At 36.9% G+C, this 144,179-nt stretch overlaps 2 protein-coding genes across 4 annotated transcripts in view; both read right to left on the bottom strand.

Annotated features, from left to right (window-relative positions):
• Positions 1–10,693: 10,693 nt before the first annotated feature.
• On the bottom strand, positions 10,694–99,241 carry LOC149775951 (uncharacterized). Of its 3 annotated transcripts, XM_089942810.1 has the most exons (9): positions 99,113–99,241; positions 97,820–97,900; positions 50,752–50,933; positions 50,010–50,118; positions 47,826–47,936; positions 46,433–46,623; positions 19,638–19,920; positions 13,327–13,479; positions 10,694–11,457 (listed from the first exon to the last, which is right to left on the bottom strand). In XM_089942810.1, exons 2-9 carry the CDS (start codon positions 97,881–97,883, stop codon positions 11,357–11,359), a joined length of 1,194 nt encoding a protein of 397 aa, XP_089798936.1. In that variant the 5' UTR covers positions 97,884–97,900; positions 99,113–99,241; the 3' UTR covers positions 10,694–11,356. The 3 variants fall into 3 exon arrangements, with proteins under 3 accessions (XP_089798936.1, XP_089798937.1, XP_089798935.1); XM_089942811.1 differs by lacking the exon at positions 99,113–99,241 and having other exon boundaries at positions 13,339–13,479; positions 97,820–97,979; XM_089942809.1 differs by lacking the exon at positions 99,113–99,241 and having other exon boundaries at positions 97,820–97,979.
• Positions 99,242–131,215: 31,974 nt separating this feature from the next.
• Positions 131,216–144,179, bottom strand: part of LOC149775952 (uncharacterized) — a 21,295-nt gene continuing 8,331 nt past the window's right edge. The window contains exons 2-3 of the mRNA XM_089942040.1: positions 132,996–133,181; positions 131,216–131,340 (exon numbers count right to left, since the gene is read on the bottom strand). Of these exons, the coding sequence (XP_089798166.1) occupies positions 131,258–131,340; positions 132,996–133,181 (269 nt within the window). The 3' untranslated portion in view covers positions 131,216–131,257. The remainder of the gene's footprint in view (positions 131,341–132,995; positions 133,182–144,179) is intronic.

The raw sequence follows: 144,179 nt of genomic DNA on the forward strand, positions 1-144,179 counted from the left end.
TATAATGTCTTGAGTAATTCTCCTTAGGCCTGTGCTTTGAGTAATTATATATTACTCTCTTAATAATTATAACCTTAGAGCTTTCATCGAAGTCAGATACGTACATTCTTCATCATCGGTGATCGTTTGTGTTTCAAACGACTTCACATCTCTTTTAACAGCTGGCACTTCGTTATAGATTTCATATTAGTAGAAAATTGGTATTGAAGTTCATATATTGTACGCTTCCGTAGGAACTGAGATGCACTACCATGTGACATCGCCATCGGAGGAGAGCACGGGTGTGTTTATATTTGGAGCTCACGTAATGGCTTTGAGGGAAGACAGCGTGAATTTTATTTCGCCCCACCCACCCACCCCATGTATCAAACGGTGATGACGAGACCATGCCGGACCTCGACACCTTCATTGTGTAAAGGAGATTCTGCTGATGAATGACCTACATATAGACCTTGGCGTTTTCCCCAGGAAAACTCTGGTTATTCCTCACGTCGTATTAATCTTTCACCCCATGATCCTCTGGGATGCTCATGAAGTCATTAACTATGCTTATGCCGACGAATCATACAGATATATGCAATTAACGCATTGAAAATGCGCTATTCAATGAGGTTGTCTTATAGCAGCGCAGATGGCGCCAGCCTCATTTGCTAGCTTTGGTAACTTGTTGCTTACCTGGTGGAAAAAGACTGCGTCACATTTGAACACCTGGCATGCCTTAGCCTGTGCGTGAATGGCTTGTTTTATGTTCTTCTGGGGCATCGGCAGAATCTTTGGTGATAGCTCCTTGTCGGCGATCTGATCGTTCTCGACTCGTAATTTGCTCATGTTGTAGATAAACATTATACATTCCTCATCATTTCCTCTGACAACTTCTTCGAAATGAGGCGCTTCAAGCTTTCCCGTCTTATGTGTCGGTAATGGCATTGATCCTAATATATTATCCCAGCCGTCAGAATACCCATTATAGAAATATACTACCTTCCCCAACTGTGATCGTGTTTTGCATATTGTTGAAAGCACAATATTCATTTTCTTATATCCATTGTTGAACAATGTATGCGGATCATTCGCTTAAATCTATTACTGGAGTTAATGGTCTTGTATTCTGTAAGCACTCATTGAAGCTTGAATCTAGTGCATTGTTGTATTCTTGTGAAGGATTCTTTGCTCGTGTCCGACTCTGAGGACGAATGGAATGTACGGGACACTAGAGTAGTAATGGGCGTCAATTGATCTCATAATCAGCACTCGGGTTTATATTGGGACAGTAGCACGAAACGGCAAACTAGCCTCTGAACTGAATGGTAATGCTAGCTTGTGAAGTATTGTTAACCATGCACAGGTCAAAGTAAGTCTGGCCTCACACGTGAATTGTAATGGTACATTTTTACTTACCTTCACACACACATTCCTTATATGCAGCAGCCCCTTTTTGTTTATAACCACACGCACACATACACGCCGTGTTATCCACCCAACCACTTTGGACAAACATTCCAACACACCACTTTTTGATATGTTTCCTATACACCAGCGTTTGATATATTATCCAACACGCCACTACATAATATTATATTCAACACCCAGCATTGCCAGCACTATCCAACACCCAGCGTTTGATATTCTATCCAACATTCCATCTTAAACCACTTTTAGCTACTATTCAGCTAACACGTTAAGAATGCTATCTTCCAAACAACTTTGTGATCACTGTCCAACACGCCATGTCTTGATGTACTAACAAGCACATACGTTTTGATCACCATGCATCACCCCCTCCTTTAATATTATTGAGCACATAATCAGGTAAGGAATGTTACTTAGTAACATTAGCAAAACAATACCTGCAAACATAAGAGTTTCTAAAAGGATTTAGTTGGTTGAACATATTCAGGCGCAGACATGCACAAGAATATACATATTCAACATTTAAAGTGGAATTTATTTTAATATTATCTCTCATTTCAAAAAGATATAGTTGGCCCTAAAAATGCCGTTTGGTTTTCTGTTACAGGCATCACTCTGATATAATGATCGCACTTCCAAGTGGGGTTCCACCTTCAGCTCAGTTACTTCTCCATATATGCCGACTCGAAATATTAATGGATGAGAGATGAGAAAGATTAGAATGGTTAGCCTCCATTTCCCATTCCTCTTTTGATGAAATGAAGGGTTCATGTTCTTTATGTAGTTGTTGTTCCCCTTGAGGGAATGTATTGTTTTGTCTTCTGTATCTCCTGTTCTGCCAATATATTGTTTCTTTCTTCGCTTCTGTTTTCAGCAAGAAGATTAGTAACACGCTAGTTGTTGTGAAATTGCTTATTCCCCTCTGGGAAACTCTTGTTGTTAGGTTTAGTTCCATGTCTTCAATTTGGCCAAGGATATGATTCACATAGTCCAAGTGCACACATTTTTCACTTAACCACCCGCTCATATTCGGACTGCTCCTTCTTCTGTGCTAATAAGTCCATAACGATGAGCACCGATGCATATTTGAGAAGAACATACTTATGGAGCCCACCTCTCTGATTCGGTACGCGACGTTGAAAGAAAATGTTTCAATATAAAAAAGAACGACAGAAAGGGTGTGCAAGCATGATCTAATATACTTCTTACATAAGAAACCAAAAGAAGACAACACCAATTTGCACATTTTGTTTGATAATTCTTGTTTTCCGAGCATCCACTATAAAGAGAATGGATTTTGGCAAGCCCATTCCTCTTTATTTAGATGCCCGAAACATGAACTTATTTGCATGGCTGACAACAATGAGAAGCAAGAGAAAATTGTTAGTTACCTAAGACTAATGAGATCCAAGATAACGTTAATAAAAAAACTACACACCATATTGGAATCGGATCCTTAAAATCTCAATTAATTTAATTAAGTAAATGCAACATTTTTTCTCAATAAGTTGTTGCTGATGTCATACAGAACAGAAATGCATGAGAATTAAATATACCACACTGAAGTCGCTGTGGATGTTGACAGCTAATGGTTTCCTAGTTGATGCATGTCATCCATGTCGAAAACATGGAAATACCCTTACGTTTTCGACGTGGAAGTGCATCTTTAGAACAAGCCACTTGATTCCAAGAAAATGTGCACGAACTGTGATTCAGAAAGTAATGAAGTCACAAGTTAAGTTACGTCGTGAGATCACATCCTACATTTACCTTTAAACATCTGACAGGCAAGTCGATGAACGTGGTGACTCTGTCTTCTGTTGCAAGAGATTTTCGATGCGTTTCGTCTCTAGATAAGTCATGGAACGGTCACATAAGTCTCTAAACTCAATTTTCAAACATGTATCTTCTAAGATGTCGCTCCTTCCAATTCCAGATTCTTTCCCATCCTTGTTCCGGAATTCGTGATCACACAAGACAAGATCAAAATATGAGATTAAGTGTTCCCCTTCTTCTGATCATCTTGACATCACCAAAGACATCAGTCATCTTTCTGAGTATCTTGAGAACTGTCTATATACTGCTCTTGAAGAAATAAATCACACGGAAAGTAAACTCCACGTAGGAACTATACTTTGTGTGGGATGCTGTAAATTGTGCAGAAATTCGAAGGTTGGTTAAGGTATTTTGTGAACTAGAAGGTGAGCAAACCCCACGAATATTGCTTTCTGATATTTCCCTCATTTTTTAATTTCCTTGAAAGATCATATCCATATATCTGAAATTGTCTCGCTGGAACATGTCATTATTTCTAGAGCTGACTCAGGGGAAACTGCTCGTCATATTCTCAGAGATCTTTACATTACAATAAAATAATTTATGTACACAAATGTACGTCAGATGAATATATTTTAGACGAAACAGTAGATGAAAATATTGCAAAATCTGTTTCAAGGCATTTCAAGAAGAACAAAACCATAGATAATCCATTAAGAGTGAAGGAATAAGATCCCTTACAAAAATGGCAATAGAACGTACCCTTGCCATTACGTCTTCTTCGTGAATATGGAGTTGTCAATGCTGAAAATATCAGAAAATCGGACAATCAGACCACTTATATTGTCAACAAGATGAGACACCTTCAAAACAGTTATGATGTAATATTGAACACCTACAATAAGAAGCATGTTGGTATTACCCAGGAAATAAATACATTTTTAACAGTCAGTCATCATAATGTAGCATGTATACTTGGCATAGCACAAGACTGCGGCATCACTCGTGGTATTCATGCAGTGAAAAGTGGCTGAACCAGATACATGTTACTTTGAATGTTTTATACGAAAATATCCCTTGCTATAGAAATAAGTGACCAGTGTTGCTTCTCATCTGCATCTGGTCAGCTTACGCGAATGCCACTTGATTTTGCTACTTGACAAACTTGTCAGACTGTAGAAAACACAGATCCTGATCTTGGCTCAGGCCATACAACACAGATATGCACACTAACGATCACAGTGAAAGGGCTTCCACAAGACAACGAGGTAAATGTGGTTGTAATGATCGGACAAGAACAAGAATGATATGGCGAGATTCATATTCAATCTGAGAAAGAAACAGCTATGCAGACGTTGTTCTCCCAACATATATTAAGGGATTAATGAACTATCATCATAGCTTCATCTACATTGCAAGATCTACTTAATGATGCAGCCGAACGGTCTACCATTGCCATCAAAGGCAATGAGTTCTCCTCAATGGAGAACTAATTCCAAGATCTTAGCATTACGGAACATCCAATATACTCAGCCACCAAAGGAATATATCAGTCATGTAGTGATGAAGACCATGCTGAATTGGGTGACTTAGAAAAGTACTTTGACCAATCACATGAACTCTCTGGTATATTTGCTCAGTGCGTAGCTCAGCTGTCTACAATCAGAGAGGTTTTTCGCCTTCTCTACAAACACCATTGAAAAAGATCTTGACGAACAAGAGGCACAATAACTATTGAATGAATGCGCTTTGTTACTTAAAAGCAGTCCTATAAGAAACATTAGCAGTTCCTCGGTATCAAGTAGGCCATGTAACATCATGCCACATACGTCAACCGTTCAACCTGAACAAGACTGGACAGTTCATATAGATGGTTCGCTATCAAGACAAGCATCTGTTTCAACGATTATTTGCCTAAACCTTTCATAAGATTATGAAATATTTACTGAAGGCAACAAAACATGTGATCAAGATAACAGTATCTCTGAAGTAAAAGAAAAAAGCATTTTAGCAGAAGAAAGAAACGAAGCAACAATGTCCCCAGCCATTTAAGAAATATCGACCAACATGCCTTCTCTGAAAACACCGACCTTCAGCAATAGGATAAGATGACGATTACAGGAAACTTAAAGAAATCTTTGATGGCATTCTTGCAAAAAGTGGACAGATTGTTCAAGAACAGATTGATAAAGAGCGTAGTTTATTTGCTCCAGATGAGAAAATTGCATCACATTTGTTCATGGGAGAACGTATGAAGTACAGAATCTCCCTTCTAGAATGTCACGTTCTAAACCTCATGAAATCCAAGATTACCAACTTGTTTAGTGCTTATAAGACATGTGGCTTATTCCAACTCTTGAAGTTTATTCAGGATGATGACGAAGAAACAGAGTGGACTAAATTAGTTACAATAACACATAGTGAATCAGCAGTAAGAAATATCCGAAGACTGTCTTTAACTCTCCGTTTGGCAATCTTCGTAAGATTCGTTGAGTGTCTTGAGCCACCTCCATCAAACTTTCTGATAAAAAACATGGCATTGATGCCTTCAGATGCGCTTGAAGGCAAATGGGGTGGAAAATATGTTGAGTTCTTTGATGCAGATTGTGGTAGCAATGGAACCTTTCTGCTTTATGTAGAATTAATGAAGCACTGTGGACTGTCGATAGCTGAAAGCATTGGTGGCACTCATGGATATAATCTGCTATTTTCCACAGTCAAATCAACCTTGCCATATGCGTTTTTAAATGGTGCTACGTCATACGGCAAATTTTCTATCCATCTTCTATGTGAATATTTTAGTGCTAGATATTTTTACCAGTAACTCGAAGCCTCACTTTTGGCAACACCACATCGTGGATAGTGACACCAACTTCAGTCTGGATTCTCAACGTAAAATGGATCATCGCGATGCCCTGAAAACATTTAGACCATCGGGAGCTTTAGAAGCTATTGTTTCAAGAATTTCAGTGATATACACATTGTTAGGTGCAGAAGAATCGATTCAAAATGTAACACCCAAAAATGTAGTCTAACAGGAAGATACATTATATATTCATGAGCAATGTTTTGGAAATTATGTGACTGAGAGAGATCTACAACATGTAATACTGTAAGAATGATTCTACGTCGAGGTGCCCTACCGACACATAAAGATCAGGTACCACAGAATATTTATGAAGTTAAATCCACACCATCGTCTGAGTGTGTCTTGAACAGAAAAACATTGCAAATTGGAAATTACCTCATTAAAAGATACTTGTGTCAACCGAGCTATTTTCTCTGACTGAGCATGACATGCCAAACCTTGACAATATTGATGCGCCCAAGGTTTTGAAGCAACGTGTGAAAGCTGGAAAGAGTGTTACCATCACACGTGCAAACTTTAAGCCTCAGAAGACTGATGCAACTTCAAAACAAGAAAAATGAAGGACAATGCTACTGAAGCTCGAACAATTCAACGAGCATGCCACATCAGAGATCAATACTTGTCAAGCCGTTGTTACACCTTAGTGCACTAAGGGAAATGTTTTAAAGTCTGAAGGTGTACGGACTGCTTTGGTTTCTCTTTTGACTGAGTTTAATACGGATGAAAATAAGGAAATTGTATCTAAGGGTGATCGTCAAAAGAAGGACGCAAGTTTAATTCTTCATGAAGAGAAAAATAGTCCCTTACATATCTACCAAAGGATGACCACAATCCTTGTAGAGTTTGAGGGGGGTCAAATAGACAGCATTTGGCAGGCCTGAGCTTCAATATCTGCAGTACGTAGAAAACGGAGTTTTGAGGTGGTAGCTGAAAGAATTCCCGAATGCAACACATGTTGTTATATGTGAAGAGAAGTATTCGTTCACCATAGATGAACTAAAATCCATTCCCAGGGCAAAAAAAAACAAAGAATATAAAGTGACATCTACCACAATAAAAACGACGGTGAGATTATCAGTGCAGAAAATATTAGCAAATTTGCAGTCACTAACACCATGAAGGGAAAAAATGATCAGCAATTTTCAGACTGGTCATGTGAGAGAAATCTGAATCATTACAGATATCGTTCTTGATATAGGTAGTGAGAATTATCTCAGTCCATGCACATTCGATACTCCTGAGCATCATAAGGAAATACCAGGTACACGGTTTGCTATCCCAGTACGGTCCATTTTGCATCAGACAAGATAGGTATTTTCTGAGAAGGTGGACATCAAGCAAAAGAAATGTTAGGCAGAGCCAGCTCAAGCAGATTGGCTTTGCTATATTGCCACCGGATTTGATAGTATTCCCATACATATTCTAGCCGTTTCTTTGTATTTGCAACGACTGGATGACGGCAATTTCAGTAATCATGTCTATTTCGTCATCCAAAATCCTGGAAGTGCTGGTAAGCTTGATATCTACAACATCACAGGAATTATCAGGGCTATTGAAATGAGATATAATGAAGATCAAATAGCGGTAATTCTGTTTTTCAGTCTCATCTTTTGTGGTAACCACTTTATTCCCAAATTGTATGGGATCTTACACCAGATGGGGTTGAAAAGGATATTTGAAAATGAAACCTTCACGAGAAATCTCTTCCGCTCAAGACCAGATTCTAGGCATCTCAGTGTAACCATTGACCCGGGGATTTACATAAGTCTGCTGACGAACCTCTACTGCCCAGCAAGCACGATGCTGAAAGACGTTCTTTTGGAAGAAGTAAGACAATTAAGTATAAAACTACTTGGAAAAGATGTAAGAAGTCCAAAGTTGTGGATGCCTCCATTTACTGTTTTAAACAACACTTGCAAATTAATTAACGATAGTCTGCAATATTTATTAACAGCAGGAGTGTTAGAGGCAAAACTGTCAAATTGTATGGAAGGTGGGGGTCTCAAAAAAGTTGGTGATGTGGTAGAATACGAACTGGGCCCGCATGTCAACTACGACAATATTGACGACCTTCTCAGAATTCCAGAAAATCTCAAGGAAGCACTCACCATAGCCAGAATGCGACGGCAGAGGAAACGAGAATTAAATGAAACACCAGGAAAGAGCGACAACGATGTAAACGGAAACTAATTTCATCCACTCCAAGGTTAGTAAGTGATGATAGGTTTGACAAATCCTGGAACTACATGCAGGTCTATTAAGCAGATTGTATTAAAATGTAGATGTCCTAAAGGTTAGAAACATGGATAAAATCAAACAGATAATAACCGTCTTTGTACTGAAAAAGGAAAATGGTATATATAAAATAAACAAATAAGTATTGACCTCTAATAGCATAGTTAAATTATTATAAGAACTCACAGAAAAATTAGGACTTCTGAACATACGAACAAATGTCAGGAACAACTTCATTTCCGCTACGCATACTTTGAGGGAGAAAGGAGAGTATATGATTTATGATTAAATTAAATGTCCTTTTCAATTATAGACTGATACACTAGAATAATTGTATCTAAATTTCGCACAGAGGGTCTGTGATTTATTAGATGATGTGGTTAAAATGAAATGAACTTATTCGGTTTTGTGTTCCTGGAAGTAGTAGTAGAATCATACTTTCCCATGTAGCTATTCAAACGTAATGTTCAGACTGGGATTATTTTAAAATGTAGCATAATACATCCGAAGGTAAATATATTTAATTAGCTATTTATAGGTGATGTAATTTATTTTGCAGGAAGAGACGAGATGTTTGAAGATATAACCGACACTTCAGACTCTGACTTGAGAAGCAAGGAACGCATACAATTCTTTGAGTATATCCTCCCTGTTAATTCATATTTGTTAATTGGATCTGTATATTTCGTAGTACACTTGCAACTATATTAGTTTTAGTCAAGATTATATGACTTTTGCCTCAGTAGATTTTGAACTACTATGTAACGGTTTTCATATCATCATTCTATATTTACTTTGGCATTTTGGAAAGGTATTTTAATTCAAATTTGCTTTATGTTTTAATCATAAATATGCATACATGCATATCCTATATAATTATGTGGTTTCACTATATAAGAACAATATATATTGAGTTGTCCGCCTTGAAACAAGAATCCAGGAACTAAAGAGAGAGAGAGAGAGAGAGAGAAAGAGAGAGAGAGAGAGAGAGAGAGAGAGAGAGAGAGAGAGAGAGAATGCATGCTAGAACATTTAGTTAAGCGAAATATTGATTCGGAAAGTTAATAATATTTTTCATTCATCATGATTTTGTTCCCACTGTTCATCTTTATTGTTAAGCTAATAGAGCACGTAGCATACGTGTGTGTATGTTTTCATTTGAATCTGAAGTATATGTGTCACATATTAGAATATATTTTAAATGATTGCATTTAAATTAGAATTAGAATTAAGTCAAGGGGTGAGTGAGTATGTTAATGCATGCTCTCAAAAAGTGAATATACTGTCAGTGATTGGAGGACTCCAAACTTAGTGTTTGACTACGTTTGGTTCAAAAGTACTATTAAAAAATAGTTTACGTTGTTATTGATTGACTAAAGAACAATTACCCCATATATTTCGGTTGAGAGGCAGAACGGCATTTTGGGAATTTGATTTAATTTCCATTATTGCTTATCTATTCAAATATATTTTGCTTTATTTTCACCTAATTAAAAGGCACACTGAATAATTATGTTGATTTAAATCAGTATCAAATTATTTTCAGATACAAAATATGTAGAATGTATTTTATTTTTATGAGCAAGAAATAGTTAAAATATAATGCCTCGAATAAGGAAACTCTCATTATACAAAGGAAACTTATGCAAACACTTTCCTATCAGATTTGATTACAAGATCAGGCCTTTTAAGTTTTGCTACCTAGGGTATACTTTGAAATTTTGATCTCAAGAACGCTAGCTGTAATTAAATACTGGTATTTACCCGCATATGCTCATTTATTATTATCATTATTATTATATATATATATATATATATATATATATATATATATATATATATATATATATATATATATATATATATATATATATATATATATATATTAGTAATAAAGTTATCTTACAGCTATTGAAACAAAGTAGGTTGTACGTGATGAGAAATTGATCAACAATGACATTGTGGTTCATTTGTTCGATGTTCTGTGCAAGCATGTTTATAATATATAGGCAACGTCATTAAAGTGTTATTTGAAAGAACAATTTTTTATTTTATATAAATACCATTCACATTTTATATAATTTACTCATTCAAAAATTCGCCAAAGAAAAATAATATAAACACTATACTTACAGCAGTGATTTCAAACATAATATATGTTGTATTGTCCCAGATATATAACAGCACCAAGGTGATGGAGCTTTGAAGAAACCATTTTCACAAATGTGTATCAAGGTTCACTTCTAGGTAGTATATATATATATATATATATATATATATATATATATATATATATATATATATATATATATATACAATTAATTGTAGTTCCTGAAATTTGGTGAAATTAGTTTCAATGAATTAACATGGAGGGCAATAGAATAAGTGGAACAAAAGAAGATATAAAAAGTTTAGATATATATTTATTCTTGAAAACAACTTATGAGCAAACAAAATAAGAAAATAAAAATTACATATTACTCATTTAGCAGTTATTTATTAAGTTTTACACATTAATGAATTGACTCATCATACTCTATTTCTCCATCCTTTTCTATTTGATTTACTGCAAACACACACATACCGTCTTTGTGTAAGTAACACTCTTTGGCTATGTCCTAATTGAATATTTAATTGATCATAGAATGCAATAGTTTTTGACACACGTTATCATACGAAGATATGAAAAGAATACTAAAACATGTTTCATCTTTTTTTGATCAGTATCAAACAGTGTAACCTTTCGTAACAATTATGACACAAACAGATAAGCGTTTTTAAATTAAAATCTTTGAACAATGTCCGTGCAAGTTTTGATTTTTTCTAACAATTTGAAGTCTACGAAGATAGTGAGAAAAAGAAGTGATAGTTTTTTTCTTTCGCTTGGTTGTGAAAATTAAATAATAGTTTATAACAGACAAATAAATATAGTTCTACCCAAAATTCGCTATTGTAGGCAAAAAGTCGAGCTTAGCTCGTTTTATAAAGGAGAACAACACAGATAAAGGACTATATATTGCGAGTGATATCAGATTCATGTTCTGACGGTATACGATAACACTGTGTTTAAACCAGTATCAAAAGAAGCATAGTCATCAGAAATATGAGGAAATATGGACATGCTCTGGTGGCGTAAATATTAGTTGCCTTTATTGGTGTCCCACAATCTGCAATAAAAATGAAGTAAAATTAAATCAATATTATTGTAGGATCAAATATTAAAACTTGACATTCAGTAACGCATTACAAAGAGAAAAAGTGCGACATGAGTGAAGAAAAACATCTATGACACGTGAATCAGGGATCAGTCCTTCGAAATCATTGCTCCTTCTTTTGGGTAAATAACCCTCAAAGTGAACATAAAAATGTAATTATCAAGTTGGACTGACTTATTATATATATATATATATATATATATATATATATATATATATATATATATATATATATATATATATATATATATATATATATATATATATATATATATATATGTGTGTGTGTGTGTGTGTGTGTGTGTGTGTGTGTGTGTCTATCCTTACCGACAAACTTATTTATAGCCTATATTGTGCTGATGGCGCTAAACCCTACAAAAATGATAGGACGATTAGATTTCATGGCAAGTAACTTAAAATTGTATGTTTATATTATCTCCACATGCTCCAACACATGAAGGTTGTAATTTTTCACGTATACTTTATTCCATTGGGGAATGTTACAATTTTCTAAAATCAGTTAAATGGCTAACGCAATATAAATTGCCAAATGAAATTGAAGATATACCAGAAGAGTCACATGCATGTTACAATTTTTAATGTGAATGGGAATGTACACTATACGTGCACTATAATTATCATTCGCATATATTGGTTCCAGAAATATTTTATGTTGATAAATGTGATCTGTCTGAGTATCAACACGACTTGATGGAAGAACTGTATTGGAATTAGTTTTTATGCTGAAAAAGACTTTTATCAAATGAGTATGTACTTAAAGGCCTCCATTTGGTCAACAAAGAATACAGATTTTAAATTAAATAAAATTGATGATAGATGCTATGGGAAACATTATTGACATTTGAAGAACCTAAATTTGCTATTGATCTGTACAAATATTTTCATACGGTTGCATTTGAATATGAGGTATCAATTTCTTGTTACAGTCTGATTGATTGCTACAATATTAAAGTGATTCACATGCATCAACTAATTTGACATTTGTGTCCAGAATATAAACATTTGAACTAATAACCTGTTTATAGAAAATCGTTTTTGTTTTCGCGGGTGGACCATGCGAAATAGGAAACAATTTTAGTCCGTTAGAGTTAATTCATATCTTGTATCTCTATACCGATATCAAGCATTAAGTGCATTTCTGCTACAATGAACCCGACAATGGTTCTGACATGAAAGAGAGATATTGGTATGAAATAACCAGCGTTATACATTATTTTTTTTACAGACAAGATGTTTATCTGACATGCTATTGATTGCATTGTGACAAAAGCCCATACATTATTCACGATACAAAGCTGGATTATGGTTATTTTCACAGTTTCTTCCATAGTAGCTAACATTCAGTGTAGAATATTGTGAATCATATTCTTAGAATAATCGTTTGAAATATAAAATAAAATAACTGTTTTCTAAAAAAATATTTTGAAATGAGGTATATAAGAACCATCTTTTGTACTTTTTACAAAATTAGCATACGAAATAAAACCCAGATTACTTGATTAAAATTTAAAATGCCATCCTTCGTCACATTTGGAATAATCATTTGATTTAAAACTTAAAAAATATTTAAGAAGAATAGATAGAGCAACCATCTTTCTTTAAAATCATCATCTGAAATAATAATTTTAAATATATATTATGTAAAATTTTAACTGAGCTAAACCCAGTGTTAGTGTCGCTCTTAACTTCTGTATATATATATATATATATATATATATATATATATATATATATATATATATATAGATAGATAGATAGATAGATAGATAGATAGATAGATAGATAGATATAGATACATACATATATACTTGCCCGTTTCATCCAGATACTGAAGACTGCAGTATAATGCATCTGCTTGTTTTCCCAGAAACTTTAGGTTGTCGTCTGTCAGCATGATATCCAGGTTGTCACAAGGTTGATGATAACAGTAAAACATGTCGCCACGGTGGTCTCCTGAAAATTAAATAAAATTATAATTCATTTACATTCGTGCTATAATGTGCAAGGCCGAAAGCTGACTTGGTGGATAAGATGCTGTTCTGTACATACAATGAATGGAAGAAATTGTCCATCCCCATTTGCAAACCAAATCGATTCGTTTTTAACCAGATACCAAACTATCGGACAAAGTGTCTAATTATGTCTTAAGGAATTGTATCCTCAGTGCTACAGAGCACGTAACATAACGTGTGTCGTACATCAGTTTAAGCAGAGTTACATGATATATTCGTACCTAATAAAGCAAAATGTCGGTACCCTAGAGCATGCGAGTGTATGTCATTGTACTGAGACACATTGAGAGTATGGGTAGTAATAGAAAGTGACTGTGGGTCAGCATAGGGAGAGCATTAGAGCCGTATGTTAGGATTGAGCGGATCCATAAGGGACGTGCGGTAAATACTATGTTAATTATGTTCTTGAGTTTAACGTGGGAATGGGTTCGTGGGCACAAAATTGTGTATAGAACAAAGAGATATGTAATGGTAACTTTGTGTTTGTTATATGCCGTTTCCATGATGACCACATTATGCAGCAATGTAATGGCAACATTTTTAGACATGATCCAAAACGCACTATCTTGAGCACCATCCAGGACCCTCTTTGGTTACAATCCTAACACACCACATATACAATCTACGACATGCTATCGGATTCCTATTCAAACAATCACCTGTACCAGTAAGCGATAAGTATAGGATGTAAACAAGGGAATGGAATATACACAATTAAACACACAAACTTACAAACATACTATTTCTCATAAGGTAGGAATTGTTTATGGATACAAAACAATACCTTTACATACAAGCAGATACTATCACACAGAAGTTGTAAAATGGGTTTTACGGTTTAGTTTTTCAACAACATAGATATAGACAAATAAATTTATACATATGCAAAAAAATATAAAACATAAATTGGTTTCGAAAATAAGATTAGTATTTTTCTTGATCTGGGTGGTCCTGGAAACGGTCGTTTGTTTTCTGTGACTTGCTTTGCTGGGTTAGTTCCTCCCCTCACCTTCCTCCCGGTTAAGTAAGGCGCCACATATTTTTTTGAGGAGACATGATCCTAACACAAGACCTGTTTTTCTCGAGTTCTCAGTCTCCTCCGCCATCAAAGCTGGATTACCCATCAATTTAAATTCTTACTGAATCTTCATCCAAATAGCAATGGGAAGAGTAAAATACCGCCCACTCGTCGGGGGCGACTTTACTTTTCCCTACACTGCCGATGTACTCATGGTCTTCGTCTCCAAAATTGTGAGAATAGTAATATTCTGTCAGTTTTGTGTCGCTGAATGTGTCCAGCATGTCAGAATCTAATTCTACCGAAGCATCCAGATGTGGGTTCGTGGCTTATTTCCATACGTTGACAGATGTTCTAGGTACACACAGTACGGATATTAGCCGTAATACTGCTAGATTGTTCGTTATTTGATTACAGATTCACTTCGCAAAACAAACGTGTAACGTCGCCCTCTTAGTAAGAGGGGTGATTAATTGGATATGGCTGGCGTTATCTAGAGAATGACCTCTCTTAGTTTTATAGCCCAGTGGAAGTGGAAAGACAGTATATCAACAGAGAACTGAGCAAGAGTATTGGGAAGAAATAATGCAATACGAGCCCCCTTAGACAAGAAAATAACAAATTGTAATCAATAACAATTAATAGCAGCAACTCCAGTTCATTTTAAATTATGTCATCATCATTTAATAGCAGTGTCTTATTTCGATTTATTTCATCAGAATAACGAGTGGTTGAAAAGAGCGCAATGTCCACGACTAATTGCATCACATTCCTCCCTTGACCGTGTACCAACGTCTTCCTATTTCCTCGAGCCTTCCTATTCCGAACGCTTCATTCCTTTCTGGACTTCCTAGTCCTTTATTCTGAACCCGTCACTTCTTTTTTCGGACTTCCGTCTTCTGACTGTTCCGCCTCTCCCAAGAAAGCTGTTCCGTAAAGCACAAAATTACCCATAAATCGTTATGCGTATCACTTTCTATACGTACATAAAATTCCCTTACGTTTACTCAAAAGCATAAATAATATCAGAACATTGCACAAATTCTGAACTAATCCGATAGATCATCACTCACTTCAGAGCGACCGACCATAAATAAACAAGTGAGCAGTATATCTAACATTACTGTATCTATTTACACTACCACATACTCGATTACTATTGCATTAAATTCACAAAATTCTATCACACAGCAATCCCTAACTTACAAAATTATTTAAAAATTACAAAATCAGATATAAATATGCGATGATCGTTAACTCAAGATAATCAGTTTCATCCTAAAAGACAAAGGAAATTATTTCATATAACCCTATGAAATCCTAAATTTATGAAAACTTGGATAGCATGCAATCGTCAATTTTATCAATAATCTGTTAACTGTAAAATTAAAGAGATAAATTGCATAACAACTCTAGCATAAACAGATTCAATGAAATTAAATAAACGATATTTAACATGGATCCTAGTCATGTTAAATACATTTGCCCAAACAAACAATCAAAACTAGAAAATCAATTGGAATAATAAAATTGCGTATCTTAATGTTGTTCTCTTTTAGAAATTGTGCGTCCTAGTACTTAGCCCTGTCTTTTGTTTGAGTCATAAAAGTTTTAACACTGACACGGGGGAGAAAAGCGGAAAGGTCGAAGTGATCCTTCACAAAAAAAAATTCTGGTTTAAATGTGATAAAAGTTTAATGCTCAATGCATTCAAATTTAAGGTTCAATACAATTGAAAATTCGACACTTTACAAAACGAATCAATGAAATTGTTAACGGAAGACATTGGCACTTTGATAAATGTTGATCGCTTAGAGAACGTTGACTTTCAGACACAAGTCAATGCGATTAGGATCAATAAAAGTTGTGGCTTTTCCTTTGATTTTAAATTCTATAGGAGTTGAGGTAATCAAAGACCACACATGATGAAATTATATAGGATCCTTACATCGTCATCATCGTGGGAGGCAAGGCAAACAGATCGAAAGGATTTTCTCAAGTGGTCTTGGGACAATGAATAAATGGTTCTTGTACATAATCAACATAGCACAATGAGCAGCGCAGACATTGAAACAGTAATTCCCGTCTCTTGTGTATAGTAAAAAAAATATAAAATTACTTGATTTTCTCTTTTTGTGTTGGTCTTCCATGAACTCTTTCTCCAGTTCATTCACAAACATTTGAATGTAGCATTGATGCACATAGTCCACTATTTAATCATAAAACGTGCGCCATGAACGAATTGGTTTTATTGAAGTGTTCACATGGAACACAATCTGATTAATTCGCACTGATTTTCCTTCGCTGAACCTGTTTTATGCAATGTTGTTCGTAAGAAGTGAGGTTGACATGGGTTCGCTTAGAAGTCAAGCAACGAATTCATTCTATTCGTTTAGGAATCGATTGTTTGGACACTTAACACCTCCGGAATGTGTTGCATACGATAGCCAAATCCTTGATCACATTTCCCACAATACAAAGTGCATCCTGTAATACTAGTAATATTATCGAAATGATCTTGATAATGATATATGTGGATGTAATTTCCATTTCGAAGAAAGGTCCACAAACCCCTTGAGTATATATTTTCAACGTATAGAGAGGAGACAAGAGTATTTAAGTTTTGCATTTCAGGAATTCTACACACGGTCTTTGATTGTTTCGGTTCTTTCCGATTTTTAGTGCTCTCCCATGCCATTTTTCCATTCCTCTTGGTTCATTCCTTTCGGCTTACGTTTGCCTCAAGACCTTGGCACGGGATAAAATCATCTGATCTCGTGACGTGTCAGTTTGAACGAAACTGCATTTGTTTGTTGAAATTCAGACTCGAACTCTTTAATTTCACCACGTAGGTGTAAGGCATGTTCTAAATTGTCTGGAAGGCATTTCGTACGTCTATCGAATTTGATAATAATCTTAGCTAGTTACTCAACGACTTTCTGTCTGGGTGGATCTGGAATCTCTTGGTCTTATGTCAGAAGTTGAGTGTGTTTATTTAGGCTTGCTCGTGTCATTTTCGAAATCACTGGTATGTGCCCGGGCTATAGCTTTAGACAGCGTATGATACAACACGGAATGTCGTCGTCTTCTCTTGGTTTCTTCATCTGGTCTCTCATCAGTAAAGTTGGATTGTTTGATATTGATTCCACAATGCAATTTGACTGAAGTTTACACACACCGATACATAGCAAAAGCTTCTTAGGATAAGAGTATAATTTATTTAGCTTTCATACTATGAAAAAGAAGATGGAAGAGTAAACAAAGGGATGCTCTTCTAGTCATTCCAAGGTATACTTTGGATACGACTACAAGCTAGTCCTCTTGAGACAAAAGTAAAGTACCTGTTACGTTTGTCAATGAAAGGATATTGGGCTGGATATTGTATTCAATGTCAATGCAATGGAAAAACAGGTGAACGAGTGGAAAAGGAGAATATACCGAATGTTATTGTCAATTAGAAAGGAAACTGGTCTTCGGAGTGTAGTATGAAAAAAGAGAAAAAGCATGAAAAGCGGGAGGAGAAGAATGCTTTAGAAATACAAGAACTGATATCAAGGCAACAGGAAGACAGTGAAGAGACATAACGCATGCTACTAAAGATATTGAAAACAGAGACAGAATGTGAGAGAATGAAATGTTTGCATTTTCATTGTGATTCTGATTCAAAAGAGAATGGCTAAAAATAAAACATGCCTCTTCGTCTTGATCTTTTTATAATATTGATACAATACTTAAATACACACTGAAACGAGAGAGCCATTGAATCAAGGAGAAAGGGGTTTCAGTTTTACTTGATCTTGCAATCATTGTGTAGTGTCTTTTTCTAAGAGAAACAGGTGGCCCTGAATAAAACCGTTGATTGTTTGTTTTCAGAAATTTTTTATTTTGGTAGTGGTAGCAGTAACTACCAAGGATTCATTTTACAGTCAATATACATTTTTTGCCAAAATACCCACTCTGAAGAGTATTTAAACGTGAATGTTAATAGAACTATACCATGATATCAGTGGAAATAACGGATCACCAATGCGGGGATTGCTGATCCGTAATCTTCACTGACATCTAGGTATAAATGTGGTATTATTGAGAAATAACAGAAGAATTTACCGGACATAGTAGCAAACATAAATAATTTACAACACACTAAAAGAGCTCTTTAAAACCTCGACACTCTTTGTATTCATGAACTTTTCACATTAAATACATATGTGTCAAGTACTGAAGTTTTGTTTTCAAAGAAAAACTTTGTACTATAAAGAAATAGACTCGTAAATGGTGAAGCGGAGCATTGATTTCCGAGGTGACCATTGATTTAAATCTCATGTCATTTAGTCTCTCTTTTGTCTCAGACAGAATGAACGCGAATTCCCAACCCTATGTAAGGCGCTGTGGTTCAGTTGGTTCCAAATCAAAAGATATCGGATTGCATACTTTGGCTAAGTGTTCGAAGGAAAGGCACTTGGGTCCCCTTTCTTCATCGTGATAATGTGTGAAAGTGTCAACTTAAGTCCCACTCCGATCAAACACAAACTGATAAGGACATGAAATGGTTGAACATGTATGAAAAGGCAGTCGGATTATTTCACCTAACATGATATTTATTTTGATATTTACATCTATTTGCTTACAAGGCTGGTGGAGACAAAAGGAACATTTTTATTTTGATTTTGCATGTCGCGTGATTTTTTACGATGCCATCATATTCTACGAAGGCATTTAATATTGCTCAAGTAGATCAGTCTCTCCGTGCGTCATATACACCCACCAACGTTCCAAGGATATAATGCATTCAAATTATTTGATGTGGTGACTAACATAATAATTGAGTTTAACTGTATGTCGTACAACACTTACTTGCACGGCCTATGTATACAGCGTAAATTCAAAACTACGCAAATGTATGAATACAGATTCTTTTAGAGGACAAAATTTAAATTCTCTATAAATATACTTGGATATATACAGTTGCGCACGCATGTAAAACAGTGCATGCGAATGGAGTATAATATGTTGTGCTTACAAGTCAGGGTACTTGACATATTATAACATGCGTATATTGGAATTTTTGTCAGTAATTGTACCTGAATCTGTAAGAAACAACGCCGGATAAGATTTTGCCCAAAAGTTGGTGTGATCGCTCCTCAAGAATTCGATGAAGCCACTTGAGGATATATCACTCCAATTAGATAATGGAATACCCAAACTTTCCATCTTATATTCGGGATCAGAAAGTGATTGCCAGGCCCTGGAAAGAGCCTTGTTTAAGGCTTCATCTTCGCCTTTACGGTAGATGCTGTTAATAAAGTCACCTTTACTGTTGTCTTCTGTCAGGTCATTGTAGAACTGGCTGAAATAAGTTTTCATCTGCAGGATAGGAAAATATATTGATTTAGTTACATGTATATACCAAGAAATACTGACAAAGGAGTTTTATTTTTAGCTTGTATGGTCATTTTAACCTTGACAAACTGCCTAAAAATAAAATCCCACGGTTCCTCCTACTTCAAATTCTTTTTGTTACTTCAAGTACATAGTAACGCTTTTAAGGAGTGAACATCGAGATCAGCCTGATAGGGAGTAGGACAACACGGTAATCTCCAAGCTAATTCACAAATAACTTTGGGTTCCTGAAAATATTTTAGAAGTATACACTGGAAAGTCTGTATATTGATATTAGTGTTATAATATGAGTCCAATATACAATTGAAAATATAGTAATACACGCAGCACCAAAACATGTTTTACACAACCGTTGTTCTTTCGAACTGTGCGTTTCCAATCATTCTCTGAAGAACACGAGACAACAAGGTAAACAAAAACAGAAAAAGTGTACTACACAATCCTTTACGCGCACGTTCACGGGTGGAAATATCGCCATCAAGCTGATAAAATCACATGCAAAGGAGAGAATTTGATCTACATAACTACATATAAAGTCTACCTATTACGAAAGAGAGAAATAGTAATAAATAAAGACCTCAAATACACAACGTGGATATTTGTATGCCTTTGTGTCGCTGATCATTCTAATTATTTGCACGTTTGGTTTGGCAAATATGCATGTCAAAATGATGACCTATTATGATGCGACTTTATAATTTAGATTATTTCTTATCCGTATTGATACCAATTTCGTCATGTGACGTCATGGCCTCCAAATGTTTGCCTTTTAAGTATTTTAACCTTTGCCGGAGGAAACCATTTTGGGTGTACCAGAAGATACTTTTAACTAGACCAATTATTTTATGTAAGTAATCAACCAGATCACAATAAATGATATTTCCATTTATTTTCACTCGTGTGAATGACGTGTGTTATCTGTGGCACGGAACAAAAGCGATAAATCATTTGCTCAAGTCTTTGAGGGACCTGAACAAAAACTTTATGTGGGTTTCTGATCTTGAATTAAATTAAGTTTAGTATCCATTACATGACAAGCACAATTAACGATTAAAGAAAGCTTTCATTTTACGTACACGCACCATTTCAACCAACTAATGTTGTTTTTCATGATTAGTGCAGTATGCCACCATACATTGTATCAATGATAATTTCAGTAAAAGACTAATGTAAAAAAGTCGCGGCTAAGGCATACCGTATCACAGTGATTATAAGAGATTTCAAGATAATCAGCAGGAAAATTTCTACATCAGATATTAATAGACAGGATGCCACTATTGCCCAGTATCATCAATCTCTTTTTCCTCTTTTCAGACGTAACTGATATAAGAAACTAACATTAACAGAATGAATCTGCTATGTACAAGTAATCGAAGTGTACAAAACAGTGTTATGTATACCTATATTTTTGTAAGGCTTGCTGCATGATTTTGTTTATGTTATGTGTAATTATTGGTTATGACTAAACTGTTATGATCATCTATAATACAATATATATATATATATATATATATATATATATATATATATATATATATATATATATATATATATATATATATATATATATATATATATATATATATATATATATATATATAAAATCGTATTTTAAGATATTAAGAGTACAGATAGTACGATTTATAAATAGGATTGACTTAGGTGTTTGTCATTAGTAATAATAATATCAATGATACAACCGGTTAATAATTTTGGGGTAATTTCTCATTGGCTGGCGGGGTCAGGTGGGTTATTAGAAGAATTAAGTTATTTTCCGATTGATAGGCTTGGACAGGTGGGTTCTTTAACGATGTGAGATATTTGCGAAAACGTCAGGTAACTAGTAGGAGAAAATGCATTTTCATGGCATATGTTTATATATATGTCTAGAGATGGACAATTGTTTCATTCTTATTTCTTATGTTCTTGTTGTAACATCCATTTCCATACATATTTAACGTGTTTAGATATTATTTGAGTGAAACGTGTGTTTTCATTATTCTTTAGAATAACAAAGTGCTCATAGGACCACAATACTATTCTGGGACGATTGAGAATGAATCAAAAAAGGTATGGACAGTGCCATTTTGATACATCAGGATTATTGCCAGGCTGTTGCATTCGAGGATCTGAAAATCACTCGGAACATTCGATTCTTTTGGACTCGAATACAATATTTTAGGGTTATTTTGTACTCAAGTTATAATACAGTAAGTTCATCTTACAATTTTAGTGTATAACTTTGATAATTAAATTGTTTGTTAAGCTTTACAAAAACTTGTTGATTTGCTTCCTTATGTTAATTAGGTTTTGACGACAGTGTCGTAACAACATTAATCGTTTAGATGTGCAGCTTCCTCTCGAAAGGCTCTCATATGATTAAACTTTACCTATTAAAATGTAAAATCATCAATTTAAAGAGACATAAACTATTTTCTCTGTACACAATTTACAAGGTAGCCTGAACGTACAATAACATTTACAAGATTTATCCTTGTTACGTTCTCTGTTGCAAAGCTTAAAAAGTGCTTCAAGTCTATTTCGGCTTCGTCACCTGCGTCTTTGAAGAAAACTACGTCATAACAGTTCTTCCTGTTCTAGACTATTTCTAAATGTCCGTTTCGCAGTTTTAAGCTATTTGTACGATTCACGAGCAATCTCTTGAGGTTTTCCATTTTATTTCATCTTTTAACGAAAGTGTGGAACGTTATCGCGGGTTTCATTTCGTTAACAAATAAGGTTTTATGGGAATATAACTTATTTTCGCTGACTTAATAATCATCGTATTCATGTTTTTCCTCTATGCATTTTATGTTGGCCATAGTTTGTTTTATATTGAGCCAGAGCCGCCGTGTTACGTCATTCGGCTAAACAAGGTTTCCCGATTCCATCAAATCAAAAAATGTAAATCGATTTGTGAGGATAACGAAACTGGAAGAGATTATTCATGTTCATATCTTAATCGTGTCTAATAAAAATAACTATTATCATTGTGGGTACAATTATTTTTTCCCGGTTAATCTCATTTCAGAAAAACATATCCAATGGCAAAAAGTGTATAAGACGTTTTTAAATCATGTCAACACTATACCGTTACGATCATAAAATATTAAACAACATAATAATCGTGTGAATTCATAGAATTAATACCATTTTATGTCATCCTAAATGTGGCCTAACTATAAACTGTACAAACTATTATTAACATTATTTTCCTTTATTTTCTACATTGTGATTCTGAGACTATGTAATATGATCCAAACATTAATTCTTTAGTGACTGCCACAAAACGTATAAAGTCACAAAATGTTAATATCTAGTTGGCCCTGTACAGACGTAAAGTTAAAAATCGCATCTTTAACCATAATCATCAATCAAAAATAAAATATTGGTTCATTGGTATGTTTCAACCAAACACTCTTGCTACATGTCAAGTACATCACCATGATTTATCAAGGATGGACACACTGTAATTATGAAATCAAATAGTGAAAGCAAATCAAAACTGTATAGCACTTTCCATTTAGTTTCTTTTATACCATTTTAAATTATCATGATATGAAGCTCGTTTGAAATATTATATCAATATATTATTGAGTGCCTATTTTAGTCAGTTCTAGCGTCATTTACACCTAAAAGAAATGGAGCTTTGTGTAGGTAATACAGTGTTTCTTTGTTTTAATACGGCCCAGAAAATGAGAGCTACTTTCAACAGACAGGAGATAGGCTTCGATTATCAATCGGTTACTTTTTAATCTGGGTAGTTGCTTGGTTAAAAAGATTTTATTTTAACATCAGTAGCACACTCATAATATCAGGATAAGATTGATAAATAAGTGTTGATTGTCATATCCTAAATATATAGCAAACACCTTAATTATAATGAAAGCACGTTTAAGACTAACGTTTAAACATTTTTCATTTATTCCAAAACCTATCTCATACATTTATTTACAGTATTTATGTGAAACATATCCTTCAGAAGTTTAGAATTATTTTCAACACTAACATCACCGCTTAAATCATTCTTGATATCATCCGTGCAGGTACGTGAATATTTACGTATCTGAAATTCCTTGTTATGCATTTCAAATGCATAATTTATTATTCGGATTCACATTCCTAACTCCAATTTTTTCGTAGGAAATACTCAGTGTTTCAGAGAGCGGATGCCAAAAGGAAACTTTCGTTTTAGAATATATCATAGTGGGTACTCTTTCAATAGTAACCAATATTCTTTTATTTTGAATTATTCACCTATCACTCTAGATCTATGTTTATATTTAAGACTAATTCAGGCGAGTCAGGTATTTTATTTGAGTTATATTAGCAGTTATGTCAGCGAACTTTTTCTCTAAATGCATATTCGTAACAAAGAGTTCCGTTGCTGTATGTTGTGCGCTGATTGATTGAGCAAATAATGCAGAATAGAATCACTGCTTTCTTCTAGCGTAATTCGAATTTTAAATCCTATGGGAGAACAGACAAGAAGAGAGGACAGGGAACCGTTATGTTATTGATGCTTAACGAAATCTGAATCTTATTTCTTTATATAATAAACACAAAAGCTGTGGTCTTAGTATTTGGAAAGAACTCTAGTGATCTATGTTTGTCGGGGGTTTAATGCAATATATATTTCGTGTTGCTTCTTACAATAGTTGGTAACTTCATATCTTTGTAGTTTATGTAAATATTTGATAAAGCCGTCTAAGTTGAAAATATAATGTCTTTAATTGGCATTCTACCCAGATTAGTTATCAGCGAGTTACTAAGCTCCCCTTTCTCTTTTATACCTAAACGTATATCAAAACTATCCTGTACAAATCTAAATTACAGCCTAAACTTGGAAAGACAACCTGTAAATATTTTACGGGTTTAATAAAAGTACTTGGGATAGTTGTAATACCGGGATGTGTTTGATTTATACTTTGAATGCATTGAGGTGTTTTTGGTTGTTGCAGAGGGTTGTATATTTTCATTAGGATGCATTTCAACAGATGCAAAAAAAAAAATTAAAAGAAACACGTAGCCGATTAAAACAATTATAACTAGAAAAAGGGCGATAAATGCGTATTTTTATTTTACTTCCTACTCTAATGGTAGATATCAATCAATACGTTTAGTTGTCGATTTCTAATAGATTGCAGAACCATCAAAAGTTATTCATTACTCAAATACCCATCCCTTGTTGCCTGATTGTTTCTTTCGAAGGGTCTAGTGCTCTTGATCTAGTTTCGTTCAATTCTGCAGTTTACGTTGCGAATCGGCAAAAAAAAATGGCATGTATAATCTGTAATCGCTACTACTAGTGGGATTAAAAAATTAACTAAGGTTGTGGCTTCTTAAATGCCATACTGTTAGATTTTGTGCCAGACATTTTTTATTGGAACAAATGACAACTATAATCCTCTACCTATATTTGCGATGATAGAAATGTGTTATGATTAATGTGTAGTTCTTATATTTTGTGATTGTATCAGGTGCTTTAGAGTAACAGTTGGTAACTCAGTGTATGGAAAAGAAAAGACGTTTGCATCACAACGTATGATAGAGACAGTCTTGTACCTGTATTTGTGTTCCTGGAAATTTCTAGGTTTATTTCGGCCATTAAAAATTTCCAGGAACACATGTACAGGTATAATACTGTCTTATAGAGCACGTAGTACAAGCAGTGTTCGAGATCTATATCATCAAGCAAAATAATCGATACAGGTAACATTTAGACATCTTGAAATTAATTAAATACGGACATCTGTATTGTTATAAGCATTATAATTGACATAAGTTACTGTTTCCAATAGAGACGAAATCCGGCTTTCTTAACGTTTATGATTATTTATGTTTTGGGTAAATATTTATTCTAAAAATATACTCTCAAGCGATTTTTCAACCTAAGACATTTCACCTCCTTATGCTTCGTAGCACAAATGTAATTTTAAGGTCGGTGCAAAATATTCTAAACAATGACTCAAATATATGTTTTTTAACCTTAATTTTGGAATAAGATTGCAAGATAACATGATTTTCGTTAAGCAGTCCAAAGTTGATTGCAAATGAAAGTACCACAAATAAATACCAGTCAATGTTGCTGAAACGTGCGATAATAAGACTGGGCATTTTAACTGTGTCTTTGATAAAATGTTTTTCTTTACAAATTAAGAATTTATGACAGGGCTTAGCAACAGTTTATACTAGCTGCTGCATTTTTGTAAACTCTTGTAGTATCCACCGATACAATTCATGCATAACAATATCACTCACTAATAGAAAGATAATGTCACCACAAACAACGCAGTCCTATTCCAATTTTGAACTGCTGAACATGTCCAGAGATTTTATTTACGATTTAGCTTTGCTGTCATAGATTTAATAGCTTCAAAGTATTTTCAGCAGTGAGTGTTTGGTACCGTCGAACACACCGAGTAATATACGTTTTGTTTTATACCGTGTAATTAATATGTGGCTTACTTAATCATTATATAATCTAATTTTTTATTGAAACTTTATCTATCAGGCATTTACTATATCATACAAATTAGTTTCAAAATGTAGGGTTAATATTTTTTCTCCAGAATTAATTACATCAGTTGACAATGTATGCCAATATTAGACTGTACAATGTAATGATGGCTAAATGCATCACAATATGTGTACTCCGCAAAATATTGGTGCACACTTTTGTATTTTTCTGGCGTACAATCATGTAGCATTTCTCCCCATTAGCTATTTCTAGTCAGGCACTTGAGGAATTTTGAGATTGTTGCAACTATATTTATGCTATTGTTATATGATTTGAATTCATGCTCAGGTAAATAATTTTACGTCCAAGCAGCAGTTTTAAGATGTTGAAATGAACCCGAAACTGTTAACCTGATTTTATTAATTCTAGTACATGTGTATATGTCAACGCCAAAAGCATTTGGTTCCATCAACTCTGCCCAGTTCAGTTTCTTCGGCCGACTTTCTAATATCACACTTTGTTTTTGTCTTTTCAAAAAGTCATCGCTGACATATTTTTAAAAGTATGTATCAAAAATGTTTAATAATTTTATATAAAGAACCGAAATTCAGCATTACATATTTTTGTCTAGCTAAATAATTTTGCAATATTAGGATTGGACTAAGTGTTAAATTTAGTACCAAGACAAGATTTATATGTAGTGGTAAGTTGTTTTAATCCATCTCCTGGGGTGATTTGTCCCGAAATAAGAGCAAATTAGTAATAATATCTAGTACTTTTGGACTAAAATTATCATCGATTTGTTGCAGCTTCCTGTTGGTTTACAAATATGGAATAGTGTCTGTTTCTTGATCTCTACGATCGAGTGTTGGAGTGCCCGTACCTATAACAGATTTTACTCCATCCATTCCGATGATGTGATAATATGATAGTGGGACGATAGGGACTCTTTTAATCGTTGCTACAAGTATTGGATTTAATTTTATTTCTTTTGAAATATACGCGTGTTAGCGGTATTGCAAATAATCACTATAGGACACAGAGAATAAACTTGGAGTCCTCACAACTACTGGTACATTAATCATAGGGCCTTGCGTTGCCCAGACTATTGAAGCGAATGTTAGATCAGCCATATCCGTAACCTGTTCAGCAGACTAGAACCAACGTTCGCTACATATATTTTTTCATCAAATGTATTCATTCAAGGAACATTAAAAAGTTTTCATTTAAAAGCAACCTCAATAAATAAGCTCAATTGCAATACTGGTAACTAAAATCATTGAGCTTTCTGTGGCCATATATATTTGATATATATTATTTGTGATTGATTTTGTTAAATATATAATTAGATAATGACCTCACGGTTTCTGGAAGGATCTTATTCAAACATGGTTTACGTTCTCTGCAAAATGACAACCAAATCATGTCAAACAGCAGCAGAGAGAGTGAACAGACCACTTATTGGAATGGTCACTCTTGTGTTTAGACCAAAAAAATAGTAACCCTTCATAGAGGTCAATACCACGTCTACGATTATTGTTCATCCCAAACAGAATTGTAGACGAACCCTCTCTGCTGCTATCAATATTGAGAATCATCATCTGAATCATGGGAATCTTTTGTTTTGTTCTTCAAGTAATATTCAAGTTCTGATGGTGGTTTTTCTATTTTTGGATTTATGTTCTTTCTTTTTCTGTAATAGTTCATCAAACTTCTGTATCGATCTCCACCGCAATTTTTGCAAATCTGATATAATCCTCTAACGCCGTTGTTACATCCAACACATCTTCGTGAACCAGCATGAGGATTTTTCTTTAAAATATAATTATGTTTTTGGCAATATTCTCCACGGCACCTTTTGTTGCATTTATTTGTTGTTCCTTGAATTAACCACGCACAGTTGTTTATTATATGAATGATATCTGTTTAATTAAATTTACACCCCTTCTGCTGATATCAGTTAAAAAATTTTTATATTTAAAATAATGGTATATCCAGAATCTCATACTGCAAGAATGGCACGAGAACGATTAGAAGCAATTAAAACATTTCTTCCTGTCAGAGACTCATTTAGAAAAAATCTACAAGCGCAGCAAGAAGCACAAGTTGAGTACGAAGAAGAAACTAAAAAACTGTTTAAACCCGTCACTGCAGCTACTGAAAAGGTTACAGCTGTCATCAAAGAAGATCTTCTTCCGGTATCAAAACAAACAGCAGAACAAACTGAAAAAATAGCAAGAAGAACTAAACAGACAAAGAAGATTTTACGAGATCTTCCACCTGGCATAGCCAGGGAAATAGCTGCGGCTCAACCTCCACCTGTTGGTGAGGAAATACTTGAAGAAATTGGAAAACTTCGTACTGAAGTCGCCGACGTGCAAAAAGAACATGCACCTGAACCCGAACTAGTAGAAAAAAACTTAGAATTGATTGCAAAATTTAGGAAAGGGGTTGCTGAAGAAATTAGAAATACTAAAAGAGAACAATTACCCGAAGCAATATTAAATAGTATATTTAATAAATCTAGTATTTTAAAACCCCATTATGAAAAAGTAAATGATGATAATCTTATTAAATATATATATCGCGTATATTACAACAAAAAACAAGCTAGAGGTCAAGAATATAAAAATCTTAATGAAGAAGTAAAAGGACTTTATAGAGAGAGACTGAAACAACAAGAACAACTCGCCCCTTTATAGAGAGAGACTGAAACAACAAGAACAACTCGCCCAGTATCAACTTCCTCCACCTTTACAACAAATAGAACAACAGCAATTGATGTTGAAACCATCTAGAGAGAAAAGGAAGCAGATGGCAAAGGAAATGAAACAAAAAGCAGAAGAAAAATGGAAACAAGAAGAAGAAATATATAGAGATATAGAAACTAAACAACAGGAGAAATTACGTTCACTGGGTAAAGAAAGAGATCCTGACGATGATCCTCCAAGCGCTGTAGGAAGTGGGTTCCTGACTACATCAGAAGGAAATAATTTTATTTGTCCTGATAATATCCTCAATGACGTGTCATGGTTAGAAGTTCTCATTGGAGGAAAACGTGCCGGAAATAATTCACCAGAAATAATTAATGAAGCAGCTGATATTTGTCGGCGATTATTTCAAGGCGGTATCATGGATATCGGAGTTTACCGAGAACTTATCGATGAACTTGTTGATGACTAATTGTTAGATAAATGGTAAATTAAAAAAGATGATCATACATAATCATCGTAAACCTGTACAGGCCAGAGCGGTGAACTCACGATTACCAATCTACAGAGCTACTTACGGAGATGGACTTGGTGATGTTCTGCGGGGATTATTCACAAGGATAGCTCCAAAAGCAGCACCCGTTGCAAAACAAATATCGATGAAAGCTATCGATATTGTTCGTGAAAAAGCTCCTGGAGCAATTGTCAATGTTGCTGGTAAGGCGTTTTCGGCAATCAAAGAAAGACTAGCACGATTATTGCGACGAAAACAACAACCACCAGTGAAACTGGCAAGTACTGAAATTATGCCCGTAGACGTAAGCAAAATAATAAATCAGGCTGCAAATCAAAAACTAGCGGAATTATCTGAAGAGGCAGAAATAAATATATCATCAAATTTGATAGATCAAAGACTCAGTGAATCAGGAAATAATATTTCAAGCATGATATCAGGAAGTGGAGTGTCCAAACACGGTTTTCGTGTTAGACGAAAATAATTATAATAAAATGTTTAAACGTGAATCCGATGAAGCATTTGATATGGAGGCACCTGTCCTTAAAGATGAATCGGTACGTGATTATCAGTTTTATTCTTATGAGGCACGAATACCAGATCAACGTGGAAGAATTGAACTACAAGTTCATGATACAAGTAGATACCTTTTACCCGCTGAGGCTTTTCTTGAGGTAGAAGGTACAATTATAAAAACGGATGACACTAATTACGGAGGTGCAGTAAAAGTTGGTTTTGTCAACAATGGGATTATGGCGTTGTTTGATAGCGCCACTTATATGATCGATGGAACAAATATTGAATCGATTCAGAAAGATGTAGACGTTGCTACAACAATAATAGGATTAGCAAGATATTCTGATGATTATACAAGATCAGCAGGTCCTACAATGATGTTTGTGAAAGATAACTCCAATAACCCTGAAAGCGATCCGTATAATATAAGACGACCAAGAAATTTTGCCAATAACGCTGATGCTGATGTGGCCCCAGTGGTTCATGGTTCTAGCGAAAATTTCAACTTGGGATTTGCAGCACGTAAAAATATGTTACTAGGAGACAATAGAAGATTTTCATGTGCAACTCCACTATCGCATATTTTTGGATTTTGTAGAAATTTTAGAAAGGTTATTTTTGGAGCTAGACACACGGTTGCTCTTGTGCGAAAAGGTGATGATAACGATGCTCTGTGGAGACCTGTTGGTGATGCTGGTAAAGTAATATTGTCTAAACTTTCACTGTGGATGCCGGTAATGACTCCAACGATCGCAGTAGAACAAAAATTAATTTCTTTCATGGACACTGGTGGTAAATCCTTATTGTCATGGTTAACAACAAGCACAGATAGTATGCAAACTAACGTTAACGGTCAGTTTACATGGCATATAGCATCACAACAGGGTGTTTCTGCACCCGACATATTTTTGTTGCGACCGCGACATATTTTTGTTGCGTTTCAGGAAACTAATCGATTAGGCTCACAAGTTCACTCTCATATGATATTTGATAAAATAGGTATCACATATATTTCTTTACGGATAAACGGACAACAAGAACCAACAGAAAATATACAACTAAATTATGAGCAGAATCGTATAGGACGTGCATATCATCGTTTAATATCATTCATGGGACGTGATCAACATGTTGATACCGGTTTGAAAATATCACAATATGATTTCAGAACTTTGTATCTGATTTATTATTTTTCACTGGAACATCTTGATCTATCAAAACAATCTGTCGTTGATGTCCATCTTAAAGCAACATTGAATACAGGTAGTGCTAATTATAGAGCAATTGCGGTCATACTCAGCGATAAAGCCATGTTACTTGAAGGTGGTAGTGGTCGAATGAGAGTCGTTGATGCACCAGTGGAAAATCTTTAATTATTCTGAAAAATATTATTTATATAAAAATGTCGTATAGTCATGTTAATGTTACTCTGACTCCCGGTCAGGTCAAAAAGCTTCAATCAAAAACCACCAGCAAATGCGGAACTAAAATATCACTAAAACGAGATCAGACGGGTGGTGGTCCAAACAAATTATCGTTGACAAATAATCAGATTAAACATTTTAATAAAGCCCTAGAATCAAAAACTGGAGTAGTTCAATTACGTCTTTCTCCGAGCGCCATCAAAGACATGGTTAAAACTGGTGGTATATTTCCACTTCTTGCGGCTATTCCAGCGTTAATAGCTGCTGCCGCTCCAGCCGTAGCAAAAGCAGCCGCGTTAGGTGCTGTTGGAACAGCTGCTGGAATGGCTCTAAAGAAAGCAACTGGTGGACGATATGGCAAAAAAAGGGACGCGGCCTAAGATTACCGGGATCTCGCCGGGATCTCGCTGGGGAAGCGGTCTGAGGCTCCCACGTTAGATGTTCCAGCATCAAATTTTAATTTACTTGATGCTGCTAAACGATTAAAAATAAAAGCCTTTAGAGGTGTTTTTATGCGAGATCAATTACCAAAACAACCAAACAAACTCTAAACAGGTATTATTAATCTAGACTCGACTACAGGACCCGGTACTCACTGGGTATCATACGCGGTTGATCCACGTGGAATCGTTTATTTTGATTCATACGGGTTAGCTCCACCTGCTGAATTTATCAAGTATGTCGCACCACTCCACGCAAGAACCAGAGGTTCCAAAGTTTGGTATTCAACGCTACCCACATAAACAATGACAGATTCGCCAATATGCGGCCGTGAAGTAATTAATGTACTCGACGCTATATCAAAATCATCCAAACCGCCACATAAAGTTGTGCATGATTATACAAGCAACCGATTCGTTGCGCGTAAAGCGTTTTAAATAGATCTTGGATCATATATAATGGTTGATATTTACGGAAGAAGATCTTTCCGCGTTAAGAGTGTTGATCTGTCGAAGTATGCGACTAAAGATGAACTCGCTGATATTATGAACCTGGCTGCAGTTGATCCAGATGAGGTCGTTATTTTTCAAGATCGATATGGTAAACTAAAAACGAGCAATATCAGATGGAATGATATAGTTCGACGAGTACTCTGTGCAGTTACAGATAATATTCCTGTGTTTACTGACAGCGGCAAAATCAGAGATTCAAGTGTATCATTTGCAACAATTAGAAATGAAATTACAAGAAGCGTTGCTCATCGTGTGAGAAATACCGGTGACACAATGACGGGTGAACTCAGCATGAACGGAAATAAAATAGTGGTTTTAAGAGATCCAACATCCGACGAAGATGCAGCAACAAAAAAAATATGTCGACACCGTAGATGGTAAATTATCCACGCTGCGGGCCGAGTATGACGTTCACGTGGGCGCTTTTGCAAGATTTCGCAGAAACCATCAAAGAACCGCAGAAGAATTCTTCGGCACTCCGCACTCCGTTGACATAAATCTCGCTGATATCAATACGAACATCGACACGATCAAACGAACACAGCAAGACATCGTAGCGGGGATTTCTGAGATCGTTAATAAAACCAATTTGATTAAAATTTCAGCCGGAATAACTCCCAGACACAAACATCGTATGCACTGTATCATCGGGATTCGCAACATGGTCGCAGCAAAATAAAACCATCAAATATACCGCAACAGTCACTGGCGTGTACAGGTTGTCTGTGTTCAGTGGTGCGCGATTTGAGATATTTACAACGTATCCATGGCGTCATTCAACGGATAGGTTTTCCGGGGTTGTATCTGTTATATTAAATAGCGGAACCGAAGAAATTTTTTTCCTGGAAGCAGATGATAAGAAATTACCAGCAAAATCTTACTGGTGGTGTTTGGAATTTGTAGCTGAAACACCTCAATTGGTTACTGCATAAAAATGTATGGACGGTGCACAATACAGATACAATCAAGCGCGTGAATGGCAGGCGGCGCTAAAAGATCGAGTCGAACAATATACAGTAAAAGTACAAAAATATCGACGACGATTAGTTATCGTTGATGTGATTGTTTATTCAGTATCCGCTGTTGTTGCTGGAACTGGTGTGATATTATCAGCGGTGACAATGATGGCACCAGCAGCCGTAACTATTTGTATTTCAGCAGCAACAACGATTGCAGGTGTGCTTAATATCATCACAAAAGAAATATGCACCTGCACGAATGAAAAATTATCCGATTACATGATAAGATTGCATACAGCGACGGTCGCATACTCGAAGTTATCTTCGTTGTTATCAGCGAGTCTCAGTGATAAAATTATATCTGATGTCGAATTTTCAATGATGACTAAAATATATCACGAAGGTATCGGTATTAAAGATACAAGAACTAATAATGACAGAATTACTCCAGCAGATCGTGACTAACACAACTCCGCCAAAGATAACGATGATCTCGGTAAGTTCAACTAATCCTGAATTTAGTATTAACTTTCCTACTGAAATTCCAGTAAAAGAAATAGCATTAGCTCAATTACGAGTATATTACAGCTGGCCAACTATCAGATCAAAATCATTTAATGGTACACCAGCAAATAATTTGCTTGTATTTGCTAACAAGAACAAACCAGATGGTACTCCTGACTGGATAGATGTTGGAATACCCACTGGTAGTTATGAGATCGAACAAATCAATGAGGAATTTCAACGTAGAATAAAATCAATAACCGGAAAAGAAGCAAAAATATCAATTAACGTTTATGAACCGACGCTGTCCTCGACGGTTGAGATACATTCTCCTGATTATGCCGTTGATATTTATCAATCCACGATAAGATCCGTACTAGGTTGGCCTGAAATTCCCCCGGTGTATGAAGGACCACCAGAACCAAAACGAGCTGATTTTACGTCAACAAATAGATCTCGTCACGATATTGAAATGAATTCAAATTGGTTAGATTATATAGAATTAAAACCAGAGGTGATAGGGGGAGAACTTTATTTTGATCCTGTACTTATTTCTTATAATCTTAATAGACGTATTATTGCTTCGAATATTGATTCTATATTTTCTTCAATAAACTCAGACCATACAATACAGTTAAATAGTTTACGTGATAGTTTTCGGGAGTATTTATCTGATTTGACATCTGCGCGCGATAATATTATCAGGTACATAGAGGTTTTAAATTTTATAGTTGATTCTTCTGAAATTATCTATAATAGAATTATAGAAGTAGTTCTTAAGTCATCAAGCGATTATAAAAAATCCTTCGCAACCAAGTACAAAATATCCGAAGCTGATATTGCAACATTTAAGTTCCCTGATTATAATCCAGATAGATTAAGAAAATCTGTCAATGATGTTATCGATGAACATTTTCCTAAAATACTCGATGCATGGAGAAAACTAGCCCCACCTCCAACTGTTCTCAGATATAATAATGATCCACATGGCGGCGGCAGACACGTTTCTCCGGGAATCGTTAATGTAACCAGCACGATCGTGGTCAATCTGGTTTGTGACGTAGTCGATGGCAGCTATCAAATAGATCTCGGAAAATCAAATTAGGCTCAACAAGGATACATCCTATATACACTTACACCACAAGTTCCCCCTGGAAGTTTAATCGTGCAAGAACCAACTAATCCTGTGTATCTGCGGTGTCAGAATAATATATTAACACGAATAAATTTTAAGCTCACAGACCACATTAATCGCTTAATTGACATGCGTGGAGAAGAGCTTCTGATAAATCTGTATGTGAAATCTTAATTAATCCAGTAAATATTATATAATGTACCAGCACGTGATTGTTTTTTATACACTTGAAAAACGCCATCAGAACAGTGTTTTCAAAACACAGAGCAATTTAGCGTTAATTTAGTTATTGATGAATACGGAAGCGAGAACAGTTAGATGAGCTCCGCCGAGATCATCTGTAGAGAGATCAGATTCTAAATTATACACACTCCTGTATTAAACTCGACCAACTTAAAAAAATAAATAAATATAATCACTGATGGGATAAATTAATCAATTTTGTACACAATCTGATGGGATAAATTACACAAATCAATCAGTTTGCTAATTCTGATGGGGTAATTGGTACTGAAAATTATACAAATTAATCAGTTTTCAAAACAATACTACAAAAAAAAATGTTGTATTATTATTCTGAAATATTTTTATTATTATTCTGAAATATTTTATTTTTTTATGAATCAATCTGATGGGGTAGTTGTTACTCAAAAGTATTCAAATCAATCAGTGTGCTAATTCGGATGGGGGTGATTGCTACTCAAAAGTATGTAAATCAATCAGTTTGCTAATTCTGATGGGGTAATTGGTACTGAAAATTATACAAATCAATCAGTTTTCCAAAAAAATATTTTATTATTATTCTGAAATATTTGTAAATTAATTCTGATGTGATATACAGTGAGGGAAATTATATTACTACTCAGTCGTTACCCGCTGAGATAATTTTTCTTAAGTATCTTATGCGGGTACTGATTTTTATTTTTTTTTTATTTTTTTTTGTTTCGTATTCGCTGGATAATTCCGACCTGATCTTTTCTATTGCAACAGAAAGAGGAATAAATTCATTTACTTGATCATCGTTCACCATAGCCAGTGACTGAAACATAGCTGCCTGAATCCGCTTTATGAACTTATACTGAGATGATAGAACATACTTATTTTCATTTTTAAGTTCTTTTAACGTTTCAAAATCAGATATTATTTTTTCAGGATTTAGTTCATCAGATATATTAATTCCGTTTTTTTTTTCTAGTTTTTTAATAGCAGAAATAATGTCTTTGATATTTTCTTGGTTTATTATATAACATGTAAATCTTTAAAATAAAAAAAAATTATCCCTGAACCCCTATCGAGTCTTTAGCGAGTTCGTCGGGATGTTTCAATGAAGAGCCCCTATCGAGTCTTTAGCGAGCTCAGATTATGAATGAAGGACGGCACAAACATATATTATGAAATGAACTTCTATTCGAGTTTTTTTAGCAAGTTCATTAAGTATAAAATGAAATATATACAATGAAATGGGTATGTACAATGTTTGTACTTTTCTATTGCAACAGAAAGAGGAATAAATTCATTTACTTGATCATCGTTCACCATAGCCAGTGACTGAAACATAGCTGCCTGAATCCGCTTTATGAACTTATATTGAGATGATAGAACATACTTATTTTCATTTTTAAGTTCTTTTAACGTTTCAAAATCAGATATTATTTTTTCAGGATTTAGTTCATCAGATATATTAATTCCGTTTTTTTTTTCTAGTTTTTTAATAGCAGAAATAATGTCTTTGATATTTTCTTGAATTTATTCCTCTTTCTGTTGCAATAGAAAAGTACAAACATATAATGAATGAACGACAGTACAAACATATACGCTCAGCAAAATCCCAGCCACAATAATCAAGCCCGTGGGTGATACGAAAATATGTATCAACCACTGGTTGATACGTGGATGGGTTTTGCTGAGCGGGGGGATCTGGCGGAGCCCCCAATTATTATAAAAATCGCAATTATGCGCAAACCACCGACATGTTGTCAGCCATGGGGATTCGATCCTGGACCGCGAGCGTCACAGTCCAATACGATACCGATTGAGCTATCAAATCTTGTTACAAACATATGCTTCGGAAGTTAATATATAGCTAATAATCATTGAAAAGGAACTAATTTCGAATAATACAATTCTGAATTCAAGAAATACGTTTATATGATATATTTTCACCAAACAAAGCTAAATTAAGGAATTTCCTATTTACTATACCACGCCATGTATGATAGAACATCCGGTCTAGATCATCTAATTGCTAGACTGGTCAAAGGGAGTTTACTCGATAAATAAATAATCACACATACATGCACAATCTCGCATTATATTTCTGCACCGAACAAGGAAAATGTACTGATTTTTAATTCCAAACACTATCGTGGACCTATGAGTCAGTACATTGATACAGACTAGACGCTGGATTCTGCACTCAGTAGGCTGGAATATACATGTCGGTTTTCTGTAGGTTAGATGTAATGTCTATGTGTTGCGCTGTTCTAATAGGGCAGAAAAATACACGAACTGTAAAATCAACCCTCCAAAAGTGCGTTCATGTATATTTTAATTCCATTAATACTAATATTAATTCTGTCTTATTAGTTGATTTTGTTCATAGTGAAACTTGCAAGTAACCCAGGTCTACATAATGAGGGGGTCAATTAGACAACAATAGTGATCCTGAATTTCTTCCCAACACAAATTTATCATAATCAATCAAATCAACATCATAAATCCTTTCAGTAATGCATACTGTTCAACTGACCTTGGATGTTATGACCATAAATTACCTCCCTTTCATGAGTCAAAAAATAAGTAGTATAATAATGACAATTTCTGACCCCCCAAAAAATAAATATATTTCGAGGTGGTGATGATAGTTAACAGTACTGAAATGTGATTTTCTGCTTATATTTTTTTGAGAAAGCAGTTTTATATATATTTTCTGCTACGTTTTGTACTGAATATGGGTGAATATTAAAGTATTTCGCAGCAGAACATATCGAACGAAATATAATTTCTTCACCAGTTTCTGTGTTTGCAGCCTTGATCACCCTTCTAGAAACTGTCTTACATCTTCCAGTATTACCACGCATACTTTTCTCACTCTGTGAGATAGCTTGTAAATTGGATAGGGAGTTATTCTGAGGATTCCCGTCAGCATGATCAATAACAAGATCATCTTTGATCACTCCGAAGAAATACTAGTACGTAAATCGATGACAAAGATAATGTTTCTTTCCTCCCTCATATGTGAATGTGAATGCTAGATAACCAGAATTAATGATATGACCAACCGGTCTCTTCAACCTGCAGTGTCTGATCATGACATTACGATCTGATTCATAGTTTGTTATTGTGGGATGTGGGACAAATATATTTTGCTCCATATATGCAATAATATTATTTGTTCAAATCATTGTTTGTCTGAAATCTTGATATATAATCCTCCACGGATTTTATAGCGTTTTCACTATTATTATTTTTTTTTGTCATAATATCTTTTAAGTTCTCTGAACCGTTTTCCACCTCACTTTCCACATAATTCTGTTTTTCCTCGCACTCCAATACCACATCGCAGACACGGTATTGGTCCTAGACTTCCTCGTCGTATACTTTGTAAGTGCATCCAACAAAATTCCTTTCTGCAGGATTTGTTGCATCGATTTACTGAGCCGATCATCAACCATTTGCATTGAGACATTGTATATATATAATTTTCTTTATTTAAGTATTTGTTTTAATTATATGAATGAGTTTGAGAGATTATCCCAAACTAGGCCTGTTAAATATAAATTCAACCTCGACAGATTATCTCCTGACTTGCCAGTACGAGATCTGGTTGATCCGAAAAATAAAAGTTTGATCAATAAAATTCACGACGCCAAGAAAGAATTTTACACGGATGGTGCATCTCATACATGGTCAAAGTTCAAGATTATACGCAATACTGTCAAGGACGCCACAATGAATGACAAGCGAGCGGCAACTATCATTAACTACATCGCTGAGTATGAGGGCAATCAAAAATATTTCTTCAGAGTAAAATTTATTGTATTAACAGAAACAGGTAGTTGGATTATCCGTGACAAATATGATCCTGTCCTTGGCAATAATAAAATCGCCATATTAAGTAAAAATTCCAGACCGGGTCTATTGACGGGTATTGACAAACCGTATTATGAGCGAGCGTATCCTGTAACAGCGGTTATTTATGGAATCTATGAGATAAATAAAAAACCCAACGTTGATAAACTGACACCCATGAAATTTTCAAGGTTAAATTGTGTAGCCGAACGAGTAATAGAACACTTTACAAACGCGATGCGTGGAAACGGATTAACTGATTTAAGACGTAAAAAAATAAACTCGTGGGCTGATTCAGTTAAGGATACCGGTGCTACAATAAAAGATGTTGCTGAGTTAGGAAAAATATTAAAATTTCCAATAACCCTAGCGACAATAACGGGAGAAGTACTGTACGAATCAAAATATAAATCAAAAGGAGCTTCAATAAATATTATTGATCATAACGCGCACGCATGGACCAGCGCAGTAACAATATTTCCACGTGATCGAACTATTAGATTTTACCCCCCAGATATGGGGGCAGATATGTTTGATTTTATCAACGAAATAAGTAAAATCGATCCTGTATCGGTATGGTTATTTAAAAGTAATGAGGAAGGTGAATTTGATCAGTTTGTTAGACCAAACGGTGAAATATATCGAACAGAATCTCTCCATGATGAGATGAAAAATCTCGCGGAGAAGTTTTTAGAGCGCAAACACGCGGAAAATACTGACAAATTACTAACTAATTGCTTTACCGTTCCATCTGTTGCGGTTCATTTCGCTAGAGAAAGAAATTCATGGAAACCAACACGATTTGATTTACTCGAGGATGTACGCGCAAGTTGCGTCGAATACGGACACGGTGGATTGTGGAATACCAAGTATAATTACAACGATGTTATTTCGGTTGATATGGTTGCATGTTATCCGGGAAGTTTTCTAGGATACGGAGATTGTTCTGTATACTTTAAAAGATTCGGTCACCCTACAAACGAGATGACGCGAGTGGCAATTAATGGACCATTACCTGATTTTGATCTGACTGGATTCGCTTGTGTTGAATCATTCGAGCTTAAGGAAAATCTTCACAAGATTTGTTATGTTTGGTTTGGTAGACATTTTTGTGAAAAACGTTGGGAACCTATAGTTTTATTACGATATTTGCTAGATTGTGCGGTACTGACATCGTTGGTGGTTAGTGAGGCAATTATATCATATCACGCGCAGACCGAAGTTTGGTTGCCCATGCCAGATTCTATCAGTGTTGATGAAGTTATTAGCGAGTTTAAGGAAGAATGTCCTGATGTTTCCGAAGATGATATTATCAAAGAAGCTCCTAAAATTCTCGAGATTAAACTTAAAACCGCAAAAGATCTCGGTAGAAAAATTATAGGTAAATTTACTCAGAGTGGTGCATATGATCATAAAAGACATCACACACGATTAATTTTAGATGATGCCGAGTACGATTTTATAATCGCTGATACAACAGCGAGAAATATATTTATAAATCGAGAAAGTGTTTATTTATCCGACGGAACAAAATTGGGTACGATCGTTAGTTATATAAATGATATCTCCCCACAGTATGCTCATCTAAGATCTTCCATGTTGGCTTATGTTTCTATAAATTTATTATCGATGATTAATAGATTTCCTGAGACCGCAGTCAGAGTCGCAACAGATTCGTTTTATATTTCGAGTAAATATTTAGAGTTTGTTATGAAATTTACAAGTAATGATGAACGATGGAGTTCGTGGAGAATAAAAAAGGAAATATTGCACAATTATACAGAATCAGCAGATGTTCCGATGAGACATTTTTATCGTAAGTGTAATAAAATATCAGAAATGTCGAAAGCGCCATCGTTGAGTGATCCAATAACTAGATATAAGACAGTATATCTCAATGGACCTGGTGGATGCGGCAAAACGATTCGAGCGATTAATGTTTTTAGAAATTCAGATATGATCGTGCTGACACCCACACATAGACTTGCACGCGAGATGAAACAACGCCAAGCACAATCGTGTACGTATCATAGTTTCTTTCGGTGGCGCTGGGATACATGGACCCCTGAACGAATGGGAGAAAAATATATACCTAAAATAATTATTTGGGACGAGATATGTACGGTGTCATTGGATACATTAAAAATGTTTCTTGATTGGTTGCTGACGAAAAATACCGCTGTGGTGGTGTGTGGCGATCATGGTCAACCGCCGCCTTTTGTTGGACCATCTCCACATGATTGGTTAAAAAATTTCGTCGATTATTACGAAGAAATAGATGATGATCATAGAGCTCTCGATGCAAATTTAAAGGAATTTAAAAAATTAATCAGATTACAATCAAACAAAATTCAGTGTGAAATAATACGCGGAGTAATCTCAGAGACCTCAATGAGTGATTTTTTGAATTGATGGAGACCCAACGATTTGATCGTGGCAAGCAGAAAAATAATCAGAGACGATTTACAACAGCAGTTATTTCAGCTGCATAAAGAAAAATATTCAGAATTACCCGTACCGTTATGTTATAGACCATCAGATACACGAAAACAGAATATTGATGTTGATATTCCAGGACAGGCTGAGAATCAAAATCTCGTTTCAAATGATATTGTCGCTATTGATATCAGTGTGGTCGAAGATGTATTACGCGCTGACAAATCTCCATGGGTGTTGGGATACGCTATAACGATCCACTCGTCTCAGGGATTAACTATTTCTGACACACGAGTCTGGTTTGTAGACGATCACATCGAGTGGTCAAAATTTAGTTTATTTATCGGTATCGAGGGTGAGAAATATATCTCAATTACGTAGAATTATAATTCCTGAAATCGTTAATAAATTTAACGTCATTGATGATGATATAATAAGAAAAAAATTAATCGGATACAAACAATCTGATAAAAAAAATAAACGCGACTTTGATCTTGATGTTGAATTTATTATTGAGTTAAAACAGCAGCAGAATAATCATTGCGCAAGTTGCAATTGTATAATGCTGTGGAGGTATTCGAGTAATGATTCAAGACAATTTACCGTAGACAGAAAAGATAATAGTCGCAGTCATACACGAGAAAATACCATGTTGACCTGTCTTGAGTGTAATCGACGTAGAGGCGCCAGCGCCTTGGGTGCTGCCACTAGTGCTAATTAAGTGATCGCGGTGGTAATTGTGTATCCGTGGGGATTATTTGTAGTTGCTCACGTACAAATCCACGTTGAGGAGCAGCCGAATCTAGTCTGTATATTGCAGGTCTCCCTGAAGATCTTGTCACGGTGGATATTTTGTGTGTGGTAACACTCCAAATAGGATCAGCCGCTCTTTTTTTACCACCTTCAAGTTCACCCGGTTCATATAAATATCTAACTGTAACATCACCCAATATTTTTTGTTTTTCAGTACCTTTTCGTTGTGTTGGTATATTTTTTTGTGACTGCGCTAATGGGTTTCATGTTGGTTGTTCGTGTGATCTCGCTATTTAATGCAGCTATCACGCTTGGTAATCTTGCAACCCATTCACGAGATCTCGTATCCTGAATAAATTCCCTCGCGTACTGATATCCAAATAACCGCTCAGCAAGTGTTCGATTAAATCGCTCAACAATTGCCTGATCACGGTGAATTGCAGTATGACCTCGTCGTATTTTGGTATTATGTCGTTTCATCAACGATGATACTGGACCAAGAAATTCCCTGCCAGGATCAACCTGTAGCATCTGTGGCAATCGCAGACCACCTTGTGGTTCACCACCTCGTTGATAAATTCGTTCAAACGCATCGGCTACTTCAGATGATGTTTTCGTTGATAGCGGCTCTGCCTCTTTATATCTACTTGCAACGTCAATAACAGTTAACGCGTACTTGAACGTTTTTCCACGCACAGTATCATGTGGTAAAAACAGAATATCTGCTTGATGAACTTCATTAGGAACACTGTCATCGAAATACGCGTACTGAATTCGTTTCGGTGGTGGTAGATAAACTTGCCATATTGCCTGTTTGGATAACCACGCGCTATCAGTAGAATGTTTAACCGCTGCTGCATCAGCGAGTTTACCAATTGCTGCTTTGCCTCTCCAATATCCTCTTGGTGAATAATAAATTAATTCCATTAATAATTACCAGCCACAAACGCTAATTTACTTTTCATCGCGGATCTTACTAACCAATTAGCTAATGATTCTCTGATATTTTTCTTTTTTATGGAATTTAACGCGTGAATTAATTTCACATCTGCAATATGCCTATGTTGTAGATCTTTATTTTTATAAGCCACATCATGAATATGACAAGCTCGATCAATAGCGTTTACTGGTTCCTCGCCTGGTTTTGATTGATCTTGATTATCGAGCCTGATATCGAGTCGAGTACCAGGACCGCAATAACTATATCCTGGTAGATGTTTTTCTCCTGGGTATTTAGCCCATGGAGTACCCGGAAACTCTGACATCAAATTAGCAATATCACCACCGCGCTTATTAGGTAAAAACGAAATTTTATTTCTACCGCACACAGAACATTTTCCACCATACGCTATTTTTTATTTTTTGTTATAACTGTAGCTAAATCAGTAGTTGGAGTTTTAACTCTACAGCGTAAACAATATAAATTCATGTTATAATATATATGGATATAATTGATTTCTCAGCAACTCGGCAGCGAGAACCTGTTAAGCATCATCCTGCGCTACCTAATTCCATCAGAATGATTATCATAGGACCATCTGGATCGTGTAAGACGCAATTATTACTTAATCTGATAATGAGATGGTTGAAATGGGATAAATTATATTTGGCAGCACCATCCGCTGATGATCAACGATGTTATGAAGTATCAAAAGATTTTAACGAAAACGCGCGATTACTGGACGAAGATAATGATGTTATAGAGTTTATAACAGATATTGATGAAGCACCGTCCGTTGATTTTTTAGACGGATTTATTAATAATTTAGTTGTGTATGATGATGTGATGCTAGATAAACAATCAAATCCAGCCAGAATATTTTCTCGCGGCAGACATAAAAATACAGATGTGATCTATGTTACTCAGCGATATACACAAATACCAAAAGTGATCAGGGACAATTGTAATATTTTAGTTGAGTTTAATGGCGTAGACACACACATGCTACGAAATATTCATCAAACTTGGTGCAGCGGTGACATGGATATAATTAAATTCAAAAATTTCTTTTCACGAGCGCAAGCTACTCCGCATGGATTTATAACAATAAATTTACATGATCCTAGAACAAGATATTGTGTGGGTCTTGATAAAATATTTGGATAAATTAATAAATTTAATTAAACAGATATCATACATATAATGAACAACTGTGCGTGGTTAATTCAAGGAACAACAAATAAATGCAACAAAAGGTGCCGTGGAGAATATTGCAAAAAACATAATTACATTTTAAAGAAAAATCCTCATGCTGGTTCACGAAGATGTGTTGGATGTAACAACGGCGTTATAGGATTATATCAGATTTGCAACAACTGCGGTGGAGATCGATACAGAAGTTTGATGAACTATTACAGAAAAAGAAAGAAAATAAATCCAAAAATAGAAAAACCACCATCAGAACTTGAATATTACCTGAAGAACAAAACAAAAGATTCCCATGATTCAGATGATGATTCCCAATATTGATAGCAGCAGAGAGGGGCGTCTACAATTCTGTTTGGGACAAACAATAATCGTAGACGTGGTATTGACCTCTATGAAGGGTCACTATTTTTTTTGGTCTAAACACAAGGGTGACCATTCCCTTAAGTGGTCTGTTCACCCTCTCTGCTGCTCAAACAGTTTTATAAGGGTCAGCATTCTTCAATGTTAAAAGAAAAGTCTTTGATAACAGTGTGTTATAAACATTTTATATGATATCAGAATTATTTAGGTTCAGGACTTAATAGATAATAATATTTTTGTCTTAAAACTCCTTCTCGATGATACCAATTTTCCAGAGCTTCAGGGTATCATCATGTATTATTACAATCCTTGTAAGAAATGAAAATATAACTATTTCATTATATTTTTACATTATTATTCACAATAAAACAGGCTACCAAAACATTTATATTTTTAATAATTATAATAGTCGTCCACAACACACCGGAAATGTAAACATACTTTAGTATGGATGAGACTTTACCTTTAAATTTCTTTTTTGTAAATATTATTCACATTTAGAACCTTTCATAGAATGCCGACCACAAAAGATTCTGTTGTATATTAAGAGAAGACAGGATAGATAAGTTTGTTTTTTAAAAGAGCATGTCCAAATTATTGTACATTTATTCAACAATGCATTACATTTTTCTATATTTTTGGATGTTTACTTTTTTCTTCTTTTAGGATTAAGGTTACTTCCGGATTAAGAGATCTTTATCCATATATAAATTCAAATTTATCGATTGCAGATATTATATATTGAACTGGTAAATGAATAAAGATAAATGAACATTCGCCTGGTTTTTTCTGCACAAATAACCAATACAAAAGTGACTTATGCAAGATAAAGGATCAGTTTTGTAACGCTTTAAACAGGAGGTATCATATATATGTAAGATGAAGAAGTGCGTGCCTCTTAACAATTGTGAGAAGGACAAATATTATAATAGATCGGATGCAAGTAAGGCTACAATCGTTCTATATCATTTATGCAAAATATAGGCAAAACACGACTATGTACAGATGCATTCCAGAGATATACATGTCATAGTATTTTCAACTCTTAGGCAGCAAATACCAATCCAAGCAAGTTTTGTTGTCTTATGAATCAACGCTCACGTTGATTAAACGTACACATTTGATTTATGATGCAGATATGAAATTAATATCCAATATGACTAACATTTTCGTTCTTGTCTATCTCATTATTTTAACCCGTTAATTTGCAAGGTAGCATGTTGGATTACCATCGAGCTTAATTGCAGTAAGATACCATCTGCGAAGTAATAAACATCCTAACATTTCTAGTTAAAGAGCTATCCATGAACTGAGATATATGAAGTCCTGGAAGTTTATAGAAGGACATGCATTGATGTAACACCAGGCTAAAATAATGCTCAAAGTCAGGATTGATTTTCTCTAATTCCTCTATATAGGAAATCACTCCCCAGAGTACATACGTTTATACCACTCTAAAAGATTTACTCATGATGATGATCGTGTTGAATGAAGGTTTGGGTACAAAAATAAACGTGGTCAAGATACTTACCACATCCTTTGTCAAACCTTTGGGTAATTCTTGAGACTGTACACTGGTGTTATACTCCATGATGGTGTCCAATACATAGAATCCGTGTATGTTCGTCTGATTTGCATAACTCAAGGGATCTGTGTTGTTTTTAGTGACCAGGAATCTGGGCAGCCATTGTGCAACAAAACATTCACTTCCCTTAAAATGATCTGACACAAACAATAGCATAAAAGCTGAGGTTACATCACAAACAAATTAAATTTCATCTAATATGTTATGAAGAAAGGGATCCGACAGCTAGATAGTTTGTGCTGCATAACTTAAGGAAATGCATACTGCTTTAGCTTTGCTATCATTCATCTGTTTTCTTTGACATGCTCTGTATATAACAAAACACTGCATGTATATGATATCGCAAACAGGCCCAAAAGATACATACATACATACATACATACATACATACATACATACATACATACATGCATGCATACATACATATATACATACATACCAAAATCGGTTTCATTATGTCATATATTTATTGTAAATAAATGGGCGTGACTGTCTGTATATACGCGCCATTAATCCGTTGAGTACGTTTCTCCTACTAATTAGCAAATCAAATTCTGCAAAAACTCAAAATTGTCTTCTCATCATGAACTCCGAAGGAAATCGCTAACAACTGTAGTTATGACTAAAGAAAAGATCGCCTAAATTGTACGAAAAAATGAAAACGTTTTAATAATCCAAATTTGTACGTTGTATATGGTAATCTATGAAGGTTCATAGTTCTCCCTTTTTGACAGTTTTGGGGTTTAGACAGACAAAAACGGGACAAAACTATAATGTAATGCTGCAACATGTGCTGTCATCTTGATTGGTACAGAGTCCATTCGAATCATTCATAAGATGTAGCTTATTGACAGTCATCGATAAATCAACGAATATTAATAAGATATACTAGTTATCCGGAAATTTCAAAATAGCATTTTATGCGTCGTGAAGAATCGTGATCTCATATGAAGTCACTCACCTCTCAAAATAATGCCATGGTAAGCATATTAAATCATGCTTCAACCTTTATCGAGCATAAATGTTGGAAGAAATTGTTTATATCTCAAGAAAATAAATAATATAAATTAATGGAAATCAGAAACAAACAGAGCGACTTCTTTAATCGTGTCAATATGAATGCTCAGGGTTGTTTTTGTCTCAGTTTTACTTACTAAAAATATCATAATATAGTTTGACTTCTCTGAGTTGATCGGCCGGCTTGCACTGCAGCCTAATGAACGTATGATTCCTGAGACTAAAATTATCAGCTAGTTTCCTTACTAATGAGGATGTATAATCTAGATCGTCCCATTCTTTATGCTCTTGTCTAAAAGCTGTTATTTAACTGTTTCTTTACCTTCCTCCAAATCAAAAGAGATAAATATAACCGTGTTATCTCTCTCCAGAGTACTGATTCGTTTTGCGACATCCAACATGGCTGCCAATCCAGATCCGTTGTCATCGACCCCTAAGGAAAGAAACTATAGAAAGCATGATGTAACACACGATTGTATGGATGGCCTCTATAAAATTTATAGTAATCCAATGCAACAACCAACTTTAAGTGATAATTATCGAGCAGAAAATCAATTCAATCTCCAGTATTCATTACAAGAAACGTTGACCCATTTTCTAAATGTTTTTTCTCTATTGCAATGTTTATTATTATTTATGTTTCACGAAAGTAAATTTTAAATATTAATCAACAACTACATAATCTACAGTGTGTCCTTGTTTCTTAAAGTCATATGCATGATATGTACATTCTATCCTAGAGGCTCCGGGTGGCCGAGTGGTCTAAGGCGATCGCCTTTAGAGCTCAGTTATCTCACATTGGTTGAACACTGGGGCTCTTCCAGCTTGAGTATGTGATAAAACTCGCCAGTAGATTTACCGTAGGTCCGTGATTGTTACCAGAGTTTCCTCAGGTTCTCCATACTCCAGTTAAACTGGCCGCCATGTATATAGCCTCTTATGTGCTGTGACAAAGCATAATGAATATATAAGGCATAAACTATAAATCAAAACAACAGGATATTTTTATATGGTATCAAAGTTGAGATACGACAATTAGATCACACAAACACTAGATTAATTTTCAGTTCCTTCTTACTGTTTTATATTAAAACAAACTCTTCAAACGTTTTTTAGAACCTATTAGTATTGTCTACCGCCTTCAAGCCAGATTTTACTGGGTGAAAGTCACATGGTTTGAGTAGACCTGGAGTGATTGCTCGACTTCAAAACGTATTGCTCATGTATCAGTAATTATCTTGAGGCACTACAGCCAATGTCACGTAAAACAGGCACACAATCCTTTTATCTAATTGCTGTATTTGTTCACGTGTACAAAAATACAAAGTTTACCTGTTGCGCTGAGCCAGTCACATTATCTACTCTATAGTCTTTAATTAGAAACATTAACGTTTTGATTAAACATATTTATTCCTGCTCCCCTATGTCCTGGTCAGAAAATTAGTCTGTGTTGGATTATATATCCACTCATGACTCTAGGTAGGATAAGTTGTTGTTGTTGCTGTTGTTGTGGGTTTAATGCCAGGTAAAATATTATGCATATAGGGTTCAAAAGACCCAAGAAAGCATAAGCTAAACGAAAACAAAACCTACATTCAAAAAATAAGAAATGTTGGCCACAAAGATCTTTTGTTACAAGGGCATGATACGAAACGAAAAGCATAATCTTCAAGTTTCATAACTTTAGCATAAACACAGCACAAGAAATTTATTTAAAGTAACCCAAAAAAAAATAACCAAGGTCATTTCAGGTTGAGATATCGGTCACATTCGCCTACGTTTGCAATGATGGTCTAATATTCGTTAAAAGGCATCCGTTCATCATGTGTCGGGAGTTCAGGTATAAAAGAAATGGCAAAACATGGGCTAAACGTAACAATCTTAACCAAAACTTAAAAAATAATGTACGTGTGTGTAAAGACTTTGTCTTATAATGTTCATCCTGTGAAACCATCTCTAAACAAGTGTTAAGGTCAGAGGAAGAAAACAATTGAAGCTACACATATGGATATGTTTCTACATGCGCTGTCGATGACAAATACACGACGCTAACACATGCGTTAGTACAATAGCACTCCTCTACTTCGTAGGAGCGAGCTAAAACTACTTTCCTACGTACTTGTTAATTGCGGAGCAAATAAGTTTGAGAAAGTTAGGTTAGAACATCTACCAACCTATCTGAGAGAATATATATATTGTACAGCACGAGGCTGTAGTTGGTCTAGTAAAGCTTGTTGTTGTCGAAGTAGTTAATAAGATTGCAAGTGCTTTTTGAGATAGTTCCCTAGGTTAAACGTGTTGTTTCCTCAAGATCTTGTAAATATTAATGAGCATGTAGCATGTCATGTTTTATTACATTGTATTAATAACAAATTTCTTTTGCAACAAACAGAGTTTGGCCAGAAGCACACTGAATTATTCATCCAAAATTGTGTTAATGTAGATAGCCATTCAATGAAATCTGCCACACTTCACGTGTGCATAACGGTCTGTACTAAATTGATACCTGGCGAAATATTGACTGTGTCATAATGTGCACAAATCCCTACAATTCTGTCCTCGAAAGTCCCAAACCGTTTTCCTTTCAGGATCCCAATAATATTGGACCCATGTACCTGCAAAGAAACAATGAAATTTATTTTTTCAGGAAATATTATTTCACTAAAAAAGATACACATGACATAAAGAAATCGCCAGAATTTGGATTTCCGATACGAAAGGTACGTATTTAAGTGTCTTAAAGTAAAAGTAGTTGCTCACGCACGTATTGAGCATTGTGTAAGCTGATTCCAAGTAAAGTCACTTTTTTAACTAAGCAAGAGAGAAAGGGGGTAAGAGATCTCAAGCGCAACGGAATGTATCTCGTGCATTTTCCAATAAACGCAGGAAAAAGTAAAACTTTCGAAATTGGCGTAATATTTCAAATGAATAGAAAATATACGGGTTGATATTAACCCCACGGCTAGTAATGGTACTCAATCGAAGCAGATTGCCTACAACAGCACGTATGAACTAATCTACATTAAATCATTACAAATTACAAGCATACAAGGAAAAAAGAGTGGAAGGAAGGAAAATGAACAGAAATGAACAGAGAAATATGCAAACAATTAAACGTGTTAAAAATGGATTATTATCGATCAATTGTGTGTGTGTATCTGATAAACACACACACACACACACACACACACGCACACGCAGAGAGAGAGAGTGGGAGAGAGAGCATACAACTGAGTGTTGAAACAAACATTATCTGTTGTTGTAAAGTTGTGGAATTCAGTATCAAGTCCAAATCTCCGAAACTCTTGGTAGATGAATGTTCTTGCCAATTCTTTATACGTAGGATTTGTTTCATGATGTCGGATGTTGGAGAAATGCTCTTGTATCGTGGTCCTCATGTAGCTTATGTCGGCTGAATGGCATATTTTCACTGTAGAAAGGAAAGACGTGGTAGATATAGAAATACATGTAGCCAATGTCGGCTGTATGGCATGTTGTCACTGTAGAAAGGAAAGACGAGGTAGATATAGAGATACATGTAGCTTATGTCGGCTGTATGGCAGGTTGTCACTGTAGAAAGGAAAGACGGGGTAGATATATAGATACATGTAGCTTATGTCGGCTGCATGGCATGTTGTCACTATAGAAAGGAAAGGCGGGGTAGATATAGAGATATATATAGCTTATGTCGGCTGCATGGCATGTTGTCACTATAGAAAGAAAAGACGGGGTGGATATAGAGATACAAATAGCTAATGTCGGCCGCATGACATGTTGTCACTGTAGAAAGGAACGACGGGGTAGATACAGAGATACGTGTAGCTTATGTCGGCCGCATGACATGTTGTCACTGTAGAAAGGAAAGACGGGGTAGATATAGAGACACATGTAGCTTATGTCGGCTGCATGGCATGTTGTCACTGTAGAAAGGGAAGACGGGGTAGATATAGAGATACATGTAGCTTATGTCGGCCGCATGACAAGTTGTCACTGTGGAAAGGAAAAACGGGGCAGATACAGAGAAACATGTAGCTTGTGTCGGCTGCATGGCATGTTGTTACTGTAGAAAGAAAAGACGGGGTAGATATAGAGATACATGTAGCTTATGTCGGCTGCATGGCATGCTGTCACTGTAGAAAGGGAAGACGGGGTAGATATAGAGATACATGTAGCTTATGTCGGCTGCATGGCATATTGTACCTGTAGAAAGGGAAGGCGGGGTAGATATAGAGATACATGTAGCTTAGGTCGGCCTCATCAAATTTTGTCACTGTGGAAAGGAAAGACGGGGCAGATATAGAGAAACATGTAGCTTATGTCCGCTGCATGGCATGTTGTCACTGTAGAAAGGAAAGACGGGGTAGATTTAGAGATACATGTAGCTTATGTCGGCTGCATGGCATGCTGTCGCTGTAGAAAGGAAAGAAGGGGCAGATATAGAGATACATGTAGCTTATGTCGGCTGCATGGCATGCTGTCACTGTAGAAAGGAAAGACGGGGTAGATATAGAGATACATGCAGCTTATGTCGGCTGCATGGCATATTGTAACTGTAGAAAGGGAAGACGGGGTAGATACACATATACATGTCGCACATGTCGGCTGCATGGCATGTTGTCACTGTAGAAAGGAAAGACGGGGTAGATATAGAGATACATGTAGCTTAGGTCGGCCCCATCACATTTTGTCACTGTGGAAAGGAAAGACGGGGTAGATATAGAGATACATGTAGCTTATGTCGGCTGCATGACATGTTGTCACTGTAGAAAGGAAAGATGGGGTAGATATAAAGATACATTGTTACTACAGGTAGACTGATTGTACTCAGCATTTAGTTATGAAAATGTTTAAATAATAGTGTAAGCATACGTAGATACCTCTAGTACTGAGTATGTTCGTTAGACGTAGCTGAATGGTCTCCCAATGCGTATGCTCTTTTGACCCTATATTCACGACTTAGTTACATCCTTGTTGAAGTATCTTGATTAGTTCACGAATGTATGGTGACTGATTTGTTCAGCCATGGCGATGGGTACCATAGCTCATAGCTTGTGTATTTGGATTAAAGTCTCAGTATAGGATAGCTTATACGTGAGTAAGTAACTTTTGTGTAAATATCTTACTGCGTGTAATTTCGATTCATACTGCACTCATACTCCTGTACGATTTAACGATTGCAACTCATTCCGTGTTTGGCGTGTATCTGGTACGTACAATCATAAATATAATATGCCTTCATTTATGTCAGAGAAATCTGGCGTACGTTTTTATTGTGAGGGCATTTAATAACATGGTCGCCAACAGAGTAAGTATGATTCGAAAGAATACTGATTAGTACGACTAAGCTCCATCATACGGTGGGGATTCCGCATAGTTGCAGGAGTAATGTGATTAATGCGTGCAAGCAGGTGACATGAGCAACTACCCATGTACCTGACTTCCTTTGTCGATAGGAGGTAAATTAGAATTATCTAACCGGTATGACTGCCAAGGAAGACACATGAAGTATGATACTAAACTAAACAACAAATAGGCATTTTTTGTTACCAAAATCTGAAAATAGTTTATTACCAGTAAAAAGCTATATTGAACTTAATAATTTTCCCTATATCAACCCTGGCGTTCAACTGTTTTCTTTCATTGAAAATATAGCCAAGTGTTTTGGGGGGAGTTTTTTCTCTCGTTTATACGGTCATGTAAATTAAAGCAAGAAAATCGTTTGTAGAAGAGATTTCTGAAAAATTACAAATTTGATCGGATGTAAATAATTTCAGGATATAAACGTAAAAATCACTTTGGTGAGTTCTTAATGTAGTGCAATGATAGAACTGTACATTAAAAGAGAGTTGAATAGCGAAACTTGAATCAGATATATTTATCTCATTCATTTAATATTTTATTATCATCACAATATATAGTATGGGGGAATAAGGGGGTGTGTTTATCATCAGCGTTATGTGTCAATAAATGTAATATTATTTGTGTACCTTCCGTTTTTTTGTATTCATTCTTTGAGTGACGATCGCCTGTCTCAAACATTCGCGCTTCCCTGTCTTAAGTATCTGATTAAGTGTAGTGGAGTTTGTGATTAAGTGTAGTGGAGTTCGTGATTAAGTGTAGTGGAGTTTGTGATTAAGTGTAGTGGAGTTCGTGATTAGGTGTAGTGGAGTTTGTGATTAAGTGTAGTGGAGTTCGTGATTAAGTGTAATGGAGTTTGTGACACTGTGATCTACCTTATGCTCGTTAATATAACGTATGAAAAAATTCGAAACAGTTAAAAGTAATATTCTCCCATAAATAGCTAAATGTTTTTGGCAAGCCTTTAAGGACGGGTTGCCTATTTCTTTACTTTTTTCTTTGGAAGCCCGACACTCGCTGATTTTGTTTTTAAAATTCACCGATGAGGATATATAAGGATGTCTTTTGTGATGAATATTCATGGCCCGGACAATATGTTAAGTTATGTTTGTTTAAAATATATCTGTTTAGATATTGCAAAGTCTCCCATAATTCTGGAGTCGTGCTGGTTTAGTTTGTAAAATGTCTGGTCGTGGGTTCGATATTCACACAGACCAGCTAGTAGTAAAGTGGGGCACTAGAGCGTCAATGGGACTTAGCATTAAAAACACCCCCTGGGTAAATATAGCGTCAAGGGAAATTTAACATGGAGAAAAATCGTGGGCAAATATAGCGTCAAGGGAATTGAACATGGAGAAGAATCGTGGGCAACTCTAGCGTCAAGGGAATTGAACATGGAGAAAAAATCGTGGGCAACTCTAGCGTCAAGGGGAATTGAACATGGGATTTTTTTTTTATATATTTTTTAAAAAATTTAAAAAAGGGGTAGGCAATGGAAAGTCATTCTCTTTTCGAGAAATATGGGTGGCCCTGAAAAGGGCCTTTGGTTTTTCTTTTTCTTCTTCTTCTTCTTCTTCTTCTTCTTCTTCTTCTTCTAATTTCTTCTTTTTCTCCACCAACTTCTTATTTTCTCTCCTACACTCTTTCTCTTATTTTTTTTTTCTCCTCCTCTTCTTTCTTCTCCTCCTCTTCTTTCTTCCTCTTCTCATTTTCTTCTTCTTTTTCAATTTTTTCGTTCCATGCTCTTATCCTTATCTTTTCCTCTTCATCCTCCTTCTCCTCCTTTATTTCTTTCATCACACCACTTATCATGTCCTTTACCTTTCTTAAGTTGTTAATCTCCATTTTTACTCTATGCGGACTATAAGAATAGTGGTCTTCATTGAGTCTCACTAGCATTTGTTCCATCATGCCCAAATTGTCAAGGACGTCTTGCAATGTTTGCAATGTATCGAGGTAGTTTGAAGCCATCTTCTCTGTAGAATGGTTTGAACGACGAATACTGTGGGTTCTTATATGAAAAGCGCGGACGTGATGGAAAACATCCCCCAAGACATAAAAAAATTATCTTACCTAGATCATGACCAAACAACGCGCGGACGTGAAGGAAAACATCCCCCTACTTTTTCATTTCATATAATAAAACCCAAACTATACTTTCTTATTTCATATAATAAAACCCAAACTATGCTCTCCACATACGCTAAGAAACCCATAATCTACTATTCACACAAACATACCTGAGCTCTTACAAACACTAACACACAAACACATATCCTCACACTATGAAAAGAAGAGTCAGTGTTTATATTCACACTACTCTACCTACACACATTGGCAAATCTATAGTTATTTCTTTTCTAGAGTATTGGGTAGCCCTGAAAAGGGCTGGTGGTTTTTTTTTTGAACTCCAGATACACCTATCTAATGATGGCACCTTCCTGGCCTGGCGCCACACACGCATCTTCTTCCCCAGTCTCCTTTCACCTTTCTTCTTGGAAGTGCAGAGGCGGGATGATTGGCTTCAGCACCCCAATCCTCTGTCTCTGGTATCTTGTAAGTCATCCTCTCTCCTATTTTATTTTCCTCCTCTTCCCTCTCTCTTCTCTCCTCCTCTTCCTTCTTTATTCTTGCCTCTTCTACTATGGCTTCCGCGGATAGTTCATTTACTATGCGCCTGGCATATTCCAGGTGCATCTGGAGTTCTAGCAGTTTCACAATTCTGGTGTTCATTCTTCTGGTGGTGTTGATCAATCAACAAGGGTAGCTAGACTGCCGAGCGAGTTTCAATTTATACTGAAAGCGCGGACGTGATGGAAAACATCCCCCTAAAAACATAAAATTGATCTTACCTAGATCATGACCAAAAAAAACACAACGCGCGGACCTAAAAGAAACACTCACTCACTTTTTATGCTACCCATTACTATTGTAAAAAATTTTCATTAATCTCTTCAATAGACTATTCAGATACGCAAAGCAATCCAATCTAACCTCAAATCTGCACCTCAAACACCAAAAAAGACATCATTTTAATCTACTATCCACACCAACGTACGTGAGCAATTACAAACACACAATCTTATACACAAACTCATACCCTCACATTTTTATTAAAAAGAGTTAGTGTTTATATTCACACTACTCTACCTACACACATTGGCAAATACATGGTTATTTCTTTTCTTGAGTATTGGGTAGCCCTGAAAAGGGCTGTTTTTTTTTTTGTTTTTTGTTTTTTTTGTTTGCTATGGCAATCTGTTAGTTTCTAAGAATGCGATGTCCTCTGAGGATAGACTTTCTGGCAATAGGTCTGCTTCTTCGGAAAGAGAAGAAGAACTCTTTGGTGTCGATACGACAATCGACAAAGCCTCTGTCAGGTTCAGCTTGCTGCTGCTGTTGTTGTTGTTGTTGTTGCTGCTGTTGCTGCTGCTGTCTCTGAAGTCTGTACTTCTCTGTCCATTCTTCTTTCTCCCTGTTCACTTCTTCTCTGAAAAGCTCTTCTATCAGGTCTTCAGTGACTTTTAACATTCTCACATTCTCTATCTCTTCTGGCTTCGGTATCAGACTGTGTCTGACCCTATGCAAATTCACGTAGGCTTCGTTTAGCTCAGCTAGTTTGGAGCACATCTTCGTAGGAGGATGAGTCGACAATGGATGGTTAGACTGGAAACTTCCCCGGTTTTTAAAGTCAAAGCGCGGACGTGAAGGAAAACATCCCCCACACGGTTTTCGAGCCGCAACGTTCAATGAGTGTCATGAGAGGGATAGTAAGAAATTAAAGAGCATGAATCAAACATTCTTATAGGCAAACAAAAGACAAAGGCATTTTTTTCAAAACACAACATTTGTTATTCAAAAATCACTTAACACTAACCAACAACAACTCTAACATTTTTTAACAATAATCCAACATTATAACATCAAACATTTTTTTTCAAATCACAAACATTTTTTCTTCAATTCACACTCTTCTTTAAACAGGGCTGACAACGTTGTGAATGAAATTGTGATTTCCACTGTTGGAAGTCATTAGGCCATTGATGGACACTACGTTTCCTAGCTTGAGACAAAAGATAAGCATAATGGTCACAAAACCATCGATCTACTTTCACATCGTTTCTAGAAGAAGAACGAGGATCAAAATGAGTCACTAAATGTTCTAAGGAATAGCCCAGGCTGCGATGATGCAGAAAATACACACAATATTGTCCACACACCAAGGAATCTGTGCCTTGTAATTTCACATTATTGAATCGGGTGGTCTGAGCATTTCTTCTCATAAAGTCGATGATATCGTCTTCCAAAGGGGGCAATCCGTACGAATCGAAATATTCCACACATCCTTCTTGAGGAAAGTAGACGGCTACCCAGTGGGTTCCTGGGGGATGACTGTCGTCCGTGTTGATCACGTAAGCTTGATGGTCTTGAGGTTTGCGATGAGGGAGTTCATCTTTAGCACAGACGACAGGATTCCAAGAAGCCGTATACGAACTGTGGTTCAAAAGGTAATAAAGTTCCCAGGTATCCATTGATTTGTGTGTATGTGTTTTTTTCTTCTTCTTCACAGGCAATAATAAGTCATCAATTCGATCCTGACTTTTTGCTTGAAAATGTCTGACAAATAACCGTTTCTTCGTTTCGTCTCCTCACTCTGATTCAGGAGAGCTTCGATACGATGGATCTCTTGAGTGGTTAATGGTGGACAAGAATGTTCACGCAAGTCTTTATACCACTGATGCAACACGTCTTCGTCCGAGATGAGACTCCAAGCTTCGTCCAGATACTCGTCCAATTTTTCTTCTTGACTCAACATCAGGCATTTATCGTGTTGAATTTGACTGGGATGATCGTTTTGACATCCATGACACTCTTTCTTGATCAATTCCGTCATTTTTTCGACCAAGTGTTTGGCAAACCAGCAGACTAAATGGGCTTCTTGTTCTGGCCATCTCGACTTCATCATGACAACTTCTTCGTCTTTGTCTTGAGATTCTTCTCCTTCCACGGTCTCCTAACATTCCATCTCCAACGTTTCTCCACTTTGTAAAGAGGGATAACAGTCTTCCATGGCATCTAATAATCTAGAATGACTTCTCTCAAGCTGTTGATTTCTATGGTATTATCGAATTCTGCATACAGGATGACGTTCACTGTCGCTGGCAGTGCATCTTTAAACTGAAGTTCCACACGAATCTGGCCGGATTTTATAGGGTGGAAATGTCCCTCGTCGCTGCCTTGGTCTGGAGTGAAATCGAAAGCCCACAAAGCATAGCCTCCTGCGTAATCTTCGTACGTAATGCCGTGACTGGTGTTGGTTCCTAACTGGCCGGTGGCTTCGTACAAGGACAAGTACGATCTCAAGTAATTCATCTTCGTGTCACTAAAGTCAGGTTCGAAAGGTCGGGTACAAAAGGTCTTGCCATCGCGACTGACTGCGATTTTCTTCACCTTAAAGTGTTGAATGTTGAAAGGATTTTTTTCGAAGTCTCCGTTGAAGGCTGAATTCAGGACCATACCAAGGATTAAACGCTTGGGTAACTGTCCGTGAAACAGATGATCTTCGATCATGGAATGCTGTGCAGCAGGAATGGTGAACGTTTTCACTTCCACGCGTCGTATGGGATACTTGGCAGACGTTCTGCTCAACGTCTGACTGATGTCGTTTCCCACTTTAGGTAACACTTCCACGCGTCGTACGTAGAGTTTGGCCTCCTCGATTTTGCTTTTAGGATTGCCGCCAGTAGTAGCATCATCATCAGCCAACAAATGGAAAGCGGTACTGCTACGATTCAGTCTCAAGCGGACACCGTTCAGCAAATATTTCTCTTGCAACCACATGTCCAAATGCAAACGATCCATCAGTTCTAAACTCTTTTCACCTGTGATTTTGCTTTGTCTTTCCACAAAGCCGTCATTGTCTTTTTTTAATGTGTCAAACTCCTTCGCTTCGTCAGGTTCCCATAGCACACAAGCATTGAGATGAGTATTCTTGGCATCTCTTCCGTACGTCAAGAGATTTTCCAGGTAGGCACGGTAAGGGTAAGTATCCATGCTGCTGCTGACCAGTTTGTTGTTCAAGTACAAGTCCACTGAGCTGAACAAGGAATGCATGAAATTGTTGACGGGAGCTATATTCTCAGTGTCTGCTACTGCACCATTATCCTTATCTAGAACTTTGACTTTCAAGTACAAGTAACTGCTATTCAGATCGATGTAATCTTCGGGCTGTCCCTTGATTTCAAACTCGATGGGAGCGGAATCGGCCAATGAGGAGACGGGGTGAAATTCCACCCATTGGGATTCTTGCATGGTCATCATCGTGGGGGGCATGGCAAACAGATAAAGTTCCGTTTTGGAACAGGCGCAAGACTCTCGGTGCATCATTTTTTTCTCTTTCTCAATAATCGAAAACGTCTAAGTCTCGAACGGTTCTTCTTTTCTTGATCTTTCTCGCTTGAAGTCTGGTGAAAGGGTGTTTTCTTCGTCGTCTCTTTCTGCCTTGTCCTTGCTGAATGCCTGATTCGGTAGCGTGCAGGGCATTTATAGGTGTGTCTCGGCGGCCCAAAAGGTCTTTGCCCGTTTGCAGCAAGACATTTTTGCCTGCCCTCATGAAGGCTTCTTTAGGGTTTTGTTTGTCGATGATGACATTTTGGAGAAATTCTTTGCCTTGCGTCAGTGCCGCATCTTTCAAAGCGTGCAATCCGCGTGTCACCATCGGTTTCAACACCGGGGCCACCGAACGAAAGGCCGATTTTAACATATCTCCTAGACCGTGTCCTCGCTGTCGTGCAACCCCTCGGTACACTGGATACATGACTTACGAGTCGTGAGAAAACCGTTTTCGAAAATGGAGTTTCACCGTGACTTTTCCTTTGGTGAATGGAATATTTTGTCCCAAATCTCCTTTTATAGCAATGTTGACCGTGTCCAAATAAGACTTGCTGACAGGCAAATAGTGAGGATGGACAAATTCGCGGTGAACGTGGTAAGTGTTTTCACCTTCCTCGTCAGTGTTTGTGGCAGAATTTACTTTGAAAGGAATGACACGCAGTAACGGTACGGAGGTGTGTCCCACCACGTTGTACTCTACCACATCGGAGTACACAAACATCAAATTCAGTCCTTGGTTCAGTTCTACCGGGAAACGAAAATACCTTGCAAAATGCATGTCGTTGTCAATCTCTGCCATTTTAATTTTTTTGGTCTACTTATCCGTGACCAAATTGAGGTCTCCACCCAAAATGTCATACAATCCAGGGCAAAATTTAATACGTATACTTCTTTCCTCACTATCAAATTTGATGAGTAGACGATGAGACTGTTGATGGTACTTAATGGTGACACGTTTATCTACTTTGGTCAGAACTTTGTCAAAGGTTGCATTGAATTTGTCAGCGATGGCCTCCACCAGATGTTGACCACTAAAATAATCGCCTGAATTAATTTTAAAGTGATAAACGAAAAGAGGAGGAGAAGAGTCACTGCTGCTGCGGGGTAATAGGTCCTTTGCAAGATGTGAGTTATGTTGAGGACTGCCCGTCATGGTTTGCTGCAGTGCTGGGTCCAAAATTTCGACGTCAAAAGTGTTTTGAGTTTCAGCGATGTTTTTGATTTGTGTTGGGTGAATCATTTCTACTAAAGCCACTTCCCAATGGGCTTCGTGATCTAAGGGGATGGCTTGAGGCAATTTGGCCGTGTAACAGCACAACGTGTTGTTGGGAAACACCTCCATGGAACTGTCACTGGGTAAGGTTAAGTAAAATTGGTTTTGGTGACTCATAATTCCACAGTTCTGTGGCTGTCCGAGGGGTTACTGGACGTCAGAGGCGTGTCTCCGCCCAAAATGGGGTTGTTGTTGTTGGAGTGGTGACTGGCACTGGCACTGGACACAAGGTTCCCGTGGTTCCCGTTGGAAGAGAATTTCAGGGAGGGATTGGGAAGCAGGTAACCGATGCAACTGCTCAATAAAATGGTCCACAATTGTTTGTCTCCTTGTTGCAAACTCAAATTGGCAATGGCTGCCCCGATGACACAATACACCACGAAGATTTGGCAGAAAAAGACGATTTGCGTTTTAGGCACACGTTCTCCACACCACACCCACAAGGGTTGTTTTTGTAAATCTTGCACAGAAGAACTAGGTGAAGGAGGAGTGGTCGACGTAGCTGCGTCTGTGTGAAAGGGCATGATGGTCACTTCTTTTTATAGTCGATGACGTGCGAAGCGTCGATCCAAGAATCAAAACTGGGTAGATATCCTTTCCAACGTACTTTGACTTCTTTGACACGTCGTTTGCCCACTTTACGGGTTCTGCGTTCGAGAATGCTTTCGATGTCGTACACGTCGTCTTCTTTTTTGGTGACACGTTGTAACTCAGGCAAATAAAACGTTCCTTTGAGCACTTCTCCGTTCATGTCTTCCAATTTATAGACGGCAGCATAACGGCCATGCACTCGTCCAGTGACGCGAAACAATTCGGTCGTCCAGTTAGGTAAGTAACCTTTGTCGAAAGTGCGTTTGGTTTTGCCAATGCGTACCCAATCTCCTACGGCCAAGTCTCCACTTTTCTTGGGGACAGCCCTCGTCGGGGACGTACCAAACAGGCGCTCAAACACCAACACTTCGTTGTCGGGAGTCACTTCTTGCGGGGCACGTCCGATGCTTCGATGGTAAAATTGGTTGTACGCTTGCACCAGGTGCGGTAAGATGTCGATGTACTTCAGAGTGTGGTGATGCGTAAAATATTTCCACATGCGTTCTTTCAAAGTGCGTTGAAAACGTTCCACGATGCTGGCTTTGGTTTCGGGATTCTCGGTGGTAAAAAAATGAATGTCACGTTTCTTTAATTCTTTTTGGAAAGCTTGGTTCAGAAATTCGGTGCCTTTGTCCGTTTGCCATCGAAGAGGGTGACGACCGCTTTGTTTCAACACCCGTTGCAGGGCTCGCACTAACTCGCTGCTCGATTTGGAAGTCAAGGGCACGACACAGGCAATTTGGAAAAGACGTCGATGACACAGAACAAATATTTGTAGCCACGATTGTAACTGGCCAAATGAGAGACATCGGCTAAATCGGCTTGCCATTGATGATCGATGCCATCCACTCGGGTGCGACTTCTGGCAAACTTGCGTCGAATGGGTTTGTGTAAAGTGTAGGTAGCTTGTTCTTGTAACCATCGTTGCACTTGAGGTAAACGGAGACTTTTCAGTCGAGTTTTCGCAGCACGATACAATTTTTCAACTCCTGCGTAACCTGCAGGATGCGAGGGATCGTAGTAAATGCTGGCTAAGACTTTCTCCATTTTTTTGTGCTGGTTGGTTGGTGTGTTAATAAGGCACCCACTCTTGGAGGATGCTACTCTTTTTCTCTTGGGGTATTTTCTTGGATTGCAATGCTTTGCGTGTGTGACCGGCAATAGGTGTCGAAGAGGAGGATGTCTGAGCGGGGGATATCGGTTCTTGTTTCACTTCTGTCTTCACTTTCTTTTTCTCTTGTGATGAAGAAGGGGTGGCCATCATCTTTTTAATCCATCCAATTCTGGAGGTGGGTGGTGTTGTTAACTTGCGTACTTTTTCTGGTGGAGTTTGAAACCCTTCTTCTTCTTCTTCTTCTTCTTCTTCTTTTCCTTTTTCTGTTTTGGTCACTGGTACTGGTACTGGTGATGGTGCTGGACTTTTCATCAAGGTTTTAAAATCTTTCAGATTGGGTAGAGCTGTTTCGTCTAAAGCTTTCTGGTGAAAGAGTTGCAGTCGTTGCAAGAGTTGACCGTACTTTTGCGATTTTTCTGTTTCGGACAAATCTTGGCGATCCATCAAGGACTGCAATTCGTGTTGTAACTGGGACATCTCGCTCAAATTGGGATTGGGAGGTAAATGCGGGGTGCGTTGTTCTTGCCACCGATGGTATTCCATCCATCGTTTGTAAGGCACTAAAGCTAGTTTTCGTCCTTCCATGGGGTTGTCAGGGGTCGATTCTGAGATCTTGGGACTTCCGAGAACCTTTTTATCTTGCTCCCACCAGTCCTCCCAACATGGTTCCCAAGACTCCTTTCAGTATGGGGCCTAACAAGAGGGGTAAAATGCCTCCACGTTGGACCAACATCTTCTTCTTTTGACGAATGGGAATTTTCTTTTGAACCATTTGGCGAAGAACGTGACGATGTTTGCCTAAGCATTGTTTCTGGTGTTTGGACAAAGGGATCGTGCCTTTCAAGACGTTCAAACAACATTCGCACACGGTACCTATGACCTCTTTGGAGGCCGATTGAATGAGTTTTTTTCGTAGAGGTGGAGAAGCTTTGGACAGGATAGATAACATGTCCCCATGTTTGACTAAACGTGGTGGTAGTCCTTTTCTTTTCTTTCCTTGGGGTTTTCTGGAGGGTGACATCTTTGAGTCTTCAGGAGCACGAAAAAAACACTGATACCCCGACTTGGTCACAGGCCTTATTTATACTGGAACGCGTCGCCACTGATTGTCTTTACGTCGTTTCAGTTTGAGGACAGGCATGACACATCGTGCAGGGGTACGTAACGGACTAAATCGAGCCAGTTCTTGCTTGGACAAATCCAGTAAACTTTGTAACATGCCCGATCTTTCTTGAACTTTGATTTTGGGAGAAGGTACTTTGTGAGCAGCAGCCACTGCCACTAAATTGGAGGGTCCTGCCACTGGGGAAGTTCTTTTTGGGGTCATCAACGGTGAAGTTCTTGGTGTAATCAACGTCTCCAAGTACTCTTCAGTTCTTGGTGTCATCAACGGAGAAGTGGATGAACGTGAGGCTGCCGCAGATGCAGTCACCGCCGTGGCAGGTCGTGGTTTGCGAGTGTAAGGTTGCGTCCTAGCCGAAGAAGTGCCTCTCTTGCGACTAGTTTTCTTCTGTGGACTTTTCTTTTTCTGGGGACTTTTTCTATGTTTCTTTTTCTGGGGGCTTCTTTTCTTTTTCCGGGGTGGTGTCTGAGAAGAGGAGGGTCCCGCCACTGGAGAAGTTCTTCTTCTTGGGGACCTGGTCTTTTTCTTTTTCTTCTTGGGACTTCGTTGGACTTTTTTCTTGGGGATAACTTTGGGGGCATTAGGATCCCATCTTAAGAGAGAGCGAATGATGACCCCTCCTAGAGTACCGCTCCCTCCAGGTTTCAAAATGATTTGTTTTTTGGTTTGAGTGTCGATGCGGGGATCGGCCAGTTGGACCAAAGCGACTTTGTTTCGAGCGAAAAAGCGTTTGGTTTGATGAGGAATCTGAATGATTCCTTGGAGTATTTGACGTGCCGTCACCGTGAACCATCGTAAGACTTATTTGAGACTAGCTTCTAAGACACGAGCTCGTATTTGTGGATTTTTTCTCGACTGATGCCATACAAGGCACGAATCAATTTGACGGGAAGATGCGACTGAAGGGATGTCATGTTGACGTTGTGTGAGACAGACGAAAAAGGGTCTGAGGCTTTTATAGATTTTTTTATGTGGAGTGAAATTAAGTCGTGGACGGAGACGTGTACAGGACAGGCCCTCCGTCTTGGCACCAGTGGTGAAACAAGTGGGTACGAAATCGCAAATCCTCGGGGGTCGTAGGTTTCAAATCGACGAGTAAATAGGCGTGTGGAGTTTGAGTCGCATCTTCGTACGCCTGAGTCAGCCAAGGCGTTCCTAACTGTTTGGCTAAGACTTGCACTTGCGATTTATCTCGAGGGCTTTTAAACAAGACCACGTAATGCGCATTGAGACTGATGGTGCGATGGGCTTTACTTTGTTGAAACAAATTTTGGGTCATGTAAACGACACTGGCATTACGGTGATGCCCTTTGCGCGTGAACCACAGTTTAATTTCTTCTTCGTCTTCTCCTAACATGTCGTCGAAAATAACCAAATGGGTTTGACGGGAGTCAGAGACGATGCCGTCGTCTTCTTTAGGAATGCCTTCCAAAAACACGATGGAATCGCCTTGACTTTCTCGCAAGAGGCTGTACGCCGATTGCCACTCTTTGTAACACCACACGATCCGCTGAGGTGGCCGATCGATCAAATGATGTTTATGTTCGATCAAACGTTTGACGAATTCGGTTTTGCCTGAACCGCTAGGTCCAGCAATGAGCAAGTTAAAAGGATGGCGAAGATACAAAGCCTCCCAACTGGCACGATCTAAGTGTTCGTCGATGACTTTGACAGTAGAGGAAGAGGGAGCAGAGACAGCACAGGTAGCCATAGTGTGAGAAATGTCACTTGTGACACAAAAACAAACAAGACAAGAGTTTATATACTTTTTCAGAACACGTTTATTGAATGTTTCAAACATGAATACGAAAGACAAAAATACATAAAAGCCAAAGGCTTAAGTACAAGGATAAAAGGCACATGATAACCATTAACGTGGAATAAACACAAGTGTCTGTACAACAACATGTTTTGGGTAATGTTCTAACCAGTTCTATAGTAGGGGGTAAGGTCACACAAGTGTCCTCCCGAAAGGGTCTTTCAGGCCTGTCCACAACAGTCCCGTCCTGGGTGACGGGTTCTTCTGGCACCGTCACTAACACGGGTTGAAAAGTAACTTTTTTCCTTGAACAACTCTTGTGCATACTGGGCCACTTCTTGGGTCCAAGCCTCAAAATCCCATTCTTTCCAGGCACGGACATCTGTCCAATGGGGATGTAAGTCACAAGCTACACACACATCGTCATACACGTCTTGGGTAGCTAAAAGTTGACGAATTTTTTTTTCCTGTTGAGGTCGAGAAGTATCCAGATGAAACCGCAAGGCTTTGAGCAAAAGGAGTATTTCGTGACCATTTAAGGCCATTGAGGTGGTAAGTACTAATCGTAAAGAGTCCACAAAGAATCGGCTGGTAAACGAAATCCCAGAAAACAAGTCACTAAGACACACACCACTTGTCGACCCAAATTGAATGGATACAGTTCTTGTAATAATCGATGGTAATGATCCACGGTTTGAATATGGTCATTGAGTACCTTCCACGGAATCTGTTCAATAATATGTGACATAATCCGTGGCATGGCAACTTGATTTTATACTGTCTTTGTTTCGGAAGCAATAAAGGTAATTTCTAACTAAACATGTTCGTTCTCCAGTAGGGAATTTAAATGTTACATACTGTAACTGAAACGTCAGAGTTTGTCTAGATGTTTCGTCTTTTTCTAAGCAGATTTCATGTAACAAATGTTGGTAATCCTTTAACTCGTCTTCCTCAATGCGTTGCAGTAAGTGAATCTCGAAGTAACCAAAATTACGAACGTCTAGTTCATCATCATTCACAAACTGAAAGTGTTCAACAAGGTCTGACCACTGAAAAAATTTCTGACGAATCAGTCCTCTTATACCATTCAGGTACCAATGGTTAAAGATCTGGTGACGTAACGGATGCAATTGTTCTTTTCGTTTGACTTGTATTTTCACCAGCTCTCGGTAAATCCTTTCTCTCAACTCCACAGGCAAAGCACGAATGTTCTCTTGTAAAGTATCCATGAATAGGTCATACTAAATCCTCTTTGGTCTGACACAAGACATGTACTGTTTGCACAGACATGGTTTTAATTCATTGTCGAATCTAAATCGTTTAAACACTAATCTACACGTTACAATTCGTTCAGAAGTTTCCTCTTTCACTAAGTCGACATTGGGTAAAAGATGTTGGTAATTCGTTAACTTTTCCTCTGGAATTGGATCCAGTACGTTTACAATGTAGTAGATAGTCTTATCCATAACACACCATTCCTTTTTAAAACCATGGGGTCGTTGATCAATGTCTGTCCAATGGAACACTTTCAACTCAATCAGTCCTTGTATAGCCTTCAGGTACCAGTGGTTCAAACACCGGTGACGTAACGGATGCAACTGTTCTTTACGTTTCACTTGTATTTTGACCAGTTCTCGGTAAATCCTTTCTCTCAACTCCTCAGGCAAGCCCAAAATGTTCTCTTTTAAAGTATCCATAAGTATATACACTGTTTTTGGAATCCTTGCTTGGTGGCCAATAGCCTCGTTTACCTTTGTGCCTCATGTAATATCCACTCATAATCAGTCTTCTTATACTTTGGAACAAAGCATAATTTAAAAACGGTTGAATAACTTTGCGTTTGCGTTTCACTTGTATTTTGATCAGTTCTCGGTAAATGCGTTCTCTCAACTCCACAGGCAAAGCACGAATGTTCTCTAGCAAAGTATCCATGAATAGGTCATACTAAATCCTCTTTGGTCTGACACAAGAAATGTACTCTTTGCACAAACATGGTTTTACTTCAGTGTCGAATTTAAATCGTTTAGTCACTAATCTACACATTACAATTCGTTCAGAAGTTTCCTCTTTCACCAAGTTGACATTTTGTTCAAGATGTTGGTAATTCGTTAATTCCTCTGGAATTCGATGCAGTAAGTTTACAATGATGTAGTAGATAGAATCGTCCATAACAAACCAATCCTTTTTAAAACTAGAGGATCGTTGATCAATGTCTGTCCAATGGAACACTTTCAACTGAATCAATCCTTGTATAGCCTTCAGGTACCAGTGGTTCAAACACCGGTGACGTAACGGATGCAATTGTTCTTTACGTTTCACTTGTATTTTGACCAGCTCTCAGTAAATGCGTTCTCTCAACTCCACAGGCAAAGCACGAATGTTCTCTTGTAAAGTATCCATGAACAGATTATGGTAAGTTACTTCAATGTCTCGGTCCCACTAAGGGTAAGTAATGACAATTCGGTGACCATCGAGCATGTTCTACGTATGCCGAATCTTGCGGTTCCCAGTGGTGAAGTGACACACCGCAACTGAAGCACTTGACTTTATCTCCTTCGCCCAAGTAGAAAAATCCGGCTCTGGCTAATTCTTCGGGGGTCGGTCCTCCCAGATACTTAGGCCATTTTCCTTTGAACGATTGAAGACGATTTTCAAAGTCGCAGTATTCCGACAAACGCACAGGAAACGAATATTCGTCTTTCACAGGTTCGTTTCGATGAGGGTTGGGTGACATGAACAGGAGTTTGCTCAGGGCTGGATGACATCCGTAGGGGGGTAGACGTGAAGGTGAACATTCCCCTTTAAAACGAAACCCAGTAAAATGTCCAAGAGGACGAGCGGCATCACTTTCGCATCCCTCAGGTTTGACACGCACAGCATCCCTTTCCATGATAGTTGTAGTGACACTAAAGTTCCCATGATGCTTTACGGCATCGCTAAGGTCACAACATACAGCATCGTACCCATCGCAAGGCTCACAATCCCATTCCACTTCAGAAGCCTCACACTTGAATTGTGCCTTTCTAAACAACTTGTTTTGTGTTTCTCTGAAAGTATTCATCTTGTTCGCTTGGTCTTGGTAGTCACAATGAACTATTTATCTTGCCTAGGGTTCCTTTTTTATATACAGACCAATACCGACGTGTCCAAACGGTAAGGTGAAATGATTGGGAAGTCGCACTCGCTTCTGGTACACGATTTGATAGACTTTTTCCAAGGGTCGACTGACGATGTGATGAGTGGGTAAACGTACAATCTTGTTCGGTTGATAAGTGGTCACTATAAAGTGTTCATCCTCTCCCGATTGCAAGGCTTCTTTCAATATCCCAAAGTTGACCACACGACTGGTACGATAATTCAGAGTAAGTCCTTTCACTTTGCACGTCGTGTGCACTTCTCCTTGTTTGTCCCGGTATTCGTAGCCGTAATTTTTGGGACCGCCACTGACGAAACTTAGAATCTTATCGTCGGGATGCTCGTCTGTCCAGGCTCCTAAACGGTCTCCTTCGATGTCAGGGTGCTGTTGACTCGGGTGATGGATGTAAATGCAACTGTCCGTGTCAAAGTGCAGGACGCGTTCCCCTAACAGTTCTAAAGCTTCGTACAATTTTAAGCGAGCATGAGCTGTCACGTAAACCGCAATGATGACATTTCCAAAAGGGTCGTCTTGTACAAAGTCCAGATCTTCTTCGTAATTGACCAAGATCAAATCCTAGCGAACGACGTCCACGTGTTTCATGTATTTGGTTTTGTCGTGAATCATCTGGAAGTAGCGGGAAGGTTCTGTCAAATATTCCGTCTTGGGTAAACACGGTCGTTGTGCCATTTTACCCCACAAGCAATTTAACATCACTTTGGCAAACGACCGCCTGCCTTCGTTTTTCTCGATGTGGTCTAAAGTGATGCCTTCTTGTTCATAGTATTTCTCTTTGAATTGTATTTGGTCTTCGGGAGTGTGACACCAGGAAGGATAGCCGCTGGCTTCTTGTTTCAGTTTCAAAAAGGAATCCACGTAGTCGGCGAAAATGCCTTTCTGACTGGGGTCACCCTTGTGGTATTGTTGTGTCTTGGGAAAGTGGCAAATTTCGTACACTTCTAACAGTTGGTATCCCATGTCCAGAGCTTTGAACAATTCCACGCTGACCCAGGTTCCCGTCAAGGCACGTTCTTCCTGGGTGTGCTGACAAGGTTGGTCTTGGTTGCACGTTTCGGCACAAGTACGGCACAGTGCAAACATCAGTTTGCCTTGACAATGGTGAGGTAAGACGGGATGGTACAAGTCCGTGGGAGGCAAAACTTTACACTTGATCAAGCCTTCGTATTGTCGAATGTTTTTCAGGTCGATGTGTTCCGTCAGCAATTGCGGGTGCCCTACAGGAAAGCGACAATATTTGCACACGTAGGGATACAGCGAACACACGTCCAAGTATTTGATTTCTTCTCCTTTCTTTCTCTTCGTCGGCTTGGTACAGCAAACAGGTGGCATTGGTCCTTCCTCCGTACAAACTATCCCTCGGGTTCAGCGGGTCCATGAACTGGCAACTTTCCACGAGGCGTTTAAACTCGGGATCGGTTTTCATACGGTGATCGTACTCGTGTTCCCACATTTCCACCACTTGGTATCCTTCCTGTTCCAACTTTAGACGCCGCTGACAAGTGTCCTGGTACAAGTCTTCCATGGTTCGTTGTAAAAACTGATTTTTAGTGCTACGGTCAGGGTAACAGACGGGACATCCGTGAAATAAGCAACCGTTAAACTCGTACACGATCTTGGGGTTTTCTAAGTCCCAGCCATCGACCGAATACGTTCCGATGGTCTTTTCACCCCCTCCGTTGCGGGCATGCTGAATCCATTTGTCTTCCTTGTCGCACAAGTAATGTAACCAACGTAGGGCTTTGACCGAGTATTGACGTTTGACAAAGTGGGTCGTTTGAGGGCTGATGACAGCAACGGTGTTTTCAGGCATGAATCGTTGTCGATACACTAAGGAACACGCTTTGGCAATGGTGCAAGCTTCTTTCAAAGGATCGACCCCTCCGTGTTCCATGAACAGTTCTCGAAATTTTCCACAGCAACGCCGTAAAATGTCCACGTCGGAACGACAATACTTTAGCATTTCTTCTTGAAAGTCGAAAGGGTCCGAGGCGTGAGCCTGGTACCAAGCGTATAAAGCTTCTCGTTGTTCGGTACGCATGTTGTCGGGGTCGTAATAGTGAGCCTCAGGTAAATGGGGTAGAACGGCGTGTTGATTGGCTTCCGTATTGAAAAAGTGTGGAAAGTACCCTTTAACCATTTCTGTCATTCCAAACGTTTTAGGCATTCGACTCAAAGGCATGGCCAAATAGCTCATCGAATCTTTAAACTGTACTTGTCCCACTTGCATGAAAATGATTTTGGCTCCATTCAAAGTCACTTTAGGACGCTCGGTGCCATGTTCCGTATAGTATCTGAGAAGAAACTGTCCATCGTATCCGGAGAAATTGTGAGCCATCACTGTGGCATGACGATGACAATCTCCGTAACGTTCGATGTCCTCTTGGCTCCACGTCTTGTCGATGGGGTCTAAGACCCATTGTGCAAAATCGGCTAACGTGTTCGGTCCCCGAAAGATTTTTTCACGCCCTCCGGGAATCTTGCTGCAGTGAGGGCAATGACTGAAAATAGGTTCTTGAATGCACTTCTCGCACGCTCGATGAGCCACGCAGAAATTAGGAATGTGAATGCCGGTCTCTTGCATGCATTCGAAATCGAAAAAGATGAAATTGCCTTTTTTCTTGTGACCGTCCTCTTTCTCTGGTGGGGGTTGGTATTTTTGCACGTAGCATTGGTGTTCCAAGTCCACGATGTGGTGACAAATGTGACATTTTTTCTTTCCTCGACATACGTGTGCCTTGGCATTATTGGTAAGTATGCCTTGTCCACAGGTAGGGCACAATCTCAGCAGTTGACAAGCACATTTCTTCTGTGAACCTTGTGTTATCAAATGTTGCTGGTAACGGGTAGGGCTGACAAACGTACGCAGACAAGTTGAACAAGGCACTGGTCCTTCGCTCAGACAGGGTGAAGAGGCCAAACATCCTGAGCATTTCAATCCACAATGCTTGTGTTGCTCTCGATTATTATAGCCACAGTCACATTTCTCACAGTAATAACTGTATCCCAGGAATCCGGTGATACTGGTAATGGTATCGAAATGTTCATCGTGATAATAGACATGAATGTATTTTCCGTCCTTAAAGTCTTGGCCTCCAAACAACAGAGGTCCGCTCACTTCTTGAGGGTGCACTTTCAAGGTGTATCGTGGAGCTAGGGCATCTTGCAATTTTTGCATCTCAGGAATGCCACAGGGTGTGTCTTTGAATAGGCCAGCTTGTTACAACAGGAGTTCTGCTTCGTTTCGCTGTTTGGCTCGGTCCGATTGTTGAATAGTTTTCCAGGCTCTTTTCCATTCTGCCGTGTCGTTCTTGTTGGCATAGGTTCGTCCCACCACGATGGCTCGAGCTAAACACATCTGGTCTTGAGGGTTGTGAATTTGGACAAGGCTACGCTTAATGCTGCGAAGCTCGTTCACCAATAACATCTTTTTGCGTCCAGTCCCTTGAGGAGGAGAGACGTGGGTCATGTCCAGTGTGGCTTTACCATCGATGATGTCAAACTGGTCATTAGATTGTTGTACGTGTTGAATCTTGTCCATGACTTTGGAAGCGGTCAATTCTGCAGGGGTGCTAAACTCGATCCAAACAGGGGATTTCAAACCGTCGTGTTGTATGGAAAGTCTCAAGCGATCGTCTTCTTTGGGTTGACATTGTCGCTTGAGTGAGGTGAGCAAAGAATCCCACACCCCAGTTATAAACACTTCTGCTTTCTCTAACGGTACTTCAGCCTTGAAATCTTTAAACTTCACTGTGTATTTGTAAGCCGTGGTTCTAAATTTTCTAGAGGAGCGCTTTTCCTTCTCTCGAATGGAATAGTATTTTTCAGGGTTGACTAAGGGTGGCAAACTTGGTTTAGAGGGTTCGGATTCTGGTTCACTCATGTCCTCTTCAAAATCACTGGCATGAATTTGTGCCAAGACTTCAGCTCTGGTACGAGGCGAAAGATCACGTTTCTGCCTCTTACTTTCTTCTTCTTTCTTCTCGAATGAATAGGATCGTTTCATCTTGAGTGCAAAACGTCAAATGACTCAAGTTTAAACACCATAGACTAATTTATAGTCATGACAGACCAGCGTATATAAAAGGGTGTGTGTCTTGTCCTTTCACTATTCATTTCACTCTCAAGCCGAGCACAACGATGGAAGAGACTAGCCAAATCGAACGTTTCGTCAGAGCTTTGCTAGGGGTCATTAGAAAATTCTCTTCAGACCAGCCCACGGACTACTCTCCTTCCTTTCGAGATAAAAGTCAAGATACTTGCTATATCTGTCAGAAGAAAGGGCATTGGTCTTCAGAGTGTCCAGACCGTCAAAAAAGAAAAAAAAACAGGGGCTAAAAAAGACAGAAGTCAAGATACCTGTTATTATTGTCAAGAAAAAGGACATTGGTCTCCAGATTGCCCAAAAAAGAAACAAGAGGAGTCAGAAGAAAAGAGGAATTCTTCAGAAGAAGAGAGGGATTCTTCAGAGGAAGAGAGGGATTCTTCAGAGGAAGAAGAGGAAGAAAGAAGACAATTCTATTTACAAGAGGCAAAGAAACAGGAGAAGAAAAGAAGGGAAGAAAATGAGGAAAAGACGGTGAAGAAATTCAAAAAACAGAGAGACTAAACAAGCAGAAAGAAGAAGTCAATGAACTTTTTATTAAAGTGTTGTCTTGTGGGTGGCCCTGAAAAGGGCCTTTCTTTTGGTGCAGGGGTGAGTTCAAGCAATCAACTTTAACTGCCTTAAGCCTTTGCCACGGCCAAGGCCTACTTCTGGACTGCGTAATGTTGATGATGATTGGGTTGAAATCACTAAGGGTGGTACGGTAGGCTTAGTCACAGGGTTAACGTGTTTAGCTCGGGAAGGTCGTATTCTCCTCGGTCGTGATAAAGAAGTCTGACACATTTGTTTCAGACTTCTTAACTCCACTAAAATGTCCAACAGTACCGTGACCGTTTGATTTACACCCTCTTGTTTCTTTGCTGCTACTTCTTCTTGCTGTTGTTGCTGTTGTTTTTTTCTTACCTCTTCTTCTTGCTGCTGCTGTAGGAGAAAAGCTTGTTCCGCTTCCTTTTGTCGTTGCATAAATTTCTCCAATTCTTCTTTCTGTCTCTGTCTAAAATTCTCCACTTGCGGTAATGAAGAAGGTAACGAAGGTTCCGGAACAAATTCTTGCGAGGTAAGAAAATCCACAAAATTCCAATTCACCTCTTCTGAAATTAAGTCCGGGTTCCCTTGGGCGGTCTCCACTGCTGGTGCACCCCAATGGATCGTTTTCTGAGTTTCCGTCATGTTGAATCACTGTCGCATAGATTGACTGCACACAAGCGCTAACGAATCTATATAGACCACGTGACGTCACAGACTGCTCTCTTCGGATTGGATGCGGGCTGACTGAATTTTGTAACGCGTGTTTCGATTGGTGAATGAACTCAATCCGTTTCAATCCTTCCTCTACCTACAAATAAGCGCAGTTCACTACATTGATTCACCTGTTCTCGTCGCTTCAAGATGTGGACCACACTTGAATCATCCACCCTTGTGTCTTCCATGATGTTTAGGACGGACATGCTCATGTATGTCCGGTCCAAGTGGAACGTTGTCGACAAGTCAGACACCAGTCTGTGGATACGAAGAGTGTACGTAGAAAGACAAGGTTGCCTCAAGAGAACATTGATTTATGGCCCTCGAGTAAGACGCAGCTTGAGGACAAGAAGATGCCGCAGATGCCCTTTATGTCAAGGGTATATTAACATAAACCTAAAGGCCCTTTTCAGGGCCACCCATATTTCTCGAAAAGAGAATGACTTTCCATTGCCTACCCCTTTTTTAAATTTTTAAAAAAATATTTAAAAAAAAAATCCCATGTTCAATTCCCCTTGACGGTAGAGTTGCCCACGATTTTTTCTCCATGTTCAATTCCCTTGACGCTAGAGTTGCCCACGATTCTTCTCCATGTTCAATTCCCTTGACGCTATATTTGCCCACGATTTTTCTCCATGTTAAATTTCCCTTGACGCTATATTTGCCCAGGGGGTGTTTTTAATGCTAAGTCCCATTGACGCTCTAGTGCCCCACTTTACTATTCCAGCTCTAGTCGACTGCCTCAGTATGTCTTTTGAGAAATGCACTTAACTCCTCTTTCCACGGCATGCTATAGCTAATTATGCGTTAAAAATGCTGGTAGAACCAAACAACAAACCCAGTCGCAAAGTTGCATCCATAACTTTAACATACCGGCTAGAACCCTGTTCTAAGCTCATTCAGTTTCCTCCGACTCTATCCATATTTCTGTATTAAAATTTCTTTTAACAATCTTTCTGTAATAATTTAAAACCAAACTGAAGCAAAAAAAACACATGTACAAATTCCTTCAAGATAACGATTTAGTTTTAAACAAAAAGCAGAGTTATTCAAAGACGTTATCCCTGAAGTTGATGGAGATTCAATGATGACTACTGAGTAGTTTACGTCCTCAAATGAAACCAAAGTTTTCTTTGGCTAATACGATGGATGAAGTGAATGACTTATTATAGATATGCTTTGTTTCCTGTTCCTTACTATATGGTTACTTTATCATATTTTACTTTAGTATTTTATAACTTTTCCAGGGAAGGGATCGGCCAGCCTGGCCTTTTGGAGTGATGATTATTTTTAATCCTATTTGTATCCTTATTGACTAACGCATTTACGTCTTCCAGATTAGATACAGTACCGAAGTAGTCGTTTAGAAAATAAACCCGGTAGACAATGTTGTGGAAAGTTTTGAAAAACCTATATGAAATTCAAATTTTTGAGGTAACTCTTATTTGCGTACGAGTCAGTTACTTCAATGTTGGAGCATGTACGTTTCAGTACAATTCATAATACGCCTATATATGTACAGCGATATCTATGTTGCAGTTAAGAATTCCAACAAGTGTTGTGAATTAAATGACTCTAAAATCGTGTAAATTGAAAATATGTTTTTACAAAGTTTGAATGAAAATGGGTTATGGACAGTCATATGATGCGTGCTATTTTATGCAACCTCCGTATAAACGTATGGTCGCGCAGTTGTTTAAAATATCATAACTGAACGTGAGTGTGTTTGCGTGAGAAAACAAAAGAGAGATATACGGGAAGAGGTTTTGTAAACAAATATACTATGTATAGTGACAGGACTGCCACTCTGTGTATAGTCACAGGACTGCCACTCTATGTATAATCACAGGAATGTCACTCTATGTATAGTCACAGGACCGCCACTCAGATTTGGCTATATATCTTTATTTTAATCCTCATATTAGGAATAAACAAACCGCTCCGGTGGCCTAGTGATTAGAGCGTCCGCCTTGGACATACCAAATACTTACACAAGTGGTACAAACAGCTGCCTCGCTTGGCGCTCAGCATTAAGAGGTTAGTGTTAGGATTGCAGCATGAAGAGGTTAGTGTTAGGATTGGTCGAACTGGTGTCAGGATAATATGACTGGGTGGGACATCAGGCTACATGTCTGTGGCCTGATGCCCCAGCGCTAGACATCACCATAAACTGCCACAATGCAGACATTGTAGCGATATGACTGAAAAATTGTTAAAGCTACGTTAAAAATCCAAGTCACACAAACACACACACACTCAGGAATAAACAAGAATTACATTAAAGAACAGAAGAATGTGGCAGAGATTGCACACGAATTGGAGATATCCACCCTTTCCGTGGTATTTTGCTGTAATTAATTCTTCAGGTCCAGAATATTTAAAAAACGATGGATGCTTTGAAAAGCAAACTAAGCAGTAGAAGCAGAAAATAAGATGTGACCAGTTTAATAAGATCAATTTAAATCGTGATCAACAGAATTTCTGCACATGGCCATTCTATGCCCGCATATCAACAATTAGTATGAAACGTGTATATCTGGCCAATATGATTTTCGGATGACATTATTTCGGAGACAAAACCAGAATTCATTTTAGGCTATGACACGAGAAAGAAAGACATTGCCCAGCACTAACTTAACATATTATTAATGACTCAGTTTTGTTTCCGTCTTTAGGTATTACATTTGTAAATGATGAAATTCACATTGTAGAATGAAATCTATTGAATGAAATAATGAAATGGAATACATTACCTATAAAGGTCAGCGCCTTATATTTAGGCTTGTACACATCTGTACATACGCCTTACTGCAGTGTTTTATTGTTTTAAATATCGTCCCTAACCTCCATCCGTCCTGGAGTGTCCTTACAAATATTACACACTGTTGGACTCATCATCCTATATATCAAAATGATGATCTTCTCATCTGTATATTTATTATTTCTAGAGATCAAAAACTGTATTATGACATACAGACTATATTATGACAAAATACGGCATGTTTATTTATTTCTGCCTGTTTATTTGTTTCTACATAGTGTTAAACGTTTTACTGTCCATAGACTTGCAAACAAAATAAGACTCGACCTTTCGAGGCGGACGCTATAACCACTAAGTACCAGAGCGGTCCCCACTAATACAAACTGCCAGTCTGTACGTTTTTCTTTTCCTGCAAAACACAGGCGATACATCAGGAATCATTTTCTGACTATGTTGTTTATGTAATCATACGCATCAACATGAATTCGTTGATCTACAACAGTTTTCTGACACCTTTGTACGTACAGTCACGAAACGTGATCGGTATCTGTATCTTGCATGGTTTATACTCATCTCTGGTAAATACATTTATAGTTATTCTCCAGCAACGACCAGGACATGTTCCGATTTAGAATACCTTTTCTGTATGTAGACTCATGAAACATAATCTTTGTGTTCATTGTGTCAATACGCATCATAAACAGGTATAATCATATCGCTGTGACCTATTTTTTACGTTATATTGATTACGCTATTTTGATACATTCAGCCTCTTTCCAAGGACCTTGTGGTGTGTACAGTCATGAGCTTTGATAGGTGTTTTATATAAGGAGTTTCAATCACCTCAATGTCCTCCTAGTGCCGTCCCAAAATCCACTTGTTCTACCTTTAGTGAATATGCTGAAGTTTGATTTATGCACAGTCTAAAAGGCGATAAACATCATTCTGTATAAGTGTTGTTCTTAATTTATACTTTTGTCTAAAAGATTTAAAACTCGCATATCCTAGTTAAGTGAGAAACACGACACAGCCAAGCTGAGGTTGCTTCACATACTGTGTGGTTCACTTATTCACGACACCTGGACAGTTTCATACATATTGTACATACATTTGAAGCCTTTAAAACTCGGTCATCAGCAACATCATTTAAAACAATACTTAAGCCTTATAGAAGATGCTTAATACGTAGGCAAACTCTTCACTACTCTTTGACTTCCTCAATCTGAGGAGCACATAGTCTTTTTCTAAAGCCATTTTTCATTTTGGATGGTCCACGTTAACGTCCAGCACACGAAGAAAATCATCATAACTCCTATTCCGTCAGAAGAGATATCATTTCTTGTGTTATGTCACGCATTTCAGAATACAAGACCTTGCAGAGTAAATGTGTCCGACAATAAATATTCTTACCTACTGTAGCCTTAGGTTCTCTTCCTAAGCTGGCCTTATTTCTGTTTTCCAGTTTACTTTCCATCTGCAAACACAGCATTTGCGTTGCTCTTTAACGTGAATGTGCACTCATATTCAACGTTTGCAAACTTCATAATGTAAAGAATGACTAACTTCACAAATATCCAAACGTTGTACTCTTTTCAGACCTGCTTGAAAATTAGGGGTCGGCAAAAGCAGGGCTTGTGGCCGGAGCTATTGCGGATGCATGACCAAGATTGCTGCCGTTCGTGATTATGTGTAGTTGTTGGCATAAATGGCAAATAATTTCCGAACATGTCTTTGTGGGCGAAATTGTGGGAGCTACAATGCGAACCCGTGTACAAATCCTCGAAACATTATGCGGATCCTTCCGCAAGTGGTCTTAAACTATGCAACAGGAACAAGCGAAACCAACAAGATTAGCACAATTAAACCAATTACTTGTATCCATAGAATAAAAAGTGAAATTTTTTAAAAAATGACTTGTAGTAGTGTGACTTAAATTCCAAATAGTGCTTACCCTATATCAAAATAACAAAAGTATAAATTGTCCCAAATAAATTCCAGTGGTGTATCGAACGAATTCCAATATTGAATGTGTTGATGTGACACTAATTTGAAATACGCAGATGTGCTAACAGTCTTGATGTATCCAAATGATTTAATCAAGAATGTCGTTAAATGAGTTGACATTAACCATAAAATGGGGGTTTAGTCCAAAGGGTAAATACGCATTTAGCAATTCCAATGAATACTTTAAATAACTAAATCTTCTCACATTATCACTAAACATTACTAACACACTAATTCCACCACAAGTGTTACGATAGGAATGAATATTTCTGATGTAAGCAAACTTAACATAAAATATTAGGCACAATAGGGCCACCTGGATGAGGATCAAAAGTTCATGTCAAAAACAATCTAAATTTCAAACAAGGTCAGGCCTTTTATTTAAATTTTAATAGGTACATGGCAAATATCTGACGGACCAGGAATTTGCAAAGTAAACTTTAATGTCTTCAACTCAGGTCCAAGTTTTCAAACTCTATATTAAAGTTTAGTCTACACTCATAGACAAAGAAAGGCTATGTAATACATTTTGTGCACAGAATGACCGTTGCCATTTCACAATAGATAGCCAAACTGTATGTGAAACAGCGGCGAGCAAGAAGATAAGTAAATCATTTCATACAAAAACGCGGAGGTCACACTTTCACAGAATCAGCGAAACTTGTGATCCGCTCAGCGAACGCACACCGGCGGCTCGTGTGGTTAGGTCTTGTATCGAGAGAGGAGAAATAACTGTCCTTGACGGCGTCACAAATGAACCAAGTGATTGTGTCGAAACAAGCTGATTCAGGTGTCATACTGAATTTGTTAGTAGCCCAATTCGCCTAAATGGTCAAAAACGGTGGTATCTTTCCACTTTTGGCGGCAATTCTTGAATAAATCGCCACAACAGCCTGCAATCGCTTAAGTGGTTTCACTTGGTAGCACTGGATATGCCGGACTTAAAATCTTACACACAGAAACTGGCGAAAGCATCGACAAAGTACACACACACACAGGTCGCGAACGACCTGGGGTGGGTATTTTTACATTGCTAAATGCGCACAGTCTCACTTCGATATCACTGGCACAAAATAAAGGCCAGGTGCTTCGATTAACACCTAAAAGCTTGAACGCACAGACCGCCAGACCGACTCAGACTAAGTCAAGTATGATGTTACCTGTCCCCAACTTTACATTTGATAGACAACATAAATTTATATATTTTGGCCGGGTTTCATGCGCGATGAACTAACCGCTAAGAAGTCACATGCGTTTAATCATGGCCTACTGAGAACTGGCAATATCAAATGGAGATAAAGCGTCATGTGATTGATAGGATCCATGGCAGGAATTTCATCTGAGATGAATCAGCTATGTAAACACCTGTGTACCCTTCAGTGCCGAGTAGCAAAAACCGTCGACGGGAGAACTCAACAAGGAATAGTGTGTGTGTGTGTGTGTGTGTGTGTGTGTGTGTGATTTGGATTTTTAACGTAGCTTATACAATTTTTCAGATATATTGCTACGATGTCTGCAGTGTGGCAGTTTATAGTCATGCCACAGACATGTAGCACGATGTCCCACCCAGTCACAATATCCTGACAATAGACCGACCAGTCCTGACACTAACCTCTTAATGCTGAGCGCCAAGCGAGGCAGCTGTTAGTACCATTTTTGTAAGTCTTTGGTATGACTCGACCGGGGATCGAACCCACGACCTCCCGTATACGAGGCGGACGCTCTAACCGCTCTAACCTCTAGGCCACTGGAGCAGTCAACAAGGAACAAAAAGTGATGTGTAATTGTGATGGTGGATGGTGCTTTTCATCGCTCTGTGACATCTTTATGCTGACTGGCGTTTTTCGGATTAACATGTTGCCACTGATATGGGGGCGTTTATCGATTTTACCATAACTTATAGAAGACCTATCAAAAAGGTACCTACTTTGGATGGATTATCACTCGTAATAATTGTACTGCAGTAAATCTGGCTTGTGGAATAGAATTTTTTTTTAAGATAGTATGTGCAACCGTCTCATCAATTTATGAAGGAAAAACATTTTTACCATGACCGTGATTGAGATTGAAATACATGGGTTAATAGTTCATAACTCTAACCAGTTAGGTCTTAGAAACATAAAACACTCATATTATGTTAACCGCGGTGGCTTAAGAACACATATATATCCCTACCCAGTGTGCCAACATACAGATAACGCTGTATTATTGACTGGCGCTCTCACCGTATAATAATATACATGTATTTCTTGTGCGCCACTAAAATCCTGCTCACGCCGTTGCAATAGGTTCGCTTACAAACTCTTCTGCTTTAGTTAAACTAGTTCAGCTTGACTGTTCACTCAACATACGTAGTTTCTTAAAGAAAACCTCTGTATGATCTATTTGGGTTGGGTTTCAGTACATCTACATTTCTGATGTCAAGGTGTCTGACGCTATTGTTTTGCACTATTTATTCCCGAAGTTAAATAAGTAAAACATATTGACATTCAAAGTGATATGGATGTTATTAGATAAATGCAACTATGATGTTGTAATCTTTCATGATATCCATGATGTTTTAACCCTCATGATACCAATGATGTTGTAACATTTCATAATACCCATGATGTTATAATCTTTCATGATACCCATGATGTAAACTTTCATGATACCCATGATGTTGTAATCTTTCATGATACCCATGATGTTGTAATCTTTCATAATATCCATGATGTTGTAAACTTTCATAATACCATGATGTTATAATCTTTCATGATACCCATGATGTAAACTTTCATGATACTCATGATGTTGCAAACTTTCATAATACCCATGATGTTTTTAACCTTTCATGATACCTGTGATGTTGCAATCTTCCATAATATTCATGATGTTCTCACCTTTCATAATATCCATGATGTTGTACTTTTTCATAATACCTATAATGCTGCAATCTTCCATAATATTCATGATGTTGTCACCTTTAATAATATTCATGATGTTGTCACCTTTCATAATATCATGATGTTGTAATCTTTCATAATACCCATGATGTTGTAACCTTTCGTAATACATATGGTGTTGTAATCTTTCATGATACCCATGATGTAAACTTTCATGATACCCATGATGTTGTAATCTTTCATAATATCCATGATGTAAACTTTCATAGCAACCATGATGTTGTAATCTTTCATGATACCCATGGTGTTGTAATCTTTCATAATACCCATGATGTTGTAATCTTTCATAAAATCCATGATGTTGTAACCTTTCATGATACCTATGATGTTGCAATCTTCCATAATATTCATGATGTCGTCACCTTTCATAATATCCGTGATGTTGTAATCTTTCATGATACCTATGATGTTGCAATCTTCCATAATATTCATGATCTTGTCACCTTTCATAATGCCCATGATGTTGTAATCTTTCATAATACCCATGATGTTGTAACCTCTCATGATACCCATGATGTTGTAATCTTTCATAATATTCATGATGTTGTAAACTTTCATAATACCCATGATGTTGTAATCTTTCATGATACCCATGATGTTGTAATCTTTCATAATACCCATGATGTTGTAACCTTTCATAATATACTTGATGTTGTAATCTTTCATAATACGCATCACGTTGTAATCTTTCATGATACCCATGATGTTGTAATCTTTCATGATACCCATGATGTTGTAATCTTTCATGATGCCCATGATGTTGTAATCTTTCATAATACCCATGATGTTGTAACCTTTCATGATACCCATGATGTTGTAATCTTTCATAATACCCATGATGTTGTAACCTTTCATGATACCCATGATGTTGTAATCTTTCATAATACCCGTGATGCTGTAACCTTTCATAATATCCTTGATGTTGTAATCTTTCATAATACGCATCACGTTGTAATCTTTCATGATACCCATGATGTTGTAATCTTTCATAATACCCATATTTGAAAACTATATTTGTGATCAGCAAAGTTAGCTTATACTAACATGTTCTCTTTCTGAAGAAAGCTAGTGCTGCACTAGCCACTCTTAATTAGGGGAAAATTATTGAATGCGTCATTTCCAGTTTGGTCTAATTCATCAAACAAATATGCGCACAGTTCTATACATTGAATATTATCAATCAATAAATGTTTTGTGACAATTTTTATTTTCTATCCCCTCCTTCTCTTCCCCTCTCACTATATTACACACACAGACACACAAACAGACAACTTCGCGATGTCAGAAAGCGATAGATAGAGATCCTGCACACTCCAGTGAACATATGTTATTGTATGTTATTTTGTACTGTTTTCCTCGTTTTCTGAATATTTTTTGTAATCATATTGATATTTAATCATTAAGATGTAAACAGACATTTGACCAAAAGAAAATAATTACATTTTCATGGTCAGTCATCTTTAGTTTAGAATTGTTATTTAGGTATTGAAAATCTACACAAAAGTCTACATAGCGTTTGTATCTGAATCCTGTACAGCCGCCATTTATTGTTAGTGCACAACAAAGTCGAGATAACTAATACGGTAAAAGAATCAGGTAAAGTTTATAAAAGGTCAAGGTTTTATAATACAGCCACTAGTGCACACGTCCCTCGATACCTGCAAATATTGATATTGGCCTTGCACAGGGAATTCATAAACAAAGAGAACTCTTTTTAGATTTTAAAATGAAGGGCTCTGTCTAAACTTTTCAAATCTTCTCCTTCTATTTGCTAAACTTTTCAATAGTGCCCACAATAAATAAATAATTTCCTTTTATCCCCGAACGATGTATGATGAAGGGATTTTCAGGGAACATGTGGATTCAAACAACGTTCGGACTATTCCACTATGGTTGATGCCAAATAAAGTAAATGAAGATTAAACACGTTAAACAACAGATGGAACTGAAACGCTTCTTACTGTTTCATGTTCCTTTCCAGTTGTCACTCGCATCTCCTATACGTTTTCAATCACTTCTTTTAACATAATCCCTAATCAGAGAGTAGTTTATTATTTAAATTGGAATGTTAAAATCTCAGCGGTACCACACCGGCGGTCTAGTGGTTAGAGCGTCCGCCTCAACTGCAGGAGGTCGTGGGTCCGGTCCCCGGCTCAGTCATGCCAAAGACTTACAAAAATGGTGCTAACAGCTGCCTTGCTTGGCACTCAGCATTATGAGGTTAGTGTTAGGACTGGTCGGCCTGGTGTCAGGATAATGTGACTGGGTGAGACATCATGCTACATGTCTGTGTCATGATGCCCCAGTACTAGACATCACTATATCCTGTCACAATGCAGATATCGTAGCGACCTGCTTTATCCGAGACGGATGCTCTAACCACTAGGCTATCCGAGCGGTGCCCTAATCGTGGTAACTTGATATAAATGTCGCACAAAGTGTAAATCAACTTGAAAAATGGATAATGCTTCCATGGTCCTTATTCTGCCACCTGTTCAATAAAATTCATCATCATCATCGTCATAATCATCATCATCATCATCATCATCATCACCATCAGCTCCTTAGTCTTGAAGACCGTTGATGCAACGCACAAGACCTAACAACCAGCTTCCTCCATTCCTCTCGATTTTCGGACTTTCTCAGTAAGTCGCTCAATGTCAAGCCTGTCCACTCTCGAATGTTATCTTCCCACCTCTTTCTTTGCCTGCCTCACGTTCTTCTTCCTTGTACAGTACCTTGTAGGATTGTATTGGCAAGTCCTGATGATCATGCGACATACCCATACCACTGCAGTTTCCGTTTTTTCACTATGATCAGGAGGTCAGCGTGAGGCCCAATGGCTTGTCTTATCCTTTGCCGTATTTCTTCATCGGTCATATTGTCTTTGTATGTGACTAAAACTACAGACACTTATCTCAGAGAAATAAATCATGTATCTGTGTTCTCCTGTGACGGGCAGTGGAGCTAGGATTGTCGGTGGCACTGGGCCTACCAACTTCAGGTGGTCCAAAAAAGCAATATATTGCTCACAACAAAATCAACGCCTGTTAGTTCCGAAGGCTACAAAGAACAAGAATTTTAACATGCTTGATGTTTGACTCTTATATTGTTATAAGAGTCTATGACATTTAAGAGTCTATGCTCTTAAAAAAGTAACAGAAAAGAGTGAAGACAATAAGCTTTGTAAAATTTAATAAATAATTTATTTCCATAAAATACTAAGTGAAAAATAAGAAGAAAAAAAAACTTATGGTTTTACGAATTAAATCCAAAATTAATACAAGAATTAAAAAACACAAGTCCTGTCAATAAAAACTCCTAAGTGAAATACGGTTCAAATCCCGATGAAAATCCAAAATGGAAGTCGATGACGTCTGTAATAGTCAGCGTTGAACTAATGTGTCAACAGTCTTTTCTTGAATCACATAAAATATTATTCCAGTTTTGAAATCGATATAAATTCAGTAAATGTCGTTGTCCAAGAATTATCACAGCAATTTGCATTTCCAGGGAAAATAATCACTTGAAATTCAATAATTGGGAGAAAATAAAAACTCACCCCAAACTGAACACAGTATAATGTAACTTGACCTCTCAAGTGTTAAGGCACGACTAATATAATTCTTATCATAACATCAGTTATAAATCTAACTATAACGCAAAACAAATTCCCGGATGGGGGTCAAGAGTTCAACCTTCCATAAGGAAATGAAGTTTGTTACATGATAAATATCACGTCGACCACTAATGACATTGACTCAACTTAATGATTCTTAGTGTGAGAAAGAAAAAAAATTTAAAAAGTTGTTTACCAAAACTGTCAATGATTTAGGAACAAGGTCAGCAACTAGATACGATGTATCATATATTAGTTGTTTACTTCGAAAATAAAAAAGGGTCAGGACAAACAGAACTGGACTCTGTTCTTGACAATATCAAATCCAGTAAACACTGTCACATTACAAGAGCATGTAATGGAGTAAAAGAAAATTAAATCTAACAGACAAACAATTAAATTAAATATACGTAACAATGTGCAATCATATATTCGCTCTCTTTATTTTTACTAATAAGGTAATCATACGCTATCATACAACAAACTGGTAAACCGATTTTGATTGTAAGCAGATTCTATCTGAGAACATGGGGTGCGGCCATTTTCGCAAACAGTGCTATTTATGCATGCATTTCTAAAACAGAGTACTCGTCAGCAATCCCGAGATTTTCCCGAAATGAACTGTTGATGCAGTAAATTATAGTCGTGTAGTGTATATGAAATAGGTACACGATGGGCGGCTTGATGCAGAAAACTACCACAGAACCCACGATATCGCAGGAAGCCACCATTCTGCACGTGCATTGACTATATAAACAGGCAATAAAGCAATGTGGGTAACATGACCATAATATCGCCTGTTTATCTATGCCTCTTTGTCAACTGCTTGTTTGGTTTTAAGTGGCCCATACTCACATTGAAGGCTATACAATTCCGACGATATTAAGATATCCACAACTGCAGACAGCCAGGTCTGGTTTGGTTTGTTCTAGTATCTAAAAATCAACTTATTGTTTGCAAGTCAGGCTATGAATAACCGTAAGCTTTAACAGCTGATGGTGAGTGGGATTGACTCTTTATGATCTTATGTGCGTCCCCTAGACCTGGTTTATTACGGAACGAAAACATGTTGTGCAATCAGATGGGTCCTCGTGACCTGCTTTTATTGGTTTTTGTTACCCTGATCAGAGTAAAACTTTGGAGAAATGGAAAATATTCGACCTACTTAAAGGCTCCTTTTCTTGAGAATTGATGCAATGGATGACAAAGGTCTTTAATCTTTATGGTAAACAGTTTGCAAAAAGTGGGTAAGAAGGTTGGGGTTATAGAAATTTATAAATTACACATGTTACTAGGCCAAAGCTACGTCGGCAAAGCAATGAGTTAAACACACTCGTTTCTGAATACATATTTTTTAAGACGTTCACATAGTCTCACACTGTCCGTAATAAATATTTGTTTCACAAATTCGGTCCCGGAAATGTTGATGTCTACTCATCGCTGTATACACCTGGCTGGACTTCAAAGTGTATGCCCTTCCAACGATATTGAATTAGGTACGTACACAATGCCAAGTTACCAACAACAAAAGCAGAAGCTTTACGAGTTGCAATGAAATATCTTTTTAATTTTACTCACGAACCAACTGAAAATCAAAGAAGTACAAAGCAGTTGTAAACTTATATATTGTATTTACGCTGTTTCAATGATATACCACGAGATGTATACATTTTTCATGAAAAGGAAACGAGGCTTGCCGAGTTTCCTTTTAATGAAAAATGTATGCAACGAGTGGTATATCATTGATACAGCGGACATGCTATACATATATTTTATTTATATTACATACAAATACGCATATTTGCACTTTGAATGGAGTTACGATATGTTTTGTGTAACATTCTATTTACCGAGTGAATGAACTCCTCACATCCCTGCGAGTGAGTCCGCTACAAAATTCAGTTGTACGATATTTCTTGTTGTTCACAATCACATATGCAAATTGATAAGCTGATTGTTTTCTTTTTGTGTTTCTATTTTTATTCACATTTATTAAATTAGTATGAGACACAGTCGTGACTTAAACATGAAATATGATTTTTTATGAAGAAAGTAGTGCACTACAAACACGGTTAGCTGGACTGTCAGGCATTCACGTACTGGCGTATGGAAATTAGCGTGGAATAGAAACTAAGCGAAATGACGAACCAAAAAGAGGTAATAAAAATATTTAATATATTGACAGTTTATCTAAGTCATTATTCTGCTATAAATAATATTCATAAAGACTATAAATATCTTTCTCTCTCTCTCCCTTCCTCCCTCTCCTCCTTTGGACGGTTTGACTAAATTTTATCATGATTCATAGGTCCAGAGACATCGGCGTATGACACAAACGAAAATCCACAACGCTCGTATTTTCATGGATTTTCGCCCGTATCTAGCTACGATAAACCAGAGGGAGACAGAGAGAGAGAGAAAGGTGGGTGTGATCATTTTGACATTTTTATATCAAATAATTAATAATCGATTTAGAACATGATAATAGCTTTACTAAATAACAACAACAAAACATTAAATACGCTACAGTATGTGCGTCTCGTAACCAACAAATTTAACATATAGGCCTAGTGTCGACTGGCTATTGCAACTATGTATCATTGATATTATGAACACTGAAGATAGATCCCAAGTAAAGCGTAAACATATCGTTACGACGCACCAGGTTACTGTAGGTTACTTGGTACAAGTTCAGTTTTAATATTTTCGTCCAGTGTAGTATGTTTTTCTCTCTCACTCCAGATTTTTCTTGTTTTGTTCCTTACGCACGAGACGGGAACGGGGAATGGAATTTCGTTTAGAAAACAGGGACTATTAATACATTTTATCGTTATTTTCTTATGTCATGGTAATTAATGAATGAGTAGAAATTCATCATTGATCTATATGTCTGCAGTTGACAGAATGTTGTTATATTCGTATAATTGTGCCATGGGCAGATCACAATTTAATATACCAATAGTACTGGTATATGAATTTGCTTTATACCAATTATTACTTTTTAAGAAAGGTCACATCAAACCCGTCATATATATACCAAACAGACCACGACTGAAGGGTTGTCGGTAACGCATACAGGGTCGGTAGGTATAGAAATATATTGTGTAATAAACGTAACATAAAGTTACAGTCATCTCATCTATTTAATAAGCAATATTTATTACGGACAGAGAGAGGTTATGTCAGAGGCTTATGTGCGGGGATACAGGCATTTGTAAGAGATAAATGGGACAATTTACAATTGTATTCGATAACGGCTTAGTGACAAAATTCGAATACCACATTGCAATAATCACATTGCTTATTAAATAGATGAGATGAAAAGAGGAATAATTTCCTTATATGCATTTCGCTTTACACACACTGCATGTGGAATTATGAACGTGCCATACAATGCGGACCGACGTCTTGGTCGTTTTTGTTGTATATACAGGCCCATAATTTAGCTTCATCTTACGCTCGTATATGTAAACTGATAATTATCAAAGTAGCAATAAAGAATTTCCTTTTAAGCTTGGTACTATAAAAGCGTAACATCATATGTAAACGTCATTATTTCGTGTATAAAATAAAAGCAACCGGTTCAATTTGGAATGTTCGAAATGGTGTTTATCTTCAGTCAGCAGACAGTTCAAGTCAAAAGTAAGATGTGGTATCACGTGTCATTAGTCCTGGGCCCTGAATTTATTGCAGAAAGGCGAAATCACTAACTCTAGACAAAGATCTGTAAATTGACTTAGATAGTCCAAATACTGTTTCAGAGAGAGATAGAGGGAGAGAGAGAAAGAGAAAAGACGTGAAATTAAGTACCTTGCATCTGGGAGAATGCAAACCTGAATAGGCAACATCTGGTGACAACCACAACAGGCTAATTACATGAATAGCACAGACAATTTTAGTCATTCTCTCTTATTTGCCTGTATGTTAGCAGATTTAATGTAGTTAATATTCACCTGAAAGCGACGATGTGTCTTTTGTATTCTTTTATTTTAAGTGCTTATTGTAGCATATAGATAAGAAAGCTGAATTATCGAGCAATTGTTTCATAGATTAAGATCACATATCAAGTAGAAATGTTTCAGCTGACCAGGAGGACAACTCAATTCTCTATGAAATGGTGAAATATAAACACCCTCAACGCCACCCCGAATATAAGCATATCAAACGTTTCTATTCGGCTGTTCATTGACTCTGCGTATATCTGTTTTGTTCCTTTAGCTTCCGCAAGATTCATCATTTAGCTGCATTTTTTCTGAGTGTCACAATATAGCTTAGCAAAAACATTGCCCAGGCTTTCCATGCTTAATTCCCGATAATGAGTTCGGACATTTAAATGTGGACAAGGTTCCAATAAACTAAAATATTCCGTCACCGGGAAAGAAACTCCGGTCCTATATGTAAATGTTTCGGATGGTTTATTATCATCAAATGCATTGGGTTGAATGCGAGAAAGACTGCTTAAATCGACTGCGTGTTTGATGTGCACTGTTAACTGATATTAACAATGTACATTTTGCTGAGCAAATATTGTGCTTCTCTAAACGTCTTATTGTTATTTGGATTTATATCATCCCAAAATATCCCCACATACTTGTACACTAAATATATTATTCTAATCAGAATTGTTTGAATAAATTCTTCTTCCATTATTCATCCTTTCTCTTTCTCTCTCACATTCACAAATGAAGAGAGAGAGTAAACAGAAAGACAGATAGATCCTGTACACCCTCATGACATGCTACGTTGTTCTATATTGTCTTGTTTATCATTACCTGTAACAGTTATCTGCAGCGCTAATCATGAATGTTACAATTGACAAGCGAACTGTGAATTTATGTATGATAAAAACCTCATTAAAGTTTCACTTCCAAATCATTCTGAACATAAATTAGTCTGAGATCAACTTATCCATAAAAATAATCCACATTCAACTTATCCATAAAAGCAATCTACATTCAATTCTTCATGACATTTAGAAACGGTTTATGCGGACGAGTCATTTGTCTCGCATGAAAACAGAATATATATTTTAAGCGATAACAACGGCTAACGTCAAAAAGTAGAACGAATACAAGCCAGACAGTAAACAAGTTCAAAATTTTGAGAACACTATCACATTTGCACACGTCCCTAAAACATGATAAGTTAGATACATGTAAATACAGCGCGTGCCTTGCACTAGGTGTTCGGATATAGAAATTTTATTTGCATTTAGCATGTGGTATTTTCACCATTCTTTCACTGATCTGTTCGAAATATTTCCTTCAATTTTCACTAAATTTCTCATGACATAAGGTTGATACTATTCAACACTAATTCGTGGCGAGAAACATAATGATAAGATCAGGACCGTAGACAGCGATCAAGGGCCCTAAGGGTAAAAAACCACCCGGACCTCTCCTACTTTTTGTTAAAACAAACTTTATCTTTTATAAAATTAAAAAGTTTTGTTCTGCCGGGGCCTCTTACGGGACAGGGCCCCGGCGATATAGCTCCTCCTCCCCCCCCCCCCTCCTTGTCGGCCGTATAACAAATTTAGCAGATGAATTAGTATTAAACAAGATATCAAATTCGACTTTATTCATTGGTCGCAATTTTCTTCCCAAATGGTATTAGTGATTCGTATACACATGCATCCTTACAATCACTTATCTTATTGACACATTCCAGTGACTGGAAGTGCTTTTGCAATGTGTTCTGGTATGTTTCAATCTCGGTAGACAAGTATTATTGAGTGTGTCAATATTATATTCTGGCCATACAATACATATATGAACAGGCAATAAAAGAATGTTGGTCACAGGGTCGTGATGTATTTTGTTTTTATATGTTTCTAGAATTGTTGACTACTTGGTTTAACTGGCTCATAATCACATTTAATTCTATTGAATAGACTCATTAGAGCAGATTGTTTTGGGCAGAGATCCACAACTGCAGCCTAACAAGCCTGGTCTAATCTGGATTCGAAAAGCAACCTAATAATTGACAGTCAGGCGACGGTTTCCCGTAAGTTCTAACAGTGGATGGTATACGCGATTCATTATTTACATCATCTGTACTTCTGCCAGACCTGTCCTGAAATAGGTATATTATGGAACGAAGAAGTTTCTTCCGCACCTACTTTATATGGTTCATTTTTCGCTCATGACCCAAACATACGACAAATTGTCCTGAGGAACTTGTAGATTATTGACTCGTCTACGCTTCTAAGGTAGGTTTTAATCGACCAGATACTGAAAAGACCACCTTATGAGTGCTAAGCTGCTATTCAATCATAGTTCGAAGACCGGAAAATACATCTAACAATATTCGTTGTTGTTGTTACAGCGTTTAACGCCAATTTTCAGCACAAGATAGACAACCACTGAAAACCCCAAAAAGAACCACCGACTCACGAGAAGCTACTGACAAGCTTTCTCACGCACCTACATTGGCCGAGCCCGAGACATCTCAACACGCTGACGGTGGTGACATGATAGTGATCCGTAACGGTGGGTGCTTTAGACCATTCGGCCACATTCTTTGTCTAATCTTTACACACAGTCCATTCCAAATTGTATCAGTAAAATTGTCCTTTCTGTCCTGTGTACAATGTCTATGATAACCACTGTAATGGCGAAACAGCTGACTTCAGATGAAGAACAATTACAAGAGCCGCATCATAAACAATGGCATCATGCTTCCCACTGAGTCGAATAACAGGTGGACTGATAAACGAACTTGATGACCATAAAGTGCACTGTTTAACTCTGCAGATGCCAACACATCTAGAAATGGCTTAAACAAAAACTCTAGTCCAAAATATTTTGATTAACCCACATAATGTACGTTTCGTTCCTGTCGGTTTGCACTCTGACACTCACGTCCAGTGACAAATGAATTATTATTAGTAGAAGTTGTAGTAGTAGTAACAGTAGTATGATCATCTTTGATCATTAATCTTTTATTACTTCATGTTTATATTTGAAAGAGTTTTTATTTCAACGGCATTTACAATTCTTAATATTCACAGTGTAACCGTCTATCTTTTAATTTATAGAATTCGGTGTTTTAGATTCGGTATAAAGGTGTACAGTCTCAATTTGTGTTTAGGTGATTTTATATATTGACATTTTAAGAGTTTTACCTTAGATTAGAGACATAACTAATACTGCGTTAGCGTACCGATGGAATAGCTTATCTTCTTAGATTGTTACGTGTTGAAAAGATTTAGCTTTTAATGTTGTATTTTATTTAGCTCTTTCTATTTAAATGTTCAGAACATTACCTCTAAGCTGCACCATGTGGCTACTATTTTGCTGAATAGCCATTGCACTCTGATATATATTTCCATAACACTTTCCACCACCTGTGCTTATAATGTAATTAGTTTGTATTAGTTTCTCGTATTTGTAATTATTCCAGACGTGAAACATTAGCATTATTATGGGTACTTTGAACCGGTCCTACTTATATATCCTGTGACTTTCCCTTAAATCACAAGCGAGTCAATGATTTAAACAAGTGGACATGAACATGTTGTTTCGATCTTCATTATGACCTCTCCGGTGGCCTAGTGGTAAGAGCGTCCGCCTCGGATGCGGGAGGTTGTGGGTTCGATCGCCGGCCGAGTCGTACCAAAAACTTGCAAACATGATACTAACAGCTGCCTCGCTTGGCGCTCGACATTAAGAGGTTAGTTTTAGGACTGGTCGGCCTCGTGTCAGGATAATGTGACTGGGTGGGACATCATGATACATGTTTGCGCATGATGCCCCAGTGTTAGACATCAATATAAACTGCCACATTGCAGCGATAGCGATATGACTGAAAAATTGTTAAAACTACGTTAAAAATCCAAAATCCATCACAAATCACATCGATCTTCATTCATTTTCCTAAACTACATCATTCATTTTCCTAAACTACAACGTGAAAAAAATAAAACTTGCTTATATTATGGTGAATGATTTCTTAAAATCCTAAAGTTCTGTGAAGTCCAGTAGTTCCACTTAATCCAGAATGTTCCAAAACTATTGCGAATGATATACAGAAGAATCTCTGTTATAAATCAAATCCAAAATTTGCTTTAAAAGAATTCACGATAAATTTATCAGAGCTATTAATCGAAATGCCAAATGCCCTACACAAAATTTCACGATAATTCCAATAGATATATAAATCTAAATGCCATTGAATATTTCGCAGTAAACCGTACAGCTATTATAATATATACAAATAATAGTCGAATGAAAGTTACAGCATTGCAATTAAAACAAATGGGTATATTAAATAAGAAATCTTTCTAATCAATGCAGTTTTCAAAGACCAGTATGAATATCAAGAATAATTACTTCTGTGTAAAATGCTTTGATATAATAAGCAGTAGAGAAAATGCAATATTGGGGTATTAAACGGAACGATAACTTTCAAAAACATAATCTAGCTAATCAGTAGGCCAGTCTGAAATTTGTACCAGTACCGATGTCCTTGTTGGATCACGTCATGTTTACTTGAAATGTTACAAGACATCGATGTTGACATTTCATGATTGATACATTTTGACAAATGCAAACTAGAAAGTTAACATTACAAATTTCTTTATCTGCGCATGACTTCAGCAGAGGTTTTCCATTTCTGCCAGCACGGTCGTGAACTCGGCTATGTTAATGGTTTTATCCTACAGAGTATAGTTTTAGAGATCTTATTGAGACTACTTCCTGCCGCTGCGAGAAGCTCTGAATTGATACGTATTTGAGAATTCAATAGTTTGAAAATTAGTATTTCAGCTCAACCTGAGACACCGGTTTTTATTGACATGGCTCCAGCAACAATTCCGATTGCCCTGGTCACAATTCCAGCAATACGCAGCTTACGTTCTAATTAAGAATGTAAAAATCAATTAACGCACATGGTATTACTATTGAGGAATCTTTTCTTCCCGCAAGTATACGTAAAGTTTAAAAAGTAACATGCCGAGATATTGGCCTTTTCTTGGAGGTTGCAAGGTAGCATCGATTAAAACAGAGTTTGTAGTTCACTGTCCTGAGATAAACATATAACGAAAATATAGACTTCTTGGTTTCACAAGGTACGCAACCAAATGAGTGTCAGGTCCTGTTGATAAACCCAGGTTGATAATGATATTTTCCCTTTTGCGGGCAATCATGAGTCCGAGTTCATACTGCATAGAGTCATCTCTGAAATGTTTGAGTGATTGGCAAAAGCGGCCGAACAAAAATTGGTAAATGGATGAATCAACGGTGAGGCCATAACCTTATACGATTTCTATACAGGAGATTTTGGCTACGTGCCTGGATAATCAAAGACATTTTTTCCGTTTATAAGTCTTATACTTGTATTGCTATTTTTATGTTCACGTACTTTCCTGGATTAAGATCAACCTTCACTTCGTAAAAGGAGGTTAGTGTTTGAGAACATCTTCCATTGCAAATCATACAAAGTTCTACAGGCACATCAATAACCCTCATTCGGAAAATCAAGCACTGCAATAACAGAGTCTCGTCCGAAAGGATTAAAATAAGACATTGACAATTTCCGTGCCTATACAGTTTAAACAGGTCTGGATGTTCGAGGTTAACATAATAAAGTGAGTAAAGCGTACTAAAGTCGTGCTGGGAAATTAAATTGTTCATGTCCTACAGACGTTATATATGATGTTATACGTGCGTCTTTATCCACTGAATGACTCGTTGATACAATCCGACGTGTAAATTTTCATGACACAAATTTATATTCTGCGACACCAGCATCGTGGAAATTAATCATAGGTGTTGCCTTTTTGTTTAACATAACTGTGTTTAGCTACAAAAATGACACGGGGAACGTTTATAAAAAGCCGAATATAAGTGAGAGTGGAATTATGCAAGAAATCTCCCGTACGCGTGTTAAGCTGGGCTTGGATTGACGTTAATGAATACCTTTTCCACAACTGTAGCAGCATTGCCTGACTTATTTTGATGTTGTCCCTTTCATTATAAAAACGGACGCTTGTGTCTTCGTTAACATCATAGACGGGCCAGCAGAACTTGAGTAATTATCCATGTAACAGACGATTTTATGAATTGTTGTAGCATTGTCAACCTTGTCAAGATTTGCTTTAATTGCCTTTCCATCGATGAGGAAGCGTGCGCTGTTGACCAACGCCGTGATACAGTAGTTGACAAATCCGTCATTATCGTTGGTACCTTGCGCAGCACTTTTCACTTGTATAAGGTTTCTAGGACTTCACAGAAGCTTTGCATACAGAAAATACCGATATCTTTCATGAATCTGAACTGCTAGTGCCCTGAACTTCTTTGGATCCCTAGACTCTTAGTGTTGAAAATATTGTCTCATTGATCTCACAACACAGGCGCTTCCATGTTAAAAGCGGGATCTAATATTCATTCTTTGATCTGATCTATTGTTATATATTTCTGCGACTTTCTTTAAGTCTGCAGACTGATATGTATGACGTATTTTATTATTATATTTCCATGGTTCGGTAATGCTCCTAAATACCAACCTAAACCATGTGTTGACCAGTGATGTCGATGTTTCTTTTTCTCAATACGTATTGGTCATTTGTGCTGAATGTTTTGAGCGGCATTTATAGTATTTGCAAAGATCCACTGCCGACTTTAATGATAAAAATGTTGCTGTGGTGTTTCAGTAATTAATTTGAACACGGGTGGTGGTGACGGTGGTGGTGGAAGCTTCTTAATCGCCGCTCTGAGTCTGCATCAAGTTCACGTATGCCTTTTGCTATCACACAAATTGTTTCTCAAAGTTCTTCTATGTCTTTTTGCATACCTGCAATCGTCTCTGGCAAGTGTCCAGTAGTCTCTCTGTGGTGCCCTCGTAGGTTTTTGTATATATCTTACGCGTTTGGCTCTCTTAATAATATGACCCATTTTTTCTTCTGCTCCCATCATCGTCGTGGTGATTTGTACAGCTTTCTTTACCGCTTCCTCAGCTTCTACGGTTTTGGCTACAAGCTATTTTGTTGCTTTGATCAGTGGCGCAAACGTTTGCTCAGAGCTCTCTCATATCTTCCAGTGAAATGTGTCACGACCGCAAAATGTCTTAAAAACGCTTATGGATATAGGTATCAATACAAAAAGTTCAAAAATGTTCGCGATCAGCTTCGTACGATTTTCTCCGTAACATTTTATTTATCATCATCGTTTAAATTGCCATGTAAAAAAACGGATAGAAACTTGCGTGGTCTACCAGTCAAGTCATGTATGAGGAAATTATACGAATCCTAAGTGACCAGCGCAGTTACATTCCGAAGCTAATATCATTAGTGATCGGTGGAACAAAAAAACCCAATGAACGCTTACGAGGCCATGAACATCAGTGGTAGGAGTATTGTCGATTGTTGATACAATTGCGAACAGGCAACCCCACTTGAACCATCTCAAAATCTTTTTCAAAAGCAGCCTTTATTCGAAGAAAGCATATTAACAGCGATGTTAAGAATGTGTTGTTAAAACCTCTTAAGTATGGTGTAAGAAGCCTGTACAGGAAATTCAATGTTAGAAAACTTAAAATCTCCCAGGTATTGTCTGTAGCTACAATGTTGTAGAAAAGTACACAAAAATAAGATTACTCATTATCAGCACTGGACATCATAGTTTTTTTTACATATATTACTGACCACAGCGGAAGATACATTAGTATGGGCATGTAATTCGATGAGATAAAAGGTACGGGGAAGTACGAAGCTCATCTCCTAAGCATCAATATGTTACCTCCTTTGGAGGATATTTTAAATATTCCAAGAATCTTCGCATAATTAATTTAATTTATGTATGAACTGCTTTGGTGTCCTTATCGTTCAAGATTGCGTAAACACCACCATCAAACCATAACGGCGACGTAATAGATGGTGTAAATCCATCTTTGGTTGAATGACCAGGCATGGCAAACTTTACGCTGAGAACAATGACAAACTTGATTCCAGCCGGCAGCGATGTCTCAATCTCGTGCTCCAGCTCTGATGTGATTACCAGAAGCATGTCTAATTTAAGTTTTCAACCTATCTGCTTGGCTTATATACGATTGTAACGATCGAACTATAATCTTGAAGTTCGCGAGAGTTCTTTTTATAACTTAAATTCTATAACGTTTTGGTGCTCAAATGCCTTACAGCAATAGTGGCTACGATGCTTAGACGGCTTTGTTTATCCCCAACTATGCCTGCAGTTTCCTCTCGAGCCAAGCGGGCAGAAAATGCTCACATAGTTGGGAATGAAAATACCATGAAAGCATCGCATCGACTATCGCCGCTCTCTCGGTCAAACGCGGTGCAACTGTAAGACCTAATAGTTCAAGTACGTATGTTTTTCCTGTACCTCTTCTAATGTTTATATTACGTTCTTCTTTGGATTATTTCCTTTTTTATGCTAAAGTTTCTGTTAACTTCGGCTGCGGTGCATCTTAGGTAAATGCTAGTGCTTCAGTTAGGACTCCTAGTTTTTCACTTTCTACTCTCAGTTGGCGGCAATTCTATACCTATTTGCTCAATACTATCACCACATATGCACATAGTTCTACACACAGAAGTTTTGACTAATCTAAATTATTTGAACAAATTATTTTCCCATTTCACTCATTAAATTGCTCTCTCTCTCTCTCTCTCTCACACACACACACACACACACACAAATAAACATGGAGAGAGAGAGAGTTCTAGTACACCCTAATGGCAGTTCATGTCGTCTTATACTGTCTTTTTACTCATTATGTTAACATTTATCTGCAGCGATGACAATGGATAAGTAAGCTTTGTGTCTTTGTAAGTTAGATCAAAATAATATCAAATATATATTGTTATATGCAATACTGCATAATTATATGTTATATTTATTAGTCTGAAATCAACTTACCATACAAAAGTATCCACACACAAGTCTTCATGATAGTTAGATATGATTTCTGTTGAGCCACCATTTATGCCGGAAGCAAACCTAGTATAGATTTCAAACAATCAGAACTGTTGAATTTAAGAAATGCTACCTGTGAGTGTCATGAACGTAGTATGAAACTTTCAACAAATCAATAACTTTTGCACACGTCTCTAGGAGACGTTAATCTCAATATTGTCATTTACCTTATACGGGGCCATGCACAGGGAATGCCCATGCATGCAGATTTGTTTATGACTTTAACATTAGGAGTCTTGCTGATTTATTTACTAATCTTCCCAAAGTATCTCCTTCATTTTGCACTAAATGTCCAGTATGGTTCCTCAATGGATAATACATATTCCAATATGTGCATCAAGTTTGATGGTTGCAGTGAACATGAAACGTTACTGTGGCTTAAAGTAAGGTACATGCTATTCGATTACAATTGGTGCCGAAAAAGCTTAATTAACGATTTAACGTATAAAGAAGTTAAACAGCATCAGGCGCAATCTTATTACATTGTTTAAATTTCATTCTCTGTTGCTATTAGATTCTCTGTTATGCAAGGATCTTTTTCAATCACTTATTTATTTCCGTTTTCTTTGCAGAGGGGAGGGGGCAGTGACCAGAGTGTATATCATGGTGCTTGGGGCAAGTTTTAGTTTACGCAGACTAACTTTATTTAGTGTATGAACTCATGACTGTAGAGAGCGATCACGGGCCCTGGGGTAACAAACACCCGGACCTCTCCTAGTTCTTGTTCAAACAATTTTTAAAATAAATAAAATTAAAGCGTTGTTTGGCTCGGGACCCCTAACGGGCTATGGTCCCCAGGAATATATTCCAGGCTGCCCTTACCTCTTGTCGGCCCTTTGTAAACCAATAGCATATATAACTCACGCACGCTTGATAAAAAATATCGATAGGCAATAACAAATTTTGTTCCTTGTGTCGTAATGTCGCCTTTTACCCTCCTAGGTAAATTCAATGTTTGAATTTTAGCATCCTGTAAAATGCTGTCATTCAGATGCTATAGAAACGTTGTTGACAACACTTTCACTCTTGTATTCTAGAACAAACGAAAGAACAAGTTTTTTTCTGGAACATACATGTCATGATCATTGCAGATGTGTCCAATCAAATTACAACACTGAATTATTACTAAAGGGATGTAAATGTTGATGGATATACGGTTCAGAAAGTGATGATTTTGCACTCGAAACCCATCAAACTAGTTCAGGAATGCAACCATAATCACATTTGAAGTCTTACCTTTAAGTTACCAAATTAGAAACCTTGTCTAGCATGGAGACGTTTCTTTGTGGGGCCACTTTTTTGTCATTATCATGGTGAATGTTTGATGTTACCAGTTCTTTGCAATTCTGCAATAAATCCAAGCGTATCTTGAACATTAACGCAAACAGATCGCACACAATTTAGGCCACTACTGTAGCGATAAGAGGACATTCGTATCACTCTGATCTAACGTCAATGACAGATTCGTCATCTGCTAAGCAATCACCGATTCATGCGCACTAAAGGCTGTAATTTAAAGCAGGGGAATTCCAAGCTGATTAGATATTTAAGTGGGAAAGAATGTTTCCATTTTGAATTTTAATCCCATCCTGGCATAATATTGAATTGTTTTAGATAATGTTTTCACTTGACGAGTTGGTTTCTCAATTATGATTCCTGTGATTACTGCCGCAGAAGGCGTCTAACTTCTGGCACAATTCAGAATAGGCATATAAATAGATGTCAATATTAATTATTTAAACGCTTATAAATATAAAAGCTTATACTTTTATTCCATTCCATGCATCCAATATGCTACTAATTATTCGCACGAGGACCAATAGCAACCAAGACGCTCGGATACCTAGGCAATACACTTCCTATTGTTATAATCTGGTCTCTTAACATTTAAATGACGTGCTTACAACTTTCATAATCTTGTTCAACTTTCTTGGCTAAGCACAATCTATCAACTAATCTTTTCTCTAGCAAATTCGACATTAGTTTGTTAGGCTTCTTTTCTATAGTTTCTGAAGTTTGGCCGATAAGCTTCAGGGACTAACTCATATCTTCTTAAGATGCATTCTTTAACCGTATCTAAGTCATTACTTTATTGAACTGACAGTGAACGGTTAATATCACTAGCTTTACCAGTGAGTACACATTGTAATAATTGAGTCCAAAGTCCCTTGGCCATTTCAAATTGTCAGCAACTGTTTCAAATTATGGAAAATATTTGTCTACTTTTTCTCTGAAAGGGGACACTAATCTTATATTTTTTTCAAGATCAAAACTTAAATTTGTATTTTAAGTATGAATGTGCTTTTCACTTGCCGGTTCCATTTCTTTCATTCTAAATCGATATTCCCTCTCTACAGCCTCTGTCTTGCATTTGCATCTCTTTCTTTCTTTCTTTTGCATTTGTTCTTTTTATAATTGCATTTGTCTTTCTTTCTCTTTCTTACGCTTGTAAATGTATTTGTTTTTCTTTCTCTCTCCTCTTTCTCATATTGTAACTGCATTTGCATCTCTCTCCTCTCTTTCTTCTTTCTGAAGTTCCAGCTTCCTTAACTCATATTCCATCTTGTATTTTAATTATAATTCCTTTACTTTTGTGTCAGAGTCTGATACAGGCTTACTGATCGGAACCAAAGTACTTTTATCCAAAAACAATTTTCTACCAAGTACTGAATCAAAATATTTCTTATTTCCTGTTTCTTTAAGAAAGCCTTTACCTCAGAAAGATCGTATTTTTTGGCAAGTTCAATGAATTCATCTGTTTTGAAAGATCTAATTGTTCCTGGGTAGGATTTGAAAGAGATTTCCACTTTTGAGGAAATTTAGGAAAAAAGGTTACCGATTTCACTGAAAGTTACAAAAACTATGGGAATTCAAATTTAAAAAAAAAAAAAGTTTTATGAAATATTCTAACCAAAATTCAAAATCCCGGACGAGCTCCCAATTCTTATGATAAGTGTGTAAGCTCGAATAAACATTAACAGAAGAGTGAAAACAACAAGCTTTGAAAAAATATATTTTCCTGGACAAATACTGTAAAAATTAAAATATGAACTTAGGGAATTTTAGAAGTCCTAATAATAAAATGTTCTAATTATTTCAAGTTCGAATCCCGACGTAAAATTCAAGATGGAAGGCGATGACGTATACTGTAGCCTGTACTGTGTTGAAGTCTACAGTTCCTTGTTTTGTTTTGGAAATCCGAATAATTTTTATGAATGTTCAAGAATTTTATATGAGCACAGGTATATTTGCAGGAAAAAAAAGAATTAATCCTTTTGAATCCAAATAATTTGAAATAACTTCAAATGACTCATCAGACCCCTTCCAGTATAAAAGCCCAACTGTTACTTCTTTAATACGATGTTTCAGAACTTGAATTTTGCAACCCGGATAAGGGTCACGTGGTCATCTTTACATATAAAAACCTTACGTAGCCCCTGTATGTCCTTGATAAGAACCAATCATTTTTTTCAGAGAATAAAAGTTGTTTACTTTAATAAAAACTATTTACAAATCTAGGGTCTCGTATTCAATACAGGCCCATTCTCACTAGTAAAAAAAAAGAACTTCATGACGTGGCTGTTACTAATTCTGAATTACGGTCGGAGACCAGGTCAGCCTTCTAGGTTTACTAAAACAAACAGTCAAGGTCAAACTATTTTCTGGAAAATTATCGAATTCTTAATAAACAGAACTACATCATTTTGATATATAATGAAATAAAAAATAGAAAGATTTTAATACTTACAAACAATTAAATCAGATACAAAAATTAAATCAAATATACATAACATCGATAAAGATTAAAATATATTTGAAAATATATTTGACAATATAACTATAAATAACCCTTTTGATGCAGTATTTATCTGGTATGTATACGGGTTAGGTGTCTAATCAATACGCTTTGTTTTATGCTGGAATAAAACATTTTAGATCGAATCGGTCAGACGTCACACAAACATTCGTGCCATATTAAGCTAAGACATTTCTTAGAATCAAAAACCTGCATAATAATTTGACTTGATAATGAATGTCCACTCTCTTTTGCTTTTTTTAGAAACGTTTTTGACATCTGATTTAATTTAAGGATTTATGAATCTGGATGTTACATGTTTGAATACGTGATTGATTCCAGAAATGTACACAAGTTCGTGCTGTTTGCTTATAATAATAATGAGGTCCAATCATTGTTTATACACATATCGGAAGATGGAATTCACAGTAGCGTTACAATCAGTAACTGGAAAGGAAACATATCGCAATGTTATTAACTGTCCTTTAAATTACAACATCCACCCTTACCATCGTTGAAAGTAAATGCAGCCATGGCACCAAACATGAAAATATGGCTGCGTTTTTAAAAGATGACAGCGACATTTCTTAGCTCGGAAAAGAAATTAGAACAGGAGCGACATTACAGAATCATACACGGAGAGTGCAGGTTACTTTATTTTATTCGGCGTTTGTATGTATATTTATTTTGTATTGTGTATGTAGCAAGATTGAAACCGAATGGATGCTTGGATTGAATGACGACGCAACACAATGTGAGGGTATGAAAGTTTATGAAACAAACAAACAAAAAATGTTCACTACAACACATATGCAAATTTACTCGCACACCCACCCGCTAAATGTAATACACTATTACTATACTGAACATGTTACAGATACACGCATGTGTAACACAAATATGAGTCGTTCTCACATTACCAATGTGTACAATGTAAAGAATATTTACGAAACCACACGAGACATAGACCGACACGAATCTGATTCACAGTATCGTACGATACAAAAATAAAACAAGTGTGGTTCGTACAACCATATAATACCAATAGAAAAAGGTACGGTTCACACAACCATGTGATTATGAAAAATAAGGGGTTCACACAACCATATGATTACAATAGAAGAATATTTATGGTTCACACAGCCAAATGACAATGTATGTATGGTTCAACTAACCACGTGTTACAAAGAAAATGAAGTGTGGTTCAAGTAACCACGTGTCCTTGTATATATTACACAGTGCAACGGTCCTTATCCAGGAGTTGAGAATTACGTCAGAATCCCCCGTCCTTCTCCGGAATTATACGTCCATATTCACCAGTTCCCACCATGAAATAATTACACTTTCGGTTCAAATGGCTTCACTGCCACACTATGGATAATAGCCTCACCATTCGGGTTCTTCTAGCCGATCTATCTGTCTATTCATTCATACACACCTACAGACAGACAGCTTTAATAAACCAATCTGGTCATAACAAGGAACAAACAAAATTACATACGAGAAATCCATAAGTATATGTTACTAAAACAATTTAATGTCAAATAAAACCCTTATCGATAAAATGTAACATACCGATTGTTTTCTTGTTATTGTTATATGGTTTAACGCCATTTTTCAGCACGATATAGGCTATACATGGCAGCCAGTATAACTGGTGGAGGAAGAACCCTGGAAAACCCCTGGAAGAACTACCGACCAACGAGAAGCTACTGGCAAGCTTTCTCACAGACCCACGTTAGCCGAGCCTGGGACTCGAAGCCACATAGAGGTGAGATGGCAGTGATCCGGAACGGTGATCACTTTAGACCACTCGGTCCCCTACTGTTTTTCTATTGTATTACACACGCAGAATGAAAAATAAGGCAGTAAATTGAAAAACAAAAGATATTTAAACTATAAAAGTACACGTACAAACTGGATTTGTATCAAATTTAACACTTACCACTATGGCTGTAGTTCGAAGTAAGAGTTGGTACTCTAACAAGATCCAAGCGATCATTGATTGTATCTCCTAGAACAATAAGCCTTCTATAAATACATCAGAAAAAAATCCACACGACCAGGGGTAAAGTACCCGTGCAGACAGTGCTATACGAGTATCTCGCCGCAAGCGACCTACGACGAGATGCGTGTATTGTTCAGGCATACAAAACCAAAAATTGAACCACCCTAGGTAACGCTGTATGAGTCTATGAAGTTAATAAACCAAATTGTTCTTAAGGCATCCCAAATATTTTTCTTGCCTTATTCCGTGACAGTGTACTTGACATGTATCAGTAATTAAGGGGAGAGTGTTTGGGGTGTATGTAGTACTAATATTAGTACCCTTACTCCTACCTCGCGGATAGGTACTAAGATGAGCATATACGTCTCAGTGGAGCAAGCCGGGTGTGATTCACACCCGGCGCTCTTTAAGCCTGATAATAACACTTTAAACATATTCCTTGCATACAATCCAATAAACTGAGTTCGGAAATATCGAAAATCATTGTAGAAATAGTTGTAAAATCTCGTTTACCATTTTTATCCGATATTTTCGTTTAGATAGTGTGCCATATTAGTTCAAATAATGATTACATCCGTTCTCAGCCTCGTTTGTTTGTGTGCCATATAAGGACATTGAGGTCTTATTTGGAAACGTAAACAAATCGTGGTAAAAATTTGGCGCGGTTTGAGTCAGACATTCGGCTCATTAAAAGTAAATACGGTTTATCGGCAACTTTGAAATTCCACCAAGAAGCGATTATTCGCCACTTGATTGACAAAGCATAGCGTAGAATATCTAAATATGGTCTGGCAAGCCTTATATAGAAAAGGGGTCACGGCCAGAGTCTCGCGTTATCTGTCATGGCGAACACGGTGAGGTTAGTGTAACCATGCCAATTTATTTTATCGTGTAAGGGCTTAATAAATTCAAAATAACCCAAACTTTTTTCATAACATGATTATACTTGTGTAGCAGATTTCTACACTAATTGTTTTTCTGACTTTAGTGATGATAATTTTGCTCCATTACATGATATGGGATCAGTTAGTAGCCTACCCACAACAAATCAAGTTGATGCTACGACATCGTAGCTAGGGTGTACGATATTTCTGACATTTTATAAGCTATACATACGTTGTGTACTGATATTAGTTTTCAGACCTAGCCTAATTTACAAACATAAAGTGAAATTGTGACACAGATCCTTGCCATTTTAGTGTGTCCTAGTTTTTTTTTTTATAAGGTTTAAACAAGCAAAATTAGTTATTCGTATTTTTTAATATCAGCCTAAGGAATCACCTTTAGGCATGTACATATATAATCTAAAAGGAACAATGTATTTTACTTATTCATTGTAATTACGAAGTCCTCCTTGACCTTTTCTACTAAAACGCATTTTTGTGAATTAATTAAACGACCTGATTATGTCATTATGGTACATAAAGACTGTTGGTACATCAACCTATTCAACACTAGTTGTACATTAGCACATTCCAAACTTGGAATTCAATCGGAATATTCTATAATTTCTGTTTTTTGATTGAAAATTTAGGATTAACTAGTATTTAATTCCCAGTACTATATATTCATGCTAAGTTTTCACTATGTATTCTAGGGAAATAAATTATTTGTTGATTGTACTAAATTATTAGGTTTGCTTCTGTTGTTAAATTGTTCAAGACATTAGAACCGTAACTGTGTATTTAATTTGTGCAGGAAAATAAGTGCGTTTTCCATAGGCCAGACCAGACATTAGGAAAGATTAAACAAAGAATAATACCACATTATTACTGTGGTGCTTATTACCCTCTTAAAAATTGCCATTTATTCATATGCAGCGACTTTGTTCAAAAGAGCATTTTATTACATTTTCATTAGAGGGTGAAGCTTGCATTCCATAAACGTTTGCTTTTGTAGTTATTGTTGTTAGCTGTTAGCTGCGTATGCATCCAAACAAATGATTGAAATTTTCCACAGCTATTAGATTTTCGCCCTATCTGTAATCTGACGAATCGGACTCAAGAAACAGAGCAAGTAGCAGATTTTTTAATGCTCGGAGTGAGACAATAATCAAATTCGCTATAAAGTTCAGCACACAAGAACACTACAGCTATGTACCATTTAATGTTGACAAGACATTGACATTTAGGCCGTCCACCAATAAGCCAAGATCGCTTAGTTCAGCGTAACATAGCCAAGAGAATGTGTTCGTACAGATTAAGTAAGGATTACTTAAATATGTTTTAGTTGCTTTAGTACTTTTGTAAACATAATGTTTTACAGATTGAGCGTAACAGCGGATGTCTTGTCAGATTGCCATGCTTACGTCCAGGCGACGCACACATCGTACCCGTTGTGTAGCGATTGTTTCAAAACCTGCATGATTCTCGAAAACTCATGTTCGTCAGCTGAAGATAATACTTGTCTGTTTTACTGTTGGGAGACCATTACATAAGAGAATGATCTCTGCCTGTGTATCATCTTGTATGAGAAGGGAAAGAACTATACACGGGTACTTCATATAAATAGATCTGTGTATGATCTTGTATGAGAAGAGAAAGAACTGTACACGGGTACTTCATATAAATAGATCTGTGTATGATCTCGTATGAGAAGAGAAAGAACTGTACACGGGTACTTAATATAAATAGATGTGGTTGCATATGCCATTTTTCTTTAAAAACATGAAAGTAAAGTTTTACATTTACAATACAAATGCAATGGAAATAAATGTAAACATCAGTTATTAACTTCAGGAAAGCATTCTCAAAACGTGTTCTGATCGGTCTAGCCCTCTGCATATTACTCCAATACCGTTTTCAGTCCGTGCCACGAATCTTCTATACCTAAAGAATAATATTAACTTTTCCAAAATACAAAATCAAAAGATAACCAATATGCCATAATATTGTAAATGCATTATAGCTGATGATGTGCACTGCACCTGCTTAGCAAATGTTTGTAATATTATTCAGTACTAATTAGAAATCTGATCTATAGTTGCCGTGGTTTGCTTTTTACCAAATCGCAGAGGTGTTTCAAATTTGTTTAATCTCTTTTTAACCAAGACGTGGAGACAAATTGTCTACTATCATTGATATTTCTTATGCTCCCCTAAAACTCGTTTAAGCCAAACTCCATACCGTATAAAATTCGTTCTTCATATCTCTTGATTTCACCAGAATTGAAAAAGGGGTCAGAATGAATAAATTATTGAGCATATTATGAATAGAAGCATCAAGAATAGTCTGATATTAGTTTTGAAAGTGGTGATGGGGTTTGCAAAAATACAAGTTTTGTTTATTGCTGTTCTTTCTCGAACTATTTTCATAGATTAAGACTTGCTATAATAACACTTCTTGCTATAATAATTGTTGTATTTTCAAGCATGGTCTTTGAATAATCTAGTTAACATTTCCTCTAAATGTAATATTTCTTTTATATTGTCAACTCAATATTTCAATGTCTCAAACAGTACGATCGAGATCAAGTACATGTCCAACTATGTACTCCCATATCTTTCAATATTTCCAACATAGTCCTCTTTACTATGTTTTCTTGAACTGTATACTTTTTTCTGCACTAATTCAATTTCTTATCCTACACTTTTTCATGATGGTAATTGTTTTTTTTTCTTCTCATAATTTGAGGTAAATGATAAAAGGGTTGAGGCCAATTTATTCATATATAATTTAGAAATAATATGGCAATGTCTATAACATTTTTATGAAGTATAGAAACCTCTGACAACCGGCGTTTGTCAGAAAAAAGGCATAGCAGAGCAAGGCCTCGTGAATGATAAACTGAGTATGTTATATTCAGGAGTGGTTAAGAAGTTATTTCCTTTCCTTTGTAATGTTTTGTTTTTCTTCAAGAGTTTAACATTACATTCGCAACTTTGGTAGAGAGATAGAAGATGGCATGAGCTATAAACTAATTGATTTATGTACGATTCGAATGCTTCAAGTTCAATTGCTCAATGTATTGTCAATAAGTACAGGACCAAACATCATTTATGCTTGAAAACATCATTAGGGAGCACTATCAAGCTGGCAACAAATGTTACTTTACCAAATCTCACACTCGATTCACCACAAATGGGTTGTTTAAATAAATGCCTTAGTAATGTGTAAGAAAGAGAATAAAACTGGTTAGGAAAACAAATCATCAATCCGGCAATATACAAGATACTGATTACTGAGCATGAATTGTTCAAAAGGCTTTCATTTGCTACGTTTATAATGCTGGTAAACTGAAGCAACGTTTAACAGAGGCAATAATATATGTTTTATATCTGCACCTAAAACACTGGATTCTCTAATAAAAGAGTTTAACATCTTATGCACAGACTACCATTGCATTTGGCGTGCTAGAGTAGTACACATGATAATATGCCCCATGCAGAAAATATATTGGCCAAAGTTCGACAATGGATCTATCTATCGAAACCCTGAAAATATAAATAGGTGTGCACAAAATGTTTAGCAACTGTGTATTTTATACTCAGGTAAGCATTCGTAGCCAAATCAAAGCCATACTGTTTCAAAAACATAAGTCGAGATAGTTGGGCAAATTACATGTTGCGATTTAAGATGGCAGTATTGTTTGTGAGAGAAACAGGTATAACGTTAATGGCGTCACTGAACAATGAATATACAAACATATGTGCCATACTGCTTTGACCTAATTACAAAACTTGAAGGAAGACTAAAGTTAAAGAAATACTCAACCACATCTCAAGTCAGCAACAAATTGATATATTTGAAAGGTATAATTGAACGTATGTTATCTAAACAACCTAAAAAGTAAGCAATTATTATTAGATGATAAGAGTGTTAAAACACTGTAATCTGCTACCGTCGAAAAATATTTTTTTTATATATTTATTTTATATACAATAACATAAATACTACACAAAATACTATATTGACATAATAGATATTGAACGCACCATCGGACATTGAACTACATAGATATATTTTGGATAGTGTGGTTGTGGATATATTTAAGGTATTGAAAATTTTGTGAAACAAAGGTACTCACTGATCGTACCATAATTGCTATCTTGTACATGGACAATGGAGTTCCGCTTATGATTTCAGTATATTCCCAAATACCTCCAACAAAAAGAACTATCATCAATTAGACCACAGGTGACTCATATCGGAGGAATTTCTATGTTACCGGCAGACTAATAAAGAGATGACATTTATAAGCCGTCCTTACGAGAGTGATTTAAAAAATACTAAAGTCTTTGATACTTACGGAAGTAGTTTTTTTAACATTCAAACATAATTACGTCAAAATACTGTTTTTCTAAACAACCCCGAAAGATTCAGTTTGTTAAAACGTGCGGAAAAACGCTTTATATAGCTGCAAGGGAAAACATACACTTTTACGTGTCTTAAACTATGTAAAACAAAACGAAAACCAACAAGTTATGCAATGTGGAAAATATAAAGTATTTATCAAAAGTAAAAGGTGAAAATTTAAACTAACTTACAGTATCTTTGACGAAATAATAAACAGTCATAAATTTTCTATTAACTCGTAACGTGTCGATTAATCCTAATTAGTTCCAGTGATATTCTTAACATTTTTCACTATTTTACAGACGTATCAAAAGTACTGATGAATAACAACGATATAATCCAAAAAAATGACTTTAAATGAATTCACAGATTCTGAAACAGCTATACATTCCAAGCAATTCGAATAGTCGAGGCAAGTAATCATTTCACTGAATATTTGATTAAATAAATTAATATCTTCAAGCAAAATGAACTAAATGTCTCACATGACCAATATTCATACTAAGAATTCCATCATCACTCTTTTGGTTACATCCGAATGCAACACAGTGCACCATATTTTCTGTACAAAAGCACGATCGTACGCTATATCACATAGACATTTACGTGGGGAAATTAAGTTCTTGAATGGCTAGGTTGAATAGAAGGGATAAATATACGTCATATCCGGTTTTGGCACGCGGAAACTACCGATTGTTTACGGAGATTGACAAATAATTTTTCATTTTATAAAGCGGAGTTTTAAGTCTAATTAAACATTTTTATGGTGTGCATACATAACCAATGCGTTTTGTTTATAACTATAATAATATCACATGTTTGTACAATATAGGTGGCAGGTGACCTTTAAACAAACATATCTTATATAACTAGCTAAGACGTAGCACAATTGAAATACCCATACATATTACAGAAGGATTTGAATTGGTAAACAAGGTCAGATGATTCACATGAAAACCAAACACGAGTTAAGTCAGCTTTGCCTTTCAGGAACTCATGTCCCGAAATCAAATTGTATTGCCTCTTCTGCCCAACACTTAAAATAATGGAGTCGATAGTTAATATTTACGAGGTCGCTAAAACTTACCTCCTAATACGCGAGTGTATTAGCAAGAAAAGGCAACACATCAAATTTTGTCACTTTAGCATTCGAGGGTATAGTTTGCGAAATATTTTTGGGAATGACTGTGCAGGAATAAATGTTTACCGTAAAATAGCCTGGTTTTATAATTTAGGATCTATTTTGTCAATTGAACTTTGATAACAAAACATGTTTTACGATAACAATGTGGAAGTCATATTTATGAGAAAAGAGACAGATGAAATGTTGAAACAAAAAACTGAGATAAAGCTTGAATGAAGTTGTTATCTTCATAGATTACACGGTAACAATATCAAGGTGTGTTTATTGTATCAACTAAATACCTATACTGGCGTATGGTGGCAAAACAGCCGTATTTAATGTAATATGTTACACGTAAAGCTAGTATGATCTTACTCATTTCAAATTTTGGCAATTTACAGTTTGCTTCTAAAGATGGTTATTTTTAAATTTGAGATGAATATAACCTTTGCGTGTCATCTTTAGTTATATCGATTCTAACGAAAGATGACTTTCTTCACAAAACGGCTCCATAGACACACAACCTCATTCATCTGTGAAAACGCTTTAAGGTGTTTTAGTCTCTTGAAATAGATAAATAGATAGATTTATCTTTGGAAGTTATACTCGTTAGTTGTCAAATAATTTCAGCTGTCATACTTTTGATACGAATCTTAGTCTTCTTGATTGTTTTTCAATTGGTTTCATATTTATTAACCTCTGAGAAGTCTCATTTTGCCGAATTACCAGTTTAGGGTATACATCCACACATTTTTTGTCAAAATTGTATACCATAGGTATCAAAAAGGGTTCATACGCATTTCAGAAGCACATAAGAATTACATAAACGTTCAATAACTGTGAGATTGAAAACAGTAAATCATGCACACAATCCTGAGAATAAATTAAGGCAATAACATATGTTATGTATGAAAGAGGTGTACATTGCACTTTCGACACACATAAATTATTTTAGTTACCCTTCTGATTTATTTTGTCATTTTGTGGGTTTAATGCCTATCTGTATCGCATGATTGGCTTACATGGCATGCAGTATACTGAACGACATGTCAAGAGGCAGATCCATGCCTGAGTGCACTTACGAGGATAAGACGGTAGGATATGCTCTTAAAAGACCTTACGATGTTCATCGAGGCAGTAACTCCGTGCATCAATGAAGATGCCAGAACAGCGATTACGGAGTACTAAATGACAGAAACAGATATGGGGGATGGTCAGAGTTAATGGTTCAAAGACTCGCTCAAGCCATTAATAAAAGATTTCAGCAATAAATATCTGGCACAGGATTGTTTCACCAGGCGGAGTATCATTGATACTCGACCTACATGCAAACAGCTGGCGAAAATTGAAGAGACAGTGCAGAAGCGCACGCAGCATACGGCTCAGAATTTCAGTGCTTCCTGTTTTAGATGAAGAAAAACGAAACAACAAGTGTCATCTCCTGACAGCGAGTCACAGCCAGTCCAGACCACAACGTAGCCTAATCAGCTACGCACGTATTCCCATAACAAAAACCAGTTAGTGACATTATGGTGATCTTCGAACTCGAAGGACTATTAGAATCAAGTATGCTATGTATGCATGCATTTCTTTGCCTCAGTTTTTGGAACATGGGTTAAATTAACACTTTCGACCTATAGCAACAGCCAATTAAATTAATTCAAGTACCTGTGTATTGAGATAACAAGGACTTACCATTTTAAAAATGTGGATATATACCTAGATGAGTAGATTCATAGATAGATCGATGTATACAATTCATGGGAAAGAAGCGTGCAAAAATGACCAATATAGAGCTAGCGTATGTTCAAAGCGATGTTCAAATTAATGTTTTTATCTTTTCTCTGTCCTTTCCTTCTTTACTTTTTCTCTTATTCGTTCAGTCGTATTTTTATAATTTTGAACATATTAAGACAGTTATTAATTGTTACTGATGCACATGTACTTCTGTCTGGAATGATAACATATTCATGCGATCTGGAAACAAAGTTTGATCAATATAAACGTTATCTCCTTTGCTGCCCCGAAATAACCACACATAGCCTTGTAATCGATCTCAAAAGACCGACCAATACAAGGCTTTTCATGATAAGCGTATTTGAACTGACGACAGAATTTACCGCATTTAATAAAAAGGTGCAGTATTATTTTTGGTGCACGTAGGTTGCGATTTAAAACTGATAGTTTGTTATTCCGTGAATGTATGAACCAGTTTTACCAATAATAATTCATTTTCTACATGCGTCAGAAAGTATGTTTTCAATATGGCACGTAAGTTCATACCCCACAGGGGTAAGCAATCTTTCATACGGATTTAAGACGTTTTCATCAGAACCCAATGCCCAATGGACTTACCGTGACAATTAAATAATAAAATGGCATACTTATTATATTAATGTTCTTTTGACGCAATTGGTAAATAAATGAACTGAAAGAACAACATATTCAATAATAATTAACGGGAAAAGATTACACGACATTAATAATAACTTAACGAGTGAAATTAGCATGTTCTATGTATCTCTGCATTCTTGTGAACCTATTTAACTTGTTCATCTCTATAACAATACGCCTGGTATCTGTTTTGGTGAAACCTTTTTGTAAGTGTACATTAGATGTACATAAATTTGGATTAGGCGCATCAAATGATTATCAGCTGGCGGACGTCGTACAAAACACCGAACTAGTTTTAACGTGGGTATGCAATACGGAGTTACGAACTGAACAACCACATCGAACAGCAAGTCAAACATGCAAGAATAAATGTTTATGTAATACATATTTAAGTGAAGCCTATATTCGTCAGGCTTACACGTTCCGTATACTGAATTATGTTACCTGAATAGTGTCATTTATTTAGGAAATGTAGCAGAAGCATTGTAATTTTTTATTTCTATATTCGCTTTACGCAATCTCTTGTTTCTAAGTAACCATATCAGAGACCGATATGACAAATTGTGGTCTGGGATTATGAAGTGCATTCAGGTTATACCAAAGTTTAAAAGGATTTACATCATTAGCGAAGCAAAATATCATGTAAAAGTGTTACTCTAGTTCTGTCAAAATTGATACTTTTATACGAAGTGTTTAGAGACTACACAAAAATATAATGTAAGAAATTTTTTGGTGTCCAAGTGATTCAACAACTGAGAATCGAATAATAATTTCTTGATTTGTCCATGCTCACTGCCCGTTTTCAGCTTATGGGTTGCATAGGATTTATGAACAAGAGGAACAATGCATCCTTATCAGATGACTAGATTACATATATCTGATCCAGGTCTACACATGATAAATGTATGAAGCCGATATATCGTGCTTCCATGAGTCATTTGTAGCACAAAAAATACAGGTTTGTACCTGCCACCTTTCTCGAACTAAACCATTAATACTCTCGTGTATTTGTGTGTGTGTGTGTGTGTGTGAGAGAGAGAGAGAGAGAGAGACAGAGAGAGACAGAGAGACAGAGAGAGAGAGAAGAGAGAGAGAGACTAACTGTTGATACAAAAAGAAAGAGAGAGAGAGAGAGAGGTGTATAGGAAATAAACCTGTACATTTATTCTACAATTCGTGCAATTAAATGAAAAATCAAAGCAAATATTCCCTTTTGAAACAAATTTCAATCTCTCATGAACTTAAACCGAATTTTTAACCTTAGATAAAGACGCAGGCGATCTGTTTTTCTTTAACAATATGCTTTACTGAATGGTAATCACTGAAAAAAAGCATGAATTATATCCAATATCACAAGTGTGACCAAATATATTTTGTAAAACCCCTCAAAACTCTTAAAACTGTGTATCACTTGGGCCACTTTTACTTTCATTTATAATAGGTTGTTTTGTTTCCTTCGGGCGTCACAGATTTTAAACTATATATCCTTTAACAAAGTTATTGTGGCATATGGATTTGTACGCTTTCAAATTACGGAATAACTGTCAATTATCGTACAAGTTTTTAGATTAGATTACGTTAAGACTTTATCATTCGTTCGGTTCGCACATGAGTAATTGATTTTTGAGGAAATACACGTTGAGCAAGTACTCATTCACCACTTATCTCCAGGATTAGGTCCAATTCTTTTATTTCTGATCGTTATTTCAAAATTCTCTGGCTTGTTTATGTTTCGCTCTTCTTCATTTGCACGCTGTAAGCGTTACCCACGGTCAACTTTGTAGAAATCTTACACAAAGTCCCCTCTTCTTGCAAGAGGTGTGGGTTGGCGGATTGTACCTTCTTTCAAGGTGTCCGCTTAATTTGGTTCTCATTATCTAAAGGTTGACCACCCTCGATGTTATTGCCCAGTTCGAGTAAATATAAGTGTAAATGGTGAAACTTAAAGGTGGAATAGATAGAGATCTGAGCAAATATATAGAACAAACCAACACGAGCCCCCGTACATGTAAACAAACAATTTAATCAATTACATAAAACAACTATGATAATTCATTACATCAGGAATAAACTCTGTTTTTAGATATACAATTTTCAACGAATTACAAAAGAAAATACAAATATATTTAAATAAAGTAGCCGATCTGTTTTACATAGATAGATTTAGTTCATCATAGGATCGAGTGAACAATCGAAGTCAATGCCTTGTACGATTGCATAATCTGTTTCTTTGTTCACTCCACTTCCACTGTAGCTGTTCCTTCGACTTCCGTCGGTCTTGCCTTTTTCGGTCCTCATTCTGTGCGTAGCACGTAGATTCACAGATACCTGGATCTCAGGATAAGTACGTCTCACTATACGTTTTAGACACAGTCTCACTATACGTCTCAGAGATAGTCTCACTATACGTCTCAGAGACAGTCTCACAATACGTCTCAGAATTAATACGTCGCAGAGCTGATACGTCGCATGAGCTATTTTCTCCCCTTTTAAAAAATATAAATAGAGACAATCTAAATTTCCTGTTGTTTACGAATATAGGGACTTTAATTTCGCCCTCTTGTTATCAGATCTTAATATCGGTCCCATAATGACCCTAGTTAGGTTAATGGCTAAATCATCACGCATTAACATCACACAATAACACACCACGAGGCATAACGGTTCCGATGCCAGCCTCAATTTACACAAGTGAATAAATGAAATACATTAAATGACTTCTACGTCATGTCCGGCGAATACACATTCAGCCTTAATCATACGTGAAATCTTCTAAATTCGGTGAATTCAAACGGATTCTCATAACTCATATTAACTAATGTAAAGCATGAAATTCTTAGAACCTACTTATTATACAAACAAGACGACTAATTCAAACAAATCGTCAAACTTATCTAAAGATTATTGTACGACTTACTATGCATAAACTCAACACAGTTATACTTCATAAAGCAAATTGATATACGAATGTGGTAAATAGATTCATGCAAATATAAGTAAATAAATTCAGCAAAGCATTATATATGGCATCAACAAATTACATGGAATTGTCAAAATACATTTCCTTTCAACGTTCCTTGCTTCTACTGCCAAATTTGTTCGTCGGTTTTCCTTCGACAACAGTCCTCTTGGACAACTGTTTTACGAGAGAATTTCTCACCAATTTCTCTCGCAGTCTTCTTTACACATGTTTGTCTCTTACAGAAAAGCTTAGACTGATTAAAATATTCGATGTGGGCAATATTAAAACACGCTCTTTATTTAGCGTAACCAATCAGGATTAAGTATATCTGCCGCCTTTTTCTAGAGGCGCCAAATATGGGGTCAATTTGACCTTCTACGTCGTGACTACTGGTCAATGGAAATTCTCAATTTGTGACAGTTTTACCATGAAATCAAAGTTTACCGTGTCCCTAATAGTCCATCTGGTTGCTAAATAAACAAATGCTTAATTAAGAAAACAATTCTCCCCTCGAAAAGACATTACCGACCATAACAGTATGGCGATTTGATACGCTCCTGTCCCCATAAATCTGGTCTCAAACTAATGCATTCTTCATAGATCGCCAGAGGTTTGCCTCTTCACACACGCTGCATATCGATGGTCAGTTCCGATCAACTAGAATATGTAGCCACGTGGACCGGTAAAGGCAATGCTAAATGCAAGGACATGGAATGCGTCTACCGAAAAGGGTGCGAAACTAGATATTTTCATCGATCGGAAAAGAGGATTTAAAGAATTATCATCTGATTCTGTCAATTTTCAAAGAATTTTCAATGTGTCCGATGTTAAGTTTTATCAGTCATTTCATTTTTGGCGACACGATTATCATCCCGGGTAACTTTTATTCGTTATCTGTGACAAAGTCCCTGAAGTGATATTTCTGTTGTTTTTTTTAATTTTGGTGTTTAACGGCACATCAAAATTAGATATGTTATATCTTGCTGAGGTAGTTGAGATAAGCTGCCTACTCCAGGCAGGATAAGAATATTTTATATTGTAGGTCGGGGAAATCATAGAGGCTTTCGAATCTTCTTTTCACGAAAAATTCTTCCTCTATGATTAAAAATGTACCTTTGTTAAGGTCACGTCAATTACATCCGTTTTCACCTCACATTATTCTTCCGTTTAAATTTGGAACTGTCTTACGTAATTGTGAATACTTTCCCATGCTGCCAAATGCATAATGCTATATAAAAATGGCATTTCGTGAAAACGGAAATTTTCATCTGGAAGCGAAATCGGGGTAAAATAATTTTAGGTCTGATGCATTTCTAGACAAGTGAGACAGTTTGATAAGTTTTGTTAGGAAGAGTTCAAAGTTATTAAAGTATAATGAAATACAACATACATCGAAACAATACGTGATTAATTGTTTCAATTTTCGACTATGTTGTTATACAGATCATCAAAGTGTATGGTTCTTTTCGATATGCATTTTTTTCACATATTCCCCTTATTTGAAAATACTTTCTACGGTCCTTATCATATTAGCCAAATATTTATGACGCATGTGCAATAGATACGGAAACGTATGAAGCACAAGTATAAAACTGAAACTGGTCATCAGATTATCGAAGCTACGGGTATATTAGCGTTTATTAGCTTCTTGACAAATGATGGTATCAAAAAGACCAGAATACTTGCTCTTACTTTAAGGGAAGTAATTCTTCTAGGTATTCTGTGGTTGTCTCTTTCATTACGTAAGTTGTCTATCAATTTGTCGCGGCAAAAACTGCTTGTACATTTTGCACACGCTTGCCTCATGAAACCAGTACAGACAAGACACGGTTTGTTCAACTACTCCATAGCAACGTAGATAAGGTTGCACATAAGGCTTTAAGTCACGGCTGAAAGGAGATGTTACAAGGCAAAGGTGTACAACTCTCACACTGTTGAGTGTTGGAGTCCATATGCGTGTAGTTTACCTATTCTAGTTGACAGCTATTTTGAATACTATTCAGAAAGCCATGTTCTGTCTGAAGCAAACATTCTATAAAATAACTGCTGCTGCTGGGTTTCAAAAAAGCACAACTAACATATTGTTCTTAAAATGCATAAATATTTTTCAAAGACGTTACGGGCTGCTTTCCTTTACTTATATGAAATTGACCATGGCAAGAAGGTATCAGAGAAGGATCCATAAAAATACGACACTTTTATAAAATGTATAGTGTGCTTTGTCAATAACCGATCATGATAATGACCTTCACAATTTATATCCCTGTTTAGGCCCCATTTTGCATTTTCCACTTTCATATAGATACAGTGGCGTACTAAGGGTAAATGTTGTCTAGGGCGATGATGATGCGTCCGTTGTTTGGCTGCTCCAGGACCTCTGGTGTTCCAGTAAACTGCCCCGTCCCTCCCCTCCCAGTTAGTACGCTACTGCATAGATGTCATTTCAATACGATATTTGGTACGTATCAGAATCTTCAACCATTCTGCACTTATTCTGCACTTACCGGAACTAGGATAGTCACAAACAAACCTTGATGTATTCCATAACTTAAAGAACTACTTGGATCGTGCTTTGATGCATATATGTGGAAAGGATTTTCAGAGGGTTTTGGATTACAGGTTTCTGGGTTTTGAATTCCGATTGAGCTATAACATATAAAATCAGCCCCCAGTTGTATTCTTGAAACACACTACAACATTTTGAATGTCAAAGTACGGCGAATAGCATGTCCTACTGCTATGTAAGCTCAGCCTACTGTAGGCTGTCACTAATCGTCTTCACGTCAAAGAAATGATTATGTTGCTGGTGATTTCAATAATCCTTAATTATGCTCTGTACGTTATTCATATATGGATCATGCACTGAGTGTTTATTCCAAATATAGGTAAGAGGCAGTCATTCGACAAAGAAAACAACTCTATTCTTAAAGAGGCAGTCATTCGACAAAGAAAACAACTCTATTCTTAAAGAGGCAGTCATTCGACAAAGAAAACAACTCTATTCTTAAAGAGGCAGTCATTCGACAAAGAAAACAACTCTATTCTTCAAGACGCAGTCACTCGACAAAGAAAACAACTTTGTTCTTAAATAGGCAGTCATTCGACAAAGAAAATAACTCTGTTCTTAAAGAGTCAGTCCTTCGACAAAGAAAACAACTCTATTCTTAAACATGCAGTCCTTCGACAAAGAAAACAACTCTATTCTTGAAGAGGCAGTCATTCGACAAAGAAAACAACTTTGTTCTTAAATAGGCAGTCATTCGACAAAGAAAACAACTTTGTTCTTAAATAGGCAGTCATTCGACAAAGAAAACAACTCTGTTCTTAAAGAGGCAGTCATTCGACAAAGAAAACAACTCTATTCTTAAAGAGGCAGTCATTCGACAAAGAAAACAACTCTATTCTTAATGATGCAGTCCTTCGACAAAGAAAACAACTCTATTCTTCAAGACGCAGTCACTCGACAAAGAAAACAACTTTGTTCTTAAATAGGCAGTCATTCGACAAAGAAAACAACTTTGTTCTTAAATAGGCAGTCATTCGACAAAGAAAACAACTCTGTTCTTAAAGAGGCAGTCATTCGACAAAGAAAACAACTCTATTCTTAAAGAGGCAGTCATTCGACAAAGAAAACAACTCTATTCTTAAAGAGGCAGTCATTCGACAAAGAAAACAACTCTATTCTTCAAGACGCAGTCACTCGACAAAGAAAACAACTTTGTTCTTAAATAGGCAGTCATTCGACAAAGAAAATAACTCTGTTCTTAAAGAGTCAGTCCTTCGACAAAGAAAACAACTCTATTCTTAAACATGCAGTCCTTCGACAAAGAAAACAACTCTATTCTTAAAGAGGCAGTCATTCGACAAAGAAAACAGCTCTATTCTTCAAGACGCAGTCACTCGACAAAGAAAACAACTTTGTTCTTAAATAGGCAGTCATTCGACAAAGAAAACAACTCTGTTCTTAAAGAGTCAGTCCTTCGACAAAGAAAACAACTCTATTCTTAAACATGCAGTCCTTCGACAAAGAAAACAACTCTATTCTTAAAGAGGCAGTCATTCGACAAAGAAAACAACTCTATTCTTAAACAGGGCGTCATTCGACAAAGAAAACAACTCTATTCTTAAATAGGCAGCCATTCGACAAGGAAAACAACTCTATTCTTAAAGAGGCAGTCATTCGACAAAGAAAACAACTCTATTCTTAAAGAGGCAGTCCTTCGACAAAGAAAACAACTCTATTCTTAAAGAGGCAGTCATTCGACAAAGAAAACAACTCTATTCTTAAAGAGGCAGTCATTCGACAAAGAATACAACTCTATTCTTATTGACTTCTTACTGTATATTTTAGAGATTCAGATTTATTACTTTGTAAATTCTTACACTGTATTGAAAAATCCATGCCAATGGCTTGTCGAATATTCTTCTGTGTTGCTGAGAAATAATCTTCATTTTTAGAATGGTTAATTAATCGCGCAGCTGCGTTGCAATGTTGTGTGGTCACATGGAGTAAAATTAAGTACAAATGTCAAGGATATAAGGTATTAGGTTATCAAAATAACATTGCTATCTTAAGTCGCAGAAACTGATTTGACCACCCACTCGTTACAATTCCAGGTTGTCTGTACCACAATAACAAATTTATCTGGTCTGTAAGTAGGGTAATATATTTTAATTATTCAGTCCACAACTTACGGTGTTATTAACCTGGATTTCTGTATAAATAGTAACTGATTGCTAGGTTATGTATATGTTGTACTGTAAATCGGTATATTTGTACATGAAATTTGAATGATGTGAACTAAATTAAATGCATTGTGTGATGAAATGTTGAATTAAGTTGCATGGCAAATTCCAATATGCTGACTATTGATAACCATATGCATTTTGTCCATTCGAGTATGCGGTGGGATTGCTAGCATATCTTTGATGGGTCAGCAAATAAATGACTTATGTTGTCTGTTGATAAGAGGATAGATTGTCGTCTTTATTATTTTGTTTTGTTTATATACGGGTATTTAGGGTATTTACTTAATGGACTGTCTTTCATGGTTTAATGATGAAAGATACAGAATGATAGCAGAGAAGTGTACCAGGCATGCACGGTCAACGTAGAATTATGAACTTGACGAAGATAGATACACCATACTAATAGTACAGTGTACCAGGTGTTTGTGATGCTAATATATTGATGTTCCCGTGATTATTGGACTGTCTTTCGAACCCTAATGCAAGTTAACTCTATGCTATAATAACAGAAAAGTGTAATAGTACCGCACACTGGAACAAAAGCAGTGTTCACGACAAGCATATACTTGCATCTATGATACATTGTCTCCTTCCGCTTCCTGTTCGTACATATATGTATAATCAAAAACAAACATGCATTTTAAAGCGTAAATCATGCTATAAATAACTTACTTGAGTAGCAGAATACTGACTGTATCTGCTCCGTGAACTATCTTCTTCATTCCGACATGAACTCAATAGTGTATATGGAAATCCATCAGACACTTTATAGGGTCGGCTAAAACTAGATTTTAGTAAATTTCCATTTGCGTTTGCTGAATGTAGCGATAATACTTCAAATACTATTTTTAAGGTTTACAACTTTTGTTTAGAATTTGTTCTATCTGTCGGATTCAAAAAAGTTTTGAAAACTCGTTTTAGTAAGAGTGTGTTTAATGTGAAAACGTTGAAAAATAGTGTTAAAACAAGATCAAGTTTAGACGCACCTAGGGATTTCCTATTCAAAATATAAAGCAACACGACGATTAAGTAATGGCCAGTATGGGATGGGATTTAATCGTTTTAATGCACATGAATGTATTATCCAAGGGGTAAAGCAGTGTTCATTAGCAGCAGTTAACACAAGCCATTTATTGTGTAATCTGATTGTGTGGTTCATTACACGTGTTACTGATTATACATTCACGCTATAACGTTTCAGTATATATTTTATAATGAGATGTGGAATCATATCACTGTGAGAAAAGGAAATCGTAGCAAGGTGATACTACTTATTTAGCACTATTACCACGACATGGTAATACGAATGCTATTATTGTCATGTAATAAGAGTCAGATTTTCGTATTTAATTATTAAAATTAAAAATGATTTAATTGTATTAGTAATGTTGGTCAACAAACCACCTCATGCGGCCATCGACCTTAAACAGTTTGTATGTTTCGACTCACCCTAAATTGAAAGGTTGGACACTACTGATGCATGCAATATCTTGGAGAGCTAATGACTTTCTGTACTTGCTCAATGTATCAATGAATATCGGTAAATGATTACATAGATTGAATAGGCAGAAAACTTTCTTGCAAATGTCGTTAATTGTTATTACAGACCTTGTAACATCCTATCTGTTACCCTCACACTACTATATAATGTTTCAAAGAAATACCAGCAGTTGCCTTGTACTGTAGTCTGCAATATGTGACGGGAGGCTTTTTGTTGTCAGTATGTTCGGTCCTGTTGCCTAGACTGCTGAAAATTACACCCCAAGAGGTTTATGGACGTCAGCAAAATATATAATTTTCTTTTCCATCATAGGTTAAGAAAATGCGGGCTGTATAGTCTAACTGCTAGGACCTAATACATTTATTATGGTACTATGTATTTCAAAAATGCTTGTCGAACATACTAGGGTGGATGTGAACGTCTGAAGTGATGAAATTGTTTTTTACACAGTACCTAGCTCAGAGAGTTGGTACCCCAAAAAGAATCATTTATAAATAAGAGTTGTTTCAATGGGTTATTGTCTTATATACTATCTAAAGAAATATATAAAAATTGGTTAACACTATTCCTGAACAAATCGCAATACATTAAATAAACATCATCTGATTCGTGCTGCTTGATAATAAAATATAAGGATTTTTTTGTTCAATTGTTACGAGTCTATGCTCTTAAAATAAATAACAAAGTGAAATTGCGTACGCTTTATAAAATTCACCAAATAATGTATTTCCCTAGAACGCAATTCGAAAATGTAATAAAAAGGAACATACGGTAATACTAATTAAATCCCCAAACTAGAATTATAATTTATTTCAGTAGAAAATAGAGTGAAAATATAATAAAAGGAACTTATGATATTGCGAATTAAATAAGAAATAGTCCTAGACTTATAGACAGAAGTCTTAAAAACTTGAAGTCCCTATTAAATTTTAGTAGAACCTCAAACTAAATCGAACGCTGAAAGTGTTGATGTGTCTGTGGTAGCCCGTAAAGTGTTGATGTGCCAACAGTCTTTTGTTGAATAAAAGTAATATAATTGCAGCTTTCAAATCACTATATACTCCGGTGAATTTATCTGTCCAAGAATATATTTTATGAGCACTATTATGTTTCCAATGTGTAATCACTTGAATTAAATAATTTGAAGAAATAAGCTCCATCCCGAAAAGAAATACTGGACACACCATGTAATACAACTTGATTCTGCTAGATCATAGTGGACAAATTAAAAACCCTTCACTAACAAGATTATATAATCTTCTGCCTGACCTCAGGTGACAACCAACTTTTTCTATAATAAAAAAAAAAACATGCCTTAGTGGACAATAACCTTCTAGAAACTTTTTATTATTTACCAAACAAAATATCTGCTATAATTAGAAATTTGTTGCAAAATTTATAACATGAAATGTTTAGTAAACAACCGGTAGACTCTGCAGTTCTTTGTGGATTACTGGATTCAAATCCAGATAAATATATTTTCTACAAAACCAAAATCAATAATTCGGCTCAGGAAGAAAATGAACTCTATTTTGGACAAGGTCAAGTAAAACATACAATGTTAAATTACCAATAGTCTATACTGAAATAAAAAAATTAAAACTAGCATACAATGCAAATTGAATACACATGACGCAATGTTACGCTCGTTCTTTGCAGTTGTTATCGTTACTGTTACTATTTCTTCGAATCCTAGTGCAGAAAATCAAAACTGACAAGTGTTTAAAAATTTCGACAAATAATGATTTAATTATATAAATAAAAGATTATAGAGCATTCCTCTCAAAGTATATCAAAACACAACAACAAATAATTTCAGGTCTGAACTTAAAGTAGGACTGAATAATCTTATTGATCTCAACGTCATATACATCCCCACTTGAGCTTATGTCAAAATAACATTTTCGGGAAAAAAAACGCAGAAATTTTAATTTCATTTCTAGAAGCTTGGCTGCGTATTGAACTCAAACCGAACTAAACATATTTGTAATTTACAAGCAAAATAAAAACGTGACCGTAGACAGGTACGCATTAAAATTATATCCTCAATCATGGACAAAGAACGAGTATACAAAAACAAAGTATGTATACCACTATTGAAAAACGCGATTTGGTTAAGCCCTTCCTTTAGGACTATGTAATAGTTTATATTACAGAATGATTCGTATTACTATCGTGACTAAATATCATAATTGCTTGCATTATTATATGTATATTTCATCCTCTTTTAGATTGATTCCAGTCCTTTAAAGCTTAGTCTTTGATCCGGGGAACTAGAACTATAATTTCCCCCATGCATGTGTCTTATGATTAGCAGACACCGAAGTAGCTTTCTGGAGGGCCTTAATGTAAGAATGGAGCAAGTGAGAACGAAGTGTATTAGATAACTCAAAATGAACGCGCTAAAGAAATATTTGACAAGTTGTTATGCCATGCAAAATGTTATTTATCATTCAGAATCATTATAAACCTCACTCGTATAGCAGGTTCAAACAAGAATGAGCCTGTATTCCCACATACGGTCCAAATGCTGCTCGTGGGCGATATGTATCTTTTGTGCGCATACGTTACACAACAATAACATAACTCTCTCATGGCGGCAACATTTGAGTTCTGCAAGACACTGGAAGGAGGGTATGGACGAAAGAATAGAGACCATGCCATTCAATGCAGGTATCTTTTCGTCTCATAAGTGAATTCAGTATATAAATAAAGTACCACAAGGCTTAATATAGTGAATACAGTTTGCAGAGGAAGGTATCCACTGGTGAATCAGCAGAAAACATAATTGTTCACTTTCTGGTTATAAATATGCCAATTTTGGAAACTGGGAAAGCAGCTAAGAAGAAGAAATGCTATCCAAATATAATGACTGTCTGACGAGGTATGTGAGTGCGAAGGATGCATATTGCTTTATTAAGCATAAGCTCAGTGGACAGCTTGAACACCGCCGTGGAGACATCATACAAGTTTATTCCGTTTCCCACACAAAGCAAATACGTCAAATTTAAAGAAAGAGTGAGGTTAAGGAAGATTGTAATCATGATGTCATGGAGCAGTAATCGTCCCCTATGTTGACTATATTCAATGTATCACCTTCTTTTGGTCCATGAATATATCAGTTGAAGTAATCCCGCAGAAACCACTTTGACCATTGAACTTCAATAGACATCTGTGAATATCAAAAACTTGTTTGATTCTACAGATTTATTTCTACTGGATCCTTTGGAGGCAATCGGAATAGCATGCGGTTGTTTGTTGGAAATTCTGTGGATATTGGTGCGCTATTGCCTGAGAATGATTTAGTGATTGACAGATACATACTTCCCCCATCTAGCCTACATTAATTACAGGGGCAAATAATCCAGTCAAAAGAGGCTGTGATACTGGCCAAAATGTATGGCCATTGAATACGTTATGACGACGTGTAGCACATTGACACTTGCTGGGCAAATATTCTAATAGCTACAGGCATTCAAGGCGCGCCACAAAATATGGTTTGCGTTAGGACCACACGTTGAGATGGAAACAATTTTAATAGAGCCACAAAGTCAGTACAAAACCTCAGTGTGATATGAAAGATCTGGAGAATATTAAGAGAATATATGCTTTTCTTCAAACGAGACTGTTTTTCTCATCCAATTTTTGTCCCATTTAAATTATAATTAACCCTTCACATTTGCAATATAGTTAGCAGAATCAACACACATAATTTATCAGGTATTATTATTGCCTCTCACTCTGGTCGTCAGGTTTCAAACTCTTTCATGAGAATAAGAACAATTATCTCGGTAGAATCTAGCTATATTTACCGCTCTTAGGAAAGAAACAAAAGATCAGGAAAAGGTTATAATTGTTATGTGTTGGAAGTATTGCACCATGTGCGTTTGGAACCACGTGTTATTATTTCTAAAATACTGCGCATTATACGAAAATATTACTGAGGACACTGGGGTGACCTGTAGACCCTAAGTAAACAAGTTCTACGCTTAAGAAAATATAAAATAAAACCACTTGATATCATTAGTGTATTGTCACATTTAATCGATGAATGTCATATGAAAATAACAACACGTAATTAATATATTTTATATGGATAACTTTTAAGTTGCGTCAGTTCTAACTTGGAATATCTTCTATGGTAGGATATGGAACGATACAATTTAATACTAGGTACAGTTCTAACTAATTCGGTATTGACGGAGGAGATTTGTAATTCATGATTTTCTTGGGGACAACATGTCTGTACTGGAAGTGTAGCTATTACTAGCGCAACGATACTCTACATTAAAATCTTCTTGTGGAATATCGTATGAACTGATGATTCAACAATCATATTGGTAAATAAGTGACGTTTCAATTGCTTACAATGCTTTATTCAACTGGGGTTTGTTGGGGGTGTTTAAAAAAGTTTAAAGAACGCAGGTCTGACATAACACGTTTCTGTTTGTTGCGTTTTTTGTAGTAGCTCTTGGGAGAGCTTGGAAGCTTGTAGTCAGTGATGTGCATAGTCTGTTGCCTGGAACAGTGTTTTTTGTTACAGTTCGTTCCACACAGCATCACGAGTTTGGTTCCATCTGTAGCTCAGTAAATGTTCAGCTAAGCGTCATTAAGTGTAGCTAAAAATATGTTCTTCTCTTCACACAAAGTAGTAAAGCTAATTAGATACTTTTAGCTACATTTAATGATGCTGACCTGAAAATTTACTGAGTTACAGATAGGATAAAATTACCATGCAACAATGTGAAAAAAGTTACATGATGCTATTAAAAGCATCCAATTATCGTTATCATGACGCTCACTTTAAACAAAATGCTGAGAAAATTTCTAGGTTTTAGTCATACATGCTTTTGAAGTCAGATTTCTGAAAGTAAATTACTTAGCTGCCATACACAATGAATTAGATTACATTGAAAAATCTCTTTTTCACAGCCATTCATTTTTTTCTTAGAGGCACACAACAAACCCTTTTGTCGAAAATAAACTGCACCACTGCAGCAGTTCACATCAATTCTGCGGTAAAAACAACGGATTACACCAAACATTTTCAAGTTTTCGTGTTAAACTAACTTAAAAATTTAGGACCAGTTTGTGAGTCTACATAACCTTTGCAAGAATAGCATTACCTCAATTTTTGCTGTATTAAAGTCAAACAACCAATGTCTTGACCAATAGTTAATCGTCTGTGAATCTGTATTAAGTGCATATTTGATTTCGTAAGTATCATTTAATGAATATGCCAGTGAGCGATCCATTGCAACGAATCCTTTTGAATTCAAGAAATTGTGGCCTGTATCGTTAATATGTACAATGAATTATAACAGACCTAAAATAGAACCCCGTCGTATACCATCTGCAACACAACAGCCAACTGATTTGGCAATATTTAGAAGACTGCTTTGAGCCTGTTTGATAGGTAGTCCAAACACCAATCAATAAAACAGATATAAATACCATTGCACTTTAATTTATATATTAGACCTTCAAACAAAACCTGATCAAATGATATAGAGTCCTTAGAAATACCGCACTGTCACAGAAAAAGGAAAAAAAAAACAACTTGGTTTTGCCTTAGAACGATTCGATGATTCTTAGTCGTACATGCGTAAAACGCTACATAGGGTGGAGACCGCTCCGGTGGCTTAGTGTTTAGAGCGTCCGCCTCGGATGCGGGAGTGGGTTCGATCCCCGGCCGAGTCATACCAAACACATAAAAATGGTTCTAAGAGCTGCCTCGCTTGGCGTTCAGCATTAAGATGTTAGTGTTAGGACTGGTCGTCCTGGTGTCAGGATCATGTGACTGTGTGGGATATCATGCTACATGTCTGCGGCATGATGCCCCAGTGTTAGACATCACTATAAACTGACACATTGCAGACATCGTAGCGAGATAACTGAAAATGTTTTAAGGCTACGTTAACAATCCAAATCACATCACATCATACATCACACCTTGGATGGATAATTGTTTTTCTAGTTAAGCAACTGAACTAACATGTATCTCGTCGTAGATCGCTTGCGGCGAGATATACTAAAGCACGGTATGCACGTTTGTTTTACCTTTACTGACACTCATTCTCCTGTAGATTTAAGGCAAATTGCTTTTCTAACTGATACACTGGTCGTTTGGTTCTTGTCAAGGGGTGTACATTCTCCATTTTTGTTCTACAGTCATAGGGGTAAGTGTTACATTTTTGTTTTATTTGATATGTGAAACATATTCAGATTTTAATGTCGTAGGGTGAAATTATGCTTTTACCACTATGCAGACCTGAAACGTTGTGAACTTTTGAATTGTTACAAGTTGCTATTAAGAGTTTAATTTAGTAGCGATTATATAAAAAATTTAATTCCATACCTGGTATTATGACCAGTTTGGTTTTAATGTAGCTGCCTGCGCGTATGTGTGAGCGGATATTTCAGGATGTCGGTCTGGCCGTCTGTGTGTTTGTATGAGGATGGAAGCTGATGCAACCATCAAGGCCATACAAGGACGGAACCGCTGATTAGTAAACTTGTGCGCGTGGTGGACCCATAAAGTTTGTGTGTGGCCAATACAAGTGTGGGCCAACCCAAGAATTCAGTAGAACTGTGTGGTTTGTCAATGGACACGTTTGCAAGCTTTTACAAGTATATATGAGTCATACGTCTGTACAAATGACTGAGTCACGAGTCATATGTTTGTTTCAATTGATTATGTTGTTTAAACTGAGTACAATTTTAGTCATTTTCATTACATGAGATTATTTAAATCTTACTTTCACTACATGAGATTATTTGAATCTTACTTTCACCACATGAGACAATTTGAATCTTACTTTCATTACGTGAAATTACGTGAATCTTACTTTTACTGCATGAGATTATGTGAATCTTACTTTCAATACATGAGACAATTTGAACCTTACTTTCATTACGTGAGATTACGTGAATCTTACTTTTACTGCATGAGATTATGTGAATCTTACTTTCAATACATGAGACAATTTGAACCTTACTTTCATTACGTGAGATTACGTGAATCTTACTTTCATTACATGATAGTTCTTGGGATTCTTTGAATCTTACTTTTATTACGTGAGATTATATGAATCTTACTTTCATACATGATAATATATTAATCACATTTTTGTTTTCCCATTTGTGAATGTTTGTGTAACCAATTGAATAAGACATTGTTTAAAGCTTGAAAAGATCACATTTTATTTGTAGAGTATATACGTATTTGTATTAATTCATTTCATAAACTTCCATCATTCATCACATTGTGTTGTGTTGTCATTTAATACAAACATCCATTCAGGTCAAATCCTGTTAAACGCACACGTTCTTTTGTCTAGTATAATACATGTACCTTGATACATATTTATGAGCTGAAATACTATTAAAATGTTGGACAGAAGGCCAGGTTGATGTCATAATACAAATGCATTAGGAATTGTAAAGATATTGAAAAATATTTTATGTTTCTGTAGCTTTCAAATAAAAATTAATACTGAAAAAGTCTGTTACCTGAAGGACTCTGGCGCAGTTCTTTGTAATCGCTTACATTATTGTTGCCGTTCCCCATAAAGAAAGAAACACTTTCTAAACATGTAACATATTAAAAAGAATACAGCGTAGTTTATCTATGAATGGAGCTGTTTCTCTTAGCAGAAGCTGACTTATTGTATCCACACCAAATGCTTTGAGTGTGGGTAATGCTTTGGTTGCATAAATACATTCTTAATATGTTCTTAATGTACATGTACTACTTTGTTATTAGTTTTCATTGTGTAACCGTTTGATTGACATTGGTGTCATCAACCTCCGTTACCGCAGCGAGAAAGGACTTGATACATTCTGCTATACGATATCAGAAACTACACCCTAAAACGATTCATTCACACTAATGATCCTTAGTGAAGGCACTGATGTTGAACACTTTCTTTGAAAAAACGACGTACAATTTTTAATACGGTTTCGAGTTTGCACCAATATAATCAACAGTTACAATTTACGAATACATTTCTCATTTTCTTCCCTTTTGACCTATTGCAATTTGTTATGTACCATTTTGTGTTTTTTCCAATGACTCAGAGTATTACAGTTTATATTAAATTTTGAATGCGGTTGCGCTTCCTGTTTGGTATGCATATTGTGCTATCATGTCAACATTCATCCCTCAGTTGAATGGTTACTGAGAGAAATCATTACTATCTTCAGCAAACTGAATAGAGGACAAAGCAAAAGTTGAAGCGGCATAAGTTAAACAACCACATGTCCTTATCATATCATCCATTCTATACTTGATATAGGATTATTAATCGTTTCAAATCCGCTTTATTATAAAGTCATACTTCTCTGCTTAAACAATGGAAGATTCATAATGCAGCCAAAAACTGAATAGACCTTGTAATCACTTACACTTTGCATCAACAGAGACCTAGAATCGTTGCTGTGTTTTCTGTTACTCTAATCGGCTCAGTTATTACAATTTGCAAGTCAGTAAGTATCATTACTTCCAGAGAGTGTTAAATTCAGCGATGCGTAAGACTCGTTTAAGTCACCAATGATTATAATATTATCACAGATCACGAAGCCCCGCATATATTATTTAAACTTAGACTCGCCTATTGAATCCAACGTAACAAGCGTGAAATGATAATGATACAGTAAATGGATACTTTCTTTGGTTACTTGATATTTCCCTGCACTTGTCATATTTCTAAAGGTGCGTCTATAAAATATTCATTGGATAAAAAAAATATAGTTTTGAAAATACAACCAATTACACAACTTCCCACTTTTAAAAACCGATGTCATCAACCGAGTAAATATCTTATATATATATATATATATATATATATATATATATATATATATATATATATATATATATATTATGTACACAAATTATTCATAATATCTATTCACAAAATGAACATTTATCACGTTAAAAATTGCAATGCAAAGAACACCGTGACATTTTAAAATTGAGATTCATTTAAGTAAAGAATTCATTGTTGATGTTTTACCCAAATGGATAGTTTATTAACCGGGTAATGCAACATATGTAAATATGTAGTTATATACAAAATATGAAAATATGCAGAATTCTAAACAATGTGTTTGATCCAGTGTTTCTTTACATATGATATCTTGTGAATTTTGGATTAAGAATCACGATCAATCATGTTTAAAAGACAAGCAAATAAAACAATTTTTTGGGATACGCTGCAAGTTACGTTAAAAAATGTTCAGCAATATTACTGTTTAATTTACGGTACTGTGATCGAAAAACATGCTCGTTACTCGTTCCTGTTCTTCTACGGGATGTGTGTCAAAACTGAGCTATGGTTATTGGCAGAGAATTAAAAATAATAATGCCATAATTCAACACTTGTAAGAGCAATGGTGCCTAACACTTGTCTATTATAGCTGCCAAGACCTAAAAATAAGACAGATAAAATAATAACAAAAGACAGATAAAATAATAACAAAAGACAGACGAAATAATAACAAAAGACAGATGAAATAACAATTCTTTATATATCAGTCCATGAAAACAGTCTTTATACGGACATTAAAAAAAGAAGTGGCACCAATAGTACGAGCAAAATGGGATACCCAGTGAGGTCATGAAGACTGTCTACTCCTGAAAAAAAAAATTAAATTAGAATATTTTAACCTGAAGTTTTCGAATTTTACTAGACACCATATAGCTGCGTGTATACGACAACCATGATCTCTTTCTTTTGTGAATTAAAAACTCGGTTATAAATTAAGGTCAGCTTTGATTGCTTGATTTTAACGGTATAACGGTATTAACATATCACTCACTATATCATGCCGAAGAAGTCGGAGTTGGGTGCCTTTCCCAAGGACAAGCCGAGGAGGCTTTTGCAGAACGACCCCGTGACCCATGGATTACACGTCCGACACTCTAACAACTTCGCAACCGTGGGTTCCTAAATAATGTCTGGAGAAACATTGTCGCTGATGGGAATCTAACCGGCGACCTAGCTTAAGAGATGATCTATATCGTCCATCTCTCTAATCTACTTAACAACATAAAATGAGGCATTCTTTTTTTTTTTTTTTTGGGGGGGGGTGTATTTACGAGGTCATAGATACTTCGTAGCTTTTCTCCATTTGTATATATTGGGTGTAAAAACGTACCATGAAGAACAAACAGTGCGTATTGAGTGTTTGCAATTTTAATTTAAAAAAAGTCCACACAAATTTTAAAACAAGTTGATGCATACATCATTTTGTATTCCATTTTAGTTAGAAATTATTTTAAAATCATATAGGGTTTCTATGTAACAAGTGGTTCCATGAGTTGCTAAAAGTTATCACCATTCTGTACAGAGGTCAAACACGTAGACAAATCGATGCATTGGTGCACAATATGTGAAGACGTGAAACACGAAGATTAATTTTTTTCATTTAAATTCAGTTATATTTCCATCTTTCGTTGAGATAAGCACGTTACACTTGCCGTTGAACTGATACGTTAAGAGTAATACCTCTTGATATTTTTGTTCAACCTGTTTCAATTATGTTTAATATGTGTTGAAATTTCATCAATAAAGTGCCAGAAATTGATCGACCTAAGTACTTGAAGAAACAACCTAATGGCATTATACGGCGAACAAACATTACCTGATGCAATCAAGTAATCGTGACAGACAATGGATATTTACATGGTATGCAAGAGGTATAGACTCTTTCAAATATAATTATGAATACGTCCCTGTACGTAAAATGGCATTATTAAAAACGCAGCATTTACTTTTCTTCTCAGTTTAATGACAATTAAGATACCACATTGGTCCTTTATAATTGTGAATCTCATGGACATCAAATACGTTTAGTGGCATTTGGAAGCAGTCTAAAGTCTTTGAATGTCAATTTCTTGCTTTTTTCTCTATATTATAATTGTTTTAGGCACTGTGGTAAATATGAATTCGGCTTTATTAAACATGTCTTTATTCGTGTGACGGGCGAGTAGAGGGATCTCTAACGGGTGCATTACACATGTAATGGGTGGATGGCAACATTTGGCACTGAATAGCTAGTACTGCTGCTGTCATCGGTTTGAATCCCTGTGTTGCAATACATTTGATTTAATCAAGAAAACGAAGCGTGGAATCGGACATCTTATCAACATATATTTTTTGCGTTTTTGTTATTTAATTAAACATTTCTTGGTGATAAACTTTCCCCAAATTAAATGAAACACATATGTTTATTTTTAACAACTAGGAATAGAAAGCATTTTCTTGTTTCCACATAAAATAAACTTACCGCTTATACTGTTATTCACACAAATGAATGAAATCTGAGACCAGTTTCCTGAAGTCATGCATGTGAGATTCGTGTTACTTGTGGAAGGAAACACAACTGTGTCTTCAGTGCATCTGTACACTGCCGTTAGACCATCCTCTGTTATCTTATATATGGTATTCACTATATCTGGTGGTATCCCGCAATCTGCAATAACAAAGATGACGTAATTGCTTATTATTTTTAAAGTATAATAGCATTTACACTAAACAAGTAACAGAAATAGCGCAAGACAAAACTTTTCTGCAATATATGGACCTGATTTAACATCATCTTTTGATAATTTCTACTTACGCGTTACAACAGGCTTGACGCTCCATTCCGGTTTGGGAAATATATGTGGTTTACTCAGGCTTTATCCTTCATCTTGCCTTAAAAGTTCTCAAAAAGTATCTTGAAAAGTCTTGGGACTACATTTCAGTATGTTATTGGTATAACTATTATGTTTTAAAACAAATATTGCAAGCTAGAAGAAATTTCTCCGCTATCAAAGATAAAGATCTAATAGGATAAAAACTGAATCACTCACCTATTCTAATGAGACAGATAGCGGTGTTTGATTGCTTGAATGCCAGGCATGATGTCATGTACATATTATCAATAATTTGTGAAACGGGTTCAGCAAACTGATCATGTTTAGCGCGCGATGTTTTTAAAAGTCACACCTCCCTTTTCTCAAGACGCGGTGTCTTTCGAAGTAAAAACCTATCCATAACAGTTCTATGCTAACAATCCAAGGTACGATAGGAAACCTTGAAAAGAAAAGACTCGCATTTTGATTTAAAATGATTTTCATAGTTATTCTGACCTAATACCATATATTCTTCACTTCTATACTATATTCTGGACGACTGACTCCTTTCAGTTTATACCACTCTGATTCTTGTACATGTTAATCGAGTGAATGAATAGAGGACATCTGCTTTTATCTTGTAAATAACCGAGAGATTTCATGGAGGGGATGAAAATACTAGAAATCTTTACAGCCGAGATGGCATATATCCGTTATCCGATCCGAAGAATTGCATTTTCAATTATGTTATGTTACAACGTATGGGATAGCAACGTTAATAACATCTTGAAGTAGAATGTTTACGGCATCCGGCACAAAAACAACAGTCCTTTGTCGTTTTGTCGTTTATGTTCTACTGCATTGTATTTACATTCGCACCGAAATCACATGTACGGCCATAATTATCTTTCTCAATTCAACGTAAAGGGGATATAAAAAGAAACCACCAAAAACTGAAGAACCAAAAACTACATTGCGGGATTGGTATTTGGTTCTCGCGCCTAACAGATGGCCGTGTTTACCACTAAACCTGTTAAACTAGCGGGTTGCTTTTCTTGGTCATAATTTAATCAATGTCTACTGACCGAAAGTAAATAAATAATTGTGATAATTAACTCAGTTTTAATAATTCCATAATATAGTTTTCCCAACAGTCAAAAAAGGGTACCACTAGCAAACAGTTTATTTACCGCAGGTTTAAGGAACTTAACCAGGAAACTACAGCATAGACTCACAGTCTACACCTTTTCATGTAGCTTATATATTTGATGATCACGATAATGTGTAGTGGACCTTCTAGTAAAGCCTCATTGAAAAGGTTGAGCCACACGTTACTCGTAGACCAAAAAGACCAAAAAGACCAAACATGTAATTAGCTCTGTTTTTCAATGGCAACACAAAAAATGCTTTACACAAAAATTTCAACTACATTATAAACACCAGCGAAATTGGAATAACTTATAAAAAGAAATTTCCTGACAAAAGCTACACGTGAAACCAATTTTTCTTTTTCTTTTCGAACGCAGCCTAGTTGGAACGGAAAGTAAGCATTTCTGGCTCACCAACTGACTCGCCTCGGTGGACAATGGTGAAGAATCACAAAAATCAATTATTCTACAATAAGACGATGAGACTATTTTAGATCTACATAGAAAAGATGATTAATGATTTCCTCATACATCTTGCTAAAGACAGATGCCTCTTACACAAAGAGACTATCGATGAAACCTTTCATATGCTAATCATTAAGGGACTCGGTGTTTATAGTCCCACTACTCCAAATTCACACAAATTGGCAACTTGAATAGTCTCTTTTCTAGAGATATGGTTAGCCCTGAGCATTGGCTGTTTTTTTCTAACTCCAAATACAACTGGCTAATAGTGACATATTCCAGGCCTGGCACCATAGAGACATCGCCGGCCCCAGCCTTGCTCCCAAGTTAAGGTTGTAGCTGGTAACGCGGAGGGGAGTTGACTAGCTTCACTCTCCAAGTCTTCAGTTTCAGGGATAGTGAAGGCTTCCCTCTGTCTATTCCACACTCGTGTATTCTGTGCCTCCTTATCTCCTGCGCACGCAACTGTACTGGTACTGGCTGTGGTGCTTATATATTCTGCGTTACTGGAAATGGCTGTGATGCTGGTACTGGTTATGGTACTGGTACTGATCGTGCCATTGTTCTCACCTCAGGCTTGACCTCACACAGAGGCCCTAGCATGAGATAATTAGGATTCTTTCTTCCTTATCTTCTTTTCCTTTCCTCCTCCTCCTCTTCTATTCTCGCACTTTCTGCAATCGCCTCCATGGTCAGCTCATCAAAAAAGAGTCTTGTATACTCCAGGTACCTTTCTAGTTCCAACATTGTAGCAATTGTTTCACTCATTTTTATGTTGACTGGTCACCTCTAGGTAGCCAGATTGACGAACGCTCTGCTTTATATCCGAATCGCGGACATGAAGGAAAACATCCCCTTTACCCCAAAATTCACAATACCTATACCATCACCAAAATACATGCAACGCGTGGACCTAAAAGAAACACTCACGTTGACGTTTTTACCTACAAAAACATACACACTAACTGACAAAACAAACAATCGAAGTGTTGATAGGCACACTTCCATTTTTTGACATAAAACTAAGAAACGAAGTGCTTATAGACATACTTTTCTTAAACTTACTTACATACAATTGGCAATTTGACTATTATCTCTTTTCTATATAGTTGGGTGTAGCCCTGAAACGGGCTGATGTGTTGACAGGGAGTTATTGCAATCTTTTATTGCCTAATATTGCGTCCCATCTGGTTGCAGGTTTTCCGCAGGATAGGGTATGCTTCTGTGAATAGAGAAGGCAAGCTTTTTCGTGTCCACGCGCCCGTACATAAAACCTCTGTCTGGATTCTGCTGTTACTGCTGCTGTTCTGTCCGCTGCTTCTGAAGTCTGCACTTCTCCGTCCACTCTTTTTGCTTTTTCTAGATTTCCTCTCTGAAGAGCTCTTCGATCAGGTTTTCAGTCACTTTCAACATCCTGACATTCTCTACATCTTCAGGCTTAGGTATTAGGCTTTGCCTGACACGATGTAAATTCACGTAAGCTATGTTCAGCTTGGCTAGTCTTGATCAGATCTTCATTGGAGGAACAGTCACCAATAGATGGTCAGAAATGAGATATCCTCGCCTTATATGGCTCAAGCGTGGACGCGATTGACAACATCCCTACGGTTTTTGTTCGGTCGGAACGCTATGGTGGCTGATCTTTATGGAGAGGGATAGAGAGAAGTCAAAGACTATGTATAGTCACAGTGTTTATTGAATACAAAAGACGGACACATTTTTCAAAACAACATTTGTTTATTTAAGTCACAAACAACTAACAATTTCAAATAAACAAATAATTTCTCAAACATACTATTTATGACATGGGTGACAACTTTGTGACGTCAAGCTAGACTTCCGCAGAGGCAGGTCACTTGATCATATATGGACACGGCGTTTCCTTGCTAAAGATAAAAGATATTCATAATTGTCGCAAAAAAATCGCTCTAATTTGTCATAGTCTTTAAAACAGTCACGATCAAAATAAGTCACTAAACGTTCTAAGGAATATCCAAGACTGCATTGATGAAGAAAATGCACACAATATTGTCTACACACTATCGAATCCGTGGCTTGTAATTTCACATTATTGAATCGTGTAGTCGGGTCATTTCCTCTCATTAAGGTGGTAATCCCTACGAATCAAAAGACACCACACAACCCTTTCTGGGGAAGTAGACGGCTACCCAGTGGGTTTCTGGGAGATGACTGTCGTCCTTGTTGATGACATAAGCATGATGGTCTTGAGGTTTGCGATGAGGAAGTTAATCTTTAGCACACACGACATGATTCCAAGTATAGTGTACGAACGGTTGTTCAAACGGTAAAAAAGTTCCCATGTATCCATTCTTAGTTTCTTTTTCTTGTTTCTTTCACATGTAAAGATATGTCATCAATTCAATCCTAACTTTTTGCTTGAAAATGTCTGACGAGTGACCATTTCTTAGTTTCGTCTCTGCACTCTGAGCCGAGAGAGCTTCGATGTGATGGATCTCTAGAGCAATCAATGGAGAAGAGGAATGATCACTCAAGTCTTTATACAACCGATGCAAAACTGATTCTTCTTGACACATTATCATACATTTATCGTGTTGAATTTAACAGAGATGATCATTTTGATATCCATAGCAATCTTCCTTGATCAATTCCGTATTTTTCCGCCAGGTCTTTGGCAAAACAGGAGACTATATGTTGTTCTTGTTCTTGCCTTCCGGACCAAATCATTATAACATCTTCGTCTTCCAAGGCTTCCACGGCATCCTCCCATTCCATTTCTTTTTCCCCATTCAAAGAGAGATGAAAGTCTTCCATAGTTTGTAATAATTTAGAATGACTTCTCTCAAACTGTTGATTTCTATCGTATAATCGAATTCGGCATACAGGATGAAGTTCACCGTGTTGTCTTTGGGTAAAGGTTTTTTAAACTGAAGTTCCACGCGAATATGGCCGGATTTAATAGGGTGGAAATGTCCCTCGTCGACGCCTTAGTCTGGAATGAAATCAAAGGCCCACAAAGCGTAACCTCCTACCTAATCCTCGTACGTAATACCGTGACCGGTGTTGGTCCTTAACTGTCCAGTGGCGTCGTACTGGGACAAGTACGATCTCAGGTAATTCTTCTCGTCAGAGTTCGAAGGGTTTGGTACACAAGGTCCTGTCATCTCGATTGAATTCGATTTAGAACACACCGAATTGATAAAAGTTGAAAAGAGTTTTGTCGAGGGCTCCGTTGAAGGCTATATTGCTGACGATACGAGTGATTAAACGCTTGGGTAACTGTCTTGGAACAGATGATCTTCGATCATAGATCGCTGTCCAGTTGGAATGGTGAATGTTTTCACTTCCACTCGACGTATTGGATATTTGGCGGTCGTTCTGTTCAAAGTCTTACTGATGTCGTTTCCTACTTTAGGTAACACTTCCACGCGTCGCACGTAGTCTGGCTCCTCGGATGATGGTTTTGTAATAGGCAGCATCAGCCATCAAAAGAAAAGCGCAACTACTTCGATTCAGTATCAGTCGGACACCCACACCGTTCAAGAAATACTCATCTTTCAACCCCATGTCCAAATTCAAACGATCCATCAGTTCTAAAATACGGCTTTCGTCAATGTTGTCTCTACGTGCCTTATTTTATCTGATAATATGTCCAACTTGCCTGGCGTTTCAGGTTCCCATACCATGCAAGCATCTAGATTGGTGTTCTTAAATTCTTTTCTGTACGTCGAGAGATTTTTCAGGTACGTTTGGTAAGTATACGTATACATGCTGCTGCTAACCAGTTAGTAATTCAAATACAAATCCACTTCGATCAACAACGAATGCATGACATTGTTGACGTGGAGTATTTTATCCTCACCAATTAGATTGTGACCGTCCGTTGATGTGTCGATCACTTTTACTTTCATGTACAAGTAACTGCTATTCAGATCTATGTAATCTTCGAGCTTTCCTTTGATTTCAACTTGATGGGAGCGGAATCCATCAAAGAGGGGACGGGATGGAATTCGACCCAATGTGGTTCTTGTATCGTCATCACGGTGGGTGGCATGGCAAACAGATCCAGTTCCGACTTGGACCAGGTGCAAGAATATATGCATAATTTTTCTCTCTCTTTGATTTAATAAACAAAACTTCTAAGTCTCAGACGCTCCTTCTTTTCTTGGTCTTTCTAGATGTATGGGTGTGAAGTCCTCTGAATGGTTTGTTTTCGTCGTCTCGTTCTCCCTTGGCCTTGTTGTGGCGTCATGGAAGCATGAATGCCTGACTCCGTAGCGTACATGGCATTTATAGGAGTTTCTCGTTAGCCCAAAATGTTTTCCCCGTTCGAAGTAAAATACTTTTGTCTGGTTTAAAGAAAGCTTCTTTGGGGTTTTGTTTGTCGATGATGACATTTTGAAGAAATTCTTTGCCTGGCGTCAAAGCGGCATCTTTCAATGCGTGCAATCCTCATGTCCCCATCGGTGTCAAAACGGAGGTCACAGAACGAAAGACCGATTTCAACATATCTCTTAAACCATTTCCTCGCTATCGAGCGACTCCGCTTTACACAGGATACATGACTTAGAAATTGGTGGAATTTCACCCTGGCTTTCCCTTTGTTGAATGGAATTTTGTTTCATATCTCCTTTTATAGTAATGTTGAGAGTGTCATAATACGACTTACTGACGGGAAAATGGTGAGGATATACAAATTCGCGGTGAACGTGATGCCTGTGCCCACCTTCCTCGTCAGTGTGCGTGGCAGAATCGACTTTGAGAGTAATAACACGCAGTAACGGTACGGAAGTGTGTCCCACCACATTCTACTCCAGCACATCGCAGTACAAAAAGATCAAATTGTGTCCTTGGTTCAGTTTTACCGGAGATCGCAATATTTCGCAAAACTCAAGTTGTCATAAATGGGTGGTACGGGTCGACCCTGGAGTATCTTGACGTCCCCATATTAAATGTCATACAATTTCGGACAAAATGTAATGGACACAACTTTATTGTACTCGAGAGTGACACTTTTTCAGACACTCTCCAAGGCTTTGCCAAACACAGCTTTGACTCTGTCAGCAGTCGTGGTCACCAGATGTTGACCACTAAAATAATAGCATGGCAATTATCATGTTATATATGTTCGTATTTCTTGGGAGTTTATATATATATATATATATATATATATATATATATATATATATATATATATATATATATATATATATATATATATATATATATATATATATATATATATATATATATATAATTAGTATAAACTGAATTTGCATTCAATCTTTTTGCACTTGTTTGTCATGAACTTCGACCTTAAAAGTGTTTTGATTTTCGACATTGTTTAAGATTTATGTACAGTAAATGATATCCACCAAATCCAATTCCCAATGGGCTGCGTGATAAAATTGGATCTATTGAACTGTCACTCGGTAACATTAGGAAAAATTGGTTATTCAGGATTCCAGAGTTCTGCTGTCCGATGGGTCACTCGAAGTTAGAGGAGTGTCCAAAAGAGAGTGGTTGTTGTTTGGGTGGTTATTGCTGAGAGAGTTACGCGTTGTTACCGTTTGAGATTTTCAGGGAAGAAAAGGGAAGAAGGTAACCGATGCAGCTGCTCAGTAAAATGGTCCACAATTGTTTGTCACCTTGTTGAAAACTCAACTTGGCTTTGGCAGTACACTGACACAATATACCACAAAGATTTGGCAGAAAATAAAACAATTTGCGTTTTAGGCACACGCTCTCCACCCCACACCCACAAGGGTTGTTTTTGCAGACCTTGCACAGACGAACTCAGTGAAGAAGTGGTCATTGTTGTGATGACTTAAAAGGCATTATGGTCACTTCATTTTATATCCGAAGACTAATTGTCTTATATGACTTATAGTTGAAGCGTAGATTCAATAATCAAAACTGGGAGGATGTCCTTTCCAACGTACTTTGACTTCTTTCACACGTCTTTTTGGCACTTTACGTGATCTTCCATCGAGTATGCTTTCGATGTCGTACACTTCGTCTTCATTTTTGGTCACGCGTGGTAACTCGGGCACGTAAAACCATCATTTTATTACTTTCCCGTTCGTGTCTTCTAATTTATTGATGGCAGGATGACGGCCACACTCACGTGCAGTGACACAAAACAATTCTTGATTCAATTGGGTAAGTAACCTTTGTTGAATGTATGTTTGGTTTTGCCAATGCTCACCCAATCTCCTGTCGTCAATGCTCCATCTTTCTTGGAGACAGGCAAGTTTCAAGCTTACCAAACATACGCTCATAAACGGTCACTTCGTGGTCGGAAGTCACTTCTTGAGGAGCACATCCGATGCTCCGATGGTAAGATTGGTTGCACGTTTGGACCAGGTACGGTAAGACATCGATGTACTTGAGAGTATGTTCCTGCGTGAAATATTCTTTCAAGGTGCGTCGAAAACGTTCCACGATGCTGGATTGTAATTCTGGTTTCTCAATGGTGAATATCTCATTTCGTTAATTCTTTTTGGAAAGCTTGGTTCAGAAAGTTGGTGTCTTTATGAATTTGCCATCAAAGATGGTGACAAACACTTTGTTTCAACACCAGTTGGAAGGCACGCACTATTTCATCGCTCCACTTGGAACTCAATGGCACCACCCAGGCAAATTCGGAAAAGACCTAGATGACGCAAAACAAATATTTGTAGCCACGACTATAGGTGACCAAATGAGAGACATCTGCTAAATCGGCTTGACACTGATGATCGATGCCCTCCTCTAGGGTGCGACTTCTGGAAACGTTTCGTTGAATGAGTTTGTGTATGGTGCACGTGGCTTGTTCTTTTAACCATTGTTACACTTGAGGTAAGCGGACACTTTTCATTCGGCTTTTGTCAGCACGATTCAATTTCTGAACTCCTCCGTAACCTGCAGGATGGGTTGGATTGTAGTAAATGCTGGCTAACACCTTCTCCATGTTTTGTAAAATGTTACCCACATTTTACTGATGCTACTCATGTCTTCGTGTGGTATTTTGTTGGACTGTAATCCTTTGCGTGTCCGACGAGCCATAGGTCTCGAGGAGGAGGGTCCTGTACAGGGATAATTATGTCTTGTTTATCTATTGTCTTCACCTTCCTTTTCTCTTCTGTTGAAGAAGGGGTGGTCAACGCCATTTTAATCCAAACAATTATGGATGTAGGTGGTGCTGTATGCGTACATTCTCTGGTGGTGTTGTAAACTGGCGTACTTATGTGGTGGAGTTTTAAACTTTTCTCCTTTTTCTGTCTTGGTGACTGGGGTGGTAGAGGTGGTGATGGACTTTTCATCAGTGTATTAAAATCAGTCAGAGTTCGTATGGCTGATTCGTCTAGAGCTTCCTGGTGAAAGAGTTGCATTTGTTTCAATAGTTACAGTATCCTTGCGAATTTTCCGTTTCTGACAAATCTTGTTGTAACTGGGACATTTCGGTAAAATGCGGGGTGCGTTGTTCTTGCCAACCATGGGATTCCATCCATCGTTTGTAAGGCACTAAAGTCAGTTTTCATCCTTCCATTCGATTCCAAAGCGTATGTCTGAGATCTTTTGATCCTAGAGATACGTTTGATCTTCTTCTTCCTACATAGTGTTACCTATCCCTTGTGACGCACCAGCTCTCACGAGTCCTGTAATCGCTGGTAACAATATAGCTATGAGTATGGGTGCTAACAGCAGGTTTAAAAACCATCCGCGTTACATTAACATCTTTTTCTTTTGACGGATGGATATTATCTTTTTAACTATTAGGTGAAGAACGTTTTTATGCTGGGTTAGGCATTCTTTCTGACGTGGAGACAACGTTATCGTACATCTCTAGACATTTAGACACCATTCGCAAGCTGTATCGATGATGTATTTCGAGCGGGTTTAAATTATATGTTATCGCATGGATGAATGAGCTTTGGACGGGAGGGACAACACGTTCTAATGTTTAGCTAAACGAGGAGGAAGTCCTTGCCTTTTCTTTCTTTCTGGGGTAGAAGATGGGTGGCTTCTGGGGGTGACAGCTTTGTTTGTTCCGGGGCACACACTAAATAAACTAACACACTAACCATTTCTATTCTTTTTTTGGGACTATCGCTTCGTCAAAAAGGTCACGACTTTTCTCCAAGATCGATATTAAAACATTCCTCTCATTTGGTTGCTCCTCTTTTTCTTTGAACCAGTGTCTTTTACGCGGTTGACGTCGATACTTGACTAAGCGTTTTCTCGGATGATGAGACTGTCTTTTTCTTTTTTCTTTTTATTGGTGTTGTTTGACAGGAGAACGACGAACGCGATGGTGTGCACTTCTTTGAGGGGCATCTGTTGAAGTTCAGGAGCACAAAAACACTGATTCCCATCGTTTTTCACGTGTCCTTTTTATACTGGAATGCGTCCCCACTAATTTACTTACGTCGTTTCAACATCATTACAGGAATCACGCGTTGTGGAGGGGTTTGGCATAGGACTAAATTGGGACAGTTCTTGTTTGGATAAATCCAGTAAACTCTGTAATATGCCCTATCTCTCTTGGACTTGGATTTTGGGGGCAGTTTCTTTGTGAGCAGCTATCACTGCAGCTAAAGAGGAGGTGTCACCGCTGGAGGAGAATGTTTTGGAGACGCGGGTTTTCATTGTTTCAGCAAATTAGGAAGAACGCATGTAAAATTGGTCTTGCCTGGATTCACCTTCAACGGAGAAGCGGAAGAACCTAAGACTACTGGAAACGCGGTAACCGTCGCTGCGGATTGTGGTTTGCGAATGTAAGGTTGCGTCCAGACCAATCTGCCTCTTGAGGGTAGACGCTGTTTTCTATGGTCTTTTCTGTGACATTTTCTTTTTCTTTTCCTGTGGCTGTGACCTGGTTTTGACACCGTTGCACTTTATCTTCTTCTTATGTGATCCTTTGGGTTGGGGAGTGGCTTTTTTCTTGGGAAAGACTTTGAGGGCATTAGGATCCCGTATTAAGAAGGAGCGAATGATGACACTTCCTAGACAACAGCCGACTCCAGGTTTCAAAATGATTTGCTTTTTGGTATAAATGTCGAAGCGGAGATCCGCCAGTTGCTTCACGGCTAATTTGTTTCTGTCAAACAGTGCGTTTGGATTGATGAGGGATGTGAATGATGCCTTGCGTTAATTGACGTGATGTCACCTTAAACCACCGTAAGACTTCGTTGAGATAGGAATCTAAGACACGATCACGTATTCAGATGAGACTGAATTGATGTCATGTTCACAAGTTGTGAGACAGACCAAAAGTGT

This window comes from Sinohyriopsis cumingii, chromosome 18 (genome assembly GCF_028554795.1).
Source record: "Sinohyriopsis cumingii isolate HCF-2022 chromosome 18, ASM2855479v2, whole genome shotgun sequence".
In the NCBI taxonomy this organism is placed as follows: Eukaryota; Metazoa; Mollusca; class Bivalvia; order Unionida; family Unionidae; genus Sinohyriopsis; species Sinohyriopsis cumingii.

Excerpts from the sequence above, each read along its gene's own strand:
- LOC149775951 (XM_089942810.1), bottom strand. The coding sequence starts at position 97,883 with ATGGTGGCTCAACAGAAATCATATCTAACTATCATGAAGACTTGTGTG. Across the intron at positions 19,921-46,432 it reads AAGGTTTGACAAAGGATGTG|ATGAAAACTTATTTCAGCCA; the intron begins GTAAGTATCTTG and ends CCTATCCTGCAG. Across the intron at positions 11,458-13,326 it reads TGAAACGGGCAAGTATATAT|ATTGTGGGACACCAATAAAG; the intron begins GTATGTATCTAT and ends TTTTTATTGCAG.